The following is a 121896-nucleotide window of genomic DNA, read 5'->3' as shown; positions in this document are numbered from 1 at the left end:
CTTTCGGTCAGTGCTGAGAGATATTGCTTCTTGAATTACTCCTCTTTCCATCTTTCCTTCTGATAGCACATACTTTGTTAGTGTTTTTATCTCTAATCAGGTAGGAGTCAATTTGAGGTTTAAGTAGGCCTGTGAGACTGTTTCCTACTAAGTCGATTTAATCCTTTCTGCTATCCCTTTGTCCCTGTGGTCTAGTTTTTAAATTATGTTCAGGTTCTTGGTGGTGTCTCCATGAATTGCCTACAACAATTATATGTGAAACATAACATACAAGTTTATTAGCAATTCAACATCAAGTTGAAAAAGACATCACACTGGCAAAAAATTGTTCTTCTTAAAACAAGAAATCCTGTTTAATGAGATTAGATTCTCAAAGCTGCCTGTGTGTCAGAATGACCTATGGCACTGAGAAAAACAAAAACGAAACAAAACAAAACCCACTCATTCTTGGACCCCACCTGCATTACTTAGGGTCAGTTGTGAGGAATTAAAGAACTACAATAACAGGGTCTTACCCAAAATGGGAGTTGATTTCTCTCTCACACAAATGACTGTTGGAAGGCAGAGTAGCAACTCTGCTCCATGAGGTCTTGTGGGACCAAGCTCTTTGCAGCCTTCCTTTCTGCTAATCCCTAGGGAATTTTGTCCTTGTGGTCCAGTATAGTGGGTTGACCTCCAGCCTTCACATCTATGCTCCAGGCAGCAAGATGGAGGAAGGGGGAAAAAAAGAAACTGGAAAAGGGTGCATATCATCTGATCCTTAAGGTAGTTTCCCAAAATCTGCCATGTGACACTGCTACTTACATCCTATTGTCTGGATCTCAGTCACATGTTCACAACTGGATGCAAGAGAAGCTGACAATAATACTATTTATTCTGAACAACCAAATACTCAGCTAAAAATTGAGAAGTTTATTGCTAGAGAAGAGAAACTTTGGGAGACAGCCAACAGTCTCTGTCAAAACTTACAAATCAGCGATTCTTTAGGCCTTGGCGGTCTTCAGGAATCCAAGTGCACTTATGATTTGGTTGGAGAAGGTTTTGCTGTATCCCATCCTAAGGATCTCATATTATGTCCAGAATTAGCAACTGCTTCTGTGCTCTCTTAGAGAAGGTGGAAAGATGGACACAAGGTCGATTGCATCAGCTCTGTGCCTGTCATTTTATCAGATGCTTTCAGGTATCACTCAGCTAGGCTATTTTAGGTTTGGTGAAAGAGAACAAATAAATATTACAATTAAAATACCCTGGAATTCTTTTGACAAGAATTAAAAGCCCTGTTCATCTCTCTCACGTTCCTCTTTCTCAGGGTGCTAGAAAAAAAAATACTAAGAAGAACAGACAAGACGTACAGTTGAACCTTGAACAAGGCTGGGGTTAGGGGCATTGACCCTTCTCCCAGTCTAAAAATCCACCTATAATTTATAGTGGGCCCTCCATATACATGGTTCCTCAGTATCTATGGTTCCCCCATATCAGCAGATTCAATCAACTGTGAATGGTGTAGTACAAAAGTATTTACCATTGAAAAAATGGAATTTTTCAAACCTGAGCTGTTCAAGGGTCAAATGTAATCTTTTCTAAAAATTTGGTCCACTGGAGACACCAATCTAAATGGAGACTTTCCCTCTACTTTTGTCAACTTTGTTTAGAGAGATACAGCAATAAAGAGAAGAAATTGTTTTGGGGCTTGAAACCTCTACACGGTGTGCCCTGGAAACAATACTGGGTGTTGCACAACTCTACAGGGTACTGTTCACATTATTTCTATGTGAACGGCAGCCCCTTGGAGCAGGGTATAAATGGTGTCCCTCAGAGTTGGGTAAGGTTGCTGTCCTGCAGGGAAGCAGTGTAACTTGTCTGTTAATATCGAAATACACGTAAACTGGCAAAATAACCATGTGGCATTGACAGTCCCAAGAAGAGTCAAAAACTATTCTGTTCTTGAAGAAAGCTGTTTTTAAACATAGTTCAGAGAACTTGATTTATATTAATTTCATCAATGGCTACCAAGAGGGTTCAGCTAATCTAGTGAATCTGCAACATTTCTGAATTTCTAGGTGTCTATTCTAAAGACAAGTGTAAGACCCTAGAAATTTCAGGTTTCTACAGTGCTGTGGAATATGATTTGCATGCACATTTCTGTCACATCATTAATAAGGGGAGTTTAGGATCCCTCACTTTCTTTCTTGCGAGCACACCTGTTCCTGCTGGAAATGAATAAGTAGATAGCAACCACAGCTGCACGGTGGCTTTCCTGATTTAAGGAACATAATTAGTCTCATCTTTAAAGCTGGAGTATTATGGCAAAGCTTCAAGGGTGCCTCTAATATGTAGCTCTTGTCAGAGTCAATTACCATTAGAACATATTTTTAACATGTCATTTAGAATGTGTTTTTTTAAAAAAAAGATAGTTTTAAAATTATTAACAACAACAACAACAAAGTAAGTCTTTAAGCAAGTGCATTTTCAATAATGGGATGGGATATCCTGGAAAGGTTTCTTCATATTAGCCACTGCTGTTTATGGGACCCAACAGTTTGAATCAGTCTTGCCTCCTTTGACACAAAATAAGGATAATTGAACTCATGCTTCTTCTTCCCATTTTATATCAATATATAAAGTATTGGTCCTTAACATTTATTGGGTCATAGACATGTCAGAGAATACAATGTAAGATATGGCACGTTTTCTAAGCAATGCACTCAGATACATATACACAAATGTTAGCACAAAGTTTCAGGGATTATTGACTCAAAATCTATTCATAGACACTCTAGTTTCAAAACCCCAATCTAAAGGAGAATGTAGGATGAAAATAAGTTTTAAGAACTCAAAAAAAAAGAGAACTCAAAATTGAAATCTACTCAAGGTCTAAAGAAGAAAAAGTTGATGTGTGTATGAATTTGAAATAAGTTTACATTAATTTGAAACTAAGACACTTTGGAGACAGAGTTACTATTTTCAGGAATTTTTTTCTATTGATGTCTTTAATTTCAAGGACCAATTTATATAAAATCCAGCAATACACATCTCGAAAATTATTCTAAATTGAACTACAACTCAAAGCACACTCTAGAAGTTTTTTTGGTTTGTTTTGTACAATGGAAAACTTATGCTATATTCCTTCAAGATTTCTCTATCAGAACTTTTGGTAATTTTGTTTGGGTTCACTGGTGAAAATATTGTAAAAAAAAAAACAGTTCATTTACATCGTCCTGAAGGACAATAACCTAAGCCCATTTGTTTGTTTGTTTACTTATTTATTAACTGTATTAAGATATAATTCACATACCATACAGTTCACACATTTAAGGTATACAAGTCAATGGTTTTTAGCAGATTTACAGAGTTATGCAACCATCACCACAATAATTTCAGAACATTTTCATCAACCCAGAAAGAAACCTTGTACCCATTAACAACCACTCCCTATTCCCCACCCCCAATCATTCCAGCCTTAGGCAAGCTGTAATCTGCTTTCTATCTCAATAGGGTTGCCTATTTTTTCACTTAGCATATTTTCAAGGTTCATCATGTTGTAGCATGTATTAGCACTTCATTTCTTTTTATGACTAAATAATAACCTATTGTACGGCTATTCTACGTTTTATTTATCCATTCATCAGTTGATGGACATTTGGGTTGTTTCCAATGTGGGGCTATTATGAATAATTCTGCTATAAACATTTGTGTACAAGTTTTTGTGTTGACTAGCCCCTCAACATTTAACCATACAAGGCAAAAAGTAAAAAGAGTTCTTATAACAAAATTAAACAAAATTTGTTTTACAATAATTTTAGACTTGCTAAGATTTCATACCCAACATCACAAAGGCATATCATGACCGGGAAATGCATCATGACTTTATCACAGAATTAGAGGAGGTTAGATCCCTGAGATCTCTTCTTACACTAAGTCAACAACTTAACTACTTTCCATTACTTCTGTCTGACTAGAAGAGTAAATAAAGACCAGGTTGTGGACATCCAGTGGTCTTGAGGAAATTATCATAAAATATTACTGAGTCTCTTGCAAGCAGCAAGGACAACTGTGCACATGGGCCTTGGACAGAAGTGTTATATTGAGCATGACTTGCCAAGCTACCCTGACCTCCCTATTCTGGTCTGAAGTATGTGGTTTCCTCACCAACTCTCAATTGTGTTTTGCCTAAACTTCAACACTGTTCTGCCATTGATACTCTGCCTCTGACTACTGCCTCTGCCTCTCCCTTGGCAGCTTTCCAAGCTCACTCATAGAGACCCTCACTGCTGACTCTACCCTGCCAACCATCTTCACTCCACCTCTGAGACTGAAGTGAAATGTATCATAGGCTTCCTTGCTGGATTAATGCCCCTCTGGACTCTAGGTCTGTCAAGTGCTGTGCAAGATGCTCAGGGGTGCATGATGAGTGTCTGTTGAATGAAGGGTCCATAAGATTTCCTATCGGTGCTACGTGTGTGAGGTTGAAAGGGCTCAAATCAATTTATACACGTATCAGTGAATAATTAATGACATATTTCTCCAATGATCAAAGAACTTGGGAGCCTCAACTTATTCCTGAGGCTCTTTCCTTAGTGATTATGGTGTTAACATAAGTTTATTCACTGAGATTGAAATAATTTATCTGATAGGGACAGATTCCCAGGCATAGGAAGCACATTCCTAAAGATCTGACCCATTAGAATCTTCATCAGACAGAAGACCCAAAGAAGAGTTTTAGCTGGCCAATTACTTCTTTTGCTTTGCATTTCAGAGCAATCTTACTTTGGATCTTTGGATTTAGTTTCACTGAAATTCAGTGAGCACTACCTGATGCCAGCATGTGAGGCAAAACCTGAAAGGCTGAATCACAATTTACTGCTGGGGGGTCCTGCCAAGCTTTGCCACTCTTTCAGAGGAGGGTTTCCCTGGGAAGCCAGTTTTTTCAGATAGTCACAAGGCTCCAGTTGGGGAATATCAGGATTCTGCCTGTGATATTTCTGCAACTTCTCTACCACTGTGGGCAACCCAACTGTGGAAGCATAGAACATGGGCCCACCCCTGTGCCTTGGCCATCCATACCCGTGTAAATAGACCACATCAATGTGCTCTGGGGTAGCCGCCATCCCTTCTCCCAAGATGCGGAATGCTTCATTGATGAGTGAATATAAGCAGCGCTCGAGGATCTCATCCCGGCTAATGATACGTGGTTCAATGTGATAGGTTTCTCTGTACTGTGTCAGAAATTTGGAAAGCCAGGGATTAGGTTTGTGAATCCTACCCAACGGCTTATCATAAAGGTACCAACCCTCACCTGTCTTCTGGCCAAATCGTCCCGATTCACAGAGCATATCAGGAATTGGGCAATATCTCCAGCTGCCTCGCTTTCGGGAGGGAGTTCCTGGAGGCAATGTAGGTCCAGTAAGACCTTGCCCTTTTCGGGATTTCCAACCTACATCCAATCCAGCAAGATCAGACACTCTAAAAGGTCCCATTTTGAAACCAAACTCTTCCAGCACCTGATCTATCTCCTCTGGTTTACTGCCTTCTTCCAATAAGAAATATGTCTGATTATAATAAGGCTTCAACATTCGATTCCCAACAAATCCAAAACAGTTGCCTACCACTACTCCAATTTTGTTAATCTTTTTTGATAAATTCATAATAGTGGCAATGGTAGTGGGGGAAGAGTATCGGCTGGGAATAACCTCTAACAACTTCATGACGTGAGCTGGTGAGAAGAAGTGGGTGCCAATGACCAAGTGAGGACGATCACTGGAAGAAGCAATCTCATCAATGTCCAGGGCTGAAGTGTTGGTGCACAGAAATGCTTCTGGCTTGCACACGGCTGACAGTTCAGCAAAGACCTGTTTCTTCAGGTTCCTTTCCTCAAATACTGCTTCAATAACTAAATCTACACCACTAAGCTCTTTTATAGATGTAGTTAACCTGGGTTTTGGTCCTGACCAAGAGTGGCCACTCTGCTGCATTTTGGACACTTCCTTTTCTAAGATGGAGGTTATTATCTTGTTTGCAGTCTCTAGCTGCTTCTTGTCTGATTCTACAGCAATCACAGGGATTTTGGCCATTGCAAAAGATATGGCAATGCCTCGGCCCATTGTTCCCAAGCCTGCAGATAAGAGTGAAGGAGAAAAAGAATGATTCAATGGTATTGGCAACTGAGAAATTACTCAGTGAATGGAAGGCTTCTGTGGAAACGTGGCATTCAAAGATACAAATTCAAGGACTATAAATGGATTGAATACTAGTTAAGGCTAGGCACTGTATTAAGTGATTCAGAAGGTATAACAGTAAGTAGGATTCACACACAAACACACACATGCTATTAGAAATAATAAACAAGTTCAGCAAGGTTGCAGGATACAAGATCAATATACAAAAATCAGTTTTATTTATATATACTAGCAATGAATAATCTGAATATGAAATTAAGAAAACAATTCCACTTATAATAGCATTCAAAAGAATACTTCAGAATAAATTTAAGGAAGAATTGTAAGACTTGTACACTAATAACAAAAGAACATTGTTGAAAGAAATTAAATAAAACCTAAATAAATGGAAAGACATCCCATGGTCGTGGATCAGAAGACTTAATATTGTTAAGATGGCAATATTACCCAAATCAATCTGCAGATCCAGTGCAATCACTATGAAAAATCCAACTGTTTTTTTTGCAGAAATTAACAAGCTGATCCTACAAGTCATATAGAAATACAAGAAATCCAGAATAACCAAAACAATATAGAAAAAAAAAAGAACAAACTCCAATTTCAAAACTTTTGACAAATCTACACTATTCAAGACAGTGTGATACTGGAATAAGGATAGACATATAGATCAATGAGATAGAATTGAGAGTCCTGAAATAAACTCATACATTTATGGAAAATCAATTTTTGACAAGGGTGCCAATATGGGGGGAAAGAATAGTCTTTTTCAACAAAGGTGCTGGGACAACTGATATCCATATGCAAAAGAATTTTGTTGAACTTCTACCTCACACCATATACAAAAGTAGATCAAAGTGGATCACTCAAAGTGGATCAAAGGCCGAAGTAAGAGCTAAAACTGTAAAACTCTTATGAGTAAATCTTCATGACCTTGGATTAGGCAATAGTTTCTTAGAAATGACACCAAGAGCATAAGCAATAAAAGAAAAAAATAGATAAATTGCACACTATCAAAATTAAAAATTTTTGTGCTTTGAAGGACACAATAAAGAAAGTGAAAAAACCCCCATAGAATAGGAGAAAATATTTGCAAATCATATATCTGATAAGGTACTTGTATCAGAATATATAAAGAACTCAAACTCAACAATAAAAAGACAGCTCAATTTAAAATTAGGCAAAGGAATCTGCAGCAACATAAATGGACCTAGATATTCTCATACTGAGTGAAGTAAGTCAGACAGAGAAAGACAAATATCATATGATATCACGTACATGTGGAATCTAAAAAAAGGGTACAAATGAACTTATCTACAAAACAGAAATAGAGTTACAGATATTAAAAACAAACATGGTTACCAGGGGGTAAGTGGGGGGAGGGATAAATTGAAAGATTAGGATTGATATAAACACACTATTATATATAAAAGAGATAACTAATAAGGACCTACTGTATAGCACAGGGAGCTCTACTCAATACTCTATAATGGTCTATATGGGAAAAGAATCTAAAAAAAGAGTGGATATATGTATAACACTCACTTTGCTGTACACCTGAAACTAACACAACATTGTAAATCAACTATACTCCAATACAAATTTTTAAAAAATAAAATAAAATTAGGCAAAGGATCAATTAAACATTTCTCCAAAGAAGATATACAAATGGCCAATAAGCATATGAAGAGATGCCTAACATCATTAGTCACTATGGAAATGCAGATCAAAACCACAATGAGCTACCACTTCATACCCACTAGGATAGCTATAATTTAAAAAGACAGACAACAACAATTCTGGTGAGGATGTGGAGAAATTGATACCCTGATTCACTGCTGGCAAATTGTAAAATGGTGCTGTTGCAGTAGAAAACAAGCTGGAAGTTCCTCAAAATGTTAAACGTGCAGTTACCATACGATCCAGCAACTCCATTCCTAGGTAGGTAGGTAGGTAGGTATATACATAACCCAAGAGAAATGAAGACATACATCCACACAAAACTTGTACATAGATGTTCATAGCAGCATTATTCAAAATAGCCAAAAAGAAGAAACAAGGCAAATGTCATCAACATGGATAAACAAAAGGTGGTATGTCTCTCCAGTGGAATATTACTCAGCCGTAAAACTAAATGGTACATCCTATAACATGGATGAGCCTTAAAAAACATTATGCTAAGTTAAAGTTGGATGCAAAAGTTTACTTGTTATATGATTCCATTTATATGACATGTCCAGAATAGGAACATCCACAGAGACAGAAAGTAGATTAGTAGTTGCCAGGAGCTGGGAGGATGGGCAATGAGGAATAACTGCAAATGGGTACAGGGTTTCTTTTTAAAGTGATGGAAATGTTCTAAAATTTTTTGTGGCAATGGCTACACAACTTTATGAATATCTAAAAACCACTTAAGTGTACTCTCTTTTTGGTGACATTGTTACTATGTCTTTTAAAAATGTTTTAATTGCAGTAAAATACATATAACATAAAACTTAACATCATAACCATTTCTAAGTGTACAGTTCAGGGGCATTAAGTACATTCACAGAGTTGTGCAACCAGCACCACCATCCATCTCATCTCCAGAACGCTTTTCATCTTGCAAAACTGAAACTCTGGGCTTCCCTGGTGGCGCAGTGGTTGAGAGTCCGCCTGCTGATGCGGGGAACACGGGTTCGTGCCCCAGTCCAGGAAGATCCCACATGCCGCGGAGCGGCTGGGCCCATGAGCCGTGGCCGCTGAGCCTGCGCGTCCAGAGCCTGTGCTCCGCAACAGGAGAGGCCACAACAGTGAGAGGCCCGCGTACCACAAAAAAAAAAAAAAAAAAAAAACCTGAAACTCTGTACTCATTAAACAATAACTCCCCATTTTGCCCTCTCCCCAGCCCCTGGCAACCATCATTCTACCTTCTATCTTTATAATTTTGACTACTCTAGTCTTTTTCAACAAAGACTACTCTAGGTGCCTCATATAAGTGGAATCAAATAGTATTTGTCCTTTTGTGACTAGCTCATTTCTCTTAGTAGAATAGCCTCCAGGTTTATTCATGTTGTAGCATGTATCAGAATTTCCCACCTTTTAAGACTGAATAATAGCCCTTTGAATACATATATGTACCACATTTTGTTTATTCATTCATCTGTTTATGGACATTTGGGTTTCTTCCACCATTAGTCCACTATTGTGAATAATTCTGCTATGGACATGATTATACAAATACCCGTTTGAGTCCCTGCCTTCAATTCTTTTTGATATACCCAGAAGTGGAATTGCTGAATCATATGGTAATTCTATTTTTAATTTTTGGAGGGATTGCCATACTTTTTTTCAGCAGCTGCAGCATTTTATGTTGAATTGTACTCTTTAAATGGGTGAATTTTATGACATATGTTTCACCTCAATAAAACTGTTATTAAAAATATGAGTAGTACCAACCCTCAAGGAACTTATAATCTAGTGGTGGGAAAGGAAAAAGTTCATAAATATCCACCCTTAAAGGTAAAGTAAGTGATGAGAGAAGTTCAAATTTCTTTGGTGATTCAAAGGAAAGAGATTATTTTTGGTTGGATGAGTCAAGAAAAACTTCAAGATAAAGATATTTGAAGAAATATTTAAAGAAAGATCAAACTAAAACAGTGAAATTGGAGAAGTTGAACCACCCAGCTGGGGAAGGGAAAAGAAAAGTGAGAAATATTTTTTAAAAAGGCAAGAAGGGGGTTTCCCTGGTGGAGCAGTGGTTGAGAATCTGCCTGCCAATGCAGGGGACACGGGTTCGAGCCCTGGTCTGGGAAGATCCCACATGCTGCAGAGCAACTAGGCCTGTGAGCCACAAGTACTGAGCCTGCACGTCTGGAGCTTGTGCTCCGCAACAAGAGAGGCCGCGACAGTGAGAGGCCTGCGCACCGCGATGAAGAGTGGCCCCCACTCGCTGCAACTAGAGAAAGCCCTCACACAGAAACGAAGACCCAACACAGCCAAAAATAAATAAATTAATTAATTAATTATTTTTAAAAAAAAAGGCAAGAAGGATGGAAAATGTAGAAAAATTATTCGACGGCAAAGAGGTTGCTATTTATTTCCCACACCATTTCATTTTCTTCCTGGGCACATAGAAGCCTGTACTTTCTAGACCTCTGGTATCCTGGTAGGGCCTGTAACTAATTCTGGTCAAGGGAATGGGGAAGAGGGTGGTGTGGGATCACGACTGGCCCCTAAAATCACCCACAAAATCCTTCATTACCACCTGGGTATAGAGGATGCAGAGAACAACTCTGAGGCTTTGGAGGAGACCCTAGAGCAGATGCTGGCCTGCAGGTTGCATCCAGCCCACTGCCTGCTTGTGTACTGCTGGTGAGCTAAGAATATTTTTACATTTTAAATAGCTGAAAATGAAAGAATAAGAATATTTTGTGACACAGGAAAATTATATCAAATTCAAATTTTAGTGTCCATAAATAAAGTTTTACTGGAATCAATCACACTGATTTGTTTTTGTATTGTCTATGGCCGTGTTTTTTCTTCAGCTACTTTAATTATAAAAATCTTTCATGTTCTCAAAAAAAAAAAAAAGGAAAACCAGAAGGCAACAGTCTAGTACAGAAATATACAACCAGAAGATATTACCACCAACCAGGTCTGACAACTAAATCATGTTGGGGATTCTGAAAATAAAAGCACACTAATACAAAGTAGTAAACCAGTGGTTCTTATATAATCAGGGATGGAAAAATGAGTCAGTAGGCCTGGAAAACACCATTCCTGAAAAAGAAACACTGTAAGAATATAAACCGTAACTCTACAGTAAAAAGCGACCAGGACTTTCCATTCAGACATGGGTGAATCTAAAAAGGTGGTGATGCCATCTACTGATCACATGACCTTTTAAGGAACTGTAAAAAAGCATAGAAACAGTAGGTAAAATGTATCTACATCTCATAAAATTAAAATTTCTCTGGCTAATTTATCTTTGTATTTACCTTTCTGCTTAAGACATGGAGGTCAGAAGTAACCCACAATGAACAGAGAACCATAGAATATTAACTATTCTTGAAAGCATAAAAACCAACTATAATCCTTACATATGTTCCTTAAATTATCACCAAGTATTATTAATAGTGACCTCTTGTGAACACCTGTAATCATTAAACCACAAGTCAAAGTCTCTGTGACTGCTTTCAGTATCATACTCAACTGAGAATGCAAGACAAAACTGGCCAACGGGACTTGTTAATTTCAGAAATCAAAGTAACTAAACTTTTTAATAGCCACAATTTAAATGTAGAATGTAAGGTTTTAACAATTTCTATCTTCCATATTTTTAACAAGCCATAAAATTGTGCTAGGTTTTCTGGTTAAAGTGATTGCAAATTTGGACCCTAAGGTTAAATCCTGGAGGTTAATTTTATATCAGGTCTGTATTAGCCACATTATAGCTACAATCCACTATCCTTTTTACAGAAACCCTTCCAATTTAAGACTCTGCAAGTTGTATACTGCCAAAAATGCCCATGTAGATTTATAAGAGCAGTGTAATATTGATGTACCATATTACTTCCATGAATTCTTAGCTATCTTGCCTTGCTTGATCCTAACAAAGGTTGTAAGAAGCTATGAAATGCCGAAAGACAAAAGGCCCAAAGCCCGAGCTCCCAGTAAATCAATAGGCCGTCTTAAAAGTGTCTTCTGTAACAAGGCTCATACTGAACTCCACTGACACCAGATCTCCCCCTGTGACACCCAGGACTCTCCTCCCTTGATATGTGCATGAAAGGTGAAGAAGGACAACCGGAAATAATTTGTTTAGGATCTGTATCTTATAAAACATCCTTATCGATTAATACAATGACATCTTTTATATTAAAGAAAGTCAGTACAGCATAATCCAAAACTATCTTTAAATAGTACATTTAAGGAAACTAAGCCAAAAGACTGTTGCATTATGATTTAATCTAATTGCACAAAAATTTGAAATTACAACTCCTCTAGATTTCTAAGAAGAAGGTTATGCATGCCTCCATATTCAATTCTGCATTGTTACATTTAAACCAGATAGTGAATTTCACAACATGATGGATCAATTTAGAATTTCCATGCAACACCTCAAATTATATAAAATGGAAGCAATTTTTAAAGCTTTGTGGAATGTTTAAAGTTCTACTTTGTGCTAAAGTTTTTTGGGGTTTTTTTGTTTGTTTTTTTACCAGCAACTTTGGATTATAATGTATCAGGTGGCTATACTTTAAAATGCTGATCACTGAATATCGTGGACTTTGAACTGGCTTCTACTCCTAAAAATGTATCACCACTTAAGTAGACAACCAAAAATTCCCTTCACTTCAAAAGTCTCAAATTGTGTTTCTTACAAAATAAGAATTGTGTAACAAACTACCTTCTATGGGACCAGAACTATGGTAATAGTGGGTTCAACTATGTTAGTGGGTTCAATTATGTTAATATTTTATTTTCAAAAGCACTTTACAAGAAAATGTAAGTATGGCTTCCAATAGGAATGTTATACCTGGACTTGATTGGTACCAAGCTCAGATTTTAGTTTTGCAAGGAAAAACAGGCTTTCAGGTTAAACAACAATTTGTAACCAAAACTTTAATCCCAAGGATTCTCACAAAACATATTACAAATGACAGCATGAAAAAAAATCTTGCACAGTAACTCAAAGTTCAGCTCTACAATGTACCCTTAAACTAACAGGACATTGGTATATTGAATAGTCTCAAATTTCCAAATAATATTACAAAGAGCTATGTATTCATATACAGCAATCACAGAAGGAACTTATGACCTAAAGCAAAGGTAAACTAACTTTCTTGAAACTTCTTAGATTCTAAACCCACCGGACAACCTCTTGTCCGGGGTGAAGACTAGTGGAATTTTTAAACCTCTAATCTAGTTTAAGGGTGCAGCTTTTATTTTTACCTGCTGGCTTGTGTTCACAGCAGCTTTTAAAGACTGCTTGCTTAACTACAGCTGCATAGCCCAGCTACAGAAAGTCTTTTCAATTTTTGCCAGTTTTGTTTCCATAATATTAAACATCACACTTTAGCTGGACAGGAGTTAGAGGTTTATTATCAGTCTATGCAAGACTAAAAATTCAAAGCAAATTCAATTTTGCATAAGGGAACATTGTAAAGTAACAATTCTTGATATTACATGCCTCATATAATCCATTTCAAACCATAGAGAATTACATCTTTATGTGTCACTGTTCCAAGAGACAAACAAATGTGAACAGCTAAAACATTTTAAAAATGCACCAAACTTACGAAGTCTCAAACAAAACTTGAATTTTCTGTACATACTCCTGTCAAATGAAGTTATTTCCTGTGCACCACTCCTCTTGCAAACTGGTCTTCTATTTCCTTTCATTTGACCTGGATCGGCTAGGAGACCCAGAGAAAGATCAGGACGGCTTGTGATTTCTCTCCTGGGACAGTGATCTCTCTCTTCTCCTATATCTAGAAAGGGACCTCCTCCGGCTGCGGGAGAAGCTTCTCCGTCTTGGAGATGTGTGGTGAGGTGGAGGACTCCTCCTCCGATAATCATCTCGAGGGCGACGACCCCAAGAACGAGGCGGCCCACGATTTCAACTTCTCTTTTCCCCATTCGACAGTTCTACTCTTACTCGGCGGCCACATAGTGTTCTCTCATCTAGCTCTTGGACAGCATCGGCTGCATCTCGGGATCTTCAAATTCAACAAAAGCGAAGCCGGGAGGGTTTCTAGCAACCCACACACTTCAGAGTGGTCCACAATAGCCAAAAGCTTGTTCCAATTCAGCCTTGTTACCATTGTTTCCAAGATTACCTACATAAACTTTACAGTCCAACGGACAGGAATCACGATGCATTTCAAGATCTCGGGTTAGAAACGCGAAGGCTCAAATCCACGCACCCTCAGCTGGGTCTTCCCGGTCCCCTCCCGCCTGGCACCCGCAGATGCTCTCGCACACCCGTCGTCCACGAAATTGCTCTATGGCTGTTTTTGTCCTCAATAGCAGAGTTGAGTAGTTGCAACAGAGACCATATGGGTCCAAAAGTCTAAAACATTTACTATCTGGAACTTTACAGAAAAAATTTGCTGACCCTTATTATCCAGGAGGATGGCAGAGCCTCTACTTGGAAAGAACCTGGTTCTAGAATTACTGTGGAGTGAGGAGGAAAATGATCTTTATTGTGCTAAGCCACTGAGATTGTTATTTGTTACAGCAGCAGGTTACCTGTTACCTAACCAACCCACTGTGGATGTTTTGTGAAAGACATGTATATATAACTCTTCTACACTTTACAATGACTAGCTTTGGGATTGTTTTTTTTTTTTTCAATTGAAGTTTAGTTGATTTACAATATTCTTTAGTTTTAGGTGTACAACATAGTGATTCAAAATTTTTATAGATTATACTGGATTTAAAGTTATTATAAAATATTGGCTATATTACCTGTGCTGTATAATATATCCTTGTAGCTTATTTATTTTATACATAGTAATTTGTGCCTCTTAATCCCCTGTGGCAATTGGTTTTGAATAAAGAATGTTATCAATAATAAGAAATCACTGATTTAGTTTCTCTGGAATATATTTAATTTTTAAATTGTATTAAATTATTTAATATAATATATATATTAAATTATTTAAAACATTTAGGTTTCCAAATTTACTAAGCATCTGCATTTCACTCAGTAACAAGAGGGCTGGATAACTCTCACTGTTGTAGCAGCTTGTATCCTAAACTTTGGCCTGGGTAAATAGGAGGTAGAGTTGGGGGTTCAAAACCCTGGCCTCCTAGCTTTCGGTCCCAAGCTGAAAATTCCTACCATGTAGAGATTATAAACTCACAGGGACAATAAGGACTAATGAGAAGTTTATGTGAAAGTGCTTTGTAAAGTATAATGTCATGCAGGTGATATCTCAGAACTGAACACAGCGGGGAAGGAAGGCCACCTGGTGAAGATGGAGCAGAGCTCCTCGGCGCTCACCTCTCAGAGCAGGTCTGCTGAAGGACCGCTGGCGCTTCAAACAGCTCATAATCCAAACCACAAAGTGGGCCAGACTAATGCTTTTTAGAAGTGTCTTAGCTATAACTTTAGATCTTCTTCAGTTCTATAAACTGATACTTTTCATTTAATCACTGAAACAAAATATACATGAAAACAATATCTATTTCTTTCAAAAAGTTCTTAGCTACTAACTTCTATTTTCACAACCTTGTGGTCTCAAAGTTCTCAAGAACAAAGGGCTGAAAGACCAAACTTTTCACTGTTGGTAATTATGTTTTCATAGGTATATATTGCATTTACATTGAATTTAGTTTCTTAATTTTTCCTCATTAAACACACACAGACAGGGACCAGGAGTCCTACTCCTGTACCAAATCACTGCCTTTAACTGCCATGGAATTAAATCTAGTCAAGAACCTCTTCTACTCAGAGAAGTAAATAAAGGATAAGGGATGCTTTGACTACTGGTTCTGCAGTGTTTGGTCAACTGCAGTCTTCTCCCCTTCTGACAGCCCTGAGAGTCCAGGTGAGGTGGGAGAATGTGAACTTGCAGTTTGTGCCGACCTGATCTGAGAACATAGGCTTATGGAAGTGCAAAGTTGGGCTCATCAGGGCTGGGGTTTTGCCAGGGGGCATAATGAAAGGATGAGTCGTGGCATTTGAGGACATTGGTAAGAGAGTAGTTGAAGTGATGACTGGAACTGAAAACTGAATAGAGAAGAAAGTAAAGATAGGAGGAGCTGATCAAGTAACACATGTACTAGTTAGAATAACCGAGAAAGGGATGTGGGAAAATACAAGGTTGTGGTGAAAAAGTGAGATTTCACATTTCAGAGGTGGAGAAATGTTCAGGGTAAAGACAAGACCTACGGTGAAGCCATAAGTATGGGTCACAGAAGTGAAGTGAGGTGAGCGTCACTGGATCTGAGGAGGTGAAGGAACCCAGAAGCAACAGGTCTGGGTTATTCAGGGCTGCATTATTCACACAGAGGATGAAGACAACCAGATGGCAGCAGGATTTGGGCCACAGAGGATAACTGTGAGCCAGGTACTAAAATGAGGGCAAAGCAGGGGAGCACTGACAGTAATGAGGAGGGATAAAGTGATACGACTGGATGGCAGGACCACAGAGGAGAGTGTCCTGAAAGGGGTAATGGTCTGAGAGGGGAACTGGGAAGTGACAGTGAGGTCCATGGAGTGTGGGAGAAGCAACAGCATTCTCTTGACAGGGCTGCAGGAGAAGCAGGTGCCCAGGGTAAGCCAGGTTTCAGGCAGGAGACAGAGGGGGAGCCATTAGTAAACCAGATGAGGCTGTGGGCGTGTTCCAGAGGACACAGGGTGCGGCGGGAGGCTGTGTCACAAAGAAGGAGTGCAGAGCAGGATGTGGATAAACATGAAGAAGGGGGAAACGACAAACTCTCTCACTTTATTTTTATCCACGTTGTCTTCTATACAGTTTAAATGCTTTTTCAAATATTTTTCAGAACAATGTGGGGTATACTTAAAAAAAAACAACCTTAAACTTTTAAACATTCCATGCTAGACACAAACCTGAAGTATTTTTAAAAAGCTCACAATAAGGAAACAGGGAAATTCTCAAATGATGGTTGACAAACAAAATTCTGATAAACTTAAAACTTTTACTATTATTTTGCATTAATTATTCTTGGCTTGAAGGAATACAAGGAAGAAGAAAGGGGTAAGTACATAACTGGGAACAAATATTGGTGTTGCTGAAAGAGTATAAAAAAGGGATACTCATAGTTCTTTGTCACACTATTTATGCATCTCCTTAAAAAGTCACAAGTGAACAGAGTCAGTGCTAGAGGAACACAATGTGTTTGCGTTAAAGACACACTATTTTATTCCCAAACTTGACTGAAACCACCACAGACTAAGAAGATGTAGAGAGGGCTCTTCCCCTCCAAGCTGGGTTGGTGTTAGAGAGCTGGGTGAGGGTTAAGAAAGTTGATGCTTTTAGTAAACTTTGGACCTCCTCCCCCAGAAGACTGTATATAAGCTAATACATATAACATTTCACTTACTATTTCAGGAGGTTTGGAATCTACCCAAGACCATTCTTGGGCCAAGACTAAGAGAAAGTGAAGTTTAGGAAAGTGGCCTGAAGAAGGCAATCAGAGAGCTAGCTTCTGAGGAAAGAAGACATTTTGTTTGAGAAATTTTCTAGGGGAAGAAGTAGGGAAGCCACTATTTCAGAGTTCAGATGAATTTGAGGATAGTGGTTTTGAACCAGGAGAAGCGAATGGATGCAAGGACCAGAAAGATATAGCCTTCATTCCAAATCCCTAGCTATAGGAGTGACAGCACACACTTTGAAATGTGCAACATATTAATAATCATTGTTGGGAAATCCAGGGATGAGAGACATGGAAGAGGTAGAAATGAGTTAAAAAATGCCCAGAGTCTGGAATCAGACAGACCTACATTAGACGACTTGGGTTTCATTAGCTCACTGTTGAGAAGGTTAGTGTTTCTAGGCCTCACATATAAAGTAAAGATAGTTCATGGGCTGGAGTGAAAATTAAGTTAGCTAAAACAAGTGATATGTTTGGCAAACAGCCTGGCACCTGGTGGTCCTAAGCAAATGGTAATACTTTACGTGTGCAGATTTGGGGAGTGACATTACCCATGTCCTTACCGAGAATGCCAACAGAAGAGATGGGCCGTGCCAGTGCTGTTTTCCAGGATGCTCCAGAGGGAGTGGACCACTTATTTGTGGTCCTCTCCGCCAAGAAACAATATTGCAGGGCTCTAGCCTGCCCTGATCTCTGAAGGTACACATACAGCTCCTTTTCCTTCTTGATGCCCACCTCATAGGGATACTGGACAGCGGCCTGGACTGCACGGATGGAAGTCTCCTGAGAAAGGCACCCAGGGTGCTGCTTCCGCATCTTCCGAAGGGCTTCACTGAAAATGGTGTCCATGTTGGACAAGCTCTGGATCGGCTTGTTGTAGATTCTACGGGATTCTAGAGATTGATCTGAAAGAAATAAGAAAGAAAATTTGGAAATGTTACATATACCAAGGGAATATGTGTATATAGCAATAGTAATAACTTGTTCAAATTCAAAATATGAAATTAAATACTATTCATCAAGATATTTAATGTAACACTAATACCAAAATCTCCGACATCTTTGCAACTTAGTCCCATTAGACAGAATTTAATAGATTCAAAGCAATTTCCAGTTACCTAATTGAGGCATAAAAGTTACACTTTCTTTTTACTTCAAGGCCAAGATAATATTATGATAGATTAATTATATCAATCTGCCAGTGAGCTTAAGGAAAATCGTTCTGAGTTAATGATATTTTAGGTTCAAAATAATTTTAACTCCATTCTTAACAGTAACAAAAACTTTAAAATACCTAGAAAAGGAGACAGTGTAATGTCGGCACAAGGATAGAGATACAAATCAATGGAGAGAATTGAGAGTTCAAACATAAACCCTTATAATCACTGCCAATTGATTTTCAACACAGGTGCCAAAACAATTTAATGAGAGAAAGGAGATGCTGCGGGCAACTGGATATCCACATGAAAAAAACAAACTTAGATCCTTACCTAGCACCATATATAAAAATTAATTCAAAATGGATCATAAATCTAAACTGAAGAGCTAAAACTATAAAATTTTCTAAAAAAAAAAAAAGAAAAATCTTTATGACCTTTGGTTAGGCAAAGTATTCTTAGCACAATCCATGAAAGAAAAAAACCAGTAAGTTGGACTTCATCAAAATTAAAGACTTTTGTACTTCAGAGAACACCATTAAGCAAATGAAATGAAATGAAATGATAAACCATAGACTGGGAGAAAATATTTGTGTGGTAGGCAAAATAACACCCTCCCCAAATGTCTACTTCCTAATCCCCAGAACCTATGAATATATTACCTTACATGGCAAAGAGACTCTACAGATGTGATTAAGGTTAAAGACCTTGAAATGTGAAGATTACCATGTATTATCCAGGTGGGCCCAATCTAATTACATGAATGCTTAAAAGAGGAGAGCCTTTCCCAGCTGGAGTGAGAGAGGAAGAGTCAGAGAGATGCAACACAGGAAGGACTGGCTCCATGGATGACAACCTGGCTTTGAACATGGTGGAAGGGGGCCAAGAGCCAAGGACTGCAGTGACCTCTAGAAGCTAGGAATGGCCATCAGTTTACAACCAGCAAAAACATGGAGACCTTGGTCCTACAACACAAGTACGAATTCTGCCAACAACCCGAGTGAGCAGTAAACAGATTCTCCCTTAGAGCCTTCAGAAAGGAGTGCAGCTGCTGACACCTGGGTTTAGTCCAGTGAGACCCCTACCAGACTTCTGACCTATAGATCACTAAGTAATACGTTTGTGTTGTTAAAACTGCTGAGCTGGTGGTAATTTGTTATCAAGAAGTAGAAAATGAATACAATTTGCATACAGAATATCTAATTAAGTATTTGTATCCAGAGTATATAAAGACCTCTTATGACTCAATAATAAGAAGGCAAACAACTCAATTTTAAAATGGGTAAAAACTTGAGTGGATATTTCACCAAAGAGCATATACAAACAGCTAATAAGCAGTGAAAAAACATTCAGCATCATTAGTCATTAGGGAAATGCAGATTAAAACCACAATGAATGTGGTAGGCAGCCTCTAAGTAATGGGATGTCGTTTCTGAGATTAAATGACAAAAAGATTCTTGCTCTCTCACTTGCTCGCTCTGAGGGAAACAAGCTACCATGGGTGAGCTGCCCTCCAGTGAAGCCCATGAGGCAAAGAACTGAAGGAGGCTTTCAGCCAACATCCAGTGAGGAACTGAGGCAGACCAAGAGGAACTGAATTCCACTAATAGCCACTTGAGTGAGCTTGGAAGCAGATCGCTCCCCAGTCAAGTCTCCAGGTAGATACAGTCCCCCCTGCAATACCTTGAATGTAGTCTTTTGTGAAACCCTAAACCAGAGGGCCTGGCTAACCACACCCAGATTCCACAGAAACTGTAAGATAGGAATAGTTTGATTTTAAGCAAATAAATTTTGGGATAATTTGTTATGCAACTATAGATAACCAACACAGACCCACTAGAAGGACTATCATCAAAAAGACATGACAGAATGTTGGCGGTGATGTGGAGTACCTGGAACCCTCGTGCGTTGTTTGTGAGAATGTAAAGCAGTACATTCACTTTGAAAACAGTTTGGCAGTTTCTTAAAAAGATAAACATAAACTTACTGTTCGACCCAGCAATTTCACTCCTAGGAATCTACCCAAGAGAAATGAAAACATGTAAAACTTGTATGTGAGTACTCACTGCAGCATTATTCATAGTAACTCAAAACCAAAAACAATGTGAATATCCAACTGATGAATGGATAAAGAAAATGTGGTATAGCCATACAATGAAATACTATTCAGCAATAAAAAGGATCAAACTGGACTTCCCTGGTGGCGCAGTGTTTAAGAATCCACCTGCCAATGCAGGGGACACAGGTTCCAGCCCTGGTCCGGGAAGATCCCACATGCTGCGGAGCAACTAAGCCCGTGCACCACAACTAATGACCCTGCGCTCTAGAGCCCAAGAGCCACAACTACTGAGCCCACATGCCACAACTACTGGAGCCTGCGTGCCACAACTTCTGAAGCCCGCATGCCTAGAGCCCGTGCTCTGCGACAAGAGAAACCACTGCAGTGAGAAGCCCAAGCACCGCAACAAAGAGTAGTCCCCGCTCACTGCAACTAGCAAAGGACTGCACGCAGCAATGAAGACCCAACGCAGCCAAAACTAAATAAATAAATTAATTAATTAATTAATTAATTATTTTAAAAGGGACTTCCCTGGTGGCACAGTGGTTAAGAATCCACCTGCTGATGCAGGGGACACAGGTTCGAGCCCTCATCCAGGAAGATACCACATGCTGTGGAGCAACTAAGCCCATGTGCCATAACTACTGAGCCTGTGCTCTAGATCCTGCATGCCACAGCTACTGAAGCCCGGGTGCCTAGAGCCCGTGCTCTGCAACAAGAGAAGCCGCCGCAATGAGAAGCCCACGCACCACAATGAAGAGCAGCCTGCACTCACCTCAACGAAGACCCAACACAGCCAGGAAAAAAGAAAAAAAGGATCAAACTAATGATACATGCTACAACACAAATGAACCTTAAAAACATTATGCAAGCTGAAAGAAGCCAGATGCAAAAGATTACATATTGATATGATGTAATTTATTTTAAATGCCCAGAAGAGGCAAATCTATAGAGACAGAAAGATCAGCTGTTGCCTGGGGCTGGGGGTGGGAGTGGGGGTAAGCTGCAAAAGGGCAGAGGGAACTTTTGGGGATAGTGGAGAAGTCCTAAAACTGATTTATGGGGATGGTTGCGCAACTCTAACTCAAAGGCAAATTATGCCTCATCAAGGCTGTTAAAAAATATCTAGCAATGAATTTGTTAAGAAAGGTACAAGACCGTTACGAAGGCCTATATAACATTTTATTGAAGAACATAAAATAATACCTTAATAAAGAATGACCCCATGTCCCTGAATATAAATATTTAATAGCATAAAATAAATATTTTCCATATATTATATATGAATTTCTAATCAGAATCCTTGTGGTCCTATTTTTTTAAATAACTCAAAAGAATTATTTTAAAGTTTACATAAAAGTATAAATGTGTAACAAATTTATTTTTCTAAAATAGTTTTCTAAAATAGTATTCCAGAAACTGTTTCCTAAAAAGTGCTACTATCTCTTAAAAAATAAAGGAATATATCAAAAAGGTACACCTTAGTTAATTAGACCAGAAACCTACCAGAGCTTACAAAGCAGTTTCACTATAAAAAGACAGATGAGGGCTTCCCTGGTGGCGCAGTGGTTGGGAGTCCGCCTGCCGATGCAGGGGACGCGGGTTCGTGCCCCGGTCCGGGAGGATCCCGCGTGCCGCGGAGCGGCTGGGCCCGTGGGCCATGGTCACTGAGCCTGCGCGTCTGCAACGGGAGAGGCCGCAACGGTGGGAGGCCCATGTACCACAAAAAAAAAAAAAAAAAAAAAAAGACAGATGAATGTGAGCCAGTCTGGCATTGGTATGTTACTATGTGTCCAAGGGAGAGTAAGGTTTGGATATAATCATGTGCACAAGGAAGAACTGTATCTGTGAGGCATTGTATAATCTCAACCTTTTTTTTTTTTTAACCTAGTTGGCAAGAACATTTCCTTAATGCTTGATTACTATGTAGAATTGAAAACAATGGATTTTTTTTTTTTTTTTTTTTTTTTTTTTTGCGGTACGCGGGCCTCTCACTGTTGTGGCCTCTCCTGTTGCGGAGCACAGGCTCCAGACGCGCAGGCTCAGCGGCCATGGCTCACTGGCCCAGCTGCTCCGCGGCATGTGGGATCTTCCCAGACCGGGGCACGAACCCGTGTCCCCTGCATCGGCAGGCGGACTCTCAACCACTGCGCCACCAGGGAAGCCCAAAAGAATGGATTTTTAAATTAATGCTTTCCCATATGATATAAGAATAAGATTCAGGAAAGGAGGCAAGATGATGAGTAGCAGCATGTGGTCCCTGTTATTGCTGGAGAAACATGAACTCTACCCAACAGGCTACCAATTACTTGCTCAGTTAACCAATGAGTTACCCAATCCTTTATGGGAAGGCAAGCTCAGTGCAGAAGGATGAAGACCTTTCCAGGGCCTACAGCTGATTTAATTCCCTGGTGGCTCAAAAGAGAGACAAGAACAGACAGTGGGGAGAGGACAGTGGGAAGAAGACAAGTGGAAGAGGAAAGGAGGCAGAGCTGTCAGTGTTGTGGCATCTGACAACAGGTGGCTGTTGCAGACTTTCCTGGGACAGAGCATAGTTGGGTTTGGGATATCTTAGAGCTGGATCTCTGTCCTTGTGACACTACCACCAGCCCCACCGTGACAGGGGCTGATTCTCAACATCATAGCACACATCAGGGTTATTTGAGGAGTTTAAAAAGTTTGGATGCCCATGCCCCACTGTGAACTCAGTTAAGAATCTTTAAGGGTGGGGCCTGGGCATGAGTATTTTTTTTTAATTCAATAGTTGATTTTGAGGTATAGCCTCTGGGAGGTCCAAGAGCAGAGCATATGTCAACCACTGTATCAAGGACAGATGTAGCTCCTGGCAACTCTAACCTGGGCCAGAGATTGAAAAGAGATGAGAAAGAAAAAAAGGAAGAAAGTGGTCCAGTGGTTAAGACTTCGCCTTCCAATGCAGGGGGTGTGGGTTCGATCCCTGGTTGGGGAGCGAAGATCCCACATGCCTTGAGGCCAAAAAACCAAAACATAAAACAGAAGCAATATTGTAACAAATTCAATAAAGACTTTTAAAAAAAATGGTCCATATCAAAAAAATCTTTAAAAAAAATGAAGAAAAAAACTGAATAGTGTGCAGTAATTTTAGCCAATTGGCAAATTCCTAGTATTCTGGGGATACTCAGAACCTCTGAGACTACAGATGCACATTTTGGGAGCCCCCCCAGAGCACTTGTTCCGACCAGCCTAGGGCCAAACTAAGCACATCCACTGGAGAGTGCTGGATCAGGGCACAAACATTAGAAGGTTTTTTCCTGTCAATTTCCTATTCCTTTTGTTCTGTGGCTGTAACTGAAGGATGCTATTATCTTAAAACTGCATTTTATTACTACAAAATATATTCAGAATTTCCACTTTGGGTCTACAGGTATGGTGTTTTCAAAGTGTATTTCTTATACAGCTGGTAGTTTTAGAGTCTTGATAGTTTAAAAGTCACTCAGCTGTAACTACATAATAAGAGAGGCAAGTGTGAGCAGGGCAGCACCAGCATTAGCTGCCAGGAACATGGGAAAGTGAAGAACTAATTAATGATTCAAATATGCTTATAATTGAATTCTTTCCCTGACCCATTCACATTTTTTTCTTAATTCTTTGAAGTTTTCTAAGGCAGAAGTTTTAATTAAAAAAGTAAAGGACTCACATGCCCAAAGGAAGAAAAGGAGGTGATTATTTTCCCTCTTTCCTTTCTAGTAAACTAACAGGAAGAGATTTTCTCTGCCTAGGATAAAGAGAGACATAATGTGCAGTTTACAGAAATGGTTTCCTAAGACATAATGGACTCTCTTTTCTCTAACTCTCATAAACAATAAGCTGTCTCTCTCATAGAAGGGCTGCAAAGGACAAACAGAACAACTGCATTTTTCCAGGCTTGAGGGGGGGTCCCTAAAGAAGTGGGGTACATAAAAAAGAAGCCCAGTTTAGACGTGTGCTCAGGCTTCCTAGGTATGGCAGTGTCACTCTGCTTTTGTGAAACATGTTTATATAAATGTTCCCAGACAGTAAAAATAAATTACAAAGCGCAAAAGATAAAATGAAGAGAAAGACAGATGTAACCACTAAGATTTTTTTTTAAGCCACAAAATCTAAACAGATCAAGGTCTTTGGGCAGAATAATAATCGCTAAAAATGGCTAACACAGCCCAGTGCAGTCATAGTAACAGGACAAGAGTTCATTACAGGGACAAAAACAGAGCACTGGGTTCCTGAGTTGAGGCTCCCACTTGGGTGTCCCCTGTGACCATCTTTGACTAACAGTATACATTTTCAGCTTCATGCCAGAATCATGCACGTGGGAACAAGGAGTTCTTACTCAGTTTGGGAACAAGCAGGCTGCTGGCCAAATGCAAATAAATAGCATTTTACAGGACCCTCCCCTCCCCAGTTTAGCCAAAGCAATCTGGTTTGGCCAAGTGATTTTGAATTGCTCTGCTAAATCCATTGCACTGCAGTAGTCTAAGAGGCTTCATGTAACAAAAGCATTAAGATACATGAAGCTAATTAACTTCCACAGTCAACTCTCCAGGATGCGTGTTAAGTTTGTAGAGAAATTTGCAGCTACTTCCCAAATCACATTTTTAGATATATATGTTAACCTCCTACAATCCCCTCCCACCCATAACTGGCTCCAAAACTGCTGATTGCAACATTGACCATTGGAAATTTCCTTCCTTCTCAACTTCTTTATTGGATGTGGAAACTAAATAAGTGCTCTTAATCTTTTCCTTTTGTTATTTTTTTAAGTCAACATTTCAGCAGTGGGGGTGGGGGTAGTGATGTGGAGTGAGAATAGGCTGAATTAATGGAATATTTTTACAAATGGAAAAAGAGAATTCAAAAATTTTACAGTATTTTTAAAACTGAGATATAAATCACATCAGTAAAAGTCACCATTTTAAAATTTGTTAATTCAGGAGTTTTTGGTATAATCACAAGGTGTGCAACCATACATGTTTGTTTTTTAACCATGCAGAACAGATTTACTAATATCTTTAAGACAGCAGGTAATGTTTGCATGTAAAAAGTCAAAGCTAGGAAAAGTTATCTCCATTCTCACTCTTGTTCTCTGTACATCAGTGGTTCTCAAAGTGTGGTCCCCAGAATACAGCATCAACATCGCCTAGGAACTTGTTAGAAATGCAAATTGGGCCCCATCCCAGATGTACTAATTCAGAAAGTAATGAGTGGGGTCCTATAATGTATGTTTTAACAGACCCTCCAAGTGATTCTGATGCACAGTAACGTTTGAGAACCGTTCCTCTAGATCAAGACAATTGCACTAGCTTCACTAGCTATAGATTTGTAAATGCACATATATTTAACATCTATATATATATAGCCTCTCACTGTTGTGGCCTCTCCCATTGCAGAGCACAGGCTCCGGACGCGCAGGCTCAGTGGCCATGGCTCACGGGCCTAGCCGCTCCACGGCATGTGGGATCTTCCCGGACCGGGGCACGAACCCATGTCCCCTGCATCGGCAGGCGGACTCTCAACCACTGCGCCACCAGGGAAGCCCTACATCAATATATTTTAATAAAAAATATTTTATATTTATACATTCATATTTATAATAAACATCAGTACTATTTATATCATATATTTATAATAAATATCTGTACTATTTATATCATATATTTATTAAAAATATCTATTATAAAACATAAATATACATTTTTATAATAGATTTTTGTGAAGCCTGTCCTTCAAATCAATCCATCAATTTTGTCTGCCAAATAACCACAGTCTAACAGCTATATTTAAAAGCAAACAAAGGAAAAAAAGAAAGGAAAAGCACAAGACCTCAAATGAAAATGAAATGCAAAATATGTAAGCCTAGCTAAGCTACACATTTTGTAAGATAATAAGTGTAAATGTAGATAAGATTCTCTGAGCTAGTCCTTCATTGATCTGCCCGATTTCTCTACCTTGTATCTCTAGCGTTTATCTATTACAGGGCAGCACCAAGAAATCATAGGATTCTAAACAGTGGAACTCATTTTTTTTTTTAAAGTAAAAGTTCCAGAGTTTTCCTTGGGATTCTAAACCCTAAACCTCAAAAGAGACACAGTAGAGCTGCCCAGGTTGTAGCAAGACAAAAAAAACTGGAGCCCATAGGGTCTCAGAACACAGTTTGAAATCAGCGTATTTTGTTGAAACATTTCCTTTCATTGATGAAGAAAATAAAGCCCCCAAAGCTGATTTGTTAGGGTCCATATAGCTATGGGTTAAAATTATAATCCAGGCCTCCTGACATCCAATCCTAAACCTATTTCTCTACTAGACTGTACCCCTTCCACACTGGCCAGGCATCCCTTTTTCCTTTGGGTAAATTTAATGACTCAGATAATAGGAAAAGATAAACATTAAAAAAAAAAAAAACAAAGGTCTTCTCTACCTACCATCCAAATACAACCACTGTTAAAAATCTGTTATATCTCCTTGTTTTTTTTTTCTGTATGTAAATATGCATATGAACACACACACATTTGTGCAACTTCCTATCTGGTTGTTTTTTCTACTTAATATTACATGTAAGCATTTTTCCAAGCTCTTCAATTTCCTTTAAAAATGGAAGCTTTAATGGCTGAATGGGGTTGCTTCACTGAGATCTATCATCTTTTATGCAATTAATCCCTTAGAATTAGATATTTGAGTTGTTTCCAACATTTAATAATGATAAATAAAGCTTTAGTATCAGTGAGTATCACTGTATACAAATATTTGTGTACTTCTGTGATTATTTCTCTGTGATAAACATCTGAGAATAGAAATAATAAGTCAAAACATAAGAACAAGCTTCAATACATGATTGCCCAATTGCCGTCTAGACAGGCAGGATATACTACAAGCTGTTTAATAAGTGCTTATTTAAATTCAATCTGAGCATATTATTTTTTCTATCTTTGCTAATTTGCTTGGAAAAAATTACTGTCTTTCAAATCATGAATGGTTTTATATTAATCACCAAGTTTAAAAAGCATTTAAGAATTAAGCATATACTTACTATATGATCCAGCAATACTACTCTTAGGTATTTACTCAGGAGAAAGGGAAATATAATGTCTGCAAAGACTTGTGTACACCCATAGTGAAAACAACCTAAATGTTCATCAACTGATAAATGAATAAACATATTGTGGTATATCCATACTATGGATTATTATTCAGTACCAAAAAAAGAATAAAAAATTAATACATGAAAGAACATCATGAACCTCAAAAACATGCTAAGTGAGAGAAGCCAGACACAAAAGACTACATGTTATATGAAATTCTAGAAAACAAAACTATAGTAACAGAAAACAGGCCAGTGGTTGTCTGCGGCCAAGGGCAGGGGAGAGAATCTACTGAAAGAGGCATGACAATACTATTTAGGGTGATAGAACTATATCTTGATTGTGGCAGTGGTTATACAACTGCAAATGATTACAGAAATTCATCGACCTCTTCATTTAAAATGGGTGAATTTTATTGTGTGTAAATTATACCTCAAGCTGGAAAAATCAAAACAAAAGCAAAAATCATTTAAGAAATTCTGGGGGGAAAACAACTTATTTTCATTTTTGTGTATTTTCTTTAAATTTTTATCTGTCACAGACCTACTAGAGAATGGACTTGAGGACACGGGGAGGGGGAAGGGTAAGGCTCGGACAAAGTAAGAGAGTGGCATGGACATATATACACTACCAAACGTAAAATAGATAGCTAGTGGGAAGCAGCCGCATAGCGCAGGGAGATCAGCTCAGTGCTTTGTGACCACCTAGAGGGGTGGGATAGGGAGGGTGGCCGGGAGGGAGACACAAGAGGGAAGAGATATGGGGACATATGTATATGTATAACTGATTCACTTTGTTATAAAGCAGAAACTAACACACCATTGTAAAGCAATTATACTCCAATAAAGATGTTTAAAAAACAACAGCAACAAAATTTTTGTCTGTATTCATAATACTCTATGTAACTATAAGTATAGACTATATGTAAGTTTGTATTTAGACATTTTTTTTTAATTTTATTTATTTATTTATGGCTGTGTTGGGTCTTTGTTTCTGTGCGAGGGCTTTCTCTAGTTGCGGCAAGTGGGGGCCACTCTTCATCGCGGTGCGCGGGCCTCTCACTATCACGGCCTCTCTTGCTGCAGAACACAGGCTCCAGACGCGCAGGCTCAGTAACTGTGGCTCACGGGCCTAGTTGCTCCGCGGCATGTGGGATCTTCCCAGACCAGGGCTCGAACCCGTGTCCCCTGCATTGGCAGGCAGATTCTCAACCACTGCGCCACCAGGGAAGCCCTATTTAGACATTTTTATACCACAATTTTACACTTCTACAAAGTTTTCATGATTATCATTTAAAATAGTTATACATAATTGTCCAAAGCCCAGAACCATTCTCCTATCGTTAACAGGTAAATTACCAAATTTTAAAGCAAATGATTCCTCCTCAATATTTGGATGCCACCAAGTGGACAAACTGTAATATTACTTAGATTGAGTAGACCTTTTTATAAATTTAAAAAAATAACAATTTAGTGTTTAAAATTTTAATGTAAAATTAATTTTTAAAACTAAATAAATTTTAGTAATTAAAACAGATCATTTTATGAGTGTACCAGACCATGATGCTCATCTATCTCTTGTAGTAACTTAACTCTCAAATCTGAATCTCTGGAAATCAGTCAAAGAAAAGAACTTCTGTCAAAATCAGGGCCTTTACAAACTAAAACTACAGGTGTAAATGATAGACATGGGTCTCTCTTAAGCTCCAAACCAAAAACCATTTAGGGACCTACAAATGCAAATAGCCTTTGCTGTAGGCCAAATGACTTCCAACAAAACAATAAGTGCTTCCAGGAGGCACAATGAAACCAGTGATGAAACTGTGGTGAAGATTATCTGGAAAGCAGAGAAAGACAGCAGGAAACTCATTCCCCTTTGGGCAAAGCCTTGCTAACTCTCTTTAGAGTCACCAGTATTTTCTCCTTACAGTTCCTGGCCTTTCCAGTTCAAGCTTTTGCTATTGAAATGAAACAGTAACTGGTTAGAGCCACAAAAAGAAAGATTATTTCAGGGAAGTGTTTGGTCCCTGCCAGGGTGGACAAAAGAAGGACTTTTTCAAAAGAAGCCTTTGAATGACACCTAGCCATTACCTACCACCAACCGAGGGAGATGAACACTCTGACTATAGCCCAATATTCCTCCCAATTATTTTTTCTGATGCACTTTAACCCTCTCCATCTTGCTGCCAACCTCCATAAATCAAAAAGAAACATTTTTTTAAAAAAAGAAATCTAGGAATGCCACTCCAAAGAACTCTTAAAGGAATGTCATGAGTCCATAAAGTGAGAAACCAGTGAGAGAGAGAAAACGTAGCTCACTGAGACAGAACCATGGCTTCATTGTGGTAAATTATAGAGCCTGTCTTCTAATGGCTGAAATGTTTGTTTGCTTGGTTTTTCTTAAATTTTAGTTATGTTTCTTAATAGAAGATACACTCATTCAATAAAAATTCAAAAGGTACAGAAGAATAAAAAGGGACGTCTACTTTTAACTGCTTCTGCTGGCTGGTCAGCCCCATTCCCAGAGGCAACCATCAATCCTCTCTTGTGAATAGTTACAAGAGACAGTTACATATATACACTCTCCCTATATAAACATTCAATCCCATCCCCCCTTTCTTGTTACACAAATGTTGAACCACTGTACACAATGATGTGTTTTTCATTTAACCATACAATACATCATGGCATTCATACCATGTCAATACATAGAGTTTCTCATTCATTTTAAAACTGTATTTGCAAAAGAAGCAACGGACAAAGGACTAATCTCCAAAGTATACAAATAGGTCATGGAGCTCAATATCAAAAAACGACCCGATTAAAAAATGCGCAGAAGACCTAAATAGACATTTCACTAAAGAAGACATGCAGGGCTTCCCTGGTGGCGCAGTGGTTGAGAGTCCGCCTGCCGATGCAGGGGACGCGGGTTCGTGCCCCGGTCTGGGAAGATCCCACATGCCACGGAGTGGCTGGGCCTGTGAGCCATGGCCACTGAGCCTGCACGTCCGGAGCCTGTGCTCCGCAACGGGAGAGGCCACAGCAGTGAGGGGCCCGCGTACCACAAAAAAAAAAAAAAAAAGAAGACATGCAGATGGCCAAGAGGCACATGAAAAGATGCTCAACATCACTGATTATTAGAGAAATGCAAATCAAAACTACAATGAGGTATCACCTCACACCAGTCAGAATGGCCATCATCAAAAACTCTACAAACAATAAATGCTGGAGAGGGTGTGGAGAAAAGGGAACCCTTTTGCACTGTTGGTGGGAATGTAAATTGATACAGCCACTGTATCAACCTCTGGTATGGAGGTTCCTTAAACAACTAAAAATAGAACTACCATATGACCCAGCAATCCCACTCCTGTACATATACCCTGAGAAAACCATAACTCAAAAGGACACATGTTACCAAATGTTCATTGCAGCACTATTTACAATAGCCAGGACATGGAAACAACCTAAATTCCAACGACAGATGAATGCATAAAGAAGATGTTGTACACGTACACAATGGAATATTACTCAGCCATAAAAAGGAACAAAACTGGGTCATTTGTAGAGATGTGGAGTCTTGTCATACAGAGTGAAGTAAGCCAGAAAGAGAAAAACAAACATTGTATACTAACGCATGTATGTGGAATCTAGAAAAATGGTACAGATGAACCTATTTGCAGGGAAGGAATAGAGACGTAGATGTAGAGAATGGACATGTGGACACAGAGAGGGAAGGAGAGGGTGGGACGTATTTGGAGATTAGGGTTGATATATACACTACCATGCATAAAATAGCTAGCTAGTGGGAACATGCTATAAAGCACAGGAAGCTCAGCTAGGTGCTCTGTGACGACCTAGATGGGTGGGGTGGTGGGGGGCAGGGAGGGAGGTTCAAGAGGGAGGAGATATAGGTATACATATAGCTGATTCACTTCATTGAACAGCAGAAACTAACACAACATTGTAAAGTAATTATACTCCAATTAAAAAAAACTGTATCATATTCTATTTGGATGTACCATAAAATATTTAAGGAGTTCCTTATTAAGATGGACATTTAACTTGTTTCCAATTTGTGCTAGTTTTATTATTATCATCTTTACCTGAAACTCTCTGGGCAAATTTGATTGCTTCTTCAACCGGATCTGAGTTCACAATTTTATCTAGAATACCCAGCTTAAGAGCTTCATTTGCCGAAATATGTCTTCCTAAAAGAAAACAAAATAAAATAAATCAAAGAACAATGTGAGATTAAACCAAAAACATCACTCTCTCTAGTAGGAAAATTCACTTGTCCTGGGTATAAACATCTGTTACTAAATAAACAAGCACCACGCTGACTGTTACAGTGGAAAGATTACTGCAGAGGTAATCAGAAAATTTGGATTCAAGTTCCAGCTCTACCTTGCACTATTTGTGTGAACTGTACTAGGACCACAATTTCTTCATTGGTAAATGGCAAAAATTATGCTTATCTTGGTAATTCTGAGTATTAAGTGAAAATAATACATTTTACTTCTATAAATCTCTATTAGAAGCACTTTATGAACTATAAATCTATATAATAATGAGGATTTATTGTTTGATAATAATAGAGATAAAAAAATAACAGAGGTAGTAGCAGCACAGCAATAGCAATACTATCTGTTCTTATACTAGCATACACCATGGGCTGCCATTGATTACGAACTGAGCTCAAACACAAATATAGTTGGATAGACAGGGGAGAAGAATTATTAAGTTGATATCACATAAGTTATAATCAAAATTTCACAGGAAAAGTGGGGTGGACCTCTGCCATTTTTTGGCTACCCAGCATCTCGACCCTCCCTTAGTTTGTGGAATTGCTAATGTGTGAGCTTTGGAGCTAAAAGGGAAGCTAAAAAAGAAACAGAGATGATCAGACAATTGTTCCTTCAGACCTGGCACTACGGTGTGTCCCATGATCCCAAGCTTGGCAAACTGAGTGCTCAACTGAGGGTTTTTAGCTGGAGTGAATAACACTAAGGAACAGCAACAGCGTAAATCTCACTGCACAGGTGGTGACATCTAGTGTCTGGTGGCGGTGGTGCCAGGAGCATCTACCATCCACTAGTGACACTTGGCAGCCTCTGATATAGACTGGAAGCTCTAGGAGGTTACAGAAGTTTGATGAGGGTTTGCATTACTCCCATGTTCTCCAGCAAGCATAGATGCGTAATTTGATCTGCACACTCTGAAGCAGGAGGTTAAGGGATATAAGCTTCCCTCACCACAGGGTCAGGAGAGAGACAGCAACACATTGCTTGCTTGTTTACCAGCACCATCTGAGCTTCTGAAGAGCAATCACCAAGTCAGTCTTGCTGGCAACAACTCCATGGTCTTTGCTGCTCTTACAGAGTGTTGGTGGTTGCCATCTCTGAGACAAACCCTCCATTCCCAGTTCTTATTCGTGCTTCAGAGAGCTACCAATGGCTTTTCTTGATCAGATAGACAATTCAATGATTTTGGGCAGGGGTCACTCTGTAACAGCAATATTTGGGCAGTTTTCTGGAAATGCCTTTGAAAACAGGCTTCCAGATCTCCGCCTGGGGTGAGGAGGGCAGTGGGGGGTGGGCAAGTGGCTTCAAGGGTGAAGTCTCCTCTGTACAAAATCACTTGAGTGAGGGGTGAGTGAATCAGACTCTCTAGGTTAAGGGGCCCAAAGGGACACGGAATGGAATATGAAAACCTGGGTACTAAAAGGATCTTTGGGGCAACTGAGCAGGGGAAACATGAGATGTCCACAGGATGAACTGAAAATTCCATTAGCTGTAATGTTTTCTTCTGACCTGGATTTCACAAAAGTTGGAAGGGCCACTACTGTTCTTACGGAGTCAATGAGATTTCAGGTACTTTTATTCTGTTTCAAGGACCTGAAGACACAGCTCTGTATATCCAACCCAAATCCTCATGCTGAGATTTAAACTTGTTCTTTCTTGTGCTTTCTTGTTCTTTCTTGTGAGTGTACATAATAACCACTGTCCAATCTAATAAAAGCCCTCCCTAGATCTACTATAAAGAGACTGCGGCAACTGAAGTTGAGACTTCTGCAAGCCAGGTAATCTCAATTCTTTCCAATTTTCTTTGTGGCTTCTTTTCCAAGCTTTAGAAAAAAATTTCTACATGGAACCCTTTCCAGATGCCATTTTAAAGTCCCCTTAAAATTGTACAGACTACTTAAAAAGATAGGTGTCCAACAAAGATGTTAAAAAATAAAATAAAATAAAAAGATAGGTGTATGATTCCAATGTTAGCTTTCTTCTAATTCACTGTGACCTTCTCTATGCAAATCAAAATCTATCATATTCTTACTATTTTTACCTCTTTTCTTCATCATGTTAATAATAGTGATATTTCTATAAGCAGCAGTGCTTTGAAAAAGGTGAATCTTAGTTCACTTTATTTCTTTTTGTCAAAGAAGCCAGATTCCTTCCTGATTTCCTCCAAGATATTCTTGCCTTTCAGGCTTAATACTGAAAGCAGGAACACACAATTCCTCAATATTCCCCACATGCTTTAATTTCTATAAACCTTAGAATTTACAGACTCATTTCACACTATTATGATTTCCCCATATATATATATATATATATATATATATATATATACTTTTTTTTTTTTTTTTTTTTTTGCGGTACGCAGGCCTCTCACTGTTGTGGCCTCTCCCGTTGCGGAGCACAGGCTCCGGACGCGCAGGCTCAGCGGCCATGGCTCACAGGCCCAGCCTATCCGTGGCATGTGGGATCCTCCCAGACCGGGGCACGAACCCGCGTCCCCTGCGTCGGCAGGCGGACTCTCAACCACTGCGCCACCAGGGAAGCCCTCCCCCTATATCTTATGCTGCTTTTCTTCCTTTCTATTTGGTCTTTTGCAGAATTAACCCTCTCATGTGCTTTGAATTTCTGTAGTATGTTGGGTTGATTGTAAGCATCCTCTTATGAATTCTGCATTAGGTACTTAAAATAGTTCACATTCTTAAAAGTATACTTATCATACCACTGTAAATTAAAGCAATTTCTAATCTAATTTATTGAAGAGAAGAAATTTAGTTTTTAACTCCCTTTTCATGCTCTAAAGAATTTATAACATCTCCCCATTTAAAGGGGGAAAAAGCCATTTCAGACTTTAGTCTAATTATATATTAGTAACTGTATAAATTTTACACTAGTAATTATATATTAGTAATAATATAGACTCATTATTTTCTAATTTGGACCATGTGTGCACAGTTTTGTATTGTGGTTTCTGTGTCAAAACATAAGTGTATTGGGGCTTCCCTGGTGGTGCAGTGGATAAGAATCTGCCTGCCAATTCAGGGGACAAGGGTTTGAGCCCTGGTCCGGGAAGATCCCACATGCCACAGAGGAACTAAGCCCCTGCACCACAGCTATTGAGCCTGTGCTCTAGAGCCCGAGAGCCACTACTGCTGAGCCCGTGAGCCACAACTACTGAGCATGCGTGCCTAGAGCCTGTGCTCTGCAACAACAGAAGCCACCGCAATGAGAAACCCGCACACCACAACTAAGGGTAGCTCCCGCTCGCTGCAACTAGAGAAAATCCCACACACAGCAACGAAGACCCAATGCAGCCAAAAATAAATAAAATAAAATAAATAAATTTATTTTTTTAAAAAGTGTATTGATTAGCAGTTCTCAAGTTTTTTAGTCTTGGGACCCCTTTGCACTCTTAAAAATTATGGAATATGCCAAAGAGCTTTTTTTTATATGGGTTATTTCTATTAATATTTACTATATTAGAAATTATAACTGAGAACTTTAAAAATGTATCTTTATTAAATCACTTTAAAATAACCATGATAAACCTATTACATATTAACATAAATAAATTTTTATGCAAAATAACTCTATTTTCAAAATTTTAAAAATTTAGTGAGAAGAGTGTTGTTTTATATTTTTGCAACTTTCTTTAATGTCTGGCTTAATAGAAGACAGTTGGATTCTCATTTCTGCTTCTGCATTCAATCTGTTTTGATACCACATGGCATACAATAACCTCTGGAAAATTCCACTGTATATTTGTGAGGGAATGAGAGTGGAAAAGGCAAGCAATATCCTATTATTATGAAAATAGTTCTGACTCCATGGACCCCACCCCCACCCCCTGCCCCCCCATACACAATAGTCTTAGGTACACCTAGGAGTTCCTGGGCCGCACTTTAAGAACTCCTGATTTAGATCACATTTAAGACTGTATAGCATCTTAGTATACAAATGTTCCATACGTTGAGAATTTATTTGTGGCTGGAGTGATTTTAGCTGTTTCAAGAGTAACCTTTTGTTGTGTTTTGTTTTTATCCTTTGGAAGCTTGCAGGAGTCTATTTTGTGGAAATTTAAAATCTTTATCAAAATACAAGGCATTGACATCTCATCAGTTTTTCCAGGAAAATGAGGTGCTTACTAAAGTACAATCTCTGATTCCTTTATGTATCTGAAGAGATTCTTCTATTTTTTCCTATGGTTATTGCTTCTCCCCTTTTCGCTTTGTGCTCTGGGAGCTTTTATTATTCATAGCAGAGGCCTCTATTATAGACCTCTCATGTCTGCTGCCTTCATTTACATTTTCTGTATTTTTTAGAAATTCTTCTGAATTCTATAAACGTGTCTCTATCCTCTATGTTGCTGATTCAGTAGTCTGTTCTAGTGCATCTTTTTTTTTATTGCTTCAAAGTTATTTTGGCTAATGTTTTGATTTTAAACAGGGTGTTCTTATTTAATAAATAAAATATTTTCTTTTCTAATTTAGAATATTGTGAGTTTTCTAAGATTTTTTGTTGCCTTTAATCTGTTTCAACAGACTCACATTTATGTTTCATTTTTCTAATGACACAGAATATTTTCATAGCTTGTTTTTTTTTTGGTCTGTTTTATTTGTCTTAGTCATGAAATAATATTTGCTGATATTTATTATTGCTGACTGGGAGCCCTGGGTATTAAAACTCACCCTTAACATCTTGTTCGAGTATAGAGAAAACCCACATGGACCTAACTAAATCTGGAAGACTGGCAGGATAAAGATGCCATTCGCAGCTTCTTCCCCAGTACCCTGGGTGGCAAGAGGTACCTCATCAAAGACTAGAGTCTGAGGGCATCCCTGTCCTGGGAAAGATCATAAAGTAACTATGGGGCTGAGACAAGGCTCTATGAGAATAGAGAAGAGGCTTTCTATGCTGTTCAGTGAAAAAGAAAGACGGGACCTAGAAAATAACAGCAGAAGCAACATCAGGGCACTGTAGTTTTCATCATTTGATTGGACAGAGAACATCAGGGAATGAACTGCATTGTGCCCAAGCGTGTGTTTTGTGGTTACTGCTAAAGATTCGGTTGTTTTCAGATGGCATTTTAAGGGAATTGTGGAGAAGCGTGGTTGTTGTAATTGTTCCACGTTCCAGAATTATCTCTCTTATGGTTTTCAGAAGAGCAGAAAAGGTTAGCTATTTATTAATTTAATCTAAATTTATTTACTTATTAATTTCCTATGGGGGCAGTGCCTACAGAGCTGGTATTTTTCTTCATTAACATCAGTAGGGAATCTTCAACTTTCAGTAACAATTTTTTAGCATCCCTTCTTAGGAAAAAAAATGTTTTCCAGAAGCAAGAGTCTTAATATCATCATTATTAATGGCTACTGTATTAGTTTCCTATACAGATTACCACAAACATTGCATCTTAAAACAGCACACATTTATTATCTTAGTTTAGGAATCAGAAATCTAAAATAGGTCAGCAGAATTGTGCTCCTTCTGGAGGCTCTGAGAGAGAATCTGTTCCTGGGCTTTTCTAGCCTCTAGAGGCTGCCTACATTTCTTCTTCTCTTCCTCCATCTTCAAAGCCAGCTGTGTATCATCTTCTCTCCCTCCTGCCTTCCTCTTCTAAGGACGCTTGTGATAAATTGTGCCTACCTAGACAATCTAGAATGATCTCCCATCTTGAGATCCTTAATTTAATCACACCTGCAAGGTCCCTTTCGAATGTGAGGTAATATATTCACAGGTTCTAGGTATTAGGACGTGGACATCTTGGAGAGAGGCATTATTATGCCTACCACAGTTACCATTTATAAAATGTCTCCTCTGTGACAGGTACTATACCAGAAGCAAGTCATGTAATTTCATTATTCCTTACACAACTATGTGGTTGTTTTACTGATGAGAAAATGAAGACTGAGAGAAGTTCAGACAATCTCCCTTCTAAATTTCAGGTCAGTCTATCCAATTGTCTACCTGACACCTCAAGTTGGATGTCAAACCTTAACATGTCCAAAACTAAGCTCTTGTGATTCCTCCCTACAACCTGCTCTACCAGCAGAATTCCCCTTTTCTCAGTAATGGCGCCATCCTTCCAGCTGCTGAGGCCATTAGAATCATCATTTTCTCTCCCCTTTCCCTCACCTCTCACATTTGGTCTGTCACAAAATCCTGTTGGCTCAAAATATATGCAGAATTTGACCACGTCTCACCATTTACATTGTTACCACTCAGGTCTAACCTCCCATCATGGCTCCCTTGGATTATTAAAGCAGGCTTCTAATCAGTCTTCCTATTTCTGGCCTTACCTCCAATTAATATATTTTCAGTAGCCAGGGTGATCTTTTAAAAAACATAAGTGACAGCATGTTTGTTAGTTTTCTGCTCAAAACACTCTAACGCCTTTCTACCTCTTCAGAAGAAAATCCAAAGTTCTCTCTATAATCTTCAAGTCCCTACCTGATGTGACTTCACCCCCTACTACTCTTCCCCTTACTCACCTTACTCTAGCTTCATTGACCTTCTTGCTGTTCTTTGAAATTTCCAAGTATGCTCCTACCTCAGGGCTTGGTATTTGCTATTGTCTCTGTGTGGAATTTCTTCCTCCAGATATTGGCATAACAAGCTTCCTCCATCCTTCAGGTATTCACTCACATTCATTTTGTAGGAAAGCCTTTCCCAACTATCCTACCTAAAATATTACCCAACCCCCAGCCCTATCATTTTACATTTCCCCTTTCTGCTTTATGTTTTCTCCTTAGCACTGATCTCCATCTAACCTACCATGTATACTACTTACATAATAGGTAGGCATGGAGTTTAAGAAGTGTATACAGTGTGGTAGCTGGTCTCCAAAGTGACCTGCCATGTGTTTGACCTCTAAGTATTTAAGTTCCCCTCCCAAGTTGGATAGGGAAGACTTGTATAATCAATAGAATAGTTCAGAAAAGATGGCACGTGACTCCAAAGCTAGGTCATAAAAGACATTGCAGTCTTTGCCTTGCTCTCTCTTGGATCACTCACTCTAGAGGAAGCCAGCTTCCATGCTGTGAGGATATGCAGGTAGCTCTAGAGAGAGGTCCATGTGGAGAGGAAATGAAGCCTCCTGCCAACAGTCAGCAGCAGCCATCCATGTGAGTGCGCCATCTTGGAAGTAGATCTTGGAAGTAGATTCTCCAGCCCCAGTCCAGTTTTCAGATGACTATGGCCCCAGTCAGTATCTTGACTGCAACTTCATGAGAAACCTTGAGCTAGAACCCAACTAAGCTGTTCCCAAATTCCTGACCCACAGCAACAAGGGAAGAAAAACACTGCCAATCAAACCACAACTCACAATGAATGTAAGAGGCGTCCTGATTTCAAAGATGTGGAAAACACTGTGCATTTTTGAATTGATAATTATTGTTATTGTTGTTGTTTTCTGTATATAATATCCATAAGGGCAGGAGTTTTTGTAGGTTTGATTTACCTCTATAGTCCCACTGCCTACAACAGGGCCCAGCACATGAGAAAAAATTAAACAGCTGCTGCATGAGTGAATAAAAATTAATTTGTACAAGGCATATTGTTTATATGTGGTACAGCTGGGATTCAAGCTCAGGTCTTTGATTCTAAAGATTGTGCTCTTTTTATTGCCCATTCTTTGGGATATAGTCTATTACCAAGATCCTCATCTTATTTTTTACTCAATCCTCCTCTTTCACTAAAGTCAGATATGGGAATAATAACATATAGCTAACACTTCTTACCATGTCTAGGACTGTTCTAAGCACATTGTATGCATTAAGGTGTCTAATCTTCACCACACCACCATATGGTAGGTGCTATTGTCATAAACATTTATGAGGAAACTAAGGCACAAAGAGGTAAAGTGTCTGGCCCAAGGCCTCATTAGTTCCACCTGTTTGGAGTAAATAGTTATGTATGTTCTTTCATCCAACCTCACTTCGACTGGCAATATCTTTCTATGTCTTATCATATTTGGTAAATTCAGGGTCTCTAGATGATTTCTAGTGTTGCATTGTTCACATTCCCTATTGAAAGAGAAAACTTTTAAATGCAGTCATTTCCAAACTAAAATTTGAAATCTTTCCTTGGAAATTCTGGTTTTAATTCTTGTTTATATTATAATTTCTAAATTAGATCTGAATATAATGCACCCTATGTGAAACCAGTGTCTATGAGCAGACACTTAAATGTGATTAGGGCTCTGTATATACTTTCATTTAGAAAGCACTCACATTTGCTCTTCATGGTAACTTTTGAGAAGCTCTCAGAAAAGGCATTCTTTACATTTAAAGATGAGAAAATTGACATCAAAGAAGTTAAAGTATCCTCTTAAAATTACATGGGTAGGGAATGGTCAAGCCAGAATGTTTCTAAATCCTAGTCCAGTTCCTCACATTGAACTAGACAGACAATGGCAGGGTTAGTACTGACCTGAGGTAATTAAGTCAAGTGCAGCAGGAACTCCAATAAGTCTGGGGAGAAGCTGGGTTCCTCTTGCACCAGGAAGGACTCCTAGTGTGACCTCTGGGAAGCCAACTTGAGCCTATCAAAGATTGAAGGCATAAAGGTCATTAGAATGAGATGATATATTCAGAGTCAAGGCAAGCATTCCCCTGGGTTTCTCACATCCTCAAAAACATTGCTGCATAGAATTCAGTGAGAGTTTCTACAGAGAAAATTAGTGCACACCCTCTCCTTTAATTAATAGCATAAATAGAGCTGTGCCATCCCTAAGTCTTCATGTTGAAACACATCCCCAGCTTCTTACACAATTCTTCTCTGACTCTATTATTCACAGAATGGGAAAAAATAGTTGCTAATAACATATGTGGAATATATAAAGAACTTTTATAACTCAATAATAAAAAGACAAATGATCCAATTCAAATGGGCAAAGCATCTGAATAGACATTACTCCAAAAAGATACAAATGGCCAATAAGCACATGAAAAGATGCTCAATATCATTAGCCATCAGGGAAATGCAAATCAAAACTACAAGATACCACTTCATACCCACTATGATGGCTATAATAAAAAAGACATACAATAACAAGTTTTAGAGAGTATGTGGAGCATACAAAACCCTCATACATTGCTGGTGGGACCGTAAAATGATGCAGTCACTTTGGAAAACAATTTGCCAGTTTCTCAAAGGTTAACCATAGAGTTACCATACGACCCAGCAATTCCACTCCTCTATATATACTCAAAAGAAATGAAAACATGCCCACAAAAAACACCTGTGCAAAAATTTTCATAGCATCATTGTTCATAAATCCAAGAAAGAAGAAACAATCCAAATGTCCATCAAGTAATGAATGAATAAAGAAAATGTGGTATATCCATAAAAAGAAATATTCAGCCATGGAAAGGAATAAAATACTAATGACATGTTACAACACAGGTGAACCTTGAAAACAATGCTAAGTGGAAAAAACCAGACACAAAAGACAACATATTGTATGTTTTCATTTACATGAAGTGTCTAGAATAGGCAAATCCATACAGACAGAAAGTAGATTAGTAATTGCTAGGACTGGGGGAGAGGGAAATGATGGTTTACTCCTAAAAGGTGTGAAATTTCTTTTGAGGGTGATGAAATATCCTAAAATCAACTGTGGTAATGATTGCATAACTCTGTGAATATACTAATATACCGCTGGACTGTACACTTTAAATGAGTGAATTATATGGTATATGAATTATATCTCAATGAAGCTATTATAAAAAGAGAGAGAAAGAAAGAAAGAAAGAAAGAAAGAAAAGGAGGAAGAAAGGGAGGAAGAAAGGAAGCGAGGAAGAAAGGAAGGGAGGAAGAAAGTCAGGCAGCAACCTCAGTCCAGATGAGAGGGTGAGATTGAGACCTTAATCACATGTCTCTCTTGGCCTTAAAAGTGGCCAAAGTTCTGTTAGTCATTTTCCAGGTATAAGGATGGGAGGAGGAGGGTACTTAAATACAGACTGCCATTTGCCCAAATTTTGATGCCAACAGCTCCAAAATACCTGGAATGTTTGAGCCTCTCTCACATGAGGCTTTCCTAGCAGTTGATCACCATTTTTCCCACCAGTGGTCATCCCTATCCCCTGACTTACTATTGCTTATAACTTAGATCTGCACTCAGTGTGCAGAAGGTCATGGTATTAGGAACACAGAAAAAGGAACACTTAGGATATGTGTCTTTATTTATAAGTTTTATAAAAAATTAAAACAACATAGGGAAATGGTTAAATAAATTATGATAAATCTATAAGATGAAAAATTATGCAACCATTTAAAATGATATTTTTAAGGAATATTTCCAATAAGATTGACAGCAAATTTCTCATCAGAAACCATGGAGAGGGCTTCCCTTGTGGCACAGTGGTTAAGAATCCACCTGTCAATGCAGGGGACTTGGGTTCGAGCCCTGGTCTGGGAAGATGCCACATGCCACGGAGCAACAAAGCCCATGTGCCATAACTACTGAGTCTGCACTCTAGAGCCCGAGAGCCACAACTACTGAGCCCACATGCCACAGCTACTGAACCCCATGCACCTAGAGCCCGTGCTCTGCAACAAGAGAAGCCACAACAATAAGAAGCCTGCGCACCGCAAGGAAGAGTAGACCCCACCCACCGCAACTAGATGAAGCCCACACGCAGCAACAAAGACCCAACACAGCCAAAAATAAATTAATTAAAAAAAAAAAAGATACCAGGGAGACCAGTGCCAGTGGGATGACACGTTCAAAGTACTGAAAGAAAAGTACTGTCAACCAAGAATTCTACATCCAGCAAAACTAGTCTTTAAAAATGAAGGCAAATTGGGACTTCCCTGGTGGTGCAGTTGTTAAGAATCTGCCTGCCAATGCAGGGGACACAGGTTCGAGCCCTGGTCCAGGAAGATTCCCACATGCCATGGAGCAATTAAGCCTGTGCACCACAACTACTGAGCCTACACTCTAGAGCCCGTGAGCCACAACTACTGACAACCGCGAGCCTAGAGTCCATGCTCCACAACAAGAGAAGCCACCACAATGAGAAGCCTGTGCACCACAGTGAAGAGTAGCCCCCACTCACTGCAACTAGAGAAAGCCCACATGCAGCAATGAAGACCCAAGACAGCCCAATTTAAAAATAAATAAAATTTAAAATAAATAAAATAAATAAAAATTTATTTTAAAAAATGAAGGCAAATTAAGACATCTTCAGATAAATAAAAATTGAATTTGTTGCTAGCAGATCTGCCCTACAAGAAATCCTTCAGGATGAAATGAAAAGACACTAGACAGTAACTCAAATCCACATGAAGGAAAAAAGAACACTGTTAAAGGGTAACTACACAGGTAAATATAAAAGACAGTATTAATGTAATTTTTTGTTTACAATTCCTCTTTTTCCTTACCTGATTTAAAAGACCACTACATTAAGCAATAATTATATATTTATGTTGATGGGCATGAAATGTATAATGATATAATTTGTGACAATAACAGCATAAAGGTGGTGTGTAACAGAACTATACGGGAGCAAATCTTTTACATACTATTGAAATTAAGTTGGTATTAATCTGAACTAGCTTATCAGAAATTAAGATGTTAATCCCCAGGGCAACCACCACTAAGAAAATAACTCAAAAATATGCAGTGAAAGAAACAATAAGAGAATTAAAAGTGTACTAGAACTTATCCATTTAATACAAACAAAAGCATTAATGGAGGAACTGAGGAATGAAAAAATATAAGACGTAGAAAACAAATAGCAAAATGGCAAAAGTCCTTCCTTATCAGTAATTATGTTAAATGTAAATGGTAGAGATTGGTAGAATGGATAAAGAATATTTAATAATAATTTAGATACAGTATTAGTATAAAAATAGAGTACAAGTGAAATACAATAAAATTCCAAATGTATTTTTTTTTTAAAAAAAAGATTGCGAAGAAAAAACAATTACACAGGAAAAAGACAAGGAAGAAAAAAATAAAATGTCAATAGTGGTTATTTCTGAACTGTGAGTTTATGGTGACTTCAGTTTTACATCTTTGTACTTTCCTGTATTTTATAGTCTATTACAATGATGAATATTATCTTTATTATTAGAAAAATGTATTACTTATAAAAATATTACTATTATAAGACTGGTATCACAAACCTCAATCTACATGTCTAATAACCCAAATTAAATCTATTTCCAGAAATACATGGATTTCCTAGTTGTGCACAGTTTCCAATAGGAACTTGTCTTCTTAGGTACTAAAAATTATGAGACCACAAAACTGAAATGTTTGAGATAGGAAACAAAAATTTAAATAAGTATGTACACTCAGGGGTGATAGTCAAAATATTAATACCTCATACTGCATGAGCATGGCTCAGTGAAATCTGATGTGGGCCATAGTACTGGAGCAAGGTCCTGGGTGTCCTGTACAGGAGTTCCCCTTTAACTAGTGGGTCATGGGAAGGTCCAAAGGCTAGGGTTAGGGGAAGTGATGGCACAGTCACAGGCTCAGGGTAGTAACTCTTTATCAACTAGAATGGACATATTTCAACATTTCAACAAAGAGTAACACTGTACTTGTATGTAACAGCTGAACACCAGTGCTAGAAAAACCTAAGAGTTGTGAACCAGTAAGCTAACCATTCAAAATGATCACCTCTGATGCTTATGACTACATTTAGAGCTTGCTCTAAAGAAAAGCTCCCTACATCAAATCCCATATGGATCCCCTCTGTTACCTCTGCATGGGCAATCCTATAGTGACAGCCCAGGGCCAGCTCCAGTCCCCCTCCTAAAGCCACCCTTTGGATAGCTGCCACCACAGGCTTCTTGTTTCTCTGTACTTCATCTACTACACTTCCCAATGTCAAGTCAAAGGTCTTATCAGCACTGAAGCCACGGATATCAGCACCTAAGAACACAAAGACAAGGAAAAAAGAGAGTTGAAGAAGACTTGGGCTTTGCTATAGAACAATAAGTTACCAGATTACACTTAAGGAATCTCAGACCTCTTTGGACCCATGAAACTCTTTATCCTTTGGTTGCAGACACAGTAAAGGAACAAGTAGCCTGGAAAATGTAGAAAGATATGAGAGAAAATCCTCAAATCTTTATCAGAAGTCCTGTAATCTAAAATCTGTCTTTCCATATGATAGAAAAATTTGTAAGCTCAGAAAAGGGAAGCAAAGATTCTATTTAGAAAAATTTGTAAGCTTTTAGAAAAATTTGTAAGCTCAGAAAAGGGAAGCAAAGATTCTAAGATTGAGTCAGCCATTCCCATTTTTTGCATGATACTGTTCACCAACTCTATTCACAGCAATTTAGACCCATATCTTTGTTAAGGGCATCAGTCATTACAATATAAAACCTCTGGGTAAAATGAAGACATATTTGTGAGTTATATGTTAATCAATCAGCTTAGAATTACATTTCTGTGATAGACTTTTTTGTGATCAATAAAAGTAACAACATTTACTGCTTTTCCTAATTATAAAAATAATATGCATTACAGAAATTTTGAAAAATACACAAAATTATAAAGGACAAAAATATTACTCCAAATATCACCACACAGAGATAACAATGTAATATTTTGGTGAATTTTTAGTTTTTTCCCAATGCGTGTATGTAAATTGCTTTGCGACCTTGAGTAAGTTGTTTAACCATTTTGTTTCAATACCTATCTTAAATAACTGATGTGACAATTAAATGAATGTTTATTATAATATATATTTTTAACAATATTGAGAACACTCTGTAAAGTCATTTTTTATATTTTCCTCTTTTCACATAACATTATACATAGTAGTGAGCTTTTCCCCGATAGCATTATATGTTCTTTGAAAATATTAAGCCTGGTACAAGTTAAAAAGTTAAATTAATTATTCCATGTTCAGCCTTTCTTTTTTTTTTTTTTTTTTTTTGCTACCTGCTCCTCATCTAGCATCCATCCAGGGATTATGCTTTTTTTCTCACCAATCCATCATATTTCACACTCTACTGTTATTATTTATTTTTATTTTTTTAGATTCCTTTTGGTTCTAGAGAAACAAGGTGAACTTCAGTCCGAATGTCATGTCTATTATTCCTGTAACTTTAGGTTAAACTAATTTTTCAAGTAACAGAAGCAATTAACATTTGTTGGATAAATACTATACATAAGGCACTGGGCTAAGTAGTTTCATATATTGTCTCATTTAATTTTCTTAACACCTAAGTTAAATAGTCTATTAACATTTTACAGGTTTAAGTTTAAGGCTTTGAGATGTTAAGTGACTAGTTCAGACATATGATTCTGTAACTGGTTGAATAAGGATTTGAGCTCAGGCAGTTTGACTATACAGTTCACATTCTTAAATGTTATACTACATTCTTCTACTTGCAGCAAAAGGTTAGTATGATCATCCCAATTTTATAGAAACCAAGGCACAGACAAGAGTATAGTGATTTCACTTTTTAACTGTTTATCTCTGGCACGTAGAAATGCAATTAATTTTGGGATCCTGATTTTACATCCAGCAAAATTCCTAAATTCTATTATTAATTCTAATAATTTTCTGATAGATTTATTTTTTACAAACACTGATTTCTTCTGAATAATGATGGTTCTGTTTCTTCCTTCCCAATCCTTATACCTTTTATTTCTTTTTCTAGGCTGGCCAGGGCCTAGAATATAATGTCAAATACAAATGGTGATAGCAGCCAGCCTTGTCTTATTTCTTTCTGAAAAGGAAAGCATTCAATTTACCATTTTGTTTGATGTTTGCTGTAGGTTTTTAAAAATAGATACATTTTGCCTGATGAAGACATTTTCCTTCTATATTTAGTTTACTAAGAATTTTAATCTTTAATGCATGCTAAACGTTACCAAGTGTTTTTTTCTGAATCTCTTGAAATAATCACATGATTTTCCTCCTTTAATCTTTTAATAGGATGAATTACATTGATTTCTCATGTTTAATGAAACTGGTATTTCTGGGATGAAAGTGATATATCATGCTTTTTATATATCGTTAGATTCAGTTTTATTATATACTGTTTCAGAGTTTTATATCTAGGTTTACAAATAAAATTGGCCTTTAATTTTGCTTTTTCATACTGTCTTGACATGTTTTGTTATCAAGGTTATGCTAGCCTCACAAAATGAGTTGGGAAGTGTACTGGATAGAACGGTGTCCACCCAGAACCTGTGAATGTCATCTTATTTGGAAATAGGGTCTTTGCAGATATAATCAGGTAAAGAAGAGGTCATACTGGATCAGTGTGGGTCTATATAAGATCAGGGAAATTTGGACACAGAGGATAAAGCCACAGGAAGACGGAGGCAGAGAGAGGGATAATGCAGCAACAAGCCAAGGAATGCCAAAGATTGCCAGCAACCACAGAAGCTAGAAGAGGCAAGGAAGGCTTCTTCCCTAGAGGCTTTGGAGAAAGAATGGCCTTGCAGATACCTTGATTTTGAACTTTTAGCCTCTGGAACTCTGAGAGAATAACCTTCTATTGTTTTAAGCCACCCAGTTTGTGCTCACTTGTTACGGCAGCCCCAGGAAACTAATATAGAAAGTGTTCCCTCTTATTTTTATTCTCTGAAATGTTTGTGTAGAATTAGAATGGTATTTTCCTTGACTCTTCAGTTAGAGGTTACCAACGAAGTCATCTGGGACTTGAATTTACTTTGTGAGATTTTTGATTACTGACTCAATTTCTTTAATGGTTTTCTGTTTCTTCTTGAATCAATTTTGTAAGCTCTGTTTTTCTACTTGTTCATATTATCATTTTTAATGGCTAGAGCATCTTCAGTGATATCCCTTTTGTCATTCTTTATATGTATTGTTTGTATTGTCTCTTTTTTTTCTTGATGAGCCTCTCTGAAGCTTTATCAATTTTATTAGTATTTTCAAAGAACTTTTGATATTATTGTTCTCTTGATTCACATTTGTATTCTATTTTAGTAATTTCCCCTCTATCATTTCCTTCTTTCTACTTCATTTGGATCTATTTTACTGTTTGTTTTGTCAGTTCCTTAATATAAATACCACAATATGTTTCAGTGTTTTTTCTTTTCTGATATATACCTTTAAGGCCATACATTTCCTGCTAAGCTTTGCTTTAACTGTATCCCTCAAGTTTTATATATTGTTTTTATTATCATTCAGTTAAAAATATTTTCTAAATTACATTATGATTTCTGCTTTGACTCAAAGGTTATTAAAAACTGAATTTATTTTCCAAACACATGAGAATCTCTAGTTATATTTTTGTTATTGATTTCTAGCTTGATTGCACTGTTGTCAGAGATATTCTAAATGAAATTTATTGAGATAAGCTTTCACAGTCCAGTAGCTGATCAACTTTTGTAAATGTTGCAGATTGGAGAATACATATTTTCTGATTGCTGGGCACATTGTTCTATCTAAGTCCATTAAGTCAAGTCTGACAATCCCTAATGCTTTTCCAGAACAATTATTTTTGCTGCCTCTGAACTCTAACTACGTTCTCTCCTACCTCCTTTTTTACAAAGAAATATCAGTTCTGATTTTTCATAATTCTGATCCCTCACTCCATGCCTCAAAGTCACCATCTTGGGCTCCCAACCTTAAGTTTTCAAACAGTTGAGTAAGCTATTTAATAGCTGGTTAATGTTTGGCCCATCATTTAACTTCTCTTAGGCTTAGCCTTCTCATCTGTAAATGGAAACTGTAGGATTTACTGAGGATTAAAATATAAAGTATGTAAAAATATTACTATTTTCATTGTTAATAAGTAAATAAGCTACACGGTACTGGCACATAGCAGGTAAGCTAAACGGTAATTATTATAATGATTAATGTGTTTATATTTATTCATTGTTATGATTTCAACATCTATTTCTTCTCAGGTTACCACGACATACATTAAATTCCTCTGACCAAAAAAAAAAAAAAGAAGAAGAAGAAGAAGAAAAATGAAAAAAATTCCTCTGGCTACAGTAAAAATACATGGGCCTTCATATCCATGGGACTTTTGTCAAAGGGTATAATTTGGGAAAAGAAGAAAAGGTGCCACAAATACCAGTGAATAAATCACCATTTCAGATGCTTTTGCCGTATTTTGTCACTATTTTGCATCTTCGCAGGATAACCCAATAAAGAGTGCATGGTCACTGAGATGGGTGACTATCAGAAGAAAAATGAAGTCCATTGCAGGACTCTGTGTAAAATAAAAAATAACATTTATCGAACATGTTCTGCATGCAAGCACTGCTCTAGGGCTTTCAGATGTGTTATCTCATTTACTCTCACAAAAACCTGCTAAGATATAAATATTATGGTATCTATTTTATAAATAGAGAAATTGAGGTTCAGGAGATTTAAGGGACTTGCCCAAGCTCACATAGGATGGTGACACATGCAGAGCAGATATGTACCAGCAGATGTATACTAGCAGCTATAATAGCCATCAAGCCTGGAACTAAATGTCCTCCAAAGGCCCAATCCAATATAAAAGAGAGTAAGGTCAGCATCTTCTCTGGGTTCTCTCCTATGACTCTTGTCTCTTTCTCCACAATGTTTCTCATTCCCATTCAACTCCCATATTCATTACCCACACTATAGTATTACCCACAGGGACAGATAATGCAGCATTGATCTCAGTCTGTGGCAGGATATCAGAGAGAGTGGGAGAGGGTTAGACACTGGTTACCTGCAGAGAAGATGCCATCTGCTCCACAAATCACAATGGCTTTTACTGTATGGTCTGTTAGAGCTTTCTGCAGACCCTCTTTTATTCCACGGAGAACAGTCTCACTAAAAGGGAAAAAAATTACATGAAGCATGAGTCAGAATCAAATTTCTATCATCTCAGAGTTTTTTTCCTTTCTTAACAATGAAAAATTAAACATATACACGATGTATAAAAATCCTAGATACTTATCATTAAACTTTCACTAATTTAACAAATAATATATGTATCTACTGTAAATTAAGCACTGGGTTGATTAAACACATAAACTTTAGAAAAAAAAGTGTTTTCCTACATTTTGCTGTAACTTTGACCACTTAGAATCAGCACTATCAATTTAAAAATATTATATACATATCCTATGTACAGTGAGGGTTTACAACATCCTAGGGAGAACAAAATGTACACAACACAATATCTCACTAAGATAAGTGCTGTAATAAAGGTACAAAGAAAGTGACGTGGCACTCCTGAGAGGAAAGAAAGTCTTGTTTTTAAAAATAAATTTATTATTTATTTATTTATTTATTTATTTTTGGCTGTGTTGGATCTTTGTTGCTGAGCATGGGCTTTCTCTAGTTGTGGTGAGTGGGGGTTACTCTTCGTTGTGGTGCACGGTGTTCTCATTGCAGTGGCTTCTCTTGCTGTGGAGCACAGGCTCTAGGCACTTGGGCTCCAGTAGTTGTGGCACATGGGCTCAGTGGTTGTGGCTCACAGGCTCTAGAGAGCAGGCTCAGTAGTTGTGGCGCACAGGCTTAATTGCTCCGCAGCATGTGGGATCTTCCCAGACCAGGGATTGAACCTGTGTCCCCTGCATTGGCAGGCGGATTCTTAACCACTGCGTCACCAGGGAAGTCCCAAGAAAATTTTTTCAATTTGTCATATTGGCATAATATAAGAAACTGAAATTGTCTAAAAATAACAGTCTAAGTAATGTGGCAGGGGCTGCAAGTTACCCCCAAATGTCCATCCCGACATTCTTCGAAGTATTAAACATCTGGTTTTTAGCTGGATATATGGCTGCCCAAAATAAAGACTACATTTCCCACCAGTAAGGTCAGCCCGAGGCATTAATTTCTGGCCAATGGGATGGAAACGGATTTGGTACATGCAACTTTTGGGAATAGTCCTCAAAGGATTGGGTACGCTTTTTGCTTTTTCTTTCCTCCCTACTTCTGGCAGGAATGCAGATATGATGGCTAGATTTGGAGCAGCCATTATGGATCAAGAGGTGGAAGCTGTTTATTGAGGATGGCGGAGCAAAAGATAGACAGAATTGGGATCACTGATGATTGTGGAGCCGCCATACCAGTCATTCCAGGACGCTGCTGTGAGAGACACCAACTTTTTCTTATGTAATCCATCATGATTTTGAGTTTTCTGTCACTAGCAGCCAAGCCTAATCCTAACTAATTTAGGCGGTAAAGGCAAGGTCTGGGAGAGAAAGGGCATGTAGTAGACTTTGCCAAATTTCAGTAGATGAGGGAGTCATCCACAGAGGAGATAGTTAAAGCCAAGATTGAATGAGTCTGCCAAAGAAAAAGAAGAGAGAGCTGAGGGTAGATCTAGATGATCTAAGAGGTGGGAGAGGCTCAGCAGAGTGATTCAGTACCAAGGGAGCCCAAAGTCACAGAGACCAAGAGAGGAGAATTTGCCATGAAGCAGAGGATCAACAAGTGCCAAGAGATGATAAAGGAGGAGAACTGGGAAGAGTGGTGAGGAATTGCTTAAAGGAAAAACGATAGAACCAGAGTCCAATCAGTTTTGCCTTAGAGTTCTAAGTATTGGGGGAACATTTTATACAGAGTGAAAAAAAAATCTTAAAACAAACAACAACAAATGTCCATAAAGCCAGATTGTTCAGACCAGCAACTGAGTTAAAACCTCAGGGAATAAAGGAGATACTTGCCCTTGTTTATGTCAATTCCCTTTTACCTTTTTTCCACCATTTAACCCAGCTGAAATCAAACAAAACCTCTTGCCTTCAACTAGTTAATTAGAAACCAAATCTGCTAATGGAAAACTGATTCTGAACCATCCATACTACTGAGAAGTCCAAAAGGCACATATTTCCTTCTGGGTAAATGATGGCTGGAAAATGAGCCCAATCTGCACCACTGAGGAGACAAGGCTGGCTTTTCCCATTTCAACCAACCCCTACTCTTTTATTTCTTATGTTCTTGCTAATTTTGCAAATATAAAACACAGGAAAAAAAGAAAAATGAAAATGGCTGTAGTAGATATAGCTTTACTAGATTCTAGTTGAGTGAAAAGGACAACAACTTCGTAGCAATGTCAAGGTCACAGGGGTTAAGAAATTATTTTCTCCCCTTAATATTGTCAGGCATGGAGAAATGGAGTCTAAAGGTAACATTTCATGAGTGATGACCAAAGATCTTTAGCTTCCGTCACTATAGGAAGCCTTTCTTGTGACAATTTTTTAAAGCCAGGGGGTCAGCGAATCAAGCCGTGGCTTGTGACCAGCATTCTTCAAACAAAGAAATAGAAAAGAAAATATAATATATCAAACAAAACAAATAAGTTTCACGAAACTTTGTTTTCAGTTATGTATTTGTATATGTGTGTGTCTTAGGTTGCTATGTAAAACATGGATTCCTGTGTGGATTATAATTTTAAAAAGTGTGAAAGCCATTGTTCTGGGAGATGGGCCTAGTAATCAGACATGTCCTACACTTGTAAAGAGGGTTGGCATTCACCTGAATAGAAGGAAACCTGGTTGGCTAAAGGAAGCAAGGAAAGATTTGAACTATTTGTTTGGGCCCAAAAATATTCAAATAAGAATCTCTCACTTAGCTAGGAAGAAATAATTTCCCACATAAAATTAGAAATAGGAAGGGAGAAAGGAAGGAAGGGAAGAAGAAAAGTGTAAAGCAAAAAAAAAAAATTGGGAACCTGTTAAACTTGATGAATGTGCTGGGACACACACCTCTACCTAAATATAAGTTCAGAAGAAGGTAGATGGGAAAGGGCAAGAAAGCATTTATTCCCAAGTGGAGAAAATCTTGATGCAGCTGCAATGAATCCTGAGCAGCGGGGCCTGCTGGTAGGGGCTTGTAACAGGCCTTCTGACTACTAGTAATAATGATAGCTAACATCTGCTAAGTGCCAGTTTATAATCTCTAACACATTTAAACCTCACAACAACTTAATGAGGTAGATACTAACATTTCTCCTGCAAGGGGGGCTAGGGGGCAGGTTAAATAACAGAAACGTTTTAAGTAGTTATGGTAAAATATTCCTAGTTATAGGTAGTAGACTGTAGAACCTTTTTCCCCAAGTTCTAGATGGGCACAGTTTCCCATTATGAGCAGAGGTTAAGGCAGAGTCCTAATATTTAGTAATTCTAATAGTAATACAGTCAAGTTCAAAACTGATATGTAATCATATTACTCATGTTTTTCTTCATCAAAGCCAAAATAATAAATATTTTGCTTTTTTCTGAGAGTGGCAAGTAAGTGGACATTATCATCCTTGAATGATTTTATTTCTGATTTTTTATATTTTTAAATGCAAAATTTTATATTAAAATAATTATATTAGTGCTAATGATAAAATCAAATCTGATGATAGTAGGATGAAAATTCAGTTAAAATTAGTATGTCTTCTCATTACAGTCTCTTTTTGCTCCAGCATCATGTGATAAGGATTTTGACCAAAAGTCTTTCTCTTTATGCTTTATATGTTCTCTGTAAATTATCATTTCTTCTAATCCTACTCCCTGTGGATAGGTGACTCTTTCCCAGGCTGATGTATCACTATACTTTTTTCAGAGATATAAAAGAACCAAACCTATATAACGTCATTAACTTTCAAAAGAGCAGCGTTAATCTCACTTTTAAAAAGTAACGCTTTTACAAGTTTAACAAGGAAGGTACTCCACAGTAGTTTTTCAGAAAATGCTATTTAATAGGCTTATTCTGATAAGGGCTTAACCCAACATGGATCTTCCACGGAAGCACTAAGACCTTAAAGTTTAGAACAGACCAAGAGATATACCTTTGCATATCTGGGCCAGGACACAATCCTCTTTTACTCACTGTGTTGGCATTAAAGGGGATCTATATTTTTAACAGTGCGAAGCCACTTTATTGTTGGATTCCTAAAACTTTTAATCACACATTATAAGGGTGGCCTGGACTCGAGGTTGGGAAGTGAAGGATCAAGGTCCAGCCAGCATTGCACTAAGACCTTTGGAATAGAAAGTACGGCTGAGAAGTCAAAGTTGCAAGCAAGCAGAAGAGTCCAGCGCGAAGGGAGCACGGACAGACCCGATCCATCCCAGCTCCCCCGCTTCGTAGCCATATGTCTGCCTCTCAGCCTCGGTTTCCTTACCAGTGAGAGAGTTCTCTGCAAACAGGAACTGAGCTAACCAATGTAAAAGGCCCTGGCATATGCCCAGGTTTAATCCGTGTCAGTGTCTCTCTCCGTTTAAACCAGCAGGGGAGAGTCAAAGCCTCCACTGCAGGCAGGCGGCTAAGACCCTGCTCGCTGTCCCCGGGCTGAAGGCGGCCGAGCCCGTTACCTGAGCGCGTTGACAGGTGGGTTTCGTAGGCGGATCAGCGCCAGGCAGTTCTGCAGCCGCGTAAACTCAGCCATGTTTCCTCGGTCGCCGAGGTCGCCTCAGCTCATGGCCCCAGGGCGATATCACTTTCACTGGGCGCTGGGCCGGCCCCGCGAGGAGGGGCACCTGCTGGGCCAATGTGAGCTCGGCATCGCCTCCCGCCCCCCGGGCCGCTCCAGGGCGCCGATGCCCATCATCCATCCCAGACCTCCTCCTTCCCCGGACCACAGCCCCGCGCTCTGCAGATCCTTGTCGTCTCTTCCTCTTTGTTGGCTCTTGTCCCGCTCCCTGCACAAAGTAGATCAGGGAGGACGATGGAAAATGAGTGGAATTGCCAGCAAGTCGAGATTTGCAAACCGCTGGCCCAGAGGGGCTGGCTACTCTGGACAAGTCCTAGGTTCCCTAAGTTGGTGGAGCTGTGTCCTCATCACAGTTTTCATCTACACGATCCTTCTTAACAGGGACAGATATCTGGGATCCTCACAATTATGTGATATGACACACACCTGGAACACATAAAATACACAAATCATTCATTTCACCTAAATGGGTATGGTACTAATATCAAATATTTACAGAACCGTCATACAGCGACCTAGTGAAACCTTCAACTTTCCTGTCTGCCCAATCCTTCCATTTCTTTCTTCTTCTGTCATTCCTAAAGATTGTGATTTCCAATACTTCAACCACCAGTTGAGCACCTATTATGTGCTAGGCTGTAGGCAGGAAACTAAAGATAAATAAAGCCTCGTTCAGGCTGGGACAAAGTTTTTAAACATGCAGTTGGCCTCAGGCGGTCTCCACAGTCCATCAGGGGGCTAGAAGGCAGTCTGGAAGTTTCAGAGAAAAAAACAATGGAGCGGTTTTATTCACTAATGTTTCACCAATTTTAGCAAAGATTAAGGATTATTTTCATAGATTTTCTTTTACCTGTTGAAAATAAAACCAGGTTCCTACTCCTAGGAAAGTACCCATTGCCTTGAAGCCCTGAAAACAAGTAGCAGTCAGAACCCATCTAATCCGTCAAGGACAGCCCCTCATTTTTTTTTTTTTTTTTGGCTGCGTTGGGTCTTTGTTGCTGCACGTGGGCTTTCTCTAGTTGCGTCGAGCGGGGGCTACTCTTTGTTGCTGTGCACGGGCTTCTCACTGTGGTGGCTTCTCTTGTTGCAGAGCACGGGCTCTAGGCACTTGGGCTTCAGTAGTTGTGGCACATGGGCTCAGTAGTTGTGGTTCGCGGGCTCTAGAGCGCAGGCTCAGTAGTAGAGTGTACGGGCTTAGTTGCTCTGCGGCATGTGGGATCTTCCCAGACCAGGGATCGAACCCGTGTCCCCTGAATTGGCAGGCGGATTCTTAACCACTGAGCCACCAGGGAAGTCCCAGCCTCTCACTTTTGATAGCCAGCCAATCACAAACAGCCCAGGGCACACGCCTCTGAGTGCCAACATTCAACATCAACCAGCCTCTTACAAGTGGCATCAATCTCTACTGCCTCTAAAATTCGCCAATCCCTGAATTCAACCTTGCCCAAAAACTATATGTAAGATCAACAGTCTGCTCTGCTTGGAGAGACTATGTATGACCAGCACAGCTTTCCCTTACATTAGGAAGCAATAGATTCAGTATTGTCTTTTCAGATGTCAGCCTCTAGGGGAACAATTCTGCCGTCCATCCTAACAACTTTGAGTACCTCCACGAAGGCCATGTAGGCAAGGCTTAACAGTTCTGAAATTGCTCCTGGAGGAAGTGGAGATCAGCATGGTGTGGAGCCGTTTTGAGGCATTTTTCTCATCTACATCTTGGAGTCAGCCACGGGTCATTTCTCATCTATCTCCCTAGTTTTATTTGAACACAGAACTTTCTGCCTTGCACCTCCCTCCCCTTAGGTACAGCTGCAAATTTCTGTGTAAGTCTATAAAACTGCTTGGCAGTTTATTATTTTTTTATTCTATTATTTTTTAGTGAAACAAGTAAAAGGTTTATTAGGAGCAAAAAAGTACATGTGAATAGACACACATGGGTGGGCTCAGAGAGAGAGTCGCGCCTTTGTGGTAGTTTAAATCACTTATATGGGGCCTTTCTTCTGGGTTTCCTCTGGCCAATCATCTTGCTTTGCCTGACTCAGAGTCCGTGTTTGGTATAACTCAGTGTCCTCCCCGTGTGCGTGCGCACCTCTTAGCCAAGATGGATTCTAGCGCAGAAGCCTATGGGAAGGTTGACGCCACGTATTATGCGGTGGTGCCCCCTCCCTTTTTGGCCCCTAAGGAGTCTTTCTACGCATGGGTAGTCGGGAAGGTCTCCCTGACCTCGAGAATGAGAAATATCTGGTCTCTTTATCGTGAATCTGGGCAGGACTCAGCTCCTCCCTGCCTTGCTTGGCAGTAGTTTAGAGTTGGCTCCTCAGCAAGGCAGGGATTAGGGTGGGCAAAATTGAAGAGGGCACTCACTCTCAGTTTCATGCAATTGCTGACCCTGCCCTGCTCCTCAACAACAGCGATCCCCACAGTTCCTGTAATCTGTCATCCAGCCCCTCCTGTTTGGTGTCATACTGTGGGACTAGGGCTGCAGGTAGCAGATACCATGCTGATCTTTCTTTTGCTGTCTATGTAAATAATAAACTGTCTAAATCTATTTGGACTCCTTATGGGCCCAATCTATGGCAGTGTAGCAAGCTAATATAGCAGGTGCCACCATGATGTTGTTTACAGACCACTTGACCCCTTGACAGTCTTGATCGTTGTGAACTATTACATTCTTAAATTGTCTTCTTATTAGTTCCAACAAGTGCTACTTAGCAGGATGCCATTCCTCTTGACTAACACACTTCCACATCATTTGCATGTTACTGCTTTTGCTTCTTAAATATGTCATTTTCATTGCTGTCATGGTGTTGCAATTCACAAATAGATCAGTTGATCAGGACTTCCCTGGTGACACAGTGGTTAAGAATCCGCCTGCCAGTGCAGGGGACACGGGTTTGATCCCTGGTCTGGGAAGATCCCACATGCTGCAGAGCAATTAAGCCTGTGTGCCACAACTACTGAGCCTGTGCTCTACAGCCTGTGAGCCACAACTACTGAGCCCACGTGCCACAACTACTGAAGCCCAAGTGCCTAGAGCCCATGCTTCGCAATAAGAGAAGCCACCGCAGTGAGAAACCTGTGCACCGCAACAAAGAGTAGTCCCCGCTCAACGCAACTAGAGAAAGCCCACGTGCAGCAATGAAGACCCAATGCAGCCAAAAACAAGAAAAAAACAAAAAGAAATATATTCAATGGCCATCATTAAAAAGTCTACAAATAACAAATACTGGAGAGGGTGTGGAGAAAAGGGAACGCTCCTACACTGTTGGTGGGAATGCAAGTTGGTGCAGCCACTATGGAGAACAGTATGGAGGTTCCTAAAAAAAACTAAAAATAGAGATGCCATACGATCCAACAATCCCAGTCCTGGGCATATATCCAGACAAAACTATAATTCGAAAATATAGATATACCCCTATGTTCATAGCAGCACTATTTACAATAGCCAAGACATGGAAACAACCTAAATGTCCACTGACAGATAAATGGATAAAGAAGATGTGGTACACATATATAGTGGAATATTACTCAGCCATAAAAAAGAATGAAATAATGCCATTTGTGGCTACATGCATGGACCTAGAGATTATTATACTAAATGAAGTAAGTCAGAAATATAAAGACAAATACCTTATGATATCACTTACATATGGAATCTAAAATATGACACAAATGAACTTATCTATGAAACAGAAACAGAACTCACAGAGAGAGAACAGACTTGTGGTTGCCAAGGGGGGGCGGGGGAGGGTTGGATTGGGAGTTTGGGACTAGCAGATGCAAACTGTTATATAAAAAATGGGTAAACAACAAGGTCCTATTGTATAGCACAGGGAACTATATTCAATATTCGGTAATAAACCATAATAGAAATAAGGTTTACAAAGAAGTATATTCAATATCTTGTAATAACCTAAAATGGAAAAGAATCTGAAGAAAAAATGTATATATATAATATAATGAATTACTTAGCTGTACACCTGAAACTAACACAATATTGTAAATCAACTATACTTCAATTAAAATAGTAGTTCATTACAGCTTAAAAGAAAAATATAAGAATGTAAATATAAAACTTTTATGTACTAGAACGTGTAAATATATACTCATGGTAAAACAGAGCTAGCTATCTAAACTTGGCTTTCCCTGCATTGGTGATCTTTTAGCTCTGGAATCAAGGTGTGGTGTTGCAACACTTCATTTGATAGGGACATGAAGCCATCAGAGCAGACTGCTTTGGTAAACCAATCAGGTTTTTCTGGAACAAATGCAAAATATTGCTTTCCAGCTGGAGTGATAAAATCTCTCACATGTTCTCTTTAATGTCCTTTCCCCTCTCACTGTGGGATACAAATGGACACAAGCCTCCCGGGGAGGATAAAGCCGCAGAAGCCAGACTTCTCAAATGATTCTGTAAAGGAGAGCTGGCCCACTGACTGGAACCAACATGGACTGTTACTGGCTAAAGAAAGAAATTTGGGTCTGTTTGTTAAAGACTTTAAACCTATTGTAACTAATATAGTGAAGAAAAGGGCAGTGAGTACACACTTCCACAGTGAAGTTGGCTGACACTTGAGGACAAAAACTGCTCATATTAGTGTCTGAAATGAGAGATGGGATAAAAATAATTTCTTCACTATACAATACCATCAGTAATGATAATTTTTACAAATTCAAGTGGCTTGCTCAAGTTCTGAGCCTTGGAGATACACCCCCCCACACACACGCACACACATATTCAGTATCTTAATAAGATAAGCCATCAGGATTTCTAAAGGAGACCCAGCTAGGGCAAAAATGACTCTGTCACATGTTAATCATTTTCACCAGCTGAAATGTCAGAGATCAACAATGTACTACTGAGCATATTTAAAGATCACGCCCATGTGCTACAACAAAATTTGAGTTGAATGCAGCCAAAAATCGAACTGAGAATTCATTCACTGCTATCTCCCCATGTTTCGGCCTCTCAGCTTTCCAGTGGGCTCTGCTTATCACTTTAGGTTTGCAAATAGTTTTTCACTAAATGCCATCTGTCAACTTCTGAACTGAAAATCATGTACGAAAAATGTCCCTTCTCAACAGGATAGCACCTTTTATGACACTCCTGGCATTCTCTGGCATCCAATTTCATTTCATGTTGAAAGTGCAATTAGGCTGTAGTTCACCTTTATGTTTTCTCAGATCTTTCTCCGGATTTCCCACCATATCATTTTACCGAAGGGACCATTTCATCTGCTAATAAGAATCCTTTTCAGATTTTTCTGACAAAACTGGCACCATTTAGAAAAAGGCTACATATATATAAATTTGAGAGATGCTCTAGCTTATTTAGTCTAATATTCTCTCAAATATAGGAATGCCTCAACAACATTCCTAGCACAAGATTACCCACCTCTCTTGAATGTTCTCAATGATGGGGAGCTCAGTACTCTGCATGGTAGACATTTTTGCTTGCTAAAAATTTGCACTATTCCTTAGGACTTTCCACTCCCTGATTCTACTTTTGTTCTCAAAAGTAATTACTCCATGATTCTACTTTTGCTATACACTGTCTTCCTTTAATTAGAATAGTCTTTCATCAAATATTTAAATATGCTAACAAGTCTGTCCCAGCCTGCTCTTCTTAGGCTCTTCCTCAGGTACCACCATTTCTCATAAGAGAAGCAATCTCTAGTTTCTCACTATGTGGGTTGTTCTGGACACTTTTCATGTTTGTCAATGGCAATGATTCTCTGTATTCTGCACCTGTCATCAATCAGGTGATATTCATGTTCCCTTAACTCATGTTTGTTCTTTTTTCTGATCCATAAAAACTCTTTTTCCTTTTAAATTTCAAGTGAGGTACTCTTTTCTTTAAAGGATAATTAACTTGTTATTGAGATAGAACTCACATACTACACAACTCACCCTTTGAAAGTGTACGATACAATGATTTTTAGTATATTCACAAAATTGTACATCATCATCACTCTCAAATTCCAGAACATTTTAAGACCACAAAAAGAAACCCTGTATCCATTAAGTAGCCACTTACCATTCCCCTTTCTCCTTATCCCCAGCAAACACAGATCTACTCTAATAAAGACACTAATCTGTCTCTATGGGCTTACATATTCTGGACATTTCATATAAATGGACCCACACAATATGTGGCCTTTTGTGTCTAGTTTCCTTCAGTTAGCATAATGTTTTGTTTTTAAGATCCATCCATGTTGTAGCATATATCAATACTTCGTTCCTTTTTATGGCTGGATATCCACATTTTGTTTGTCCATTCATCAGCTGGTAGATATTTGGGTTATTTCTACTGTTTTGGCTACTATGAATAATGCTGCTATGAACATTTCGTGTACATGTTTTTATGTAAACTGTGTGTTTAATTCTCTGGGGTATACACCTAGAAGTAGAATTGCTTGGTCGTATGGTAATTCTATGTTTAACTTTTTGAGAAACTGCCAAACTGTTTGGCACCATTTAGCATACAATACATACAGCAATGTCTGAGGTTTCCAATTTCTCCAAATCCTTAGCAATACTTGTCCATTTTAAAAATTATTAGGCCAGTTGTTTTTTTTTTCAATTTTTATTTTTGTATTATTTATTTTTGGCTGCACTGGGACTTCATTGCTGTGCGCTGGTTTTCTCTAGTTGTAGTGAGCGGGGTCTACTCTTTGATGTGGTGCACGGGCTTCTCATTGTGGTGGCTTCTCTTGTCGTGGAGCATGGGTTCTAGGCACGTGGGCTTCAGTAGTTGTGGCATGTAGGCTCAGTAGTTGTGGCTCGTGGGCTCTAAAGTGCAGGCTCAGTAGCTGTGGCGCACAGGCTTAGTTGCTTTGTGGCAAGTGGGATCTTCCTGGACGAAGGATCAAACCCGTGTCCCCTGCATTGGCAGGCAGATTCTTAACCACTGCACCACCAGAGAAGTCCCCTCCACTCTTTCTTTCATTCATTCAACAAACATTTTAGAACTGTCCTCTCCCAGAGTCTTGGGATACTCAATCTTTACCAGTATAGATGGTTATTCAGATAGGTGGTATAATAATGTCTTTGGTTAGAGAAACTAACAAGAAAGAAAGAAAGGGAGAAAGGAAGAGTGAGAGAAGAGAGGAGAGGGGAGAGGGGGAAAGCAAAGCAAAGCAAAAAAGCCATCTAGTGGTCACAGTGGGAGATAGCATGTGTCTTTTTTTCTGCTAGACTGACTAACACAAGGTTTACTGGAGGTAGGACCTTGAAGAGGAAATCGAGGCTAAGAGAGGAAGTGATTTAAGGTCACATGGCTAGTTAATAGCAGAGCTAGGCGTAGAACCCAAACAAACTGACTCTAAGACCTGTGTAAACTGTGATTGACTCTTAAAAATGTGGTTTGGGAGTTCCCTGGCAGTCTAGCTGTTAAGATTCGGCACTTACACTGCTGTGGCCTGGGTTCAATCTTGGGGAACTGAGATCCCACAAGCCACGTGGCATGGCCAAAAAAAAAGAAAAAAGAAATATATATATATATATATATGGTTCAAATGATTTAGAATTTGATTAAAACATTTTATACTGATTTTTATCAAGTTATGGTATGTTGGTAGCAAAGGGGGAAAAGAACATTGGTTGAATGAAAGCACTAGATGGACCTATGATAACATTAACATGGAATTATTTTTTCATTAAAAGGTCTGTCTCCCTCACCACATAGAAAGCTCCTCAAAGGCAGGGGGTTATTTTATTCATCTTTGTATCCCTAATGCCTGGCCTGGTGTCTCCTGAACGAATGAATAAAATTAGGAGGCTTAGACTTTAGAACTTACTGCCATTGTCTAATTTTGTGACTTTCAGTAAATTATTTAATTCCAATGGACCACAGATTCATTAAAAGTATCATTGAGGGCTTCCCTGGTGGCACAGTGGTTGAGAGTCCGCCTGCCGATGCCGGGGACACAGATTCGTGCCCCGGTCCGGGGAGATCCCACATGCCGCGGAGCGGCTAGGCCCGTGAGCCATGGCTGCTGGGCCTGTGCGTCCGGAGCCTGTGCTCCGCAGCGTGAGAGGCCACAACAGTGAGAGGCCCGCGTACCGCAAAAAAAAAAGAAAAAAAGTATCATTTACCTTTTTAAATAATAGAGTTGGAAGAAACCTTAAATTTCATCTATTCCAACTATATTATTCTATGGGTCTGGGATTACCTGGTCATTTGGAACACAGACTCATAACCAACATTTCAATAATAATACCTATGTTAGCTTTGTCATAGTCCTAAAACAGAGTTTGAATATTTAAGAGAAATCGTGTCCAAAAGAGAAGTCTAAATAAAGTTGTGCCATGTTATTGGCAGTGTATTCACAGTATTTATGTTTACCCTCAGGAACTGCTTGAATCCGTTACTTATGCCTGTCCAGCCAGTTAAAACTGAAGGTAGAGCTCACAGGAATTGATACTTAACCCCTCATTTCTGGGTAAATATAAGAAGTTTGCCAGGGGAGAAGGGGCTACGGTGTTTGAAATGAACCCAGCAGTGGCAAGACCAGAACATTCACACGATCATCAGAATCCTGTGGCAACTGCTGGGTTCCACTGCTCTTGTCTCTCTTGGACTGGGATTTTCCTAGTCCTTTTCACTTGAGAGTGAAGGTTTTGCAAGTGAATCTGCTTTTACCTTATTAACACCTTGAGTTATATTTTGGAAATGGAGGAAGGTAGTGAGTATTTTTAGACTCTACTTCTGGTCCTAGTCCTGCCATTAATTGTGACTTTTGGTCAGTTGATTCTCTGGATCCAATTTTCCTTACTTGTAACATCAAGAGGTTGACTAAATAATTACCTCTAAAGTTCTTTTCAGTTCTAACATTCTGTGAATTTTTTTTTTTTGTTCTAAAGATAAATCCTCAGCTCAGCTGGTCCCATCTATTTTTTCCTGGGTTGACTCTCTTCCTCCCATAATAACTTACTATGCATCTCCACATTTTTGAGGGCAGGGCTTGGGTTTTACTCATCTTTCCCTCAGTACCTAGCACAATAACCAAGCAGGTGATTTCAAGGAGCGTCAAAACGGATTCTTATACAAAATTCCATCTTTGTCTGGAGGAGCTCACAGTTCAGAAGTACCAAGCATCATTAATTAATCACTTAATTAAAAGCTGAGGATAAGAGGAAAATCGGTTCCAAGCTCCTTTACCATCTGCATGTTCCAACAGGAAACCAGAGAGCGTTTGTAATAAACACTCATTGAATGCTTTCACTATGCCAGCGCTTTCCATGTATTATCTCAAGTAATACACACACCAACCTTATATTCTAGGTACTAATATTGTCTGTTTCACGCTTGAGGAAACGGACACCGAGAGGTTAAGTAACTTGCCTAGGTAATACCGTTACAAGTGAGAGGCAGCATCACTTGAGCAACATTGAGAAAACCTTGTGATTCTCCGAGCGGCCTGACGAGTCCAGAGAACAGTGATGAGTTCAAAGTACAGAAGGAGCAGAAGGAAGTAATCATCTAAGGGAAGGCTGCAGAAGTTGGAAAAGAAGTTAGAAAAAAAAAAAAAATGCTCTTCTCCAGGCTGGTCTACATAGCCGGAGTTAGGAAAGCAAGCAGAAAAAACTGCGTAAACAACGATGGGAGAGCGCCTGGAACCCACGGGAACCGAGGAACAGGCCGGAAGTGGCGTCAACTAGCGGCGTCAGGTGCTTAGCGGGACTGCGGGGCCGGGAGGAGTTCGGGCCGGACGCGACACCCGGAAGTTACGCCCTGGAGGCGGTACCTGGTTGTGGAGGGCGTCGCGATGGGCGGGGCGGGGCGTCAGTGGTCATCCTGGAACCACGGATCCCAGGCAGGTAACCTGCGGGCCGAACTGGACCGGGGCAAGGGTGAAAGTTGGGGTTGGGGGCTCAGATTGTTAGAAGCTCCAAGCTCGGGCGGGGAAACGTGGATCTCGCATGAGGTGGGGTCTGAAGGAAAGGCTTCCTGGCGTGGGACTCCCTGGAGAGACAGGGATACGAGGAACTTTGGGAACGGGGTCGTGAGGGCCGAGGTCGTTGAGGAAATACAGGCTGAGTCTTCTAGGAATCGGTCATGGCTGGGGGTCACAGGCTCATGAGTGTTGGCGCTCGGGGGTGAAGAGATGGAACCTGGGCACTGAGATGAGCTGACCTAGAGTTCATTTCCCTCCTACTCCGTCCCCCGTCCTGTTCTGCTAGTAGGGGACAGCGACATCGTCTTTTCATCTCTTAATTCAGGGCAGTGCTTTGCCATTATTAGGCATCTTTAGATGCTGTCAAATGAATGAATTAATGAACGCACGAACCCAATTCTGGATCAGCTGGGGGAACTTCTGAACTTCAGTGCTCCTACTTGTGAATGTAAAAGTGATGCCAGCTTAGTTTGCTAATCAGTGATTTTGAGGATGTCAGTGCAGTAGAGATTTGGGATATTGTTGTTATTGTTTTGTAGTTACTGAAATTTAGAAATGTGTCTTAATATTTTTCTCTGGGGTGGGTAGAGAGGAAAGGCGATCAATTTGGCTTTTTTCAGTTTCCTTTACTTTTCTGGGAATAACTTCCAGGTGAATGATACCAGACAGAAGTTGACCATCAAATGATAAGCTGCAGTTGTAGCACTGAGCTTCTAATTAGTGTTCTAAGTGCTTTCTTTTCAGTAATATGAACTTGCTTTGTTTTTCATAATGTTTTCTTCCTTAAATTGAGGTATTTTTACATTTGAGATATAAGTGAGAAGTATTTCATAACAAAGATGAAAATAGTAATCTATAAAAATCCAGTCAGAGGTTTCACCTGGTGGGTACACAAAAGGTTAACTCCTTCCAAACAGTTGTAGGAGGCTTCCAAAAGAATGAATCCCTGAAGGTTAAATTGTTTCCTTTGTAAATTATTTGTTTAGGTGTCTTGAATGGAATAAAGAGTAGGCATAGACCTAAAGAACAAGTAGTGTAACCAGATTCGTTTTGGTTGTCAAATGGGAAAAAAGTGCATGTGCCACATCAGGCTTGTAGTAAGATCTGGGCATGAATCACTATCTAGATGCAGTGATTGATCTAGATCTAGGGAGGTGATTATGTGTATGGGTTTCATGCTATCAAATGAGATAGTAGCTCCTAAGTGGTTCTAGAATGTTATTATTCGATTGGATATAACGGAGTAGGAAAACCTGAATTTAAGGCTTTTTGTTTGTTTGCTTTACAAAGAAGAAACTAGTAAGCATTTTTAGATTTAACAATCTAAGCTGTTCTTAAAAATAGGTTGGAAAAAACTAAAAGTAGGCATGTGAATACCTTATTGAAGACATCTAATTTTTTAAAGTTTGCCTGCCTTTAAACCTTGTTTCCCAATTTCTGGAAACTGTTGGTATCCAAATCATCCCCACTTTTGTGTGCTCTTACTATGGTGCCACTTTTAGGATACATAAAAATTTGGTACCTCTAGATTTGTATTAATGTCATAAAGTCTAATTTTGCTACCTCAATGTGCTGCTCGATGTCATGTCCACTGATTTTGCACATCTAAATGCCTATATTCATAATAATTATTATAACTGATATTCATCATAAATTGGTATCCAAGTGGTAATTTGGGTATGTGCATTGACATTCTTGAGGTATTCAGTTTTGCAGAACTCTGAGATCTGTGGACGCTAACATGGACTTCATTTAAAGAAACCCACGGACCATTAATGGACAAAAACATGAATCAGATTGTATTTTGGCATTCAAATCCTAGCACTTTGGGAAAGGTAAGTTTTTAACTGTTTTATGTTAGGTGAGAAATAGCCCTGGATTGGTCTAGAAAATTGTGGGATTGTGATTGAAAATATAGGCTGAACCTCTTTAAATTATGTTTTAATCTGGACCTTCCAAAGAGGTTTGAGCTTTGTTCAGTATATATGAGGCGATTGTTACTATTTCTCTGTAAAATTGATCAGAAATTAAAGAGATTGACAAGATATGTTATTCCTGGAAGATTATTACTCTGTTTTCTTTGGGGGGTGGGGGGGAGATCTTCTTTCAACATTTTAGAGCCTGGTGGAGTATATCAACCCTGTAGGTATGGGACCTCAAGCAGTCGTTAGGTCATCTCACATCCAGGTTTGGCTCTGTAACAGTATTTGTCCCAATCTAGCCAATTTTATTTTATGCCTTAGGTTAAAGCAAGAAAAGAGGCCTCTAAATGTCTTTTTTTTTTAAATCCTACCTTATTTGTTCTATTTTCTTTTTTTATTTTTTTCTTCTTTGTTCTTTTAAAAAATATCTTAGATGATTCATTCTCCAGGCCTTTTATCTTTTTGTCCCAGGGGTAAAAGTTCTCTCTTTCTTCTATTTTATCTTTCCTAGTTGAGGAGTTTTTAATTTTCAAAACTTTTAACTTCTAACTTTGCAATAATATTAGGCACCTTTTAATCACTAATTATTAAACTTATAGTTTTTCCTGGTCTCCTCTGTAGATAAACTGGCTTCTTGTTTAGAATTTGTTCACTTCTAAAAATAGACTGTGCTTCTAGAAATTCATCTTTCAGATATATTTGCACTTGCACACAAAAATTTGTATTTAAAGATATTCATCACCATATTATTTGAAATAAAAAACAACAACAACAACAACTAGAAATAACCTAAACATCCCTCAACAGACATCTGGTTAAATAAATGCCTTCATATAATGTAGTATTTGCTGCTGTTAGAATGAAGTAGATCTGTAGGTGGAGATATGGAAAAATCTCTAAGATACATTGTTAACTGAGAAAAACAATGCAGAATGGTATGTATAGTATGTTTTCATTTGTGTTTTTAAAAGCATATATTTCTGTATATACTTGTAAAATTTCTTCAAATCTATATATATAAGGAACTACTGACATAGGTACCCCCAGGGAATGAAACTAAAAATCTAGAGTAGGAAGAAGACTCATATTTTTTCTGTATTCTCCTTCTGATGGATTGATTTTTTTTTTTTTTTTACTATGGACATGTTTTTATTTTTATAATACTAAGAAACAAACAGCAAGGCTTTAGGCTAATTATGGGAGCCCACTATTATTCCTTATGACTTTTGTCCTTATGATTATTTGCACTGTTCAGAGGGAGTGGGGTTGCACAAGTGAGTTAAGTTTATTTCAGAGCTGCATGAAAGGTTTGGTGATATTTTAATAGGTTTTTAACCTTGACATTAGATTATTATTCATAGTAAGAATTTGTGAATAAATTAGGTGCTTAGTGTTGCCGAATTCAGTGCTCATACACAATTCATACTGTGTGGCTGACCTTCCCAGGTGATATGGATGTTGTTACCTTTGTTTGCAAGCTATGTTTGTGTTGCATTGGCCTGGTTCTTCTGAGCCTCTCCTTATTACCGAATGGGATGGACTTTATTTGATTTGAATTACTCTTCAGTGATTCTACTCTTTAAACACATCTTATCGTTATTATTTCACTTTGTTCTTGATGTCTGGAACTGGCCTAAGACATTTCAAAGAATGGCTTGTTCTCTCTGTTATGAAATCAGGAAGCCAAAAAGATCATTTAGATATATTTGGATAATCTCATTCTATATTGAGAATATTACTTTGAATTGGCTGATTATCTGCCTTGGAACTCAGCAAAAATTTATGGTGACTTTTTACTTCTCTAGCCGTCTTTGTGTCTCCACACTTTCATTGGGGGAAATTTGGAATAACAGTAGTAGGTCATTAAAATGAGTTATACAAGAAATTTAAAGATATAATAATCTACATTTTGTTAGTGGAGGGATTTTATTTGAAACTTGCTTGAGAATAGGCTATGTAAGATACATACCTATATGATACTACTGTCATATAAAATACATGATGTGTATCTTGTTAAAAGCAAAATGAAGGTCACTAATCTAGGGGCTGAGTCATGATTAATGGAATAGAACAGGTTATGGTATGCCAGGTGTTTTATACCACACTTTGGCAGACTGTTTTGCATATAATCATTTCTATTAAATGATGTTTTGCTTCTTGAGATCTGTGGGACTAATCACTACTGGCCACCAGGGGGAAACCAGTGGGCAGGATGCCTAGAGTGGGACTTCTTATCCTTGCTAAAAGAATGGATAGCAATGAATTGAATCCAAGGGTAGACTGTGTTTTCCTAAGTCAAGATGAATATGGTAAAGGTGACTTATAGATGAATGTAAGTTATATGTAGAGAACATAGAATTGGGAAGATACCTGTGTGTTTGTGTATGTACAAAGACGTATAATACAGTATATATTAAAATGTGTATATATATTATTTCACATATTTTTTATACATATATATTTTTTTTCACATACATTTTATGTGAAAACTACAAATTCTGCAGAGGAAGATATCCAGCTAATGCAAGAGAAAAAAAAAATCAGAAGTTTAAGGCCTCAGAGCTAGGCCTGTTATGGGGTAATTCATAATAGTTAGAACAGCTTGAAAAATTTTGGAAGTTTTAAGATCATTCACAGGGTCCAAGTGATGTGAAGGTAGACAAAAGCCTGAGAATGAGAAAGTTAAAATCTAGTAACATGCAAGATATGGTTAAGGGTATTTTTTAAGATTCTGTTTTGTGGCATTGTTTTGGGTGGGGGGGAAAAGAAGGAAGAACTGAAAAGGTTATTGCTGTTCAGTTGGAATTGAGCTAGGTCCCTAAGCTTTTCTTAGCATTCCAATTGTGTATGACCAAGATGGATTAACTAGACCCATTACCTACAAAACAATCAGTTTTTGTATATTAATTATTAGAGAAACCTTGAAGAACAAGAGAATTGTTTTTAATCAATTTTGTAATTATATAAAAGGACAACTGTGATGTTCTAGGTTGAGGGCACTGGGACTACTTTGTTCAGAAAATAGAAGACTTTGGAAGAGTTGGAGAAACTCCATAGGAAGTATACTTGTTCTCTGGTATTTGAGGCCAAAATTAGTGCTAAATGAGAGAAGGTATAGATAGAACTAGTCAACAGTGAAGCAGATTGTGTGAGGCAGTGAACTCCAAGTCATTAGGGTCACTTAAGCAGAATTTGAGCATTGGGAATGTTGTAGAGGGTATTTCTCATTGTATGGGAGATTGTACCAGATTATTATTAAGGTATCTTTTAAATCTGAAAAAAAATTATAGTGCAATAAAGTGGTTTATTATAGTATGTGTATACATTCTGTTATCCCTGTATTTAAATACTGAGAGCTAACTTATCTACCGGTCATTCACCCACCAGCTTCAGGTTACTCATAACCAGGAAATAAAACTACCTGAGCTCCCAAATTATAAGACACAAAATCTATATGCCTTTCTCAGGTCCTTACTCAGTTTATTTACATTTAGACACAGTTCTAACATGCTTAATTAACTGGTATCTAACTCCACAGTGTACTAGAAGCAACAAATTCTGAGTGGGCTAAGTGCTCCTATTAGAGGCAGGCACATTGACAAGTACAGACAAGAAGGAAGTCAGAAAGCCGACCAACTAATTTTAAAATTGTAGCACCTGGAGCTCTTTTGATTCGATGAGAACACCTCTGTGGTCATGGATATTCAAAATGATAACCCTGACTGAACTTCAATAATTTATGTTCAGTATTTTCTATTTAAGAATACCTAAATTTTAGAAAGATTTCTTCTGTGTGTTTAATAACAAAAGACATTATTTTGGCATTTGGAGAGGGTACATGCATTGTACAGTGGAAAGAGCAAGGACTCTAGAACAGTAAACACAGATTTGAATCTGGGCTCCAATATCTACTAACTGTTCTATTAATTAAGTTTATTATTCATCCTAAGCCTCAATCTCTTTATCTATAAAATAGGAATTTACTGAAGAGTATGTAAAAGATTTGCCTATATTAGGTGTTAATTAAATAATAGCTATTATTATTTCATTATTACCATAAAGCCTACTCTACCTTGAATTTTTTTCTCTTCAAATAGAGCAAAAACAAACTTATCTAATAAGTTTATTGTATATATTAATGCAAATAATGGTGATGACATGCTTAAAAAACTTTTTTAAAGAATTGTATAAGTAATCCATGTCCACTTTAGAAAAAATAGGATATAGAAAAAATATATGTGTATATCCCCCCAAAAGGAGTAAAGTCATCTATAATCCTCTACCACTATTAATATTTAAGTGGCATGCTTTATTTTTAAACTGCTTTGATATTCCTATAGGATGTCACTCCTGAGTAGTGACATCTGAAACTGGTTCTACATTACTACTGTTGGGAAACTTAAATTAATCACTATACTTTCTAATCAGAATATGCAGTGAACGATTGTGACATAGCACAATGCTGGTTTAAGAAAGCCCTAGTTCTGGAAAATTTTGTGTAATGAAACCAGTTTTGTAGAATAGTGGGTGTAGTTTGGTGCTGTGGAGCTGGAGGGCCTGAGTTTGAATCCTGACTCCACTCTTTACTAGCGAGGTAAACTACCTGAAATTGTTTAACTTCTCTGTACCTTGGTTTCTTCATGTGTAAATTGGGGATAATAGTAATATCTAATTCATGGGATTGTTTTGAGGATGAATGAATTAATCTACCTAAAGTGCTTAGAGTAGTACCTGGCACAAAATATAGACTCAGTAAATATAAATTGCTATTATTATTATTTATTTTTAAAAGCTTAATTTTTTCTTGGAAAAAAAGCAGGTTTATGGGAGCAGGTAAAGTAAAAGAAACAAGTTAGAATGAGCACAAATAGTCAGTGAGATTTACTGTATATTTTTCATTTGAGCTTGCAAAGTGGTCTGAATTTTTCCATTCTAAGGCTTTGTTAATTTTTTCTCCCTGTTTAAATATTTTCAAACCATGATATTCCTAATTTAGCTTCTTTCTCTACCCCACAAAATCAACTTCATTTTATGCTGTCTCATCCAACAAATAATTTGGCCATGCTTTCAAAAATCAAAAGCCCTTTAAGACAATAAAATATCATGAATAGCAGTGAAAGAGATTCAGGAAATTATCATTAGATCATTTTATCTGACTACAGCCCATGGTGGTTCTGTAAGAACTTTAAATTCAGTTGCAATTTGAAGTGAAGAATGTTAATCAAAGTGATAAACCAATGAACATATTTAGCCATTCTGTACACTATGTCTTTTTAAAATCTTTCTTTCCTTTTCTTATTTCTTTTTGTTTTGTTCTTTCAGCATCGTATCTAGTGATCTGATTAATTACTGATCAAAGAGTTATAGCATTTCAAAACCCTTAAAAACTTTTATTAGACTTGCTAGTAGAATTTTTTTGTGTTTTGTTTTAAAGCATCCAGTACAACTTTTTGAAGACCCTCTGGCCTACCATGATTATGCATTCAAGATTTGAGTTTGAATAACTTCATCAAGACTTAGATCCTCTTCAAAAGCCTCAAGTCTCATCTGTATTAAGCTCTCCTTTGAACCCTCTCACAAAAATAAAAGCTTAAAGGGACTAAAATCCATTAATACATTCCATTTTATATCCTTTTCTCTGATTTCAATTTCCTTGGCCTTTAGGGTCTTTCATATTGCTTATGTCCCTTTAGACTACAGCCAAGAAATCAGTGCTTTCCAAAAGAATGTATGTCCTGTGGCCATAAGTTTTCATTGGTAGAGAAGGGTAAACTTGGCATGATAAGTTTAGAATCAGGTCTTTTGTTGTATCTTACAAAAACTTCAGTCAACACTAAGAAAATGAGGATGAAGTGGTAAAAATATTTAAGGTCAGATTATGCTGTCAGAGGCTACATGGTTTAGGGAAAAGAACCCTCAACCTAAAAGTTAATGGTTCTTATTCTCTCAGCTCTTGGGCCTAGGAAGGTAGGTGATTTAAGTAGAATGAAAACAGGTACCTGTCCAGGCTGAATACATGGTAACAAGGCTATGTTAATTTTTGTTTTCTTTGAGTACATAGAATACTCCAGTGGGCTAATTCTAAGAGGGAGGAAGACTATAAATTTCCCTAAAATTATAAGCTAGCATTGATAATGCTATAGAGCAGTTATGTGTTATAACATACACCTGGTTTGCAAAATTTGTTTACTAAGTTGCAACCAGCATTTTTTTTTTTAATGAAAGTACATAGAACAGAAAATTTTACAATTCATCCCAAATGGTAAGAGTAAATATTGTTTTAGTCATATATATATACACACACATAGGTATACATATATATAAATGTATGTGTCTGTATTTGTGTACTTGGTCATTAAATAAAACGCATTTTTCCCTTTGAGTTGCAGTCGCTGATCTAGGAGTATCATTTCAGTATTAATCCCTTTCCATGCATTTGGATTCTAAGGAGACTCAATGTTTCTTTTCACTTCATACAGCTGCTTGTGACAAAGGAATGAACGGTTAATATCAGTTTGACTTTGGTCTAATTAATGAACTATTCTTTAGTTCATAGCACAGAGAAAACCTATAGGCCCTAAGGGTATTTTATTTAATATTCTAATACCATCTACTCTCACACCCAGACCGTTACAGCATTTAAGGTTGGTTTAACCTCATACTAGTTGAAAGATGGTATTAAATGTTTTCCCTTTAAATTTTTTTTATTTTACTTTTATATTTCTGGACTAATAAAAACAAAACACTCCCGCTTAGTTTAGCATTGTTTGAGGACTCAGTGGAGATAGGTTCCAGAGAATATAGTTAGCATAACTGGGAGTTTGATGGTCGCTAGAAGAGAAAATGCCAATTTATCTTTCTCTGAGTACCTAAATTATCTTTAATGATTTAAGATTAAATAAGCCACCGGCATTAACTTATTCAACTGTTTCCCTAAAAACAGATATCCACTGTTTTGGTGATAGCATTAGTTAGGAATAGGTGACTTTTACAGTATCCATGAACAATAGGTAATGGCTTCTTCTTCCAAGGGTTGCACATTACAATTCATTGGGGAAGAACTAATTCTTTAGTGCTTGACTAAGTTGTAACCAGCATTTTTTTTTTAAACGAAAGTACATAGAACAGAAAATTTCACAATGCATCCCACGTGGTAAACGTAAATATTGTTTTAGTTCTCTGTCATCTCCTAACAGTCCCAGCCACCCTGGTCTTCTAGCTGATCCTCAGAAAGAAAGCTTTCTTCTGCTTCAGAAACTTTGCTTCTCTGCCTGGAATGCTCTTGTGTTAGATATCTATGTGGCAGATATCTATGTGGTTTAATCCCTCATCTTCAGATCCTTCAGGTTATGATATGTCACCTTCTCAGTAAGGCTCTCTCTGACATCTTATTTAAAACTGTAACCTCACCCCCGCCCCCCGCCATGGCATCCCTATTCCCCTTCTCTGCTTTACTTTTCTCCATGGTACTTATCTCTGACTGACATCCTATTCACCAGTGTTTTTCCCAGCACCTAGCACAGTGCCTGACACATGTAAGTGCTTAGAACATATTTATTAGGTGAATGAATTTAACTTGTATTCACAGAGGTGCACATGTGGGACAATGAGTCCTATAAACCGAATTATGGGGACCTAATATTTTTAAATAACTTTAAAAGATAAGTTAATTAAATTTATTTATAGCTTGCTTTGTTCTAAATATTTGAAGTAGCTTCTAAAAATGCGTATAGTGCAAAGGGATGAAGACATATAAAGAGAAGAAAACAAAGTGAATGTAATAGTAACATTAAACTGGGTAAAGTTAATGTATAGAAGGGCCTCCATAGTGACTAAAGGCAGATTGTAAGTTTGACTAGTTAAAGAGTTAGCTTGCTCAGAAATGATAATTGGACTCAAATCATGAACTTTGTCCTGTGGCACAGGTCACAGACATTTGAGTCTTATGTAGGGACCCAGAAAACCTATTTGGTTTAACTATAAGAACTTGTGAGATTACTCTTATAGAAAAAACTTGCTTTCTGTATTAGGAAATTTCCTACTGGTATAAAATGTACACAGTCTATCCATAATAAAGCTTCTGCTGTGTCTGAGAGATGACAGTCATAGCTGTCAGCCTCTGCTTCTGTTGTGTTTAGGACATTTCCAAGGTTGATTCAAAGTTAGTAATCTGATATTTTTGAAAGTTTGCTGTCAAAGATACCAATGAGGACATCAATTACTCTAATTTCTCCTACTCCTGAGGTAGTATGAGATTCCAGTGGTTGTGGCTTCCTTTTAAGATAGATAAATTGAAGGCTTAGAGTTAGGTTTTTCTTTTTGTGATATACGCATATATCAAATTATTGTGATCAAATTATTGTGTTGTATACCTTAAACTAATGTAAGGTTATATGCCAATTTTATCTCCATAAAACTAGGGAGAAAAAGAAGTTTTTATACAGTCAACCACTGAATTGGGGTGGAGGATTGGGAGTTAAGTAGGTGAAATAGACTTCAAGAAATCTTTCACCAATATATTGGGTTGGCCAAAAAGTTCGTTTGGGTTTTTCCGTAAGATGAGCTTTTTGGCCAACCCAATAGTAACCAGATTAGAGCTACCTTGTGTACGTGTGAAGTTCAATGGGACATTATGCAGTAAGAGATGTCTTTTTTTTTTTTAAGATTTTTTTTTTTTGATGTGGACCATTTTTTTAGTCTTTATTGCACTTGTTACAATATTGCTTCTGTTTCATGTTCTTGTTTCTTGGCTGCGAGGCATGTGGGATCTTAGCTCCCAGACCAAGGATCTAACTGGCACCCCCTGCATTGGAAGGCGAAGTCTTAACCACCTTGACCGCCAGGGAAGTCCCAAGACATGTGTGTGTTCGTAAGAAGTATACCTCCTGAATTCTGTTTTGTCTTTTTTTTGTCATTTAAAACAAATAAATGAAATGAATGAAAACAAAACAAAACTGAGAACTGTTGAGATAGTGCAGGCCAGAGATAAAGTGGGGGATGTGAGTGGGGTTGGACTGCAGACCTTCCAGTAAACTTCACCATGCTTCATTAAACAAAGCTGGCATTTTGAGGCAAAAGGAGAGAATATTTAGCTAAGTGGTGTTGCACTGGCAAAATGTGCTTTTATTTGACTTTTTCTTGCTTGTACCTTTCTCCTTTCTATCTTTGACCTGGAGATAAACAGTACTTTTGGAAGTCAAATCTTCTGCCCTGCCCCATTTTTCAGGTTGAAGGATGGGAACTAAATGAACATTAGACTTTTAGGGAAATGATGAAAACATGGATTTAAAAAAAATCATTTATGTTCCACATATTTCAAAGTCAGAATATGGGGAAACTAATAACACCACAGAACCATTAAGGTGGACAATTCGCATAAAGGGAAAGTAATTTTACCAAAAGCTTTATGTATAACATGTTGCTGATTAATCGATTATATTGGGTTATGTTTAATCTATAAGTATACATTTTTCTAACCGTGTATAAGTATACATTATTCTAATTTAAAATGTACTGATTTTGCTTTGCACATTTTATTTATTTGCTGGAACTTTATTTTTAAAGAAATCAAGCAACTCTTCATTTTGGCATTTGATGAGTAACAGTAGAAAACCTGAGAACAGACAGAACTATCAGTGTAAAAATAAAGCAAAGGTCATCATATCTTCTAGCATAAGTGTTATAGAAGCAGAGAACTCTTGTTTTCATTAAAAGTGCTGAAGTGGCAGAAAGAAAATATCCCCCAACAACTTTGCTGACACAAATTTTGCTACAGTGAGGACGAAAAAAATTGTCCAGGCTTTTAACTTGATATTTCTCAAACTGTGTTACTCAGAATAGCTGATACAGCTAAAAGAGACTTCGTAAACCAAAAGGGTTCTATAATGATATAAGTTTGGAAAATGTCACATTTTTTTTGAAATTTATAATGCAAATAAGCATTTTCCAAACCTATGTGTGGCCAGAACTCTTTTTGGCTCATAAAATCTTAATAACCCTTGGAATAGGGTTTCAGGAAATGCTGTTCTAGATTGAAAAATAAATTTAAAATATATCTTTATACATATACACATGTATGCTAATATATTCTATTGTAATATTTTATGTACTGTTTAGTAAATAAATCCTATTGTCAATGAGATTTTTATCCAATATCATTAATGAATATAGAGGTTAGAATATTACGATTATTCAGAAATTTGTACATATGTACTAAGTTGGATGTGTGGTCATTAAATAATTGTACAGCCTTGACCTAGATAATCACATATCTTTTCCTGGACACATTCTCTTTACTTGGCCTCCAGTATATCACACCCTTCAGGCCTCCCTCCTACTTCTCTGACTATTCCTTCTAGTCTCCTTTGTTGGTTTCTTCTCATTTTCTTGACCTCTAAACACTGGAGTGCCCTAAAGCTCAATCCTAGGACCTTATCTCTTTTCTACCTAGACCCATTTCTCTTATTTACTCTCACAATTTTAATACTGTAATTACTAAAAAATTTTTAATCTCCAGCTTGGACCTCTCCTCTGAACTCCAGACTTTTATATACATCTGCCAACTTAACATTTCCATTTGTATGTCTAACATTCATCTCAAACTTCACATGTTCAAAATTGAACACCTAATCTTCCTTCCCATCAAACTTCTTTTTAGTTTTTTTATCTCGGTAACAGACAATTAGATCATTCCTGTTTCTCAGCCTTGGAGTTATCCTTGACTCCTCTGTTTCTCTCATACCTACCATCTGATCCTTTAGAAAGTCCTGTTGACTCTACCCTAAACATACAGGCAGAGTCCAGTCACCTCTACCACTACCTCCTAACTTATTATCTTTTTTCTTCTACCCTTGCCCCTTTCAACCTATTAACACAGCAGCCAAAGTGATCCTGTTAAATAGAAGTAACATCAAGTCACTCTGCTCAAAACTCCAGTAGCTTCCTTTCTTACTAATAAGAACCCTTTACTTCTTTGACCTGATCTGCTACTACTCTTCACCAGGTAACCTGCTTCAGCCTTCTCTCTGTTTTAGAGATTTTGCTGGTGCTGTTCCCTGTGCTTGGAATGATCTTGCAGAAACCATGTGGCACTTTCCCTCACCTCCTTCAGGTTTTGACTCAGAGGTCACTTCCTCAGTGAGATCTTCACTAGCTCCACTACCTGACTCCCAACTCTCCCTCCTGGCCACCACACACATACTTCTTAATCGCTTTCCTTGCGTTCTTTTTCTTTCTCACCGTATAACATTCCATGTATTTTCCTCACTTAGCTTGTCTGTTTCTTTCTTCCAGCTCTAGAATGTAAGCTGCATGAGGGCAGAGTGATTTGCTTTGTCTTTTTTGTTCTCTGCTGTAACCCTAGTGCCTAGAACAGGGCCTGGCTCATAGAACGTACTAAATAAACATTTGCTGAATGAATTAATCATGTATAGAATTGCTTAAGTGTCTTAATTAGTTGAATATAACATTGTTTATTTGTCTTAATGTGGCTGAATATAAAATAATTAAAGGTTTTATTTATATAGAAATCAAAGTAGTTTTGACATAATGGGAAAAATCCCATTTAAGCTGAGACTTTCTCAAAATGTCAGTATATATTTATACTCATTTGATTACTATTTATCAAACACTTGATATTTTCAGGTATGCTGTCAATGTGCAATTAAGAAATAATGCTTTCGGGGCTTCCCTGGTGGCGCAGTGGTTGAGAGTCCGCCTGCCGATGCAGGGGACACGGGTTCGTGCCTCGGTCCGGGAAGATCCCACATGCCGCAGAGCGGCTGGGCCCGTGAGCCATGGCCGCTGAGCCTGCACGTCCGGAGCCTGTGCTCAGCAACGGGAGAGGCCACAACAGTGAGAGGCCCGCGTACCGCAAAAAAAAAAAAAAAAAAAAAATTACTTTTGAATGGGTAAGGTAAATATAGTCAATATAGTGGTAGTATCTTTTTCTGAACTTGCCATAGTATGTAAACATAGATGTATTTAAAATGGTAGCTAGTTTAATTGGAGAAAATTAGAGAGCACATATAAATAAAAAAATCACTGAAGGGGCTTCCCTGGTGGCGCAGTGGTTGGGAGTCCGCCTGCCGATGCAGGGGACACGGGTTCGTGCCCCCGTCCGGGAAGATCCCACATGCTGCAGAGCGGCTAGGCCCGTGAGCCATGGCCGCTGAGCCTGCGCGTCCAGAGCCTGTGCTCCGCAACGGGAGAGGCCACAGCAGTGAGAGGCCCGCGTACGGCAAAAAAAAAAAAAATCACTGAAGAAAGTGCGAGAAGAAAAGACTGACTTCCAAAGTTTTATGTGCTATATAATACAACTGCCCTTGTAACCATGTGGTATTAGTACGGACAGATCAAAATATAAGTAGCAAGATTGAAAACCAAAATTAGATACATCAGTATTAAAAGGACTGTTTTGAAAAACGAAAACCTAAACCATGAATCAGGACTTAGCATGGATCCAATTCAGAGGAGAAAGCACTAGTATATGTATTGTACATTCATATATAGAATGAAGACAAAAATGGAAACAAATACCAAGATAAAGATTTGTGAAATCAAGTTGTTTAGATATAGTTTAACAGGCATTGAATATCAAAGTGATAACATTTTCTTAGTATACATAATTTATGCCAAAAATTAAAAGTATTAATAAACAGAGCAAATAAAGCAAAATGCTTTCTGGACATGATTTTAGATAAAAAACCAATTGTAGTGTATACAAAAATTAAAAATCTCTTAAATCTAAAAAAGTTCATATTAACTATAGGAGGAGAGTTTTGCTTCTGTTTAAGATGTAGAAAGCTGCAAGAGAACATTTCTCCCACTCTAATGTGAGAAAAAGCCTGATAATCCACAAAGTCATAACTTTTCTTGAGCCCATGAGAGAGTTGAGTTCACAAGGCAATCAGGTGAACTGAAATTCCAAAGACAAGCCCTTCTGAGAAGAGATGGGACACAGGAACTGTTTTGCCTTTGGCAGAGCATGGGAGGAAGCAGCAACCACCATAAACGGGGATAAGAAGAGAACAGCTAAGGGCTTCCCTGGTGGCGCAGTGGTTGAGAGTCCGCCGTCCGATGCAGGGGACACGGGTTCGTACCCCGGTCCGGGAAGATCCCACGTGCCGCGGAGCGGCTGGGCCCGTGAGCCATGGCCGCTGAGCCTGCGCGTCCGGAGCCTGTGCTCCGCAACGGGAGAGGCCACAACAGTGAGAGGCCCACGTACCGCAAAAAAAAAAAAAAAAAAAAGAGAAGAGAACAGCTAAAATTTTAATGAATTCTTGAAGTCTGAATATGGGGCTAGAATAACAGTTCAGAATAACTGGGAGCCCCAGACACAGGGGGGTCTGCACTCACTTCAAGCTCTTTTCTATGGGTCCCTTGTATTAATTTCCTTAGACTGCCAAAACAATAAGTGCCACTAACTAGAATGAGTTAAAAACACCAGCAATTCTATCACAGTTCTGGATGCTAGAAGTCCAAAATCGAGGAGTTGGAAGGGCCATGCTCTCTCTGAAGAATCTAGGGAAGAATCTGCTCCATCCCTTTCTCTCTCTCTTTTTTAAAAATCGGTATTGGATATTTTTATTATTTTTTAAATTTTATTTTATATTGAAGTATAGTTTATTTCCATGCCTTTCTCTTAACTTCTGGTATTTGCTGACAATTCTTGGTGTTGCTTGCTTTGTGACAGCATAGCTCTAATCTCCGCCTCCATCTTCACATGGTTGTCTTCCTTATGTGTATCTGTGTCTCTGTTGCCCCCCACACAACATCTTAACCGTTTAAAGTGTACAGTAGTGTTACCTATATGCACACTGTGCAGCACATCTCCAGAACTTTTTCATCTTGCAAAACTGAAACCCTGTACCCATTGAACAACTCCTCTTTTCTTCTTCCCCCAACCCCTGGCAACTCCATTCTACTTTATGCTTCTAAGAGTTTTACTACTCTAGATACCTCATATAAGTGGAATCATCCTGTATTTATTTTTTGGTGAACTGGCTTATTTCACTAGTACAGTGTCCTCCAGATTTATCCATGTTGTAGCATATGACAGGATTTCCTTCTTTTTAAAAGGCTGAATAATGTTCCATTGTATGTATATACCACAGTTTCTATACCCATTTATCTATTGATGGACATTTAGCTTCCTTCCCCCTCTTGGCTAATGTGAATAATATTGCAATGAACATGGAAGTGCAAATATCCCTTCAAGATCCTGTTTTCCATTCTTCTGGCTATACACCCAGAAGTGGGATTGCTGGATCATGTGGTAGTTCTATATTTAATTTTATGAGGCACTTCCATACTGTTTTCCAGATTGGTGGTACTATTTTACATCACTCCCACTAATAACGCACATGGATTCCAGTTTCTCCACATACTAACACCTGATATTTTCCCTTTGGGGGGTTTTGGGGTTTTGGCTTTTGGGATTTTTTTTTTTTTTTTTTTTTGGCAAGAGGGATAGTGTCCATCCTAACCGATGTGAGGTAATATCTCGTTCTGATTTGCATTTCACTGATAGTAAATTTGAGTGTCTTTTCATATGCTTATTGGCCATTTGTATATCTTCTTTGGAGAAATGTCTATTCAAACCCTTTGCCCATTTTTTAATTGTATTATTTTGTTGTAGGAATTCTTTATATATTCTGGATATTAACCCCTTATCAGATATGTGGTTTGCAAATATTTTCTCCCATTCTGTTGCTTTTTCACTCTTGGTTGTTTCCTTTGCTACACAGAAGTTGTTAAGTTTGATGTAGTCTCATTTGGTCTGTTTGCTTCTGTTGCCTGTGCTTTTGGTGTCATATCCAGAAAATCATTGCCAAATCAAATGTCATGATGTTTTCTTTTATTTTTTTCTATAAGTTTTATAGTTTTAGGTCTTATGTTTAGCTATTTAATCCATTTTGAATTAATATTTATATATGGTATAAGGTCAAGTGTCCAGCTGCATTCTTTTGCATGTGGATATCCAGTTTTCCCTATACTGTTGGTTGAAGAGGCTACGTTTAACCAGTTTAGCCTTGGCTCCCTTGTTGAAGATTATTTGATCATAGTGAGTGTTTATTTCTCAGTTTTCTATTTTGTTCCATTGGTCTCTATGTCTGTTGTTATGCCAGTACCATACTATTTTGAATAATGTAGCTTTGTAATGTGTTTTGAAGTCATAAAGTGTGAGGCCTTGAGCTTTGATTTTCTTTTCCAAGATTATTTTGATTATTCAGGGTCCTTTGAGATTCCATATGAATTTTAGGATTTTTTTTCTATTTCTGCAAAAAAAATGCCATTGGAATTTTGATAGGTGTTATATTAATTTGTAGATTGTTGTGGGAAGTATGGACATCTTAACAATATTAAATCTTCCACTCCCTGAACACAGGATGTCTTTCCACTTACTTGTGTCTTCTTTAATTTCTTTCAGCAATGTTTTGCAGTTTTCAGTGTATAAGTCTTTTGCCTCATTGATTAAGTTTGTTCCTAAGTATTTTATTCTTTTAGATGCTACTGTAAATCAGATTGTTTAATTTCCTTTTTAGATTGTTCATTGTTAGTGATTTTTATGTGTTGATTTTGTATTCTGCAACTTCACTGAGTTCATTTATTAGTTCTAGTCGGGGTTTTTTTGTGGAATCTATAGTGTTTTCTACATATAAGATCATGTTTTCTGTGAACAGGGATAATTTTACTTCTTCCTTTCCAATTTAGATACATTTTATTTCTTTTTCTTACCTAACTGCTCTGATGAGGACTTCCAGCACTATGTTGAACAGAAATGGCAAGAGTGGGCATCCTTGCCTTGTTTCTGATCATAAAGGGAAAGCTTTCAGTTTTCACCACTGACTATGTGTTAGCTATGGCCTTTTTTTTTTTTAATTGAAGTATAGTTGATTTACAATGTTGTGTTGGTTTCAGGTGTACAGCAAAGTGATTCAAATATATATATATATATATTCAAATATATATATATATATATATATTTGAATATATATATTGAATATATATATATTCAAATATTCAAATATTCAAATATATTCAAATATATATATATATATATATTTGAATATATATATTGAATATATATATATTCAAATATATATATATGTTCTTTTTCAGATTCTTTTCCCTAATAGGTTATTAAAAAATATTGACTCTAGTTCCCTGTGCTATACAGTAGGTCTTATTTTATATATAGTAGTAGTATGTGTATGTTATATATTTTATATATAGTAGTAGTATGTGTATGTTAATCCCAAACTCCTAATTTATCCCCCCCACCAGCACCACTTCCCCTTTGGTAACCATAAGTTTTTCTATGTCTGTGGAGCTGTGGACTTTTTATATATGGCCGTTATTATGTTGAGATGATTTCCTTCTAATTTTTTGGACTTTTTTTTTTTATCATGAAAAGGTTTTAATTTTGTCAAATGCTTTTTCTGCATCAATTGAAATGATCACGTGGATTTTGTTCTTAATTCTGTTAATGAGGTGTATTACATCAATTGATTTTTATATGTTGAACCATCTTTGCATTCCAGGAATAAATCCCACTTGGTCATGGTGTATAATCCTTTTAATGTGTTGTTGAATTTGGTTTGCTGGTATTATGTTGAGGATTTTTACATCAGTATTCATCAGGGATATTGATGTAGTTTTCTTGTAGTATCTTCATCTCATTTTATCAATAGTATCAAGGTAATGCTGGCCTCATAAAATGAGTTTGGAAGTGTTCCCTCCTCTTCAGTTTTTTGGAAGAGTTTGAGAAGGATTGGTGTTAATTCTTCTTTAAATGTTTGGTAAAATTCTCCAGGGAAGCCATCTGGTTCTGGGCTTTTCTCTGTCAGGGGGTTTATGATTTGTGATTCAATCTCCTTACTAGTTGTAGGTCTGTTCAGATTTTCTGTTTCTTCATGCTTCAGTCTTGGTATGTTGTATATTTCTAGAAAAATATCTATTTCTTCTAGATTATCCAATATGTTGATGTATAATTGTTCATAGCAGACTCTTTGGATTCTTTTTGTTTTTGTGGTTTCAGTTGTAATGTCTCTTCTTTCATGTCATATTTTTGTTATTTGAGTCTTTTTTTCTTAGTCTAGGTAAGAGTTGTCAATGTTGTTGATCTTTACAAAAAACCAGCTATTAGGTTCATTGATTTTTTTTCTAGTCTCTATTTTTTTAATGCTGCACTAATATTTGTTATTTCCTTTCTTCTGCTAATTGAGTTTAGTTTGTTCTTCTTTTTCTAGTTCTTTGAGATATAAAATTAGCTTGTGGATTTGAGATCTCTCTTCTTTTTTTAATGTAGGCATTTACCACTACAAACTCCCCTCTTAGTACTGCCTTCACTGCATCCCATAAGTTTTGATATGTTGTGTTTTCATTTTCATTTGTCTCAAGATATTTTCTAATTTCCCATGTGTTTTCTTCTTTAATGCATTGGTTGTTCATGATGTGTTGTTTAATTTCCACATATTTATGAATTTTCCCATTTGTAATCTTCACCAGAAGTTGTTTGTTTCTTTTTTACACTTTATCTTTGTTGATAGTCTCATTTTGTTCGTGCATCATTTTCCTGATTTTCTTTAGTTGTCTGTGTTCTCTTGAACACAGCACATTGAGCATCTTTAAGATGACTGCTTTCATTCTTTGTCAGGTAATTCATGAGCCTCCATTTCCTTAGAGTCAGTTTCTGGAGATTCATTTTGTTTCTTTGACTGAGCCATGTTTCCCCATTTCTTCGTATCCCTTGTTATTTTTTGCTGGGATTTGCACATTTGAAAAAAACCGCTACCTCTCCCCGTTCTTTAGACTGGCTTCATAAGGGGAAGACCTTCGCCAATCAGCTCTACTAAAGATTCTGGGAGCCTCTCAAACATTGTATGAAGAGGCATCTTCTCTGAGCTTGTATGTATGTACCTTCCCAATTAGTTTCTTTTTCAGGAGTTTGTAATCTTATCCTCCCTCCTGTGTTGGTCTGTAGTATTGCTGGTTTTCTGGTGCTAGAACTAGTGTCTGTGCTCTCCCCTGTTCTCAGTGGAACAAGACAACTTCCTGGGAGTTGTCAGAAGGTGTTTTGAATCAACCTGTTTTGTGTCTCTAAAGAGCTCAAACGAGTGGAACTTTGATCTGGCTAGTACCTTAGGATTTTCTCCTATTTTAGAATGAGTTTCCTAGGGATATTTCTACTCCAAATAGTAGTACTCTTTGTTTCCTCCCTCCTTTGAGAATGTTAGTCTTGCAATCCCATGTGTCTGCTGTGAGCCCCAGAGACATCTTTGCTCATTTTCTTGGCAGCCCCGGGAGGTCTTCAAGCCCATCAAGGTTCTCTTTAGTTATTGTTTGGACTCTCCTTTCCTTCTCATTCAGCTGTTTTGAAATAATCTGTGTGCTTTTTGGTTGAAATTGAGAGAAAGAGAAAGGAGGGAAGGATAGGGGAAGGGAGAGATCTAGACACATTTTCTTCATATTGCTGAAATAATCTATTAAAATATTAATTGCATCACTTTTTTTTTTTTTTTTTTTTTTTTTTTGCGGTACGTGGGCCTCTCACTGTTGTGGCCTCTCCCGTTGCGGAGCACAGGCTCCGGACGCGCAGGCTCAGCGGCCATGGCTCACGGGCCCAGCCGCTCCGCGGCATGTGGGATCCTCCCCGACCGGGGCACGAACCCGTGTCCCCTGCATCGGCAGGCGGACTCTCAACCACTGCACCACCAGGGAAGCCCGCATCACTATTTTAAAAGAAAGAAAAAGTAAATAGCTTAACTCTAAAGTTCTATTAAGAGGAAAATGGATGAATGAGCTTTGCTGACTGTTCATTCATTGTAATAAAATTCATCAGTGCATTATAGACCTGCTTGTATCAACATGGATCAATCTCAAAAAACAATGTTGAATAAAATAAGTTTCAAAAGGATTTTACATATTTTCATAAAAATGAAAAATAGTACAGCTGACCCTTGAATAACATGGGGGCTCAGAACACCAAACCCCACACAATCAAAAATCCACGTATAACTTTTGACTCCCCCAAAACTTAACTACTAATAGCCTATTGTTAACAGGACGCCTTAACTATAACATAAACAGTCAATTAACACATATTTTGTATATTATATGTATTATATGCTGTATTCTTACAGTAAAGTAAGCTAGAGAAAAGAAAATGTTATTAAGGAAATCATAAGGAAGAGAAAATATAGGTACAGTACTGTACTGTATTTATCAATACCGTACGTTTACACCTGTTTGCAAGATGAATCATCTGTCAGTACCTACATCAATATTGTCTTATATGATACAAAACATGGTAGATGTTATCTATATTACTAACACTGGACATCAAAAATGAAAAGATAATGTGAAAAAGAAATTCATATTTATACAGATATAACAATTAATGTATTGATAATGAAGAAGCAGCAATATGACTGCTTTATGGAAGCCTAATGTAATCAATACGATTGCTTCATGGTAGCCCAACCTATACACTAATGAATGAATCATTATAAAATTTTTATGACATAGAATATTACTGTTATATTTATAATGTAGTATTAGAAACATTGTTATTTTTTTTTTAAACGACTTATCTGTGATGATAGGCTGTTTCTCCATTTAGGAGAGAGAGAGGCATACTGCATGGTAATGTAATTCTTTGAAAGCAAAATTATAAAACAGTAAGAAAATGAACACATTATTCTTATATTAAATATCACTCACCTTATGCCTGTGTTAGGATAGACTAGTATCTATATATACTTTTATGCATTCATGACATACCTTTTTCTTAAGTTTTTTCATATTTCTAGGCTACATGTTTCATCTGTGAGTTTTTTCAAATTGTCACACATCTCCAAAAATTTTTCCAGTATATTTATTGAAAAGAAACCATGTGTGAGTGGACCCACACATTTCAAACTTGTGTTGTTCAAGGGTCCACTTACTTTTTGGGGGATGATGAACACTATATTCAGAATAGTAATTAAAGTATTGGAAGTATGTGAATTTGGAAGAGTACAGAGAGTGTTTGAAAATTTTTATATTTTGGAAAATATCTGACAGAACTATGAAAAGATGAGGTAGCAGTGGGAAAAGGGTGAATTATTATAAAGTTCATTGTGGATTAAAATTGGAAAGCTCTTTGGACTCTTAGGCAGCTCTAGAGACTGTCTAGCTACTTTCTGTACTTGTCTCTCATGGCCTCTGGATTCTATCCAAGGAGGAATGATCTTACTGAGTTTGTTAATCACTGTGTGACAGGGAAGGCTGCTATGGTAATACCCCTGTTTTGGGTATGAGTCCCTGGGTTAGGACAGCAGGATATGTTCACACAAAATAATGTTTCTCAGAAGGGTGCAATGGAGTGCAGCAATTCCTAAGAGATCAAGACACAGTCTTTCACCTATTGCAGTTTGCCCTTCCTCAGCTTCCTGTGCATCTCTGTCACTATATTACCACGTGGCATTGTAATTATTAAATTTCTGCCTATCTTATTAGACTGTTAGTTCTTCAAGTACTCATTCTTTTTTTTTTTTTTTTTTTTTTTTTTGCGGTACGCGTGCCTCTCAGTGTTGTGGCCTCTCTCGTTGCGGAGCACAGGCTCCAGACGCGCAGGCTCAGCGGCCTTGGCTCACAGGCCTAGCCCCTCCGCGGCATGTGGGATCTTCCCGGACCGGGGCACGAACCCGTGTCCCCTGCATCGGCAGGCGGACTCTCAACCACTGCACCACCAGGGAAGCCCCAAGCACTCATTCTTAAGCATGTAGTAGGTGCCTAGTAAATGTTTGTCGAATGAATGCAAATGAGTGCACCTTTCCAAGAGATATAATACGATTAGTAAAAATACAGTTATACCTCAGTATATGAAATATGTGGCCAAATGGGATCTTTTTCATAACTGATCAATATATTACACATTAGAACAATGGTTCTCAAACTTTAACATGCATCAGAATCATCCTGGAGGAATAATTTAACAAAAAGCAGATTGTGTGTGTGTGTGTGCATGCGCGTTTTAACAAAAACACAGATTGTTAGGCCCTTACCTAGAGCTTCTAATTCAGTAGGTCTGGGTTAGAAATTTACATTTCTAACAAGTTCCCATGTGATGCTGATGCTGCTGGTCCAGAGATCGTAAGTAGAGAATCACTGCATTAGAAAAATCCTGGGAAAAGAATATGGAGATACACAATGAAAATAGCAAAATCACACATCCCTTTCCTCCAAGTATCACTCCTTAGGAAATACCTTCTGAAGAAATCAAAAAAAAAGAAAAGAAAACAAAAGCAAAAGCAAATTATTTAATTATAAGAAACAAATTTTGCTACTGCGCTTTATTGCAATTGGAATATTAACCACCTCTGTTTCCAGGTCCTATTTTATAAAGTGGGGATAACACTATATTTTTAAACTGGAAGTAGTATCTCACAGGATTATTGTGAAGATTTAATTAATTGTTTGGAACAATGTCTGGCTTAATACATATTAGCTATTCTTGTATTTTTGGTTAAGAAATTTCAAAGCTAACCATAGAGAAGAAAAGAGAAATAGAGAGGTCTGAGCAGAAGATATCAATGTGGGAGTCAATAGGATATAAGAAGTCAGTAAGAGAAAGCCTTGAACAAAAAAGGCAAGGGATTTTTTTCCCGTACGTGTAAAAATGAAATTGTATCTTAGAAGCCAAAAGACCTCTTGTTTTTGCATTTAAGAGTTTACTGTTTGGGAGCTCTACTCAATACTCTGTAATGGCCTATATGGGAAAAGAATCTAAAAAAGAGTGGATATATGTATAACTTATCCACTTTGCTGTACACCTGAATCTAACACAACATTGTAAATCAACTAAAATAAAAAATTTTTAACAAAAGAGTTTACTGTTTGATGACATCACATAAAAATCTTTACGTCGAGTTGCTTTTATTTTCCAAAATGAAAATAACTTTATAGGGGCTTTGGGGTTATAAATGTATTTCAGCCAAAATATATAAAGAAGCATAAAAGATGTTCTTGAACTCTTCTCCCTCCCCCAAGATGCCAATATCCTTTAAGATATCTCTCTAATTGCATAGGTTTTAAAGAAAGCATTTTGGGAAGTAAAGGTTAGGAAATAATTGTGAATTGGTTATGCTAAGTATCTTAATTATTCCAAATAATATCATCAAAAGTTTTTTTTTTTTTCTTTTTACTAACTAGATGAAGGTTGGGAGGTGGAGATAGAAGCGAGAAGTGGTTGGGAAAAGCAATTTGATACCTAATTTTTCCTTCCTCCCTGCCTCCATTACACTTTTAGTCCAGCTTTATTTGAAAACTCAGGTTGCAGTTGGGCATGGAATTATTATCCCATTTACTGTGCCTTCCTAAATTAGAGGCAGTAGGGACGGGAAACATTGTGAAATGTCATGCTAATGGTTTAAAATTTTTCTTTAAAGAATATTTTATATTCTTTATATAATATTGAAATGATTCCAGCCACTATTATAAAATAGTGCAGAGATATTCTAGGAAAAATATTAAAGTGCAGTGCTCCCTCTGCTGAACTTTCCCTGATACTCTTTCCCCATTCACTCTTGTGTACCAATTCATCTCAACTTCTGAAACACTAATATATTCTGTCGAAACTGAGATTATGAAACGTTTAATTTTTTTTTTTTTCTGTCCTGTAAACAGCATTTGAGAGCAAGATAGATGACTGGGCTAAAATTCCAGAGCGTACTTATCGTACTTTCACCTTCTGAAAATGAGGGAGAGAAGTGCCAAGGGTGAAACTAGGGGTGTGGCCTAGATTAGGGAAATATTTTGTGTCTATTCTAAATCGTTCCCGCTGTTGCTTATGACTCTGTATTGATTTTCAGTGGTTTAGGGTTAGTTTCAGGACTGCCTCACACTGGAAAGGACAGGTTTGCCATAAGCCTTTTCACAGTAAATCTGAAATAACTTCCTCTTGGTGAAAATAGGTATTTTAGAAAATCTGAAATAAAGCAGAAACAATAAATGCTTTATTATTATGTAGACTTTTAGGTAGTTATGCTAATGTAATGGGAATTAAATATGGACTCAGATTCTCACTTCAGCATGATATGTTCAGTGTTTGACATACTTAAAAATTGGCCTTTGATAGCTTACAGCTGTATCAGGGTGAATTTCTTGGATTGGGTAAATATGTGAAGTTTTTCTGTGTACAATTGACCATACAAATATACACTGTCAGGTACAATTAAATTTGATCTTTTCTTAAATTGCCCAAGGGAAAAAAGCATTTCATTTTGTGTGAAGTTTATTGATTCATCGGTGAGGTAATATCTGAGTTCAAGGTGCAGAAACAGATACCACTTGGCATACCATTATAATGTGTCGTGTGAACATAGTTTCTGTTTGAAATTTCCAGATAGATACTCCAGAACTGACAGGGGAATTCCAGCAAGGTCACTCACCTATTCAAATTTAAAGAGAAAGAAAAAAAAAGCAAACGGAAAAAAATTGCCTTTGTGTAAACATTAACCTATCTGCTTTTAAGTGACTCTTTTTTTTTTAATATTAAAGGGAGAGCTCATACTGGGTTTCCTTTATATTCCAAGTCAAAAATAATAAATTGAATTAATTTGGAAGTTAAGTTTCTATTTCTGTGGTCTATTATAGCTCTTCTGGATTGGCAAAATAGCCAGTGCTTAGAAAAATAGCTTCCCAGTGCCTAGCCGTTAAACACAAGAAGACAGAATAGAGGCAGGAATTCTTAAACCATTTTCATTGTGTTTTCCTTGATAGCTATGTCAGATGAAACAGATCTAGTTCTTGCTCTTGAGGCTTTATAAACCTGCCCTTAAATGACATTGACAAACAGACAGACATTTGACTCAGCAAACATGGCTGGATATACATGATGAATTAAAGTATTGTCAGTCTGTAGATGTCTTTTGTGTGGTCTAAATACACAATGAAATGTTGACTGTTTAGAAAATAGAAAGAAGAGTTATTCATCCATAGGCTGGCAGTTTATTCATTCCTGATTCTTTAAATCTGTGTTTACTGTTAACATTTGCATATGTGGTGCCTCATAAAATGATAGCATATTGAATTTAGTCTTAATTTTAGTTACTGTGTAGCTTACAAATCTTTCCTTGTTGCAACTGTGTATGAGTTTGTAGGACCTCTGTGAAAGGTTCAGTGTCTGACCTGCATCATTCTGTGTATTTGGTGCTTTCTGTCCCTCCTATTCCATGTACCTCATACTGTGGCAGAGATCACAGATATATTTGCTGTCTACCTCTGGACAAAGTAGGACTTTTATAAAAGATGTTTATTAAACATTGAGTAGATATAAAACATTTACAAAATATCTGTAAGGCTTATGGAATAACTATATAGAGAGCATATGTGTCCCTACAGCCGTTTTAAGAAAGCAATATGGCCATTACCTCTAATATCGCCTGTGTGCTTCTCTCTGATCCCAAACTTTGCATCCTCCCTCAGAGGTAACCAAAGTTCTTTTTTTTTTTTTTTTTTTTTTTTTGCCACGCCACACAGCTTGAGGGATCTTAGTTCCCCAACCAGGAATGGAACCCGTGCCCCCCTGCAATGGAAATGCAGAGTCCTAATCACTGGACCACCAGGGAACTCCCCTGAATTTTTGTGTTAATAATTTTCTTCCCTTTTTCAATGGTTTTTTCACATATCTGAATATCCCTAAACAGTTTATTGGTTTTACTTGTTTTTGAGTTTTATAAAAATGAATTATATTTTATGTATTTTTCTGGGACTTACCTTTTTTTTTGCTCAACGTTATAGTCTTAGATCTATCCATGTCAATGCATATAGCTATTGTTCATTAGTTTTCACTGCTGTATAATATTGCATTGTATGAGTATTCCAGAATTTATTAGCAGATGAATTGATTGATGAATATCTGAGATAGTCCAATTTTTAGTTATTACGAACATTGCTCCTATGTATACATATATTCCTGAATATGTATCTGCCACACACAGGCAAGAACTTCTCAGTGTTTCCCAACATTTTTCATGCCATAGCACACATAGAAAATTGTAGGTCATATTTGTACAAAACTCTCCAGTAAAGGAATGAAACTGTGTCTCTGGCCTGGGGGATCCATATCTGGGCACACCTATGGCCCATTTGTTGCACTCTAGGGTACCATGGAACAGCAGTTAGGAAGCTGGGCTATGGTGTGTGCCTGGGAGTTAAATTGCTGGTTGTAGGAACGTGCTTCTTCATCTTTTCTAGGTAATACCAAATTGCATGGCGGTACTAATAATTCCATTTAACTGACATCCAAAGTGCTTGTATCAATTCTCATTCCTTTAATATTTAGGACAGAAAGGGAATCACTGAGAATTCTACCACTCTCATGATAATGAAGGTCAAGAAGGAAAATAAAATGATATATTGTTCCCTAAGATATCAATTCAGATTTGCTTTCTCAAAACATGATAATGTCAACGTTTCTTTAAAATGTGACAACGGAGAGTTATAGGCAGTAGATGATGTTAAGAAGTGACAACGTGCCTCCCTAGTTGTAACTGACTGTGAAAGCTAACAGCCCAGGCTGAATGAAATATGCGTGAAAGCTGTAATTTTGTCTTTCAGATTTAGTGTTACATTAGCTTTTTGTTTCTTAGCCTTAAGAGGTACTTTCAGAGAAGGTATACAGGATGGAGTTAATGAAAGCTATTTGCTATGTAAGTAACTTTTAGTTTAGAAACCTAAACATTTACAAAAGACGCGGTTTGGCTATTCTTAAAATCGGTTTTCTTTCAAACAGTAAAAAAATCTCTAAGTATTAGAATTACATTAGGGTAATAAATGATGCTGATATTAATTTCTCCATTCAGATGACATTAGACTAGATAGTTGATTTTTTTTTTTAATTACTAACCCTACATAGTTTTCCCATGACATTTTCAAGAAGCTCCTGTATATTACCTACACTGTTACTGATCTAATGACTTTCTCACACAAAAGATTTAAAAGAAATCTTTACTTGGTGTGAGTATTGCCTTGTGGCTTGTAGACCAATGCTGTTTAAAATTAGATGGAAAATATCAGAGCAAAGCTTTCAAATATGTATTTAGCCTGGTTTGTGAGGAACTAATGCCAAAGTAGTGTTTCAGGTTACTTGGCAGGGAATTGCATATGAAAACTACACTTCCATTTTACCAATATACCATGCACTACACATAAGCCAGGATTTCATTTGTTTTGTTATAAATTAGAATTTGAAGCACAGTCACCAATTCTTGCATTAACATCTATGTTTACAGTATGTGTATGTATGTGTATGCATGTATATACATATTTATGCATGTGTATATGCACACACACCACACATACATACATATTTACATGTGTATATATAAATTTTATATATGTATATATATATATATACACACACACATATGTATGTATATAGTATTGGTTGGTACTTAGTATACATTCATCATTCTCAAATAGCATTGATAAAGCATCTGAGTATAGTTGACACTGTGACTTCCCTCTCAGTTTGTAGCCAAGCTCTAGTTATAGACATAAAGGGTAAATAATATATGGTTACATGAATAGAAATAGCAAATAGTGGCAAATATGATAAATCCAAGATTTTGTTCATTATTTTTCTTCTTTGAATGTGAAATGTTTATTGTAATTTGCCATGCGAGGCCATAATTCATCGTTGTTTTTTTTTTTTTCTTTTGCGGTACGCGGACCTCTCACTGTTGTGGCCTCTCCCGTTGCGGAGCACAGGCCCCGGACGCGCAGGCTCAGCGGCCATGGCTCACGGGCCCAGCCGCTCCGCGGCATGTGGGATCTTCCCAGACCAGGGCACGAACCCGTGTCTCCTGCATCGGCAGGCGAACTCTCAACCACTGCGCCACCAGGGAAGCCCGATCGTTATTTTTAAATTATAGTTATCTTGAGTTTTAATAGCAAGCCCACATTTCAGCATAGCTGGCCATTATATCAGTGCTTCTCAAATTTCTACCCAAGTACCCCTTTATGGAAGTGGAGAGTGAATTTGTAGCCCTAGAAGTAAGAAGATGACCCCCATGCTTGAAATTTTAGGATTTGTCTTAGAAACTCATGCAAATTTTGTGTGTTCTCTCTCATTCAGTGTATTTTCCTCCAAATAAAGCTGATGCTACATAACAATATGTGCTGTGGCTTCAGATACCCAATTTGAGAAGCATGATAATAAATGGAATCCCATTTCCCAAAGACCTTTGACTCAGAAGTTCTTTCTTGTAAAACTTTGACTTCTGTGATCTGGGTTCCATTTAGACTTCACTGAAAGTGAAAAAGGTCTTTTGAGTGACTTATTTTGCCATCAGTTATCTCTCTCTCTCTTTTTAATCCACTGTCTCGTGGTCTTTTGTATATCCTCATTTCTTGGACAGTGCATTTGATGGAACCCTTCTTCTTTGATCTTTTATCTTGGTTTCCAGGAAATTACCCTACCGTGCTTCTTTTCAAAACCCTCTGCCCGTTCCTTCTCTGTCTTTTTTGCTACTATGCTCTTCCCCCTAATTGTGTTTCTGTTCCATGGCTCAGTTTTGGCCTCTCCTTCCTCACTCTGTATCACCTTTCTCACCTATCCCAGTTCTATCCTCTCCCAGAACTCTCATCCTCTAATATCCAGAGGCCTTTTAGACAATTGAACTAGAACATTTTAGGGTCACTCTCACATCCCTGGTGCCTTGCACAGTGCCTGGCATAGGAGGTATCAACAAATATTTGCTGAAGGAATGAATTAAATGAATTTCATTCCCCTTCAAACCAGCTTCTTCTTTTTTTTTTTTTCTTTTGTGGTACGCAGGCCTCTCACTGTTGTGGCCTCTCCTGTTGCGGAGCACAGGCTCTGGACGCGCAGGCTCAGCGGCCACGGCTCACAGGCCCAGCAACTCTGCGGCATGTGGGATCTTCCCGGACCGGGGCACAAACCCGTGTCCCCCGCATCGGCAGGCGGACTCTCAACCACTGTGCCACCAGGGAAGCGCCAGCTTCCTTTTTTAATTTTCATCTTTCATCTGGTATCACTATTCTTCTCTCTCTCCACTACTGCAAGTATTTGGTTGATTTTTTTCTTTTGAAATGTATCTTATATGTGTGTTAGTTCTTGTCATTGTATTTTCATGACTTTTACCCTAATGCAGGCCTTCATCCACTCATGCCAGGATTACTCCCACAGTTTCTCATCTGGCCTCTTTTTGGTTCTAATCTCTCCTCTCTCCAAGCCATTTCCACCATAGCTGCCCTAGTAACTTTTTAAATGTTTATTTCTTGTTTTAATAAACTTTTTATTTTGGGAATAATTTTGCATTTACAGAAAAGTTGCAAAAATAGTACCTTCACCTAGTTTCTCCAGATATTAACATCTTACATAACCATGGCTCATTTGTCAAAATTAAGAAATTAACAGTGGTACATGACTGTTAACTAAAATCCAGACTTATTTGGTTTTTTCCAGATTTTTCGCTACTCTGCTTTTTCTATTCCAGGATGCCATATTGCCATTTAGCATATTTCTATTTTTAAAGAGCTAATACCAGCTTGGGTAAAAATTCAAAAAGGACAAAAAGATGCATAAGTCTCCTTCCACCTCTGAATCACAGCTATCCAGTCCTGTCCCTAGAGAGAACCCACTGTTTCTGGATTCTTGGTTATTCCTCCAGAGAGATTTTCTGTGTATACACTCTCTCTCAAACACACACACACAAATAGTTGCATTCTAAATATAGTGCTCTGTACTTTACATTTTTAAACTTAATACAGCTTGATCATTCTTTATCAGTAACACAAACTTGCCTTGTTTTCTTATTCCAGTATTCCATTGGATATCTGCACTGTAATTTACCAGTTCCCTGCTCATTGACATTTTTAACTTTTGCAAACAAAGCTACAGTGAATAGTTGGACATAAATCATTTTTTATATGTATGTTTTTAGTTATTGCTGGGTCAAAGGGGATATATATTCATAATTTGATTGCCAATTTGCTTTTCAGAGGTTCTACCAATTTATCTTCCATTATTTCCCTGTAACTTCACCAACATTGTGTCTCATGTGACTTTGAACTTTGCCAATTTAATAGGTTAAAATGTTGTCATTGTACTTTTAATTTACATTTCTCTTATAATGAGTAAGGTGGAGAGTCTTTTCATATATTTAAGAGCCATTTATATTTCTTCTTCTGTGAACTGTCCATATAACTTTGCCCATTTTTCAATTTGGTTATTAATGTACTCATTTTATTTTCTTTCCTTAAAATCTTTCAATTTCACCTATTTCCTGATATATTAAGTTAAAATCCTAGTTCCCTTTTCAAGACTTTACGTTGTATGTTAAAACCCTAGTTTCACACTACTTTCCAACAACTACTGCTGCTCTGATCAGTCTGTTTTTTATACTCTCCCAAGGGCACACAGCACTCGTTCCTTCCACCATGCCTTCTTTCATAGTGTTCCCCCATTTCCTCCGTCCACTATATCTCCACTTTGAGACAGAGATTTTTGTCACTTCCTACAACTGGGAAAAATTTCGTTTAATTTCAAGTAGACTTCTAGAAAGAATAATTAACTGATAGTTTATAAACTCTTAAAAAAGAAAATGATAATCACTAAGAGACAGCACTGACTTACAAACAAAACAAAACAACTCACATCGCAGTAACCACATCTCCATTTCCAGTAGAGTTCTAGTGGATTGGTATGCTGTAGACATATCTTTATTTATTAAGGCAGTTTATTCTCCTGATACATTTGAGAAGTTAAAAAACAGTATAAGCTACATGAGAGTGTTTTTGTAGCTGATCAAACTTGTGTACCCAAAGAGTATTGACTTGTGGACCAATGTCAAACTGAAGATCTCTAATAGCAGGACTCTGTTCTCTGTGTCAGAACTCTGTTCTTGATCTTGACTGCTCAGTGTTTATTTACTAATAACTTGGTGAATACATGGAAATTAAATCAATGCAGTTAGGCTTAAAAAATATTTCCAGTGACATAGTACAGAGGCATGATTCAAAATTATCTTAATATTGGAAAGATGGACTAAAACCAATAAGATGAAATTTAAAAGGACTGAATATACAGCTCTGCATTTAATCTCCAATATTAGCTGAAAAAAGTGAATGAGGCACCTGATTTGATGTAGTTTGTGTGACAAAAACTTGAGTCCACTAACTTAAGAGCATAATGCATTAAAAATCTAAAACAGTCTTGAGTTGCATTTATAAAATTATAGTATCTTGATAGTTCCACAATTATTTTTTTTCTTCATCAGACTTCATTTGGAGTGTTCTATCAGTTCTGGGTGTTATGTTTTCAAAGGGACATTTTGAAAGTAAAGTACCTATATTATATTTCTATCGCTGCTATAAAAAAATTATCACAAACTTAGTGGCTTAAAACAACACAAATTTATTATTTTACAGTTCTGTAGGTCAAAAATCCAATGTGGGTCTCACTAGGCTAAAACCAAGGTGTTATCAGGGCCGTGTCCCTTTCTGGAGGCTCTAGAAGAGAATGTGTTTCCTTCCCTTTTTCAGCATCTAGTGGCCCCCTTCCTCCATCTTCAAAGCCAGTAAGAGCAAGTCAGGTCCTCACATTGCCCCTCTCTTACCACAGCTGGGAAAGATTAGACGCCATCTCGATAATCTCCCCATCACAAAGTTCTTAATTGCATCTACAGAGTCCCCTTTGCTGTGGAAGGTAACATAGTCGCAGATCTGATGGTTAGTGTGTGGACATCTGTGGAGGAGGTCATTATTCTGCCTACTGCAGTGCTTATTGCAGAGGATCACCAAGATAGTGAAGGGGCTAAATTGGATACAGAGAATCAGGCTAAGACAAATTGAAGATGATCCCAAAATGTATTGCTTAGGAGAGAATGCGTTAATGTTTATAAAGTGATTAGTAAGTACATAATAAATGGTTTCTGCTTCAAAGGCTAATGCTACAAATTATAGAAATATAGTAGCTCAGAGGGAAAGAAGCTTAGGGATGTGGAAGGAGATGAAGCAGCATAACATTTTATCTTGTGAAGAACAGAATTTGGGATCCAAGTTTTCACTTTACGTTAGATCAGCAAGTAGTTTAAATGTCAGAAAGCACTAAGTTTAACAAGAACTTTGCATTGTTTCCCTAACTAGTGAAAGACTTGAGGTGAATGGAGGTGATGGACTATACAGTAGTTGTGACGCAACTTTCTGGCCTCTTTCTGCCGTGACTGCACAATGTATGCACTCTGAGGAGGAGGGAAAACTTTTATCAAAGGAAGAAAGCAAGATTTTTGAATCTCAGAGGACTACTGTATTGGTTTGTTTGTTTGATTTTTCTAGGAAGGAAATCCCCTCTGAAACCAAAACCCAGCTATTAGAGATTATGAGATTTTTCAGGCTTTCTCTATAATCTTTCTTACATTTGTCTCTTTAAACATGTCCAACTCCCCCTTTGAGAAGTTGCTGATAGGTGGTTATCATGCAGGATTTAAATTAACAAACCCTCCCACCGCATTGGGTGGTAGCTTCCAAGGCGCCATGGTAAATGTGTATCAGTGTGAACCTGATCCAGAACCAGCCAGGAAGGGAACAAAGTTTAGTCTATGAGGAAGTAGGCGGCTGCTGGTAGTTTCATGCTGTCTCTGCAGACTTCAGGTTGCTGTGGTGTAAGTTTTTTTTTTTTTTAATATTTTGATATTTGAATATGAAAGCATGGTAGGAACAATTTCTATCTAAGATTAAATTAAGGTACTAAATCTTGTGTACTAGACCTACTTAAAAGAAAGTTTCAGCGTTTCACAAGTAGTTTGATTTTTTTTAATGAAAAGGAAAGCCCTAAAGCTTTTTCAGCAAGTGTTCTGCTAACACAGGTCCTCCTGCTTGCATGAGATGACTTTTAATGTCTTGTCTTTGGTTGAGTTAAGGTGCTTATGGTCAGAAAATAAAAGTGCTTGTATGTATATCTGGTGCCCTGAGACTGATTATTTCTGAGTAGTGCTTAAATTTTCTCCCTGATGTTCTTTCCAGTTGCTTTCCCTTTAGTTTAGGCTCATGTTACAAGATGATGTTAGCAAATATTTAGTAGTGTCTCAGGTAGTTAAACTGGAGGTTTTGATATTCAAAGAAATCGAATGAATGAGAACTAAGTAGAACTAACATAATCAGTTGTTGGGATCCTAGATTTAAGAGCAGCAGAATAAGAGGAGGAACTTCGTGAAATGGATGGAAATGGCAAGCAGCCTTAGAAATTTCATGCAACTTTGGAGAAATCTGTTTTTAAGATTTTGACATGTGTACTAATTTTCCGGACTAAATTCCCAATACTATAGTGTGTAAAATAAATTTCATATATGAAATTAAAATTGCTGTAGTTCAGCTGCTATAGTTCTGTGTTGATATTAGGATTCCAGGAACTACACATTGTTATACAAACATTGACTTTATTGAGTGCAGCTATGAGAGTGTTAAGATTGCATTTGGTGCTGGCGAGGTTGATATTTTCTATTTCCCTTTTGTCACGATGTATTTGAAAAAAAAAAATCCTGGTACTCGACAAGTGTATGACTTTGAACACAGAAAAAGTTTGATGCGGTTGATGTATTATATAAAAATTATAAAGGCTGGCTGTGGGCCAGTAGCCTTTCAAATCATTCAGAAAGTACTGAGGAGACAGATTGTTTATATGGAAGTACAGTTTTCCCTTTCCTCTAGCTTCATCTCAGACCTTAGGGACGTTGGGTCTATTTCTCTAGCCTGCCTCTTATTCCTGCTGGACTGAGTGGGAGCCCAGATGATGGAATTGGGGCCCAACTGACCCTTGGTGGGATGGAAGACCAAGACACACTGTCCTAAGCAGGCTCTAGGGCTATAATAAAGTGAAACCTTGGCTCATCCTTTAGATTGCTGAACTGCAATGATCTAGGTTCCTGAGCTGATTAACTTCCCCAGCTCTATTAATAGCAACTTCTGGGCCAGGTTACTTAGTTATCGGTTCATGGCGGGGGAGAGGGTTCGGTATCCTGGGAGAGGAGCCAGCATGGCAGGTGACACTATTACCAGGGAATCAGTTATTTTCTGACCATATTTGAAATATTTCAGTCGTTTAACAACCTGAAAGGCCATACAGGTGTGCCCTGGCCAAATCTTAATGAAGACCCTTCTAGATTTTTTTTAAAACCTCCAATAGTTGTCTCTACCACCCAAACCCTTGCACATGTCCCACAAAGCCCATATGATCTGCCTTCTGACCGTCTGTTTAACATCATTGCCTGCCTTGTTCTCCTCACACAGTTTGCTCCAGCTGTATAAATGTTTTTGCTGTTTCTGCAACACATCAAACTTGTTCCTGCCTCAAGCCTTTTGCTGCCTGGAAAGCTTTCCCTTACATTGTTTCTTCTTTCCCTTCATTCAGATCTCTATTCAAATGCCTCCTCTTCGGAAGTACCACCACCTCACTTTCACTACATCGCTCCTTTTTCCTTTACCCTGATTGACGTTTTCTTAAATAGCTACCTGACATAATTTATTTTATTCAGTAAAATATATATAGTCTTTCCCACTAGAATGTAAGTTCTATGAGGGCAAGAACTCTATCTTGTTCAGTGCTGTATTGCTAAATAGTGCCTACTTGACATATAGTAGATACTTGGTAAACATTTGTTTTATGAATCATTTAATGTCACTTGGTGCCATTAAATTTATTTCTAAGCATAGGAATTTTAATTGAACTTTTTGAATAGGTGATATAAGTCACATGGTTCCAAGACCAAAACATATAAAAAAGTATATTTTGAAAAGTCTTTCCACCCCAGTCCCCTACCTATTCGGTTCCCGTTCAGGGCCCCCAAATCATTATTATTATTTTTATTTATTTATTATTATTATCAATATTACTCTATTTTATTATTATCCTTTTCATGTATCTAGAGTTTCTTTATATGTCAAGGAAATATAAAAGTATAAACAGATTCCTACTTCCCTCCTTTTTTATACATGCTATTATATATATTCTTAATTTTTTCACATATCTTGAACCTATTTCCATATCAGTACATAGTGAGCATTCTCATTTTAAAATAGCTGCATAGTATTCCATTGTATAGATATAACTTATTTGACCAGTCATCCAGTAATGGGCATTTCGGTTATTTCCAGTATCTTTCTTTTGCAAACAATGCTGAAGTTCACAATCTTGTGCCTATATCATCTCATATATTCATACAGTATATCTGAATGATTAAATTCACCAGAGTAGAATTGCTGGATCAAAAGGTGTCTTAGTTATTGCCTAATTGCGCTCCATAGGGATTGTACCAATTTGTACTCCCCCAGCAATGAACATATAAGAGAGTGCTATCAGACTTGGATTTTTGCCCATCTGATAGCTTAAAAAATGGTTTCAGTGTAGTTTTTTTAAGAATTTATAATAAAATTTGTGTTAAGGTTTTAAAAATAGTTTTAAAATTTTAAATTGTGATATAAAAAATAATGTAAAATTTACCATTGCAACCATTTTTAAAAATTTATTTATTTATTTTTGGCTGCTTTGGGTCTTCATTGCTGCACTCAGGCTTTCTCTAGTTGTGGCGAGCAGGCTCTCATTGTGGTGGCTTCTCTTGTTGCAGAGCATGGGCTCTAGGTGCGTGGGCTTCAGTAGTTGTGGCATGCGGCTCAGTAGTTGTGGCTCTCAGGCTCTAGAGCACAGGCTCAGCAGTTGTGGCGCACAGGATTAGTTGCGTCGTGGCATGTGGGATCTTCCCGGACCAGGGCTCGCACCCATGTCCCCTACATTGGCAGGCGGATTCTTAACCACTGCGCCACCAGGGAAGTCCACAACCATTTTTTAAGTGTACAATTCAGTAGTGTTAAGCATTTTAACATTGTTATGAAACAGATCTCCAGAACTTTTTCATCTTGTAAAATTGAAACTCTTTACCTATTACATGACAATTCTCCATTTCCCCCTCCCCCACTTCCTAGCAACCACCATTCTACTTTCTGTTTCTATGAATTTGACTAATATAGATACCTCATATAAGTGAAATTATACAGTTTTTTGTCTTTTTTGTGAGGCTTGTTTCACTTAGGATAAAGTCCTCAAGGTTCATCCATGTTGTAGCATATGACAGGATTTCCTTCCTTTTTAAGGATGAATAATATTCCGTTGTGTTGTAGATATCACATTTTGTTTATCCATTTATCCATCTATAGATATTTGGTTTGCTTCTACCTCTTGGCTACTGTGAATAATGCTGCTATGAACATGAGTATGCGGATAACTCCTTGAGGTTCTGCTTTCAGTTTTTTTTGATAAACCTAGAAGTGGGATTGCTGAATCATATGGTAATTCTATTTTCATTTTTTGAGAAACCACTATGCTGTTTTCATACTGCACCATTTTAGCATAGTTTTAATTTGCATTTCTCTCATTTTGTGTGGGGTTGACATCTTCTCATATTTAAAAGAAACTTGCCTTTTTTTTTTCTATGAACAGCTTGTATCTTTGCCCTTAATGGGATTTTTTTCTATTATTAATTTGAAAAATTTTTTGCTTTTGTGCCTCTGAGTCTTCCAAATTTAGAAGCTAGTAGTCATAAGTACGGGTTTGGAGTAAGACTGCCTAGGTTTGAATTCTAGATCTGTTAATAGTTGTGCAATATTGATTGGGCAAGTTGCTGAAAATTTCTGAGCCTTAGTTTTCTTATCTGTAAAATAGGAATATCACTGAGTTGTTATGAAGATTAAATGAGATGATGTATATTATGTGCTTAGTATAGGGCTACTGTGTTAAGGCAAGAAAAGGGGATAAAAGGCCAAGTTTCAGGAAGGAGGCAAAACTGGCGTGATTCACACATGGAAAGATTGTATACATAGAAAACCCTGTAGAAGCTATAAAAAGCTATTTGAACTAATTAATAAATTTATCCAGGCCATAGGTTATAGTCAATATAAAAAATTTATTTGAAATAATTAGAATAGCTAAAACAATTAGAAACTAAATAAAAATATCACCATTAAAATACCAAATACATAGAAATAAATCTTTGAAAAAAGCACAAGACCTCTCTACTGAGAACTACAAAACATTGCTGAGAAAAATTAAAGATCAAAATTAAAAGTACAGTATATATACAGTTGACCCTTGAACAATGAGGGCATTAGTGGTGCTGATGACCCTCGTGCAGTTGAAAATTTGCAGTAATTTATAGTCTGCCCTCCATATACACAGTTCCTCCCTCTGGGTTCCAAATTTGCAGATTCAACCAACCTCAGATCATGTAGTACTGTACAGTGTACTATTGAAAAAAATCTAAGTGGACCCATGCAGTTCAAACCTGTATTGTTCAAGGGTCAACCATACCATGATCATGGATTATAGAACTCAAAACTGTTGAGATGCCAATTCTCCCTAAATTAATGTATAGATCCAATACAAGCTCTATCAGAATTCTAGCAGGCATTTTTGAAGAAATTTTCAAGCTGATTCTAAAATTTATTCGGAAACGCAATGAATATAGAAGAGCTAAAACAATCTTGAAAAGAAACAGCAAGGTGGAAGATTTATAATATGTGATTTCAAGACTTTAAAGCTACAGTTAATCAAGTATTGCCCTAAGCATAGATAAATGATATCAATGGGACACAACAGTGTGTCCAGAAATCGGTCACACATATAAGGTCAATTGATTTTTGATCAAGGTGGCAAGTAAATTCAATGGGAAAAGGATAGTCTTTTTAAACATGTTGCTGGATCAAATGGATTTTCTTATGGGGGAAAAAAAAGAACCTCCATGTCTTTCTCACTCCATACACAAAAATTAAATAGGCATGGATCATAGATCTAAATATAAAGCTCAGAACCAAGAGCTAGGAAAAACAAAGAAAAATATCTTTGCAATCTTGGAGTATGCAAAGATTTCTTGAGCAGGCACTGAAAGCACTAACCATAAAAGTAAATTAAATACAATTAAATGAACTTACGTTCTTACTGCAAGACTTCTCGGGACCTTTATTAATGTTTTTAGTAAGAGGATCATGCAGCATTTCTCAGCATGTTTGACCACAGAAGCCTTTTTCATCTGGAGCACTGAACTAAAATACAGGAGTGAGTGTGGCATAGAATTTACTTGGAGAAGTGTTGCTTCAGTCCTCTCCTCAAAACATACTATTTTTGAGGGTTGTAATAAGTTAATGATCATTTTCTCCCTCTTTGGTGTGAATTACTGTAATTGCATCCATTTCAACAGAGTGAAGAAAACCCTTCTGCCAAAAGAGCTGTAATAACTCCTCACCCCATAATGACTGGTCAGCCAGCCAACTGTTGCAGTTATTACTACCGGTAGGATTCTGGGATAGTGTCACATTAGATTGAAATTTGCCATAATAAGAGGAATAAAGAGTGACTGAAGATACAAAGCATTTTTGCATTCTGCCTGCTGCTGTTTCCATATACTTGTTTGGCCTGCTCTGCCCTGTTCACTTATTGCCTGGCAAACAAACTCCAAGTTATTAACCCCTTGCTTCTCTCAAATCACTCAACTCCTTTAGTAATTCCAGTTCCTAATTGCTTGAAAGCCTTTTTTTTTTTGCCCCCTGTGGAATTCCCACTCTCTGACTCACAGTTCACTGTCCTAATCAGATTCCTCTTTCTGCTGTTTCTGCCCATGAACTGATTTTTATGGAATATGGATTGTCACATAAGAAGTAGAAGGACCAAAATAGAAAGTAGAGGGAAATCAAAGCCAAACTTTACTTAAACCAGAATTTGGCTGAAGGCTGTATTCGGAGAAAGAGATCTGAGGAAGAAGTCAAAATAGTATTGTAATGCCAGTAGAAATATATAAAGAAAAGAGAGTTTAAGGAAGTGTCCCTATAATGTTTTTGGATTGTATTTTAAAAATTGATTACTGTAACAGATATTAGTTTCTCCTGAATGTGGAAAGCTAATAGCCAGATAGGGAAATGTTATCTGTGACATCTGAATGTCTTCCAATGACTTCCTCATGTGGAAAGTGAGGTGATAATATCTCACTCTGCCTTCCTCCCAGGACAACAAATACAATCATAACCAGATAATAAAATATACTACTTCGAGCATTAGTCTAGAATTTAAGGAATAAACTTTGAATGCCATGTTGTGAGATGTGTACCATTGTTTTCATAGCAAAATGATATGATGGATCCTGGTAAAATTCATTTCAAAATACATTTGCAATACAAACTTAGTAGAAACAATTTACACAGGTTGTTCTGCAGACATCAAAGAAATGATGGAACATCTGGAAAGTATAGAACGGCCTTTTTTCTACTTCTCAATAAATGCAACACAAAGTAAACACACCCTTTACAGTACTTTATGACACACCTCATCAAAAAACAGGCAAGAGAGATTACTTAGGCAAATGCTTAGAGGCAGGATTACAACATAGATGACAAAAGAATTTTACATTAGAAATTGAAAACCAATTTTTAGTTTGTATTATAATAGTATAAACAAAAGGGTGAGACATACCTCAGAAGGCATCTAGGGATTGTGAGGTGTCAAATGGAAAGATGTTTACGTAACTCTACTGCTTATTAACCTGGACCTGGGAGCTGAAAGAAACTTGATGTCTTTATAGCAGCCTGATACTTTATTATAATCAGAATGGAAGTTTTAAAAGTTATTGAACCCCACCTCTAGGCTGTCTTTCCATTCTCCTTAACAGCTTTCATAATTTAATAAGATGATGGAGGTGGGGGCACAGTGGCTGCCGAGTGTCTCGGAAACTACAAGCTTTCCTCACTAAAGTTCCCTAAAGTATCTAGGGGATCATAAACCAGGAAACAAACCTCACCAAGAAAGACCATAAAAGGTTACTAATTGAAAACCTGAAAAAGGCTACCTTGTAATCTCTTACCTGGAAAATGATTAGACAATAAGGTCCATAGGAACAAACATGAAAAACAAAGTGGTTTCTATGGCTGCTTTGAGAAACTGTGAAAGAAAAATAATTTTGCCAGAACTTTTTCCAGTTGAAAGTTTCAAGAATAAACTTTTCAGACAATACTCTTCAGAAATCATATGAGATACACGTTAGCAGCAATAAATACAAATTGGAAATGACCAACATATAAGTGGATATTAACAGTGCTGGTTCACTGAATAAAGCAAAAGAGCAGAAAACATGAGAACCTTACATTCCAGTAGAGAAGTTACCTGCACTCGATAGCAAGACCGTTATGCCCATCTAATGAATTCTTAAATTTTTATATTTATTTTTTATTTCTAGAATTTCCTTCTGATTCTTTTTTTTATACTTTCCATCTCTGTGGTAAAATTCCTCATTTATTCATGCTCCTTGTTTCTCCTAAATCCTTTAACAGAGGGACTTATTGTGATGGCAATTACAAGAATCCATACATAAGTTAAAATTTGTAGAACTGTACACCACAGGAAGTCAATTTCACTGTGTGTTATTTACAGAAAAAACTATGGCCTATTTAAAGCAAAAATAATAACAATGTACAATAGAGTTAAGAGCATATAAAGAAATAAAATATATGATAACAAGAGCACAAAAGTTGGGATTGAAGTAGTACAAAATAGTATGAGGGAGGTTGTAATAAGTTAAAGTTATATAACATAATCTCTAAAACAGTGGTTCTTAGGACGTAGTCAGCCCAGCAGCATCGGCATCACCTGGGAGCTTGTTAGAGATGAAAGTCTCTGGCTCCACTGCGGACCTGAGTCAGCAGCTCTGGGGGTATGGCTCAACAGTCTTTCTGTGATTCTGATACATGTTAAAATGTAAGAACCATCACTTTAGAGCAAAGGTTGGGAAACTTTTTCTGTAAAGGGTCAGATAATAATATTTTAGGCTTTGTGGTCTCGCAGCGCTGCATTCTAATAAAGTATTATTTATTCTTTAAAAAAGGCCATGAGCTGGATTTGGTCCATGTGCTGTAGTTGCTGATTTCTACTTTAGAGCAACCATTCACACACACATGCATATGCACATATACACATAAACAGATATAGCTAAAATGCCAGAAAGGAAATAAAATGTTAAAAAACACAAACAACCCTCTCTATGCACAGTAATGTGGGACCGTAAAAATGATCATGCAAGCTGAAATCATGCAAAGCACTTTTAATATCAATGGAAAAAAATATGATTGTTCTGTGACCTTTAAAATCTTTTTTTTTTTTTTTTTGCGGTACGCGGGCCTCTCACTGCTGTGGCTTCTCCCGCTGCGGAGCACAGGCTCCGGACGCGCAGGCTCAGCGGCCATGGCTCACGGGCCCAGCTGCTCCGCGGCATGTGGGATCTTCCCAGACCGAGGCACGAACCCATGTCCCCTGCATTGGCAGGCGGACTCTCAACCACTGCGCCACCAGGGAAGCCCCTTTAAAATCTTTTCTGTCATAACATTTTTGGCTTTACTGTGGTGTCATGCCATCCTGTGCGGCTGTTCTCCGGAACAGTAGTTATTTATCTGTCCGCTTTCTCTCCCACCTGAGTGCATGCCACCAACCCATGGAAGATTCGATGGAGATGGACATGAGCCCCCTGAGGCCCCAGAACTATCTTTTCGGTTGTGAACCAAAGGCTGACAAAGATTATCACTTTAAGGTGGATAATGATGAAAATGAGCACCAGTTATCTTCAAGAAGAGGGGCTGGCGCAAAGGATGAATTGCCCACTGTTGAAGCAGAAGCGATGAATTATGAAGGCAGTCCAATCAAAGTAACACTGGCAACTTCAAAATTGTCTGTACAGCCAACGATTTCCCTTGGGGGCTTTGAAATAAGACCACCTGTGGTCTTACGGTTGAAGTGTGGTTCAGGTCCCGTGCATATTAGCGGACAGCACTTAGTAGCTGTGGAGGAAGATGCAGAGTCAGAAGATGAAGAGGAGGAGGATGTGACACTCCTAAGTATGTCTGGAAAGCGTTCTGCCCCTGGAAGTGGTAGCAAGTTTCCACAGAAAAAAATAAAACTTGCTGCTGATGAAGATGAAGATGATAATGATGACAACGATGACTTGATGATGAAGAAGCTGAAGAAAAAGCTCCAGTAAAGAAATCTGTACGAGATACTCCAGCCAAAAATGCACAGAAATCAAACCAGAGTGGAAAAGACTCAAAACCATCAATACCAAGATCAAAACGTCAAGAATCCTTCAAAAAACAGGACAAAAACTCCTAAAACACCAAAAGGACCTAGCTCTGTAGAAGACATTAAAGCAAAAATGCAAGCAACTATAGGAAAAGGTGGTCCCCTTCCCAAAGTGGAAGCCAAGTTCATCAATAATGTGAAGAATTGTTTCCAGATGACTGACCAGGAGGCTATTCAAGATCTCTGGCAATGGAGGAGGTCTCTCTAAGAAAATAATTTAAACAGTTTGTTAAAATTTTCCATCTTATTTCATTTCTGTAGCAGTTGACATCTGGCTGTCCTTTTTATAATGCAGAGTGAGAACTTTCCCCGCCACGTCTGATAAATGTTGTCCAGGTTCCATTGCCAAGAATATGTTGTCCAAAATGCCTGTTTAGTTTTTAGAGACAAAACTCCACCCTTTGCTTGGTTTTAAGTATGTGTGGAATGTTATGATAGGACATAGTAGTAGTGATGGTCAGACAAATGGAAATGGTGGGGAGACAAATATATACATGTGAAATAAACCAGTATTTTAATAAAGTAGCACTGCTTCTCTTTCTAAAAAAAAAATTTTTTTTTTGGCTGGGGCAGTGGAAGAAGATATTTTGCTTGACTGGAAAGGAGCATTAGGGAACTTTCTAGAGGTCTAGAAGTGTTCTAGATCTTGCTTGGGGTGGTGGTTACATGTGTAGAACTGTTGACATTCATTAAACAGAACACTTGCGATCTATGTATTTCATGTATGTAAATTATATGCCACTCAAAGATTTTTTTAAGGTACAAAATAAAGGTCTGGAATAAAATTTGCAGTTTACGTTAAGTGACATCCTTATTACAGATAAAATAAGGTAAATTATACGGAATGAATTCTTTAGGAAGAAAGAGAGGAAGGCAGTCCAGGCAGAGGAAACATTTGCAACGCTTGGGAAGAGGTATGGGAATGAATGACGTTTGAGAAGCATTGCTTTATGCGATGGGGAGCCATGGAAAGATTTTCATTAAGGGAGTGAAATAATCAGAATGTATTTTAGAAAGATTGCTCCTGTAGGAATTGAAGGGGAAAGAGATTAGAAGCAGGGAGATATATTTGGAAGCTCTTGTTACAGGCCATATGAGAAATGAAAGGAACCTAAGGGAAAGATGTGCGTATCAAGAGTGGGGCAAGGGCTTCCCTGGTGGCACAGTGGTTGGGGGTCCGCCTGCCGATGCAGGGGATGCGGGTTCGTGCCCCGGTCCGGAGGATCCCGCGTGCCGCGGAGCGGCTGGGCCCGTGGGCCATGGCCGCTGGGCCTGCGCGTCCGGAGCCTGTGCTCAGCAGCCGGGGAGGCCGCAGCGGTGAGAGGCCCGCGTACCTCAAAAAAAAAAGAGTGGGGCAAAAACTTGAATGGTACTTAGATGGAATCAATTGGATTTAGTGACTAGATTTATTAAAATATTAGCAAACATTTGTGAGCAGGCATTGTGCTTTGGGCTGCCATGCCTTATCTCATTTAACCTTTACAGTAACCATCTCAGTAGGTATGGTCATAATTATCACCATCACCAGCACCGCTGTCATTTTCTCCATTATACAGATAATGCTAAGTAACTTGCCTAAGGTTACACAGCTTAAAAGTGCCGGATGCAAAGTTTGTAATGTACAGTTTCTCAGGAATAAATTGTGGGAATTCTTAAAATATTTTATGTCCCAACTTGCTAACACAGTAAGTGGGAAAACAATAACGGAAGACTGATTTCATGACCAAATGTAGAAAAGTCAAGCAAATCATAAAATCAAAAGAAATACAGTCGTCCCATAGTATCCCTATGGGATTGATCCCAGAACCCCTCAAATACCAAAATCCACAGATGCTCAAGTTCCTTATATAAAATGACCTAGAATTTGCATATAACCAAAGCACATCCTCCTGTATACTTTAAATCATCTCTAGATTACTTATAATACCTGACATAATGTAAGTGCTATGCAAATAGTTTTAAATACAATGTAAATGCTATGTAAATAGTTGCTGTTACACTACAAATTTTGCTTTTTGGAATTCTTTTTTCAAATATTTTCTATCTACAATGGGTCGAATCCATGGATATGGAACCCATGGATATAGAGAGCCAGCTATACTTGATTTAAATCAAATTCTTGGAACATATAACCTATGCCATATTTTCCAAAGAACAATTCAATAAAATTTCACTTATTTCTTTCTCTATATATTAATTTTCCCCAAAAAAATCTTTAGCAACAAATATTAAGTTTATTAGTATACGTAAGAAAAATATATAAAATTGAAATCATACTGCAATATCATTAAAAGAAATTGACTTTTTCACATAAAATATAAAAAATATTTTTTATAAATAGTATAATGTTGAGAAGTATTATAAACTGGAGATTAAATTTAATACCATGTGAAAAGCCTCCACAGCACTGCTAAGAAAAACTATATTGCATTAAGTTCCTCAAAAAGAAAATATGTAATTGAAATTTACATTTTGTAAATGTACAGTATGTACATTATACATACAATGTATTGTATTGTGTTATATAATATATCCTTGTAGCTAAAATTATGCCTATTAGTTTGTACCTCTTAATCCCCTGCCCCTATATTGCTCCACCCCCCTTCCCTCTCCCCACTGGTAACCACTAGTTTGTTCTCTATATCTGTGAGTCTGCTTATTTTTAGTTATATTCACTAGTTTGTTGTATTTTTTAGATTCCAATAATTTGTACCTCCCACTCCCCCACCCCTATACGGCTCCTCCCTCCCTCCCCACTGGTAACCACTGGTTTGTTCTCTATATCTGTGTCCGCTTCTTTTTTGTTATATTCACTAGTTTGTTGTATTTTTTAGATTCCACGTATAAGTGATATCCTAGAGTGTTTGTCTTTCTCTGTTTGACTTATTTCACTTAGCATAATGCCCTCCAAGTCCATCCATGTTGCTGCAAATGGCAAAATTTCATTATTTTTTTGATGTAATATTTCATTGTATATATGTACCATATCTTCTTTATCTATTCATCTATTTATGGACACTTAGGTTGTTTCCGTATCTTGGCAATTATAAATTATGCTGCTATGAACATTGGGATGTATTGTATCTTTTTGAATTAGTGTGTTTTCTTTTTTAGATACATACCCAGGACTGGAATTGCTGAGTCATATGGTAGTTCTATTTTTAGTCTTTTGAGAAACCTCCATACTGTTTTCCACAGTGGCTGCACCAATTTACAGTCCCACCAACAGTGTATGAGGGTTCCCTTTTCTCCACATCCTCACCAACATTTGTTATTTGTGTTCCTTCTGATGATAGCCATTCTGACAGATGTGAGGTGACATCTTATTGTGGTTTTGATTTGCATTTCCCTGATGATTAGCAATGTTGAGCATCTTTTCATGTGCCTGCTTGCCATATGCATTTCCTCTTTGGAAAAATGTCTATTCAGTTCTTCTGCCCATTTTTAATCTGGTTGTTTGTTTTTTTGATGTTGAGTTGCATGAGCTGTTTATATATGTTGGATATTAATCCCTTATTGGTCATATCATTTGCAAATATTTTCTTCTATTCACTAGGTTGTCTTTTTGTTTGGTTGATGGTTTATTAATAGAATTTTTAAAAATTTATTTATTTTGGCTGTGTTGGCTGTGTTGGGTCTTTGTTGCTGCACACAGGCTTTGTCTAGTTATGGCAAGCGGGGTCTACTCTTTGTTGCGGTGTGCGGGCTTCTCATTGCAGTCGCTTCTCATTGCGGAGCATGGGCTCTAGGCACGCGGGCTTCAGTAGTTGTGGCACGCGGGCTCAGTAGTTGTGGCTCGCGGGCTTAGTTGCTCCGCGGCATGTGGGATCTTCCCGGACCAGGGCTCAAACCAGTGTCCCCTGCATTGGCAGGCGGATTCTTAACCACTGTGCCACCAGGGAATCCCCCTTAATAGAATTTTTTGAGCAGTTTTATGTTTATAGAGAAATGAGCAGAAAGTACAAAGAGTTTCCCATAAACTTTTTCACCTCTACTCCCACCCCAAGTCTTCCCTATTATTAATATCTTGCATGTAGTGTGGTACATTTGTTACAATTGATGAGCCAAAATTGATACATTATTATTCACTAAAGTCCATAGTTTACGTTAGGGTTCATCTTTGTGTTGTAGATTCTATGGGTTTTGAAAAATGTATAATGACAGGTATTTACCATTACAGTATCATGCAGAATAATTTCACTGTGCTCCATCTCTTCATCCCTCCCTCTTTCCCTCTTCCAAATTCCTGGATTTCTTTTACTGTCTCCATAGTTTTGCCTTTTTCCAGAATGGTTGGAATCATATGTATGTAACCTTTCAGATTGGCTTCTGTCACTTAGCACAATTTGTTTTTTCCTTTCCGTTTTCCATTATCAGTCTCACTTGCATATTAACAGTTTTACTAATATTTTTTTAATTAGCTGTAGGCTTTATTAATTTTCTCTTTTGTTGTTTTTTATTTCTTTGGTCTCTATTCTTATCTTTATTCTTTTCTCTTCTTTCTTTAGGTTTAGTTCTAGTTCTACTTTTTGTAATTCTTACTTTAGGTTTAGTCTGCTCTTTTTTTTTTTTTTTTTTTTGCTTTTTATTTTATATTGGAGCATAGTTGATTAACAATGTTTTGTTAGTTTCAGGTGTACAGCAAAGTGATTCAGTTATACATATACATGTATCTATTCTTTTTCAAATTCTTTTCCCATTTAGATTATTACCAAATATTGAGCAGCATTCCCTGTGTTGTACAGTAGGTCCTTGTTCGTTGTCTATTTTAAATATAGCAATGTGCTCTGTTTTTTCTAGCTTTTTTGGTGGAAACAAGATCTAGATTATTACTTCAAAATCCTTCTTCTCTAAAACACACACTTAAAGCTATAAAATATCCTCTAAGCACTGTTTTCTTTGTATCTTGCACATTGTGGCATGTTGGGCTTGTTTCATTTTCATTTAGTTTGAAATCCTTTCTAATTTTCCTTGTGATTTGTTTTTTCACCCATGGGTTATTAGATGTGTATTTTTAGTATCCAGATATTACAGGGATTTTTTTTATTGCAGTAGAGTTGATTTACAATATTATATTAATTTCAGGTGTACAACATAGTCATTCAATATTTTTATAGATTATACTCCATTTAAAGTTATTACAAAATAATGGATATACTTTCTTCTGCTGTACAGTATATCCTTGTTCCTTGTCTATTTTGTACATAGTAGTTTGTATCTCTTAATCCTATACCCTTTCTTGCCCCCACTTCCTCTCCTCACTGGCAACCACTAGTTTGTTCTCTATATCTGTAAGTCTGTTTGTTTTGCTGTATACATTTGTTTGTTTTATTTTTTAGATTCCATATATAAGTGATAACAGAGTATTTGTCTTTCTGTAACTTATTTCACTAAGCATAATACTCTCTGGGTCCATCTATCTTTTTGCAAATGGCAGAATTCCATTCTTTTTTATGACTGAGTAATATTCCATTGTGTATATATACCACATCTTTATCCATTCATCTGTTGAAGGACACTTAGGTTGCTTCCATATCTTGGCTAATAATGCTGCTATGAACATTGGGGTGCATGTATCTTTTCAAATTAGTTTTTGGTTTTTTTCATATACATACCCAGGAGTGGAATTGCTGGATCGTGTGGCAGTTCTATTTTTAGTTTTTTGAGGAACCTCCATACTGTTTTCCATAGTGGCTGCACCAATTTACAATCCCACCAACAGTGTACAAGGGTGCCCTTTTCTGTGTATCCTCGTCAACATTTGTTATTTGTGGTCTTTTTGACGATTCTGACAGGTGTGAGGTGAACAGGGATTTTTTAAAAAGGTATCTTATCAATATATAAAAATACTTATCTTACTGATGTCTAATTTAATTTGTATATCGTCAGTGAACATACTCTTTAAGATTTCAGTCTGGAAATTTATTTATTTTTAAAATTTATTTATTTATTTATTTGGCTGCTCCGGGTCTTAGTTGCAGCACTCGGGATCTTTGTTGCCACGTGCAGGATCTTTGTTGTGGCACGTGGGATCTTTAGTTGCAGCATGTGGGATCTTTAGTTGCAACATGCAGGCTCTTAATTGCGGCATGTGGGATCTAGTTCCCTGACCAGGGGTTGAACCTGGGCCCCCTGCATTGAGAACACAGAGTCTCAATGCTGGACCACCAGGGAAGTCCCTGGAAATTTATTGAGAAACATTTTAAGGCTCAGAATAAGGTCTATATTGGTGCAACTATCTTTGAACTTATGTATTCTGCGGCTGCTAAGTGCAGTGTTCCATGAGTGTCAATTAGAGCAAGATGGTTGATAGTATTGTTTAAGTCTATCTGCTTATGGATTTCTTTTGTCTACTTCCATTACTACCTATTATTGAGAAAGGGGTGTTAAAATCGCTATGATTGTGGACTTACCTATTTCTGTAGTTCTGTCATCCCATACTTTGAAGCTCTGTTGTTGATTTTGTCCATATTTAGGATTATTTTGTCTTCTTGATTAAGTGGCCCTTTTATTATTATTAAATCTCCCTCTTTATCTCTGCTAATGCTCTTTGTTTTGAAGTCTGTTTTGTCTGGTAAAACAGTCACACCAGCTTTTTTATGCTTAGTATTTGAATGGTATATCATTCCTTCCTCCTTTTATTTTCAAATTGTTTGTCTTTTTTATATATGAGTTGTGTTTCTTAGAAATAGCATATAATCAGATCTTGCTTTTTTTAATCCAGTCTCAGTCTTTACCTTCTAGTCCATCTACATTTAATGTAGTTATTGATATGTTTGTACTTAGGTGTACTTTGTTTCTTGTTTTCTGTTTATCCCTTCTGGGGTTTTTTGTTCCTTATTTCTTCCTTTGATTGATCAATTGCCTTTAGTTTAATCAAATGTTTTGTAGTATTCTATTTCAATTCATCTAATGACTGCTTAGCTGTATCTTTTTAATATTTTTTAGTACTTGGCTGTAGCCATTTTACTATGTATCCTTAAATGATCACATTCTACATATTAACATGATATCATTTCTTATGGAATGTAAAATCTGTGTATATAAAATATGACAATAGGAACATAAAAGATGGGATGTAATAGAACATGCTTTAGGGTAACATAAGGGATACTTGCGGTGTTGAAACTGTTCAGTATTTTAACTGTAGTGGTGGACATATAAACCTACACAGATGATAAAATTGTATAGAATGTAATGCACACTCACACAAACACATACACACACAAATGAATACAAATAAAATGGGGGAACTCTGAGTAAGATCAGTGGATTTTGTCAATATCACTATCCTGTTTGTGATATCATACTATAATTTTATATAACGTTAACGTTGGGAAAAACTGGACAAAGTTTACAAGGGATTGCTCTGTATTATTTCTTCTAACTGTATGTGAATCTACAATTATCTCAATAAAAATTTCAATTTAAAAACTGTTCTTGCTATAAGGCAACCAAACTTTATTGCTTAAAGTAATGAGCCTTCAAGTATCAAGAAAGAAAAAAGTTAGAGAAAGGATATTTCTACTTTGATTCATAATATATAAAACTAGAATATTCAACACTGCTTCGCAGTTCACGTTGCCTGGTTGGTGGAGAGTGGTAGAAGGGATTCAGAACGGTACTCATCAACTTGCCTGCACTTATGTGTTCCAGATGCGGGCCAGCTGTGCACCCACAGTCCTTTATTGCCATGGCTTGGGCCTAGAGAGACTTTAATAAAAGTAATTATTGAAATAACAAATCTAGCCTCCTGTGTTCAGGAAGGACTGTGTTACAATTGTCCTAGCCCAAAGAGATTTTATCCTGCATTTAAGAATTTACAAGAAGAAAATCCTGTAACTTTGTTCAATCAACAAATGTTTCTTGAATACTTTCTGTTTATCGAAGTACTCTGCTAGTTGCTGAAGACACAGGAATGAAAATGACAGTTACTGATATCAAGCAGCTTAGGGTTTAGTGTAGAATACAAACTTATATACTAGTCATTACAATACAGATGTGTTAGAAATATGCAAAGGGTGCTGTGGAAACACGTCCAACAGATCCAGGGGTGTCATCAAGGGATTCTGAAGGGATAATCTTAAAGGTTAAGTAGAAGCAAGGAAGAGGTGACAGGGACTCTAGGGAGAGCAACAGCAAGATCATATAGCCTAGTAGGTTAGGAGAACGAGCCATTCACTCTGACTAGAGCCTAGAGCTAGGAGTGGCAGGAAGTGAGGACAGAGAACTTGGTAGGGGACACTATTGTGTGTTGGGGGGGTGTTGAATAGTGTTCCCCTAGAATCCATATTCACCTAGAACCTCAGAATGTGACCTTATTTGGAAATAGACTCTTTGTAGTTATGATTATTTAAGTTAATACGAGGTCGTTCTGGGTAGGGTGGGCCCTCAATCCAATGAGTGGTACCCTTATAAGAAGAGGAGAGGACACACAGAGAGAGAAGGGGCCATTTGAAGACAGAGGTAGAGATTGGAGTGAAACAACTACAAGCCAAGGAACACCAAGGATTGCTGGGAGCCACCAGAAGTTAGGAAGAGGAAAGATATTCCCTAGAGCCTTCAGAGGGAGCATGGCCCCACTGATACCTTGATTTTAGACTTCTAGTCTCAAGAACTGTGAGGGAATAAATTTCTGTTGCTTTAAGCCACCCAATTTGTATAATTTGTAACAGCAGACCTAAGAAATGAATGCAATATTTAACCCATATTCTGCTTACTATGTGTTAAGCCCATTGTGATGGTTTTAAAATATGTCCAGAAATTCTTTTATTCCTCCCTTCAAGAGATAGAGCCTAATTCCTCTCCCCTGGAGTGTGAGCTGGACCCTAATGACTTGCTTCTAATGAATGAATAAAGGGAAAATGAGGGCATGCAGCTTTGAGACCAGGTCAGGGGTTAGCGAACTTTACTATATGGGCTGGCCGCCTATTTTTATAAATCAAGTTGTATCGGAACATATCGTCCCCATTTGTTTACATATTGTATGTAGCTGACTTTGCAATGAAACAACTGAGGTAAGTAGTTACAATACTCTATGGCATGCAAGCCTAAAATGTTTATTATTTAGCCCTTCAAGAAAGTTTACGACAATGAGTTATCACCTCACGCTGGTCAGAATGGCCATTATCAAAAAATCTAGAAACAATAAATGCTGGAAAGGGTGTGGTGAAAAGGGAAACGTCCTGCACTGTTGGTAAATTGATAAACCACTATGGAAAACAGTATGCAGGTTCCTTAAAAAACTAAAAATAGAACTACCATATGACCCAGCAATCCCACTACTGGGCATATACCCTGGGAAAACCATAATTCAAAGAGTCATGTACCACAATGTTCATTGCAGCACTATTTACAATAGCCAGGACATGGAAGAAACCTAAGTGTCCACTGACAGATGAATGGATAAAGAAGATGTGGCACATATATACAAAAGAACATTACTCAGCCATAAAAAGAGATGAAACTGAGTTATTTGTAGTGAGGTGGATGGACCTAGAGTCTGTCATACAGAGTGAAGTAAGTCAGAAAGAGAAAAACAAATACCATATGCTAATGCATATATATGGAATCTAAAAAAAAAAAAAAAAGGTACTGATGAACTAGTTGCAGGGCAGGAATAAAGAGGTAGACATAGAAAATGGACTTGAGGACATGGGGTGGGAGGGCAAAGCTGGGGCGAAGTGAGAGTAGCATCGACATATATACACTACCGAATTTAAAATAGTTGGCTGGTGGGAAGCAGCTGCATAGCACAGGGAGATCGGCTCAGTGCTTTGCGATGACCTAGAAGGGTAGGATAGGGAGGATGGGAGGGAGGCTCAAGAGGGAGGGGATATGGGGACATGTGTATGTATATGGCTGATTTGCTTTGTTGTGCAACAGAAACTAACACAGTATTCTGAAGCAATTATACTCCAATAAAGATTTATTTAAAAAAAAAGTTTGCTAATCCCTGAACTAGGGCATAAAAAGCACTGCAGCTTTTTCCTTGCTCTTGATTAACTTTCTTTGGGGGAAGCCAGCTGCCTTGTCATGAGGACACTCAGAAATTCCTGTTATCAAGGAATTGAGGGCCCCTGCAAACAGCTATGTGAGTGAACAGTCTTGGAAGTACAATTGACCCTTGAACAATGTGGGGAGGTTTGGGGGACCAACCCTCTGCTCTGTTAAAAATCCACATATAACTTACAGGTGGCCCTCTTTAGTCATGGGTCTTCCATATCTACAGTTCCACATCCAGATACTCAAGCAACCACAGATCATGTATTACTGTAATATTTTTAAAAGCCACATGTAATTTTTTAAAAGCCGTATGTAATTTTTTAAAAGCCACATGTAAGTGGACCTGCACAGTTCAAACCTGTGCTGTCCAGGGGTCAACTTTAGTTCCTCAAGCCCCAGGCAAGCTTTCAGATGACTGCATCCCGGTCAACAGCTTGACTGAAACTTCCTGAGAGACCCTGAGCTGGAACCACCCACCTAAGCTGCTCCCAGATTCCTGACCTTCAGAAACTATGTGAAATAATAAAGGTTTGTTGTTTTAAGCTGCTAGGTTTTGGGCAATTTGTTATGCTTCAATACATAACCAATTCACTCATCCTCCCCTTCTGCAGTTTTCCATGCTGCCTACAAGCTGCTCTGCGTGCCTTATCTATTCCTCTGGCTTTGCTATTTTAGAAACACTGGGAAATAAGACCTTTATATAAAGAAACTCCCAGATGACATAGATAAGACTTAGGAAACAAAGGATATTGGAAGGGGGGGGCTGTATCTTTTATACTTTTCATAATTCTCCTTACTAACTAATATAGCACTGTGTATGATTATTGCTGCTGAATGTGACTATCACTAACAAAGTGTTAGGCTTGTAAACCATGCTTATCTGAGTTTGCTCTATTATGTTACTATTATTTATATAAAACGGAGTATTCAAGTATGCCATTATAATCTTTATTGGATGTACCTCAAGAGTTTTAGTTGCTTTCTATATTAACCAAGTTGTCTCTAGTCAGGATGGTGTTGAATTCTGTGGGTGTATTAGTTTTCTATTGACGCATCACAATATTATCTTAGTGGCTTAAAACAACACACATTTATTATCTCAGTTTCTGTGGGTCAGGACTCTGAACATGGCCTAGTTGAGCCTTCTGCTTAGGGTCTTACAAGTCTTCAATCAAGGTGTTGGCCAGGGTTGGATGCTCATCTGGAAGCTTGACTGGGGAGCTCATGTAGTTACTGACAGCATTCAGTTCCCTGTGGTTGTAGGACTAGAGCTTCAGCTTTTTGTTTTGGGGTTGGGTTTTTTTGTTTGGTTGGTTTTTGGTTTTTTTGGTCGTTATTACCCATTGGGTAGAGGTGTCCCTCAGCTTATAGAGACCACCTGTACTTCTTTGCCATGTGGGCTTCCCCAACATGGCCATTTTCCTTCCTCTCAGCTAGCAAGGGAGAAACTCCAGCAAGACAGGGAGTGTATGGTGTTAGGGAATATCCTAATTTCATTTTCTTACAGGTAGATGTCCAGTTTTCCCAGCACCACTTATTGAAGAGGCTGTCTTTTCTCCATTGTATATTCTTGCCTCCTTTATCAAAGATAAGGTGACCATATGTGCATGGGTTTATCTCTGGTCTTTCTATCCTGTTCCATTGATCTATATTTCTATTTTTGTGCCAGTACTATCTTGATTACTGTAGCTTTGTAGTATAGTCTGAAGTCAGGGAGCCTGATTCTCCAGCTCCGTTTTTTTTTCTCAAGATTGCTTTGGCTATTCAGGTCTTTTGTGTTTCCATAAAAATTGTGAAATTTTTTGTTCTAGTTCTGTGAAAAATGGCATTGGCAGTTTGATAGGGATTGAATCGAATCTGTAGATTGCTTTAGGTAGTATAGTCATTTTCACAATGTTGATTCTTCCAATCCAAGAACATGGTATATCTCTCCATCTGTTTGTATCGTCTTTATTTTCTTTCATCAGTGTCATAGTTTTCTGCATACAGGTCTTTTGTCTCCTTAGGTAGGTTTATTCCTAGGTATTTTATTCTTTTTGTTGCAATGGTAAGTGGGAGTGTTTCCTTAATTTCTCTTTCAGAGTTTTCATCATTAGTGTAAAGGAATGCAAGAGATTTCTGTGCATTAATTTTGTATCCTGCTACTTTACCAAATTCATTGATTAGCTCTAGTAGTTTTCTGGTAGCATCTTTAGGATTCTCTATGTATAGTATCATGTCATCTGCAAACAGTGAGTTTTACTTCTTTTCCGATTTGGATTCCTTTTATTTCTTTTTCTTCTCTGATTGCTGTGGCTAAAACTTCCAAAACTATGTTGAATAATAGTGGTGAGAGTGGGCAACCTTGTCTTGTTCCTGATCTTAGTGGAAATGCTTTCAGTTTTTCACCATTGAGAATGATGCTTGCTGTGGGTTTGTCATATATGGCCTTTATTATGTTGAGGTAAGTTCCCTCTATGCCTGCTTTCTGGAGAGTTTTTATCATAAATAGGTGTTGAATTTTGTCAGAAGCTTTTTCTGCATCTATTGAGATGATCATATGGTTTTTCTCCTTCAATTTGTTAATATGGTATATCACATTGATTGATTTGCATATACTGAAGAATCCTTGCATTCCTGGGATAAACCCCAGTTGATCCTGGTGTATGATCCTTTTAATGTGCTGTTGGATTCTGTTTGCCAGTATTTTGTTGAGGATTTTTGCTTCTATGTTCATCAGTGATATTGGCCTGTAGTTTTCTTTCTTTGCAACATCTTTGTCTGGTTTTGGTATCAGGGTGATGGTGGCCTCGTAGAATGAGTTTGGGAGTGTTCCTCCCTCTGCTATATTTTGGAAGAGTTTGAGAAGGTTAGGTGTTAGCTCTTCTCTAAATGTTTGATAGAATTCGCCTGTGAAGCCATCTGGTCCTGGGCTTTTGTTTGTTGGAAGATTCTTAATCAGTGTTTCAGTTTCAGTACATATGATTGGTCTGTTTCTATTTTATATTTCTTCCTGGTTCAGTCTCAGAAGGTTGTGCTTTTGTAAAAATTTGTCCATTTCTTCCAGGTTGTCCATTTTATTGGCATATAGTTGCTTGTAGTAATCTCTCATGATCCTTTGTATTTCTGCAGTGTCAGTGGTTACTTCTCCTTTTTCATTTCTAATTCTGTTGATTTGAATCTTCTCCCTTTTTTCCTTATGAGTCTGGCTAATGGTTTATCAATTTTGTTTGCCTTCTCAAAGAAGCAGCTTTTAGTTTTATTGATCTTTGCTATCATTTCCTTCATTTCTTTTTCATTTATTTCTAATCTGATCTTTATGATTTCTTTCCTTCTCTAACTTTGGAGGTTTCTTTGTTCTTCTTTCTCTAATTGCTCTAGGTGTAAGGTTAGGTTGTTTATTTGAGATTTTTCTTGTTTCTTGAGGTAGGATTATATTGCTATAAACTTCCCTCTTAGAACTGCTTTTGCTGCATCCCACAGGTTTTGGATCATCGTGTTTTCACTGTCATTTGTCTCTAGGTATTTTCTGATTTCCTCAGTGGTCTCTTGGTTATTTAATAGTGTATTGTTTAGCCTCCATGTGTTTGTATTTTTTACAGTTTTTTTGGTCCTGTAATTGATATCTAGTCTTATAGCGTTGTGGTCAGAAAAGATAGTTGATATGATTTCAATTTTCTTAAATTTATGAAAGCTTGATTTGTGACCCAAGATGTGATCTATCCTGGAGAATGTTCCATGCGCACTTGATAAGAAAGTGTAATCTGTTGTTTTTGGATGGAATGTCCTATAAATATCAATTAAGTCCATCTTGTTTAATGTATCGTTTAAAGCTTGTGTTTTCTTATTTATTTTCATTTTGGGTGATCTGTCCATTGGTGAAAGTGGGGTGTTAAAGTCCCCTACTATTAATGTGTTACTGTTCATTTCCCCTTTTATGGCTGTTAGCATTTGCCTGATGTATTGAGGTGCTCCTATGTTGGGTACATAAATATTTACAATTGTTATATCTTCTTCTTGGATTGATCCCTTGATCATTATGTAGTGTAATTCTTTGTCTCCTGTAATAGTCTTTATTTCAAGTCTACTTTTTCTGATACAAGAATTGCTACTCCAGCTTCCTTTTGATTTCCATTTGCATGGAATATCTTTTTCCATCCCCTCATTTTCAGTCTGTATGTCTCCCTAGGTCTGAAGTGGGTCTCTTGTAGACAGCATATTTATGGGCCTTGTTTTTGAATCCATTCAGCCAGTCTATGTCTTTTGGTTGGAGCATTTAATCCATTTACATTTAAGGTACTTATCAATATGTATGCTCCTCTTACCATTTTCTTAATTGTTTTGGGTTTGTTATTGTAGGTCTTTTCCTTCCTTGTGTTTCCTGCCTAGAGAAGTTCCTTTAGCATTTGTTGTAAAGCTGGTTTTGTGGTGCTGAATTCTCTTAACTTTTGCTTGTCTATAAAGGTTTTAATTTCTCCATCGAATCTAAATGAGACCCTTGCTGGGTAGAGTAATCTTGGTTGTAGATTTCTTCCCTTTCATCACTTTAAATATGTCCTGCCCCTCCCTTCTGGCTTTCAGAGTTTCTGCTGAAAGATCAGCTGTTAACCTTATGGGGATTCACTTGTATGTTATTTGTTGCTTTTCCCTTGCTGCTTTTAATTATGTTTTCTTTGTATTTA

General features: G+C 37.7%; 1 protein-coding gene and 2 pseudogenes across 3 annotated transcripts; 1 reads left to right on the top strand and 2 right to left on the bottom strand.

Moving 5' to 3' along the window:
• Window positions 1–2477: 2477 nt before the first annotated feature.
• On the bottom strand, window positions 2478–54250 carry EHHADH (enoyl-CoA hydratase and 3-hydroxyacyl CoA dehydrogenase). Its single transcript, XM_082840540.1, has 7 exons — window positions 54124–54250; window positions 49542–49645; window positions 44600–44772; window positions 40314–40425; window positions 31692–31796; window positions 17846–18187; window positions 2478–6112 (listed from the first exon to the last, which is right to left on the bottom strand). Exons 1-7 carry the CDS (start codon window positions 54195–54197, stop codon window positions 4851–4853), a joined length of 2172 nt encoding a protein of 723 aa, XP_082696666.1. The 5' UTR covers window positions 54198–54250; the 3' UTR covers window positions 2478–4850.
• On the bottom strand, window positions 10202–17839 carry LOC309962631 (serine/arginine-rich splicing factor 3-like; annotated as a pseudogene). The gene has a single exon. The product of its transcript is annotated as a serine/arginine-rich splicing factor 3-like (transcript).
• A 52339-nt stretch (window positions 54251–106589) lies between the features above and the next one.
• On the top strand, window positions 106590–107895 carry LOC309962175 (nucleophosmin-like; annotated as a pseudogene). Its single transcript has one exon. The product of its transcript is annotated as a nucleophosmin-like (transcript).
• The last annotated feature ends 14001 nt before the right edge of the window (window positions 107896–121896 follow it).

This window comes from Leucopleurus acutus (assembly GCF_964270905.1).
Source record: "Leucopleurus acutus genome assembly, chromosome: 5".
Taxonomy (NCBI): Eukaryota; Metazoa; Chordata; class Mammalia; order Artiodactyla; family Delphinidae; genus Leucopleurus; species Leucopleurus acutus.
Note: the sequence above shows the minus strand (reverse complement) of the source record. Positions and strands in the feature narration are given on the sequence as shown.

Coding starts and splice junctions, on each gene's coding strand:
- EHHADH (XM_082840540.1), bottom strand. CDS start 54,197: ATGGCTGAGTTTACGCGGCTGCAGAACTGCCTGGCGCTGATCCGCCTA. Junction 49,646..54,123: donor CCACCTGTCAACGCGCTCAG/GTAACGGGCTCG, acceptor TTTCCCTTTTAG/TGAGACTGTTCTCCGTGGAA. Junction 40,426..44,599: donor ATAGGATTGCCCATGCAGAG/GTAACAGAGGGG, acceptor AATCTTTGATAG/GCTCAAGTTGGCTTCCCAGA.